General features: G+C 43.9%; 1 protein-coding gene across 1 annotated transcript; it reads left to right on the forward strand.

Annotated features, from left to right (window-relative positions):
- Positions 1-26,103: 26,103 nt before the first annotated feature.
- papss1 (3'-phosphoadenosine 5'-phosphosulfate synthase 1) lies at positions 26,104-85,301 on the forward strand. Its single transcript, XM_067994436.1, has 12 exons — positions 26,104-26,340; positions 39,554-39,668; positions 41,227-41,462; positions 43,656-43,794; positions 46,506-46,624; positions 48,098-48,211; positions 58,138-58,249; positions 62,379-62,584; positions 63,766-63,901; positions 74,395-74,663; positions 81,961-82,190; positions 84,034-85,301. The coding sequence occupies exons 1-12, from the start codon at positions 26,287-26,289 to the stop codon at positions 84,170-84,172; spliced, it is 1,869 nt and encodes a 622-aa protein (XP_067850537.1). The 5' UTR covers positions 26,104-26,286; the 3' UTR covers positions 84,173-85,301.
- The last annotated feature ends 58,878 nt before the right edge of the window (positions 85,302-144,179 follow it).

Raw genomic sequence — 144,179 nt, forward strand, 5'->3', positions numbered from 1 at the left:
TCTGTGTGTGAAAAAGTTTCTTCTGCCCGCTCTTCTAAATCTCTTACATCTAATCCTGTATCAATGGCCCCGCGTTCTTGACCTCTCAACCACTGGAAACAGTCTGCAGATTAGTGTAGGAAGATGAGAATGAAATGCAACGTAACAAGATATTCTCTCTCTCCCCCTCACCTCCCGCCCCGTCCTTGTCCCCTGCCCAGGAGAGGTCTCTGTCACACTCTTTCGTGTGAAACCCAATCTTTCCCCTTCTCACTAGATTAGGATGGACTGCACCTCACATTATTACTATAAACATGAGCAGTGTATGTTTAAAAGTTTCGGGGGAGATGTTATTCGCTTGGCTTCAACACGAGTCCCATGCCATGCTGCAATCAACTCAAATACATCATGGTATGTATAGCATAAACATGCACATTCCCAAGTCTGTCTTATCATGCCTCTCCATGGTAAATGTTTGCACATGGCAGGTTTGATGAGTAAATTCTTCCCTTCCCATAAGTAACAGGTCACAGCTTACTAGCAGGCATGTCACTTCTACAGTGCTATGGAACCAGTAACAGGGGGTACTCAGGAATTCTCTCGATTACTCATATGGCCAGTCCTCCCCGCTTGCATTTATATAGCACCTTTCGTGTCCTCACGACGTCCCAAAGTGCTTCACAGTTAAGTCACCTTGAAGTGTAGTCACTGTTGATTTGTAGGCAAACACACATCCAATTTGCACACAGCCAATTTTCCCCTTCAAGGATTTATCCAATTCCTTTTTGAAAGTTACTATTGAATCTGCTTCCACCACCCTTTCAGGCAGTGCATTCCAGATCATAACAACTCGCTGCAAAGAAAAATTCTCCTCATCTCACCCCTGGTTCTTTTGTCAATCACTTTAAACCTGTGTCCTTTGGTTACCGACCCTTCTGCCATGGAAACAGTTTCTCCTTATTTACTCTGTCGAAACCCTTCATGATTTTGAACATCTCTACTAAATCTTGCTTAACCTTCTCTGCTCTAAGGAGAACAACCCCAGCTTCTCCAGTCTCTCCACATAACTGAATTCCCCATCTCGGATGTCATTCTAATAAATCTCCTCTGCACCCTCTCTAAGGCCTTGCCATTCTTCTTAAAGTGTGGTGCCCAGAATTGGCCACAATACTCCAGCTGGAGCCTAACCAGTGACTTATAAAGGTTCATCATAACTTCCTTGCCTTTGTACTCTATGCCTCTGTTTATAAAGCCAAGGATCCTGTATGCTTTTTTAACAGCCTTCTCAACCTGTCCTGCCACCTTCAAAAATTTGTGTACGTGAAGCCTCAGGTCTCTCTGTTCCTGCGCCCCTTTTAAAATTTACCATTTAGTTTATATTGCCTTTCCCCATTCTTCCTACCAAAATGTATCACTACATGACATGGTACTGTTGCCTTCTGAGTCACTGAGACCCTTCTGAAGAATGTGCTTTTCCCCCCAGTGCCACCAGAGGCAGCAGTAACAATTTGTTTTTTCTCTGGATGCAGCATGCTGAGCATTCCCATCACTGGTCTGTACGAACATACCCTAGCCACAGAACCAGAGAAGCTACGTCACAGGAGGGGGCCTTTCAGCCCATTGTGTCTGTGCTGATTCTTTGCAAGCGTAATCCAAAATGAACCCCATTGCCCCACTGTACAATCGTAAAAGATCTGAAGCCCAGAAAATGAAGTCACAAATGAAAACTTTCAAAACTACAGGAATTCTTTTGTAATATAAACATAACGATGCTGGATTCTCCCTCACTATATATCATTACATTCTATAAATTATATACATTAAAGCATAACATTCTATAAATTATATACATTATATTAGTCACACCACATTTTTCCAAATTGAACCGTTGCCTACAGTTTTCATCCTAGGGCAGGGAGGAATCTAATCTATTTAATCCCTCTACACTGACTCTATTTTTGTTTTTTTAACTTTTTTCAATGACTCCATTGATTCACAATGCAGTACCATTCAGCCAACATCTGACTAAAAAAATTTTCTGAGCTCAGGTTACAAATGATCGCATTTTAAGTGCCTTTCAACTCCACCGAATTACATTTAGAAACTCATTTCTATGTCATTGCATCAGGGTTATTACAAAAACCAATTGTTATTTTTCCAAGAAGATTAAGTATTGTGCAGACAACAGTCTGAGAGAAAAGCAAATAGTCTTTGAGAATGTTGCACTTTGAATGGGGTGGGAGGCGGGCCGGTGGTGGGGGGGGGAGGTGTGATGGTGATAGGGTTGGGGGGGGGGGGGATAATTGGCTTCTGACCTTACCTTGTACCAACTCTTGTCTTTTTCTCCCCCCCAATTGTCTCTCCATATCTCCTGCAGATGTTAACTTGTGTTGAGATAATGTCCACAGATACCAGCAGCCCTCTGGTTTCTTGCCCACATGACCATTCTTCATCTGTGAACCCAGACAGAGGGGAGCAGAACTTCCTCAGTGTTCTCCCAATCTCCCGACCTAATTTCAGTGGAAGATTGGCGGAAATCCCAGAGAAACATAATAACAACAAGCTTTCTTGTGCCTACTCTTGTTAAACACTGTTTTGAGTTTGGGAGACTGTCAATCCTTCAACCATCGTACAGTCCTCGTGGAGATGAAGACCCGTCTTTGCACTGAGGATACCATCCAACGTGTTGTGTGGCACTACCATCGTGCTAAATGGGATAGATTCAGAACAGATCTAGCAGCTCAAAACTGGGCATCCATGAGCCGCAGTGGGCCATCAGCAGCAGCAGAATTGTATTCCAGCACAATCTGTAACCTCATAGCCCGGCATATTCCTCACTCTACCATTACCAACAAGCCAGGGGATCAACCCTGGTTCAATGAGGAGTGTAGAAGAGCATGCCAGGAGCAGCACCAGGTGTACCTAAAAATGAGGTGCACCTAAAAATGAGGTGCCAACCTGGTGAAGCTACAACTCAGGACTACATGCATGCTAAACAGCAGAAGCAACATGCTATAGACAGAGCTAAGCGATTCCAGAACCAATGGATCAGATCAAAGCGCTGCAGTCCAGCCACATCCAGTTGTTAATGGTGGTGGACAATTAAACAACTAACGGGAGGAGGAGGCTCTGTAAACATCCCCATCCTCAATGATAATTGTAAACAATTTTACAACACCAAGTTATAGTCCAACAAATTTATTTTAAATTCCACAAGCTTTCGGAGGCTTCCTCCTTCGTCAGGTGAACGGTGTGGAAATGAAATTTTCGAATCCTTTGCATTTGAAAATCACAGAACAATGCCTGGTGATTACTGCCCGTTGCCAAGGCAGTCACAGTGAGCAGACAGAAAGGTGTCACCTAAAAGGCCACCGAATATACAAACCCCCCAAAAAAAAGAGAGAGAGAGAAGGAAGACAGTCAATGACCCGTTATATTAAAAACAGATAACATTTGTTCGCTGGTGGGGTTACGTGTAGTGTGACATGAACCCAAGATCCCGGTTGAGGTCGTCCTCATGGGTGCGGAACTTGGCTATCAATTTCTGCTCGACGATTTTGCGTTGTCGTGTGTCTCGAAGGCCGCCTTGGAGTATGCTTACCCAAAAGTCGGTGGCTGAATGTCCATGACTGCTGAAATGTTCCCCGACAGGGAGAGAACCCTCCTGTCTGGCGATTGTTGCGCGGTGTCCGTTCATTCGTTGTCGCAGCGTCTGCATGGTCAGAACAGATCTAGCAGCTCAAAACTGGGCATCCATGAGCCGTAGTGGGCCATCAGCAGCAGCAGAATTGTATTCCAGCACAATCTGTAACCTCATAGCCCCCTATAACTTGGTGTTGTAAAATTGTTTACAATTGTCAACCCCAGTCCATCACCGGCATCTCCACATCCTCAATGATGGCAGAGTCCAGCACATGAGTGCAAAAGACAAGGCTGAAGTGTTTGCAACCATCTTCAGCCAGAAGTGCCGAGTGGATGATCCGTCTCGGCCTCCTCCTGATATCCCCACATCACAGAAGCCAGTCTTCAGCCAATTCAATTCACTCCACGTGTTATCAAGAAACAGCTGAGTGCACTGGATACAACAAAGGCTATGGGCCCCGACAACATCCCGGCTGTAATGCTGAAGACTTGTGCTGCAGAACTAGCTGCGCCTCTAGCCAAGCTGTTCCAGTACAGCTACAACACTGGCATCTACCCAACATAGTGGAAAATTGCCCAGGTATGTCCTGTCCACAAAAAGCAGGACAAATCCAATCTGGCCAATTACTGCCCCATCAGTCTACTCTCAATCATCAGCAAAGTGATGGAAGGTGTCGTCGACAGTGCTATCAAGTGGCACTTACTCACCAATAACCTGCTCACCGATGCTCAGTTTGGGTTCCACCAGGACCACTCGGCTCCAGACCTCATTACAGCCTTGGTCCAAACATGGACAAAAGAGCTGAATTCCAGAGGTGAGGTGAGAGTGACTGCCCTTGACATTTGACCAAGTGTGGCACCAAGGAGCCCTAGTAAAATTGAAGTCAATGGGAATCAGGGGGACAACTCTCCAGTGGCTGGAGTCATACCTAGCACAAAGGAAGATAGTAGTGGTTGTTGGAGGCCAATCATCTCAGCCCCAGGGCATTGCTGCAGGAGTTCCTCAGGGCAGTGTCCTAGGCCCAACAATCTTCAGCTGCTTCATCAATGACCTTCCCTCCATCATAAGGTCAGAAATGGGGATGTTCGCTGATGATTGCACAGTGTTCAGTTCCATTCGCAACCCCTCAAATAATGAAGCAGTTCGAGCCCGCATGCAGCAAGACCTGGACGACATCCAGGCTTGGGCTGATAAGTGGCAAGTAACATTCGCGCCAGACAAGTGCCAGGCAATGACCATCTCCAACAAGAGAGAGTCTAACCACCTCCCCATGACATTCAATAGCATTACCATCGCCGTATCTCCCACCATCAACATCCTGGGGGGTCACCATTGTCCAGAAACTTAACTGGACCAGCCATATAAATACTGTGGCTACAAGAGCAGGTCAGATGCTGGGTATTCTATGGTGAGTGACTCACGTCATGATTCCCCAAAGCCTTTCCACCATCTACAAGGCATAAGTCAGGAGTGTGATGAAATACTCTCCACTTGCCTGGATGAGTGCAGCTCCAACAACACTCAAGAAGCTCGACACCATCCAGGACAAAGCAGCCCACTTGATTGGCACCCCATCCACCACCCTAAACATTCACTCCCTTCACCACCGGCGTACAGTGGCTGCAGTGTGTACCATCCACAGGATGCACTGCAGCAACTCACCAAGGCTTCTTCGACAGCACCTCCCAAACCCGCGACCTCCACCATCTAGAAGGACAAGAGCAGCAGCTACATGGGAACAACACCACCTGCACGTTCCCCTCCAAGTCACACACCATCCCGACTTGGAAATATATTGCCGTTCCTTCATCGTCGCTGGGTCAAAATCCTGGAACTCCCTTCTTAACAGCATTGTGGGAGAACCTTCACCCCACGGACTGCAGCGGTTCAAGAAGGCGGCTCACCACCACCTTCTCAAGGGCAATTAGGGATGGGCAATAAATGCTGGCCTCACCGGCGACGCCCACATCCCATGAACGAATTAAAAAAAACAACTCACTTGTGGTTACAGATGAGAAGTCAAGGACATGTAATGGGTAAATATGAACCAAATAAAATTACACAGAGTTGGGAGTTGAGTAATGTGTTGTAATTTGCCCGAGGAGTTTGCATGACATCATAGGGTTGAGTGGTTTATGCGTCTCAGCTGATTAAATTATAGCCTTAAATTCATTTTCTACCAGATGTGTTATGAAATTAAGAAGCTAGTATGTCTTATAATCTATTTATATTTAACTGGTGCAATGCCTTTCAGTTAGTTGTATTCCATACGTGAATTTTCACTGGTGACATGCATAGAAAATCCCAGTGGGTCCTGGACACTGTATTTGGAGCTCAGCACGTACCGTTGGAGCAATAAAGTCATGAGTGCATTATGCCGGGGTGGGTCCACGCATGGATGTATCACACTAATTCTTGTAAAACATTGTGCAAGTACAAATCAGGAAGAACAAAAAAACATAAGAACAGGAGTAGGCTACTCAGCCCCTCTAGCCTGTTCTACCATTCAATTGGATCATGGCTGATCTGTACCTCAGCTCCATTTACCTGCCATTGATCCATATCCCTTGATACCCTTACCCAACAAAAATCTATCTATCTCAGTCTTGAAAATTTCAATTGACCCAAAGATCCCAGGTTCTGTCACTGGTCTGCACTGAGATAGCCATGGTGGTGGTGGTCGATAGATAGATAGATGTAGATATAGATGCAGAGATAGATACAGAGATAGATAGATAGATACAAAGATAGATACACAGATAGATATAGATGCAGAGATAGATACAGAGATAGATAGATAGATAGATAGATAGATAGATAGATAGACATATAAATAGATAGAGAGATAGATACAGAGGTACATAGATAGATGCAGAGATAGATAGATGGATAGATAGCTACAGAGATAGATAGACAGATGCAGAGATAGATACACAGGTAGATATATATAACAGATGGATGGATAGATAATTCGATAGATAGATAGATAGATAGATAGATAGATAGATAGATAGATAGATAGATAGATAGATAGATAGAAAGAATGAATTATTGTGAGCTCAATAAGATGAAGAATATGCTGAGACATAGACTATTTACTGATATTTTCACCCAGCTGCCAGTTCCATGCCCTTCCACTAATGTATTTTATGGGCAGAGGGCAAAGTTCTCTCTATATTGGGCAAACAATGTCTGTCACCCAGTCGGAGATGAGCAGCTCCTACTGCACCACTGTGATAATTCACTTTCACACACCAAATACCATTGTGGCCTCTGTGATTAAGGCAGCATATTTTGATGCCAATTAGCAACAAGTCATTGGCAGTTTTGAGCTATTAGAAAATCCAAGTATTATTAACCGTAACAGGGGAGACAGCCATCCGACAGATAGATTTCAATGCGTGTCCCAGAGGATCTAGGACAGTATTCAAAAGCTAGTTCCGATGCTGTAATTAGCAATATGAAAGATGAAAGAACTTGCATTCATATAGCATCTTTCAGAACTACAGGACACACCAAAGTGTTTCATGGCCAATTAAGTACTTTTTGAAGCTTAGTCACTATTGTAATGTAGGAAAATGCTGCTGCCAATTTGCAAGATCCCACAAAGAGCAATGAGATAAATCAACAGTTTGGTTCAGGGATAAATGTTGGCCAGGACAACTCCCCTCTTTAAATAGTGCCATGTGACTTTTTATATCCACTTCAGAAGGCAGATATTTAACAGCACTTCCAACAATGCAGCACTCCCTCAGTACTGCACTGAAGGGTCAGCCTAGATTATGTGCACAAGTCTCCGGAGTGGGGCTTGAACCTGTAACTTTTTACCTCAGAGGTGGGAGTGCTACCACAAGGCCATGGCTGACACCAATGCTGTACTTTGTGTTTTTGGTAAATTTGATTACATTTTTCAGTCCAAAGCATGGAACTTGTTGCAGAGGCCAGTAGTTTGGGAGCTGCCTCTGTAAAATTTGCACAGTGGTCCTCATGAAGGTAATGAGCCCCTGTGACTTGTGCAATTGACCCAATAACAATGAACTTTGGACTTTGTTGTGTATGTTGAGGTAGGCGTGGGAGTGGTCAACTGATGAGAGAAGTTAGTGCCTGCAGTATGTCATTTAAGCTGTTGCATTTTTAATTTGTTCATACGTTTATGTTTAGTGAGTGTTCATCTCCCCTCCCTCTGTTCTACCATCAGCCTTTCTAGCCCTGCAACCTGGGAATCTCAGACCTGCCTCTTTGTTTATGCCTGCTGTCACCTTCCCCAATCTCCTACCACTGTCCACAACCCATTTTCACGTCTGACAAGTGTCGTGGCACATTTACTTTGTTAGGGGAACTACATTAATGCAAGTTATTGATTTTATTTTTGTTGTTGTCATTTAAGTGTGTTTTTAAACGTTGTTACTAGTACATGTTTTTTTCTCATTCTCCAGATGTGGGTGTCGCTGGTAAGGCCGGCATTTATTGCCCATCCCCAATTGCCCTGAGAAGGTGGTGTTGAGCCTTCTTCAACCACTGCAGCCTGCGTGGTGAAGGTGATCCCACGATGCTGTTAGAGAGAGAGTTCCAGGACTTTGATCCAGCAACCATGAATCAGTTTGATCCAACTGAGTGGCTTGCTAGGCTACTTCAGAGGGCAGTTAAAAGTTCACCATGTTGGTGTGGGACTGGAGTCACATAGAGGCCAAACCGGGTAAGGATGTCAGGTTTCCTTTCCTAAAGGACATTGGTAAACCAGTTGGGTTTTTATGACAGTCTGACAGCTTCATGGTTACTTTTACTGATACCAATTTTTTATTTCCAGATTTATTAAACTGAATTCAAATTCTCAAACTGCTATGGTGGGATTTGAACTCACATTTCAGTGGCTATTAGTCCAGCCCTCTGGATTACTAGTCCAGTAACATAACCTCTACACTACCATAGCCATCCAAACAGGTAGGATTGAGTAGGGAGCAGGGATGGTCTAAATGGTTCCTCTAGTCCGCATGATGAGTTCAAATAGTGTACAAAGGCTTTGAGCTGCGCCGGGAAAACCCTGTTAAAAATGCATCAGCAATTGCACTGTGAAAAGTGTTACCACAAAGCATCTACCAGAAGCACTAATTAAATGCCGCTGATTGACAGGGAGTAACCAGTCATACAGATTCACCTTGTTGCAGCAAGGGACGTCTGTTCTGAGACACACTGAGTTCATATTACTGAAGATGTCAATCGGTAACAGGTCTGTTATAATTTATCTTTGTAACTATGATATGAGGGCAGTATAATTCTAGTTTGCTGCTTTGTGTAAATATTTAAACTGGTTACAATAGCCCTTGAGGTGGATTGGGAAACATTAAAATCGCAGATTGGGCTTTGTTTTCGGCACAGAAAAATGCTTATAATAAATGTACTATTATTGAACAATTTGCCGACATGTTGGTGTTAGATTCTAGGCTATGGAGAAACCAAGAGAAAGAGCATTCTGTGTGGAGCAATAAGGAACTTTGGTATTACATATGAATGAACAGTGCATATTCACCCCAGAGCCCTCAGAATATTTTCTGCACTCCTACATGTTCATTTATGCCCCTAATTTGTTCTATTGCCTTCGATTCCTATTGTTCCAAAGGCTCCCAGTTTTGTTCAATTCAGCTTGACCAGGAATTTTCAAATTGCAGGTCGTATACTCAATCATAAATCCAGGATTAATGTCTCATCGAGGTTAACCCTCTGAATGTCCCACACTCACCTTGCTGTGTTTCTGTGTTACTGCTATGACAGAGACTGCAATGAGCCATTTGATAGAGTTAATGGTTAGCTGGAGTTGCTTCTTCACAGTAAAGTTGAAGCCAAAGGGTAGGGTTAAACGCGTTGTAAATCAATTTAGCAGCCTAAGCTCGCCCAGTGTCCCTGTAGTCCCATCAAACACAGAAAACTCTTCTCCTATCATGGATTAACCTTTGTAATGGACTGTAAGAATTTAGCTGCGGCTGTGAAATGAGGATTGATAGCAGACGTTTCCGACTAGGGAGGATATCCGGTTCATTGTGTCCTACTGAAAAAGAACAGGGGTAATTTCTCCCATCTTAGTCCAAACTTTGCATTTGACAAAGGCCCAAAGTTGTGTTCAGCAGTTGTGCGGTAGGACTCTAAAATCCGTGTTTTCCATATCCATATTTTGCATCGAGCAGAAATTGATAGCCAAGTTCCGCACCCATGAGGACGGCCTCAACCGGGATCTTGGGTTCATGTCACGCTACACGTAACCCCACCAGCGAAAAAAAGAGTTATCTGTTTTTAATACAACTGGTCATTTTCTCTCTTTCTCTTCCTTTCGGATATTTCTCTCTCTCTCTCTCTCTCTGTCTTTGGGTTCGGACCGTTTGTATATTCAGTAGTCCTGTATGTACTGTCTCTCTGTCTGATTGCCTTGACAATGGGCAGTTGGAAAGATTATCTGTAATCACCAGGCATTGTTCTCTGACTATATATGCGGTACCTTCAAGGAATTCCACACTCACCTGACGAAGGAGAAAGCCTCCGAAAGCTTGTGATTTTCAAATAAAACTGTTGGACTATAACCTGGTGTTGTAAGATTGCTTACATTCCTTCAACAAGACAGACACTCTGTACAAACACAATGGTTTTCCTAACTGCTCGTTCCTCCACATTCTAGCAGCAGCTTGGAGTAGACTCATGGTTAAAATACGTACAATACATAGCTTAAAAGCAACATCCTGTGTTTTGAAATAGTAAACTGTTGGGAATTGGCACCATTAAGGTGCCCACAACACATTCTCTATATCTTATACATACTGCTGTCTTTGTGTTGTCGAACCTCTTGCAGTAATATAGCCAGAGGCAGCTGGTGCTGTGGAATCCAATTCATTTATACTGTGATTATGGATCCCAAAGAATTGGAACAACACAAAGGCAACTACACATGCAGTGTTCAATGTAGCCTCATTTACGTCACACTGTTGCTGCTGCTCAGATTGGGGCTTTAAATAAATGTGACATTCGAATCCCCCTGCTAAGAGTTGTCACGGCCAGGTCTCAGGATCATGAAATTTGTTGGATGAGGACTCAGTAAGAAGATTCTTCTTCTTTATCTTAGAGATTCAACTCTCCTTTCTTTGAAAGATTTAGCATAACCATTCTCTTAAAAAAAAAGCTTCTACACAGTGCAGCCTCGAGACACAGAGGCCATGAAGGGATTTAAACACAAGGATGTGAATTTTAAACTTGAGGTGCTGGGGGGCCGGGAGCCAATGTAGGTCAGCGAGGGGGGAGTGTGATGGGCAAATGGGCAGCAGAGGAAAGGATCTGTGGCAACTTTGCACTAACTGCGACTTCAGACCAACTGCACTGTTGCCAATTCCACCCTGCGGTAAAAATGGGGTAAACTCAGCACATCGGACACAGGATCATTGGAAGAAGCTTAGCAATAATGAAGAGACGTCACCTTATCTGTGACCTGAGTTCCTGTATTTCCAAAGATCTTGTGGTTATAAGTCCACATCAGCTCATGCCAGTAACTGCGGCTCAACTCATCTGAGAGAACTAAGGGGAAAAATTGGATAGGGGCTGTTTTTGGATGTAGGTAGCATGATGTGCTATTACCCCACGCCCAATGGCCCCTGCGTAGGCAGGACGCAAGTTTCGGCCCACCCGAGGACTCATCTGCAATCAGCGTTCCATTTCAGGCCTTGCACGTGCAATTTGCACTTTCCACCACCAAGGGGAACTCAATCTCTTAAAGGGAGGATGTTTCTTAGAAATTTCTTAAAGGTAGCTGGTACCTGTTATTCGCTGAAAATAACAGTCTACTGTCTACACGGAGTCTGAACGGAGATCAGACATTGCACACATAAAACACAGATGCAGGTCCCATCCCTATGTTTACACACTGATGAGTTATATTAAAACATTGAATAAAGATTGCACACTACTAAATCCCACATCGTACAATCTGCACGCCAGCCTTCACCAACCTGCCGACCTGAGTTGGTACCAGGCCTGTGAGAGTGCGTGCACCAAGGTTCTCTGCTGATGCACTGGAGACCTTGGTGCAAGAGGTGGACAGAAGGAGAGACATCCTATATCCGCCGGGGCGGGGGGGGGGCGGTGGTGGAGATCAAGAGGCCCTCCAGACATATATCCAAAAGGCAGTGGGAGACAGCGGGAGATGAAGTCAATGCCAGGCGCATAGCATCATGAACATGGATGCAGTGCAGGGAAAAGTTCAATGCTTTGACATGAGTGGTCAAGGTGAGTGAGGTTAACTTTCAAGTGGTGTCTCATACCAACTGCACCAGGCACTGCACCCCCATCACCCACATACCAACAAACTCTTTCCATCAGTTCTCAACTCTTCCAACCAGATGCTTCCTCTCTCCCTTACACATTATCACTGTTTCAAGCCGCCCACCCATAACTCACAGGCCACAAACACTAGCTATTCAACCATGATAGGCACATCACCAAGACACACGTCCCTTTTTCTTGCAGGAGAAGGTGGCACAAATCAGGAGGCAGCAACTGACAGTGGCATTAAGCACCTCAAGCCTGTTCCACCATTCATTGAGATCATGGTGGACCTGTACCCTAACTCCATTTACTCGCCTTAGCCCCATATCCCTTAATACCCTTGGTTCACAGAAATCTATCAATCTCATATTTAACATTCACAAGTGAGCTAGCATCAGCTGCTGTCTGCAGAAGAGCGTTCCAAATGTCTCCCACCCTTTGCGTGTAGAAGCATTTCCTAACTTCACTCCTGCACGTCCTGGCTCTAAATGTTAGGCTATATCCCCACGTCCTAATTTTCAAGTCAGGAGACCTCCAAAAACAGTTCCAAATGTCTCGGCAGCCAGAAGCAATAATCCAGCAACTAACCTGTAAATCCTGCATGGTCCCTTTAAATAGCGCTAGTGGGGGTTCCTCCAGGCACTCTAAGAAAAGTTCAGATAGTCAGGGGTTAAGACTGTGCATTGAGTTGAGCGTTAAGTCCCAAAATAGTGTCTATCACTTTAAATCAGCGTTGCACACTAATTGAAGCCATTTTCTCCCTACTTTACGTGATTCCAGCGTTCGTTATCTGCGCCTGCGCTAACTCCTATATCAAGATGACGTCCGGCGCACGTTACACTGGAAACATGCATGTGCATCCAAAATATCATCTTGGATGTTGGAGAGGCCGTGTAGCGCCGAAACAACGGGCGCTACACGGCCCAATTTAGCACCCCTAGTTTCTTGCAAATACAGAATAACAAGCAAACAGTCTATGAACAATTTATCCAGGCAACTTATAATTATAGTATCATAGTAGATACAGCACAGGGGGATGCCATTCGGCCCATTGTGCCTGTGCCAGCTCTTTGAAAGAGCTATCCAATTAGTCCCGTTCCCCTGCTCTTTCCTCTTAGCCCTGTAAATTTTTTCCCTTCAAGTATTTATCCAATTCCCTTTTGAAAGTTACTATTGAATCTGCTTCCACCACCCTTTCAGGCAGTGCATTCCAGATCATTACAACTCGCTGCGAAAAAAAATGTTTCCCCATGTCACCTCTGGCTCTTTTGCCAATAATCTTAAATTTGTGTCCTCTGGTTACTGACTCTTCTAACACAGGAAACAGTTTCTCCTTATTTACTCTGTCAAAACCGTTCATGATTTTGAACACCTCTATCAAATCTCCCCTTAACCTTCTCTCTTCTAAGGAGAACAATCCCAGCTTCTCCAGTCTCTCCACATAACTGAAGTCCCTCATCCCTGGCACCATTCTAGTAAATCTCTTCTGCACCCTCTCAAGCCCTTGACATCCTTCCTAAAGTGAGAACACAACAGTTTCTCTCTTCGCCCTCATCATTAGGTTCTCTTGCTCTTCAATAGTCTTTCCCCCCCCCCTTCTCCACAGGTTTTCCCTCCTCCCTCATCCTCAATAGGATCTCTCTCTCTGGTTCCCTCTTAGGCCCCTCCGGCCTCTCCCACCCTGAGGGATCCACTTGGCTCTGATGGGTAGCAAGAGCTTCAAGAATAGTTAGCTTCTCCCACACATGTCAACCCAGAAAACCAACAAAAGTTGATCACACAAAAGCAGCTCTGAATCTAGGCCAGTAACAGGTTGTTGTACAGAAAGTGCTGTGGGGCTTGGCATGTCGTAACTTAAGCTGCAGGTGTACTCAACGTCCCATCACTGGGACAGTGGATGCAAACAAGCAGACACTGGCTTCAGAACAGTTTGCATGAAATGTGCACTATTGGCATATAGGATCTCCTCACCTTTAGCTCCACCCAATGGTGGGCTTACCTGGCATTAGCCCCTTCCGGCATTACCTCCTCCCGACATTATCTCCCCTCGACATTATCTCCTCCTGGCATTAGCCCCTCCCGGCATTAGGCTCTCCCGACATTATCTCCCCTCGACATTACCTCCTCCCGACATTATCTCCTCCCGGCATTAGCTCCATCCACAGTCTTTTGGGGAAGAGTATTCCAGATTTCCACTACCCTGTGTGTGAAAAAGTGCTTCCTGATTTCACTCCAAACTGGCCTAGATGTAAATCTGGTGGGGAGACATTCCACTGGCACCCCTTCCCCTATTGACTGTCGGCATTTGTAGCATTATCCACCAGAAGTGAAGGCAGGCTTTGAGTACACTCCTCTAAGAATCATTGGGCAGGTTTAAAGTAGGCGATAATGATGGAGCAATGTCTTAGGTCACATTTCCTGTTATTACCTCCTCATCCGACATGGCAATTCCGACATGCTACTGGTGTTCAATGTGCCTAAGGGCCAGTGGAAGGCCCTTTAAACTTTAAATCCCTCCCATCCAGGATCTGTGTCAGCCTTGGCTCAGTAGTAGCACTCTTGCCTCTGAGTTAGAAGGTCATGGGTTAAAGCCCCACTCCAGAGACTTGAGCACATAATCCAGGTTGACACTTCAGTGCAGTACTAAGGGAGTGCTGCACTGTTGGAAGTACTGTCTTTTGGATGAAACATTAAACCGTGGCCCTATCTGCCTTTCAAGTGGACATAATAGATCCCATGGCACTATTCAAAGAAGAACAGGGAAGCTCTCCCGGTGTCCTGGCCAATATTTATCCCTCAACCAATATCACTAAAAACAGATTTATCTGGTAATTTATCTCATTGCTGTTTGTGGGACCTGGCTGCATTTCCCTACAAAACAACAGTGACTGGACTTCAACAACAACAACTTGCATTTATATAGCATCTTTAATGTAGTAAAATGTTCCAAGGTGCTGCACCGAGCCAAAGAAGGAGACATTAGGACAGGTGACGAAAAGCTTGGTCAAAGAGGTAGGTTTTAAGGAGGGTCTTAAAGGAGGAGGGAAAGGTGGAGAGGTTTAGGGAGGGAATTCCAAAGCTTAGGGCCTAGACAGCTGAAGGCTGTCAATCTTATTGAATTCTTTGAAGAAGTAACAGAAAGTGTAGACAAGGGTAATGTAGTAGATGTAATATATTTAGATTTTAATAAAACCTTCAATATGGTAATGCATTGTATACTCATGGCTAAGGTCAGAGGATGCAGAATCAGGGACAGGTAGCAGAATAGATAACGAGATGGGTAACAAAACAGAAAACAGATAGTAGGGATTAAGGGTAGCTACTCAGACTGGCAAAAGGTGGGAAGTGGCTAGAACCGCTGTTGTTCACAATTTACATTAACAATTTGGACTCAGGAATTGGAAGAACAATTTCAAAATTTGCGGACGACACCAAATTGGGGATGTAGTTAATACAAAAGAAAAGTGCATCAAAATGCAAGAGGACATTAATAAATTTGCAGAATGGGCGTGTAATTGGCAAATGAATCTCAATGTAGATAAGTGTGAGGTGGTGCATTTTGGTGGGAAGAATAAGAAGGCCACATATTGCTTGGATAATAAGAGTGTAAACGGGGTAGAGGAGCAAAGGGATCTTGGGTACAGATACACAAATCACCAAAAGTAGTGACACAGGTTTATAAGGCAATAAAAAGGCAAATCAAGTACTGGGGTTCATTTCTAGAGAATTGAAAAGCAAAGAAGTTATGTTAAACTTGTACAGAACCTTGGATTGACCACACTTGGAGTATTGTGCCCAGTTCTGGTCTCCATATTATAGAAAGGATATAGAGGCATTGGAGAGGGTGCAAAAAAGATTCACAAGCATGATACCAGACCTGAGAAGATGTACTTATCAGGAAAGGCTGAACAGATTGGGGCTTTTTTCTCTAGAAAAGAGAAGGGGGAGGGGTGACCTCATAGAGGTCTTTAAGATCATGATAGGGTTTGATAGGGTAGACGTAGAGAAAATGTTTCCACTTGTGGGGGAGTCCAAAACCAGAGGTCATAAATATAAAATAGACGCTAATAAATCCAATAGGGAATTCAGGAGAAACTTCTTTACCCAAAGAGTGGTAAGAATGTGGAACGCGCTACCACAAGGAGTAGTTGTGGCAGATAGCATAGATGCATTTAAGGGGAAGCTAGTTAAGCACATGAGGGAGAAAGGAATAGAAGGGTATGCTGATAGCGTTAGATGAAGTAGGGAGGGAGGAGGTTCATGTGGAGCATAAACAGCGGCACAGACCATTTGGGACGAATGACCTGTTTCTGTGCTGTAGTTTCAATGTAACTCGATGCAAGGCACAGCTGCCAATGGTGGGGCGAAGGAAATAGGGGATGCACAAGAGGCCAGAATTGGATGAACACAGAGATCTTGAAGAGCTGGAGGTGACAGTGATAGGGAAGGGTGAGGTCACGTAGGGATTTGAACACGAGGATGAGAATTTTAAAATCGAGGCATTGGGGGACCAGTATATGTAGGTCAGCGAACACAGGGACGATGGCAGAAGTAATCCATTGGCTATTAAGCGCTTTAGGACGTCCTGAGGTCATGAAAGACACTATATTAATGCAAGTCCTTTTTTGCAGGGCAATCGATTCATTCCTTGCCGTGATTTGGAACTTTCTGGGCCAAACGCCCTTCTCCTTACCACTGATCGAGGCTGTGAGACAGAGCCCCGTCGTATGTGGGAATTATCACAGGGAGTAAATAAAACAGACCCCGATGGAATTAATAATTCAGAGACCATGAGTTCAAATCTCACCATGGCAGATTTTAAAAAATGAAAATAAAAAGCTGGTATTGGTAAGAGTGATCCTGAAGCTGTTGGATTGTTGTCAAAACCCAACTGGTTCACTAATGTCCTTTAGGGAAGGAAATCTGCCATCCTTCTTACCTGGTCTGGACTATATGTGACTCCAGTCCCACACTAAGATGGTTGACTCTGGACTGCCTTCTGAAGTAGCATAGCAAGCCACTGAGTTGTATCAAACTGCTACTCAGTAGTTCAACAAGAAGGCCCACCACCACCACCACCTTCTCAGGGCATCTAGGGAAGGGCAATAAATGCTGGCCTTGCCAGGGATGCCCATATCCTTAGAATTAATTCTTAAAAAGGATGAAACACAATATAATAATGCAAGCAACAAAAATAGATACAGGTAAGAACAATTTGTATACATTTTGAAAAGAGGAAAGAGTGAAGGAACAGGGGCAGAGAGTGACAGTCTGTTGTGAGTGGAGATGAGGAAGAGAGAAAGAGAACTGTTGTCATGTGGGAGGCCAGAGGAAATCCTATTGAGAGAGAGGAAGTAAGGAACAAACTCTATTGGCGGGGGTGGGAGGGGGAGGAAGAGAGAGAAAACAACCTTCTTGGGAGGGAGAAAGAGACATACCCTCTGTTGACTGGGGAAGAGAGACCCGGTTGATGGTGGAATGTGTACCAGAAAGGCTATGTGCAGAGAGAGATACCAGGTCAGGGGGTTGTAGAGTAAGAAGAGAGAGAGTGCGAGAGATGCTGCTGAGTAAGGAAAGAGGGAGGGAGGGAATTATGTTGAAGGGGGCTGGGGTGAGCAGACTGAGAAAGATTCCTTTGATGGGGGTTTGGAGGGGACACTTTGTTGTGGGGAGAGAAAGATGGAGAAAAAGATGCAGAGATAGAGAGAGGACATCTGGAACATTCTGTTGAAGTTTTATTATCAGAGTGTCAAACTTTTCATGAATAATACAATTTATGCTCTCAGATATTAAGCATAATTAACACTAAACATAATTATTTTCAATAAAAAAAATTTAAATGACAGGCTGGGAAAGTCAGCCCTTTTATAGGAGTCAGAGACTGGGCTGAGAAAAAAATCTACAAAATAAACCATTTGGCCACTAGGAATATACTGGAATGTTAACTTTAATCACCCAGGAATTGTAAAAAGTCAGATAGCCAAGTGGTGAAGGATAGAATTCTAGAGCCTGGTCTTCAGTTGCTTCCATGCCTTCATTCACAGAGATCACCCTTACACACGTGCACCCTTACACACGTGATCATTCACAGAGATCACCCTTACACACGTGCACCCTTACACACGTGATCATTCACAGAGATCACCCTTACACACGTGCACCCTTACACACGTGATCATTCACAGAGATCACCCTTACACACGTGCACCCCCTAGATAAGCTCCCTCCTATAAATGGATACAAGAGAGTCTCCAATTGATACTCACCAACTGAATACAATTAACACTAATTAATATAAACCACATGGATGCAATTTACAGGAATGGTGATATTTAAAGAACCACGTGGAGATGCACTCTCCACTTGCTGAAAGGAGGGCCGATATTGTCCCCCATCCTGTGAGGATCAGCTGAATCCCCCATAACTGGCAACTGATTTTCACTACAAATATTCGATCATAGTTAGAGCATTTAAATCAGTGAAAATTTTGGACCTTTGCTGGTCTTTGGTTAGTAGCCCGAGCAAATCCATACACTTCTTACGTAGAATTTAGTAAACTGAAAAGTATTTCACGCTCGAAATCCAGGGTAGTTGGTATCATTTGCCAAACTTCTATTTTTTTTAAAGTCACTCCTGTGTTTGATCTCAGATCCACTCTCCGCTTCATTTTGTTACCTTTCTTATACTTGTTCTTCTGAGCTCTCTTCTGCTGTTTTTATTATAGGTCAATCAAACCTCAGCCTTCTCAGCAACAACTTACATTTATATAGCACCTTTAACGTAGTAAAACATCCCAAGGCGCTTCACAGGAGCAACTATCAAACAAAATTTGACACCGAGCCACACAAAGAGATATAAGGCTTGGTCAAAGAGGTAGGTTTTAAGGAACCTCTTAAAGGAGGAGAGAGAGGTGGAGAGGCAGAAAGGTTTAGGGAGGGAATTGCAGAGCCTGTTCCTAACAACATGATCAGAAGATGGACAACTGTACCTTGTGGCTCGGATGCCTGCGCATCTTCTGGCATGCATTGTCAAGAAGGTTGCTTTTGGAAGCAGGGACAGCGGCTGCGGGGGTGATTTAAACCCCGGGGACCGGCATTGACATATAAGAACCCAGTAACAGTCCATCGGTCATCATGATCTTCAGACTCAGATACAGTAGGTACTTTGAACATTTTAAAGTGTGAGGTCAGGCTGTGTCCCGTGTTTTAAGTTGTAAAAGGGCTTGGTGCATTGAAGGCTGTCCGTAGTTCGTAACTTGTGAGTGCCCATGGTTTTAGAGTACCTCTTGTATATTTTACAATGTAAGTTATTTGGGTCTCTCCATAAGTGTCCATTTTTTTGAGAGTGTCCGTTTATACAGGTTTCACTGTATATTTGAAAAGGAAAGATTTGCAGGGCTATGGTGAAAGAGCGGGGGGAATTGACCAGAAACTTAACTGGACCAGCCATATAAATACTGTGGCTACGAGAGCAGGTCAGAGGCTGGGTATTCTGCGGCGAGTGACTCACCTCCTGACTCCCCAAAGCCTTTCCACCATCTACAAGGCACAAGTCAGGAGTGTGATGGAATACTCTCCACTTGCCTGGATGAGTGCAGCTCCAACAACACTCAAGAAGCTCGACACCATCCAAGATAAAGCAGCTCGCTTGATTGGCACCCCATCCACCACCCTAAACATTCACTCCCTTCACCACCGGCGCACTGTGGCTGCAGTGTGCACCATCCACAGGATGTACTGCAGCAACTCGCCAAGGCTTCTTCGACAGCACCTCCCAAAACCGCGACCTCTACCACCTAGAAGGACAAGGGCAGCAGGCGCATGGGAACAACACCACCTGCACGTTCCCCTCCAAGTCACACACCATCCCGACTTGGAAATATATCGCCGTTCCTTCATTGTCGCTGGGTCAAAATCCTGGAACTCCCTTCCTAACAGCACTGTGGGAGAACCGTCACCACACGGACTGCAGCGGTTCAAGAAGGCGGCTCACCACCACCTTCTCAAGGGCAATTAGGGATGGGCAATAAATGCCGGCCTTGCCAGCGACGTCCACATCCCGTGAACGAATTAAAAAAAATAGGACTAATTGGATAACTCTTTCAATGAGGCAGCACAGGCACGATGGGCCAAATGGCCTCCATCTGTACTGTATGTATGATTCTATAAGACGAGCCCTGTGCCCTAGCACCCCCAACCCCCACCCCCTTTCCCCAGAGAACACAGGGCCGGGCTGCCGTGCAACTTCAACAGCGGTGCAGCCTGCAACAAGTCGTGCACCAGGACGTAGCTGTCGTGTGACAAGGGCCACCACAGTTCTAAGAGGCTCTTGGGTCTACGTGGGTCGCCAACCACCTGGCCCTCAGGTATCACCTAGAAGGAGTGCATGGATAGGTCATAGGAAGACAAGGGAAAGCATAGCGGAAAGCTCCAGTTAGGATGGGCACAGAGGGGAACAATTAAAACAATAAAGCCGTCTGAAACTTATTATAACGGAGGGCCAATCTAATACTGCCCGTTTTGCACCTCACCAAAGGTGAATTTCACCCCCATTAAGTCCACATCTCACACGTTGAAAATACAACTTAGCCTAGTTTTAAAATACATCTGTCGAAACCACATTATTTTGGCCATTTTGATGAGATTTTTTTAATCACTAAAATTATCCACACAGAAGTTTGCCGATTCAATACATAATATTAGGAAATACTAAAGAGTCACATTAATACTTTCTAGACTCCTTGAACAATAATCACTAACATTTTCAGTTAACTTAAATAACTAGTCAGCCTTTTGCTGAACTGTGTGAATTGCACCCAAACAAAAACTGATATAAAAAAAAGTGAGCTGCCTATTTTTGGAAATTCACCAAACATTTGACCCAGTTTAAAAGTCTAGTGTTACCACATTATTCACCAGCCATTTCGAAATGCCAGTTCAATAAGATCACAAGCCAGAAGACCTATTTATTAAATTCTTCTGATGACTCATGGTCATTTCTCTTCATTTACTTATTTACCTCATACCCTGGTTAGTCTATTTTTTTCACACAGGGCCATTATATGTTCTGCAGATTTGACCAGCTAGATAAGTCTGCCATGTATCTAAGTAAAGAGAAAATAGTTGGATGTAGCCAGTACAGATTTCAAAAGGGATGATCATGCCGTGACAACCTCAGAATGCTTGATAATGCTCCTGTGAAGCACCTTGGGACATTTTACTACGTTAAAGGCGCTATCTTTAAATGCAAGTTGTTGTTATTGTTGAGGTAACCGATATGGTAGATGGGGAAAATGCAATGGATGTGGTGTACATGGACTTTCGGAAAACCTTTGATAAGGCACATGAGAGATTATTAGAGAAGATTAGGGGTATGGAATTAGGGGGAAGATAGCAATCTGGATTGAAAATTGGTTAGAAGGGAGAAAACAGAGAAAAGGAAATAAGGGCGGTTTTTCAGAGTGGGTAGTGGTGTCCCACAGGGTTCAGTTCTAGGGCCACTTCTGTTCACTGTGCACATCAATGATTTGGATATAGGCCCAGAGGGAGTGGTTTTAAAATTTATAGATCTTAGCAAAATAGAAGGTGTGGTTAATTCTTTAAAAAAACAAGGATGCTGCAACGGGATATCGATAAGATGGAGGAATGGGCTAAAAAGTGGCAGATATGTAGGGTACAGGATTGTTTTGGGTCATTTAAACATCATGAACTTTTGACCCTTTGGCTAAGGGAAAACCCACCCAGCCTATAAGTTAACCGCAAAACACCAGACTGCTAAGAAAGACAGAAAACAGAAAAAGGTACACTGTAACAGCAACAAATCACAGACTTTTGTCTACTGCTAGAAGAAAGCAGAAAACAGACACAGAATAGAAATATGTCGCCGCTTGGACACTGCAACAAAAAAAAAGGACAAGATGAGGCCCCTTTTATGGGAGTCAGAAACCAGAAGACAAAACCTCATAACTTTATAAGAAGAGAACGAACTGTACAATCAGGGGGAAAACTCTCGAGTGGCTGGAGTCATACCTAGCACAAAGGAAGATGATAGTGGTTGTTGGAGGCCAATCATCTTGGCCCCAGGACATTGCTGCAGGAGTTCCTCAGGGCAGTGTCCTAGGCCCAACCACCTTCAGCTGCTTCATTTATGATCTTCCCTCCATCATAAGGTCAGAAATGGGGATGTTCGCTGATGATTGCACAGTGTTCAGTTCCATTCGCAACCCCTCAGATAATGAAGCAGTCCGAGCCTGCATGCAGCAAGACCTGGACAACATCCAGGCTTGGGCTCATAAGTGGCAAGTAACATTTTTGCCAGACAAGTGCCAGGCAATGACTATCTCCAACAAGAGACAGTCTAACCACCTCCCCTTGACATTCAACGGCATTACCATCTACCACCTAGAAGGACAAGAGAAGCAGGCACATGGGAACACCACCACCTGCATGTTCCCCTCCAAGTCACACACCATCCCGACTTGGAAATATATCGCCATTCCTTCATTGTCGCTGGGTCAAAATCCTGGAACTCCCTTCCTAACAGCACCGTGGGAGAACCTTCACCACACGGACTGCAGCGGTTCAAGAAGGCGGCTCACCACCACCTTCTCAAGGGCAATTAGGGATGGGCAATAAATGCTGGCCTCACCAGCAATACCCACATCCCATGAACGAATAAAAAAAAAATTGGGAGGGGAGGCAACATGAAGAAGAAAAGGAAGAATCGCTTCAGTAGACACTCCTGGCCCTCTTCAGAACAACAGTCTGGTCAATACATGTTCTGAACTGTATTCCACAGTAGTGAGTATTATTTAGAGCTGTTGCTTATTGTTGTTCAGCAATTGAATAAAGTGTTTAGTAATCCTAAAACCAGTTTCTGTGGTTGTTGTCTCTGCTCAAGGCTAGAACTATAATAGGGCTATTTCCCTAAGCATAGGAACAAATTAATATAATAATCCTACAAAATTGGCGCTCCAATGTGGGGTTTGATGTTGTCAGACAATCCACTGTTTGATTGCAATTCGATTGCCAACTAAGTAATTGGAGTAGAGCCAGTCAGTTCTTATACTTAGAGACATAAAGCAGGTTATACAGGAAGGGTGGTCGTGGTCAGAACATTGTGTTCTAGTACAGTTGGAATAAGATGGAAGAGGAAATCTAGAAATATATAGATAAGAAGTTGCAGAAGTACGCATGAGTGTAGTGCCATTTCTCACTTGTAGTTGAGTGAGATCAGAGTTAAAAGAAAACAGTTATAAGGATAAGCAGCGGAAAGCAGTATGGTTGGTTGCTGGCTGCTACAATCAGTTGTACTCAATTGAAGGAGAATAATGAGGAACTAAAAATAGAGAAGTCAGAAGCACAGGCAAAGATAGCTGTTTTAGAAGTCACCCTGAAAGAGGCGTAGGGACAATTATTATTAATAATAATAATCCTACAGATGGAATTCAATGTTAGTAAGTGTGAGGTGATACATTTTGGTTAAAAAAATAACAGCAGCAATTAGACTCTGAATGGCAGTCGGCTCGGTGCTGTGGAAGAGCAGAGGGATTTGGGGGTACAGGAGTACAGGATATTAAAGGCAATGCCTCAGGCTGATAAGGCTGTAAAAAAAAACTAATAGAATTCTAGGGGTATAGAATATAAAAGCTAAGAGGTAGTGATGAGCCTATATAAACCTTACTAAGATCTCAGTTAAGAGTGCTGTGTGCAGTATTGGGCTTGGAAGAATCCAGTGCTGCAGAAGGTCAATGCTGTGGCAACCTTGAGCATCTCCCATTTCTTCACTTAGTCTGCAAGTCAGGCTTCTGGAAATGGCATAGCTGAGTTACTGTGCCTGCAGTGAAGCAGAGGTGCAGAAGTCAGCTCTGGTCTGACATGACAAAGAAGTGGCTTGGTCTGTAGACCCAGATCCAGGTGGAGTGGCGGGTTTATACATAGCACCGAAGGTATCTTTATACCTGCTGGTGTTGTCCCATCGTGAAATGGCCACTCAGATCGTGCATGAGAATAGGAATGCCAGGTGACACTTAGGATAGCAGCAGGTTGTCAGCACTGAGTAGATGTGCAGCAAATGCTCAGTACTGTAGAGCACAAAAAAAGGCATACAAATCCAAGCAGGAGAATGGTGATTTAACCCCAGGATTAGATGATGTTCAGATCAGCAGGTGATCCCTGGTGGGGGTGGGGGTGGGGGGGGGGTGGTGCTGGAGTGCATGCGGCCAGGGTCAGAATGCCAGTACCAACCTCCTCCTCATCCCATGGACCTATCTAAACCAAGGTGCAGGTTTTTTTAATTAAATCTCTCTTTACTCTTTAGGGTACCAAGTGGGTAAGAATCACCTGAGGCTGCAAAGCTTTTCTAAATAGTTGGCTTTATTAACATTAAGACACCACAGTTTTACAGATAGAGATAGTTATATCCTTATCCTGGAGTACAACCCGAAACTCAGAATAATCAATTCTTCTGCTTCAGGAGACTGAGGGGTTAATTCGTCGTTGACATCCTTCTTGGTCTGTCTCCTCCTTTCACTTTGTTCTTACTGATTCAAAAACAATAGTTTCTCACAGTCTTCCAAGGCGACCAGCCGGGCAGCTGTCTTATCTTTAACCTTGCCCTTATCTCCACGAAAGTACATCAAGTCCCGAGCACGGCAGTCAGTAAACAAAGACAATGGCCCAGAAATTAGTTACCTCCGGACGCCATATTGCAATGGCATCCTCTCTCTCTCCGCTGGCGAAGACAAGGAGCAAGTTTGCAAATGCGCACTAAAACCCGGAAATCACGAACTTGCTCCCATTGGTTCGACAGGTCCGAATTAAAGGGCCACGCCACACTACAATTAATAAAATCATTAAACATTTGTAAACTTACCCATCTGCCCAGCTGGAATGAAGATCCTTACGTCACCAAAAGGTACGCTGGAAAATACCAGCCCTACACTACTTTTTAAAAGCACAATGATTGTTAATGACTGAGAAACAACAAAAAATTAAATTTTAATGTGGAATGTCATATTACTCTTATTTCAATATTTTTTGATCATTAAAAAAAATTAAAACATTCAAAACATTTTCTTTACTTTTAACCTCTGTAAGTTTTGTTAAGTTAAATCATTTGCTTGGCTTTTTATAAGATATGTTAAATTTTTATTTAAACTAACATACAGAAGTTAACTGTAAAGGAATGATCTCTAGTTGCCTGCTTGTGGGCGTGACTTCTCTTCTTGACAGATTCTGTGGGCGTGGCTTTCGTCAATATTCTATCAATACAAATGAACTGTGCTGATTTCACAGCACTGAACTTAAAACAAATTGAAGAGGGAGCAAGTGGATGTTGGAGACCACGAGGTAAGTATTTTTGTGGTGTTTGTCCGCAGGATGTGCAGGCAGCCTTGCCATGACGGCTGGAGCAATTTCCGACCTCTCCAACTTGGCAGTAATCCAGGATTTCTAGCTCATCCGCTCATCCCTTTAGTTTTCCTTAAAACTGTTATTAAAAGTCCATATTCCTTCAAAGCCCACACTCCCAACCATCGCCCCTGCTCCCACAGTTCCACTCCCTTTACCTGCCCTCCCTTTGTATAGTGTCAGCTATAGCTCAGTTGGTAGCACTTCTTCCTCTGAGTCAGAAGGTCATGGGTTCAGGTCCCCCTCCAGAAAATAAAATCTAGGCTGACACTCTAGTGCAGTACTAAAAGAATACTACATTGTTGAAGGTGCTGCCTTTCAGGTGATCTGTTAAACTGAGACCCCATCTGCCCTGGTGGATGTAAAAGATCCCATGGTGGTATTTTGAAGAAGAACAGGGGAGTTATCCCCAGTGTCCTATCCAATATTTATCCCTCAACCAACATCACTAAAACAGATTAACTGGTCATCATCAAATTGCTGTTTGTGGGAGCTTCCTGTGCGCAAATTGGCTGCCACTTTTCCTACATTACAACAGTGACTACACTTCAAAAAATACCTCATTGGCTGTAAAGCGCTTTGGGACGTCCTGAGGTTGTGAAAAGTGCTGTATAAATGCAAGTCTTTCTTTCTCCCCCTCCCTTTACTCCCAGTTCCTTGCTCACACAGCACAACCCCTTGCCTGGGTGAGATGCCCAGAGCGCCAGTGTGTGAGTGAGACGTGTGCTTGATGGGGACACCAGGCCCGGCTCTCGCGATACCTCTCTCGCTCTGGCCCCGCCCCTGGCGTGTGAGCTGGCGTCTCGCGGATCCGCTCGAGCTGGCGGTCGGAGCTGCTGCTGGTTGTCCGAGTTCCGGAGTCGGTGAATCCGAGCCGAGCCGAGCGGGGCCGCCGTCCCCAACACGAACCCGAACCCGAACCAGCTGGAGGCCTGAGGCGGATCCTGAACCAGAACCATGGAGGAGGCGAAGCAGGTGAAGAAAGTCAAGCTCAACAACAATCCGAACTGGGTGAGTGAGACCGCGCGGGGGGGAGAGATGGAGGAGAGTGAGAGAGGTGGAGGGGGTGGAGGAGAGTGAGAGAGGTGGAGGGGGTGGAGGAGAGTGAGAGAGATGGAGGGGGTGGAGGAGAGTGAGAGAGGTGGAGGGGGTGGAGGAGAGATGGAGGGGGTGGAGGAGAGTGAGAGAGATGGAGGGGGTGGAGGAGAGTGAGAGAGATGGAGGGGGTGGAGGAGAGTGAGAGAGATGGAGGGGGTGGAGGAGAGTGAGATGAGATGGAGGAGGAGAGATGAGATGGGGAGGAGAGGAGAGATGGGGGGGGAGAGGAGAGATAGAGGAGAGATGGGGGAGGGAGGAGAGGAGAGATGGGGGGATAGAGGAGAGATAGAGGAGAGATGGGGGAGGGAGGAGAGGAGAGATGAGGGAGGAGAGGAGAGATGAGGGAGGGAGGAGAGGAGAGATGAGATGAGAGGGAGAGATGAGAGGGAGGGGAGGTGATGAGATGAGGAGGAGAGATGAGGGGAGGGGAGAGGGAGAGATGAGATGAGGGGGGAGGTGATGAGATGAGAGGGAGGGGAGGTGATGAGATGATGAGAGGGAGGGGAGGTGATGAGATGAGGAGGAGAGATGAGGGGAGGGGAGAGGGAGAGATGAGATGAGGGGGGAGGTGATGAGATGAGAGGGAGGGGAGGTGATGAGATGATGAGAGGGAGGGGAGGTGATGAGATGAGGGGAGAGGGTGAGATGAGATGAGGGGAGAGGGTGAGATGAGATGAGGGGAGAGGGTGAGATGAGATGAGGGGAGAGGGTGAGGAGAGATGAGGGGAGAGGGAGAGATGAGGTGAGGGGAGAGGATGAGATGAGGGGAGATGTGGGGAGAGGATGAGATGAGGGGAGATGTGGGGAGAGGATGAGATGAGGGGAGAGGGAGAGGATGAGATGAGATGTGGGGAGAGGATGAGATGAGATGTGGGGAGAGGATGAGATGAGATGTGGGGAGAGATGTGGGGAGAGGGAGAGATGGGGGGGGAGAGGGAGGGATGGGGGGGGAGAGGGAGAGATGAGGGGGGGATGGGGGGGGGAGAGGGGGATGGGGGGGGGAGAGGGAGGGATGGGGGGGGAGAGGGAGGGATGGGGGGGGAGAGGGGGGGAGAGGGGGATGGGGGGGGAGAGGGGGGGGGAGAGGGGGGGGGAGAGGGGGGGGAGAGGGGGATGGGGGGGGAGAGGGGGGGGGAGAGGGGGGGGGAGAGGGGGATGGGGGGGGGGTGGAGAGATGAGAGGGAGGGGGAAGGAGCGAGAGAGATGAGATGGCGGGGGGGAAGGGGAGAGAGAGATGGCGGGGGGGAAGGGGAGAGAGAGATGGCGGGGGGGGAAGGGGAGAGAGAGATGGCGGGGGGGAGGAGAGAGAGAGATGCGGGGGGGGGGGCGGAGAGAGAGATGCGGGGGGGGGGGCGGAGAGAGAGATGCGGGGGGGGGGCGGAGAGAGAGATGCGGGGGCGGGGGGAGGAGAGAGAGATGCGGGGGGGGGCGGAGAGAGAGATGCGGGGGCGGGGGAGGAGAGAGAGATGCGGGGGGGGGGGGGGGAGGAGAGAGAGATGCGGGGTTTTGGGGGGGGGGAGGAGAGAGAGATGCGGGGGGGGGGGGGAGGAGAGAGAGATGCGGGGGGGGGGGAGGAGAGAGAGATGCGGGGGGGGGAGGAGAGAGAGATGCGGGGGGGGAGGAGAGAGAGATGCGGGGGGGGGGGAGGAGGGGGTGGGGGGGAGAAGGGGAGAGAGATGGGGGGGGGAGAAGGAGAGAGATGGGGGGCGGGGAGAAGGAGAGAGATGGGGGGGGAGGAGGAGGAGGAGAGAGATGTGGGGCGGGGAGAAGGAGAGAGATGGGGGGGCGGGGAGAAGGAGAGAGATGGGGGGGCGGTTTGGGGGGGCGGGGAGAAGGAGAGAGATGGGGGGGGAGGAGGAGGAGGAGAGAGATGTGGGCGGGGAGAAGGAGAGAGATGGGGGGGGCGGGGAGAAAGGGGAGAGATGGAGTGGGGGCGGGGAGAAGGAGAGAGATGGGGGGCGGGGACCGAAGGAGAGAGAGATGGGGGGGCGGGAGAAGGAGAGAGATGGGGGGGGGCGGGAGAAGGAGAGAGATGGGGGGGCGGGGAGAAGGGAGGAGAGAGATAGGGGGCGGGGGAGAAGGGGAGAGAGATGGGGGGGGGGGAGGAGGAGGAGGAGGAGAGAGAGAGATGGGGGGGGGGAGGAGGAGGAGAGAGAGATGGGGGAGGAGGAGAGAGATGGGGGGGGGGAGGAGGAGGGGGTGGGGGGGAGGGAAGGGGGGGAGGGGTGGGGGAGGGTGGGGAGAGGGTGGGGAGGGTGGGGTGGGGGGGAGGGAGAGAAGGGGGAGAGAGATGGGGGGGGGGGAGAAGGGAGAGAGAAGATGGGGGGGGGAGAAGGGAGAGAGATGGGGGGGGGAGAGGGAGAGATGGGGGAGAGGGAGAGAGATGGGGGAGAAGATGGAGGGGGGGGAGAAGGGGAGAGAGATGGGGGGGGGGAGAGAAGGGGAGAGTGAGATGGGGGGGAGAAGGAGAGATGGGGAGGAGAAGTGGGGAGAGGTGGAGAGATGGGGGAGAAGATGGAGGAGGCGACGGTGGGGGGGAGAGAGAGCAAGAGATGGCGGACGGTGATGGGGGAGATATGGGAGAGGGAGAAAGAGAGAGGGATCCAGAGGGTCTGGAGAGGGTGGCGAGGGAGTCCAGGGGGTGGATGGTGGATCGGAGAAGGGTGAGTAAGGAGTTCAAATGTAAAGTGGGTGCATTTTGCGTTTTGGGGACGAACATAGGTAGATTTTCAACATGCTCCGGCGTTAAACTGCATCGGGGATCTGACGCTAGTTATGGACGTTGCCCGAGTTTCATTTCCATCGATTTCCACAGTGGGTGGCAAGTTGAAAATCTACGCCGTAGAATGGAAATATGGTAAATTCTCAGTGGTGTGAAAGTATGACAGAGAGATCGAAGGGTACAGATAGATATTTAAAAAGTGGGATGAGAGTTTAAAAGCTATGTAAAGGATAAGTAAGATTCTAGGTCTTGTATAGGCCCATTGAATACAAAAGCAAGGAGGCTGTGGTGAATGTGCACAAGACATTTTTTTTAGTCATTGGATGGGGTGGAGGGCCTTGTGGCAGAATGAGATTTTTTTTTCTTTCTCCAATCTCTGCACCAGTTCCAGGAATGTGGCCTTATTGCTAATCCTCAGTTTTAGGGTGTTCCTTGTGGATTCCCTGGGCTCCGAAATCGTTTTGTGTAAATTGTAAGATATTTGTTAATTACTCCCTATTTTGGATGAGATGTTAAACTGAGGCCTCGTCTGGCCCCTTGGGTGGACGTAAAAGATCCCACAGCACTATTTGGAGAAGAGCAGGGCAGCCCTCCCTCGGTGTCCTGGCCAATATTTATCCCTCAACCAACATCACCATAAACAGATTATCTGGTCATTATCACATTGCTGTTTGTGGGAGCTTGCTGTACCCAAATTGGCTGCCACATTTTTTTTTTATATTCATTCATGGAATGTGGGTGTTGCTGGCAAGGCCAGCATTTATTGCCCATTCCTAATTGCCCTTGAGAAGATGGTGGTAAGCCGCCTTCTTGAACTGCTGCAGTCTGTGTGGTGAAGGTACTCCCATGGTGCTGTTAGGTCGGGAGTTCCAGGATTTTGACCCAGCGACGATGAAGGAACTGTGGTTTATTTCCTAGTCAGGATGGTGTGTGACTTGGAGGGGAACGTGCAGGTGGTGTTGTTCCCATGCACCTGCTGCCCTTGTCCTTCTAGGTGGTAGAGGTCGCGGGTTTGGGCAGTGCTGTCGAAGATGCCTTGGTGAGTTGCTGCAGTACCTCTTGTAGATGGTACACACTGCAACCACGGTGCACCAGTGATGGAGGGAGTGAATGTGGTGGATGGGGTGCCCATCGAGTGGGCTGCTTTATCCTGGATGGTGTCGAGCTTCTTGAGTGTTGTTGGATCTGCACTCATCAAGGCAAGTGGAGAGTATTCCATCACACTCCTGACTTGTGCCTTGTAGATGGTGGAAAGACATTGAGGAGTCAGGAGGTGAGTCACTCGCCACATAATACCCAACCTCTGACCTGCTTTTGTAGCCACAGTATTTATGTGGCTGGTCCAGTTAAGTTTCTGATCAGTGGTGACCCGCAGGATGTTGATGGTGGGGGATTCGGCAATGGTAATGCCGTTGAATGTTAAGGGGAGGTTGTTAGACTCTCTCTTGTTGGAGATGGTCATTGCCTGGCACTTTCCTACTTTACAACAGTGACTACACTTCAGAAGTACTTCATTGGCTGTGAAGTGCTTTGGAACATCCTGAGTTTGTGAATGGTACTATATAAATGTAAGTTTTTTCTTATTGCCGAACTTTTAAGGTAATTTTGCACTAGTGATCTTTCTCTCTGTAGTGATAGAGTTGATTTTTAACACTGAGATGTGTTATCACAAGCATGAAATAGTATGGCAAACCACTAGTAACTTTCCCTGAGCTTCAGTGGTATTGAAAATAGTTTTACTCATATCTGGCAGTAAAACTTTAATATGTAATTTCGCATGGACATTAGTGACATAATTGAGTGTGATTAATAACCAGGACTTTAATTTTACCTAATGAACAGCTTCTCTGGATGAATACATCTGTAATTGTGACAGCCGTAGCTCAGTGGTAGCACTCTCGCAGCTTGTGCACTTCCTGTCAACTTTTTGCATTTTCAATTCCTATGCCCAAATTTATAATGGAAATTCCTATGTAAACTTGTCACGCTGTAATTGCACCTTTGCCCCAGTGGCGGCGCACCAGACCCATCAGGAGAATGTAATTACAATATGACAATTTTACATAAGCAGTTTTCATTGTAAATGTGGACATAAGAATTTATAATATAAATATAAAGTAAGGACAGAATGTATGACTTTAAAACGGGGACTGAACAAAGTCTGCACACCCCGGTTCAGTTATCTCTTCCCTCCCCCACCCTCCACTGACCCGCTTCACCCGAAGAATGCTTATCATCTTCACTTCCATGTGTATTGCCACTGGAAATCAATTGGTGGATGTAAATTCTACACTCTTTTGTATACAATTTAATCTTCCAAGTTAATTTATCTTTAATATTCCCAAACCTTAAATTATAAAAGTCTTTCCATGTAAAATTTCACATCACTTTTCAATTAATTTCAATTTCTATATAATTTATCTGTACAGTTTGATGTACATTACATCCATTAACTTACTTTAACTACCATTTCCTTTATCTCTAACCATAGAACAACAGTACATTCTCCATTGCATCACATACTGCTCTCCTTAAAAAAAATGCATCCTCCAGCTTCCAGTGAATAATGTTAGATAAAAGTTTTGTGTATGTCTATGTTACTGAAGAGTATTGAAAGTATTAAAAAGAGAAAGAATGATGTGCTTTATTTTTCTGAGCTGTAGCCAAAAGTTTACAAATATCTGCAAATTTCCCTCGCCAAACAGCAGTTAAACTCTAATTGATCACAGGATCTATTTAGATCACTTTTCCATAGAGAAGATCTGGCCTTAAAGGGATAGGCCAAGGCTAGTAAATGAACATCACAACTGTGCTGCAGACCCCAAACCACCTGTGGAGATCAGCTGAATAAATATTTTGTCGGATGGCGTTTGTTATCCTACTGGGGCTGCTGCTTTCGTTGCGGATGAGTAGAATTAGCTGCACAGTGCTGTTTACCTGCAATCTTACCCCATTTCTGCGGCTCGCTGTGGCACCCGATTGGCTGGCTGACTGCCAGTCATGGAGAGAGGAGACCAGGGACTTGAGAACTTTGCCACACCTATGTCAAAAATACATTTCAGGCATTTACAAAGTGCCCGCAGGCTAGCTAAGGATAAAATATAACTTAATCTGAAAACTGAATGAGTACTGCTCCTCTGGGTTACCTGTTGCGATGTAAATCTCAGTATAGTTGGTGAGTTTATATTAAGATGGTGGAAGTGTATGAGACTTTGTTTGCTGTAAGGGAGAGGTATATTTGTGTGAATGGTGGTAAACTAATATGGGAGGTGGAATGTTATTCTAAAAGTCTTTGCTGACGTAATATATTATATAGAAGGTAAGTGTTTTTATAGATAACACTTGGTCCATGTAATTTCCTGGACCTGGATTTGATTGCCTGAGGGGGTCAGCTCACTGTGTGTGCCTGTCCCTAATATCAGAATACACTGACGTAATTGGTGAGGTGGAAAACTGTCCAAATCTGTGGTGTCAGTTAACAGTTTGTTGCTTTCTGAATAAACTTTGACCACTTTTTTATTACTGGTTTTGAAGGTATCTGAGTCATGACTTTAAAGCAAAGAAAAATGAACACATGATGCTTGAACATTTTGCTGGTTCTGTTATCTTTGGCTTGGATCCCATCGGCTCACTGCAAAAGTCCAATGACCTCGTGTTCATCCCAGATTCTCCCTCCCACTTATGCACAATGCTTCCTTCAGTTCAACTTGTGATACTCGGGCCTTGTACACAGCTGTTGATGATGAAGAGCGTATACTGCATTGCTTTCCCTCAATCTTGCAGCAGGCAATTCAGGGATGCACTGCAGTCTTATTAAAAGGGTGATATTGATTCTTGTGGTCCTTCAGTGTAAACAGGAACAACTGGGTGCCATACTTCAAACCACCTCGGCATCAAGAGATGTTCCATTGATCACTGCCGAGATTGGTTTAAGTAGTTGAGTTATATCAATCAATAAGTAATTTGAACACGTAGTGTGACATTCTGCTCTTACCCACCATTGTTTTCTCAGTGTTTTGCTCATTGTTCTGTCTTGGACGTTTTACTACTATGTTAAAGGTGCTATATAAATTCACAAGCTTTCGGAGGCTTCCTCCTTCCTCAGGTGAACATGTTCACCTGAGGAAGGAGGAAGCCTCCGAAAGCTTGTGAATTTAAAATAAAATTGCTGGACTATAACTTGGTGTTGTAAAATTGTTTACAATTGTCAACCCCAGTCCATCACCGGCATCTCCACATCATGGCCAACATCTGTAAAGATAGCTTATCCTGCCATCAGGGTCTCGAACCAAAAATGTTCAACTTTTCTCTTTCAGGTGCTGTGTATTTCTAGCATTTTCTGTTTTTTCAGATTTCCAGCATTCAGCGAGTGTCTCTGTGGACTATCTGTAACAAAAACAGCAAATCTATTTTTAAAGGTGTTGTGTCTTTACTGCATTTCGTGCACTAGAGGTTTTCTTTTTACTCCTAATGATGTTGGGAAGCTGTCCAAGTATTTATTATGTAATGTCGGGACTACTCCGTGGTAAATAGTACAGAATTGGGCACAGAATCTGGCCCCAGTGGTTAATTGTTGTTGATATCCAGTCTTTGATGCGCTGCAATTTCCTTCAGTTGGACACTGGGAAGACTGAAGCCATCTTCTTCGCCCCCCAACAAACCCTCGCCACTAATTCCATCCCCCTCTGCAACCACAGACTCAGGTTGAACCTGACATTTCATAGTCTTCTGCATCCTATTTGACCCCGAGCTGAGTTTCCGACCTCATATCCTCTCCATCACAAAGACCCCCTACTTCACCTCCATAACATCGGCCCCTCTCCTATGTTCTGCCTCAACCCGTAAGAATACAAGAAATAGGAGCAGGAGTAGGCCATGTGGCTCCTCAAGCCTGCTTCGCCATTCAGAAGATCATGGCTGATCTTCTACCTCAACTCCACTTTCCTGCACTATCTCCATATCCCTTGATTCCCTTAGCCAACTCGCCATTCATACCCATGAAATTGTCTTTGTTTAAATTTAAGACCCTAGTTTCAGACTTAACTATGTCACTCTCAATCTCAATCTGAAATTCTATCATATTGTGATCACTCTTCCCCAGAGGATCCTTAACTATAAGATTACCAATTAACCCTGTCTCATTACACAATACTAGATCTAAGATAGTTGGTTCCTCAACATGCTGTTCTAGAAAACTATCTCGAATGCATTCCATGAACTCGTCCTCCAACTACTTTTGCCAATTTGGTTTCTCCCGTCTATGAAGATTAAAGTCCCCTATGATTAATGCATTCCCCCTTGTTACATGCTCTATTTTCCTGATTTATACTCTGTCCAACACTGACTACTGTTAGGCAGCCTATAAACTACTCCCACCAGTGTTTTCTGCCCCTTGTTATTTCAGTGCTCCACCCATGCTCATTCTACATTCTGATTTTCTGAGCTAGGATCCTTTCTTGCTACTGCATTTATCTCATCCTTTATTATTAGGGATACCCCCCTCCTTTTCCATTTTGCCTATCTTTTCTAAAAGTTATTAGTAAATATTTAGTTCCCAACCTTGGTCACGCTGCCACCACGTCTCAGTCTCCCGCTGAAACCATCATCCAGCCCTTTGTCACTTCCAGATTCGAGTATTCCAATGCTCTCCTGACCAGCCGCTCATTCTCTATCCATCAGCTCAACCAATACTCTGCTGCCCCTATCCTATCCCACACCAAGTCCCGCTCGCTGATCTACATTGACTCCCAGTTCCCACACCGCCTCAAATTTAAAATTCTCACCCTTCTGTTTAAATCCCTTCGTGACCTTTCTTCCCCCCCCCCCCCCCCACCCCCCAATCTTCATTAACTGTGGTTATGCTATAGTTGAAGTTTGGCTGCACCCTAGAGTTTTAATTTAGAAAGGGGCTGTCAGTAATGGTTGTGTGTTAGTAGTTTGGAGGACGAGTTCATGGAATGCATCTGAGACAATTTTCTGGAACAATATGTCGAGGAACCAACTAGGGAACAGGCTATTTTAGATCTAGTATTGTGTAATAAGACAGGATTAATTAGCAATCATATAATAAAGGATCCTCTGGGGAAGAGCGATCTTAATATAATAGAATTTCATATTGAGTTTGAGTGTGATGTTGTTAAGTCCGAAACTAGGGTCTTAAATTTAACCAAGACCAATTATGTAGGGATGAGGGGCGAGTTGGCTAAGGTAGATTGGGAAATTAGATTAAAAGATATGACTGTAGATAAGCAATGGTGAACAGTTAAAGAAATAATTCATAATTCCTAAAGAATATACATACCCTTGAGGAATAAAAACTCCACAGGAAAAGTGATCCAACCGTGGCTAACTAGAGAAGTTAAGGATAGTATTAGATTAAAAGAAGAGGCTTCCAATGTTGCCAAAAAGAGTAGTAAGTCTGAGGATTTGGAGGGTTTTAGAAATCAGGGGATAACCAAGAAATTGATAGAGGGAAAACATTGAATATGAAAGTATATATGATATCAAGAAACGGCTGAGTGCACTGGATACAGAAAAGGCTACGGGCCCCGACAACATCCCAGCTGTAGTGCTGAAGGCTCCAGAACTAGCCGTGCCTCTAGCCAAGCTGTTCCAGTACAGCTACAACACTGGCATCTACCCGACAATGTGGAAAATTGCCTGTCCACAAAAAGCAGGACAAATCCAATCCAGCCAATTACCGCCCCATCAGTCTACTCTCAATCATCAGCAACGTGATGGAAGGTGTCGTCGACAGTGCTACCAAGTGGCACTTACTCACCAATAACCTGCTTACTGATGCTCAGTTTGGGTTCCGCCAGGACCACTCTGCTCCAGACCTCATTACAGCCATGGTCCAAACATGGACAAAAGAGCTGAATTCCAGAGGTGAGGTGAGAGTGACTTCCCTTGACATCAAGGCAGCATTTGACCGAGTGTGGCACCAAGGAGCCCTAGTAAAATTGAAGTCAATGGGAATTGGGGAAATCTCTCCAGTGGCTGGAGTCATGCCTAGCACAAAGGAAGATGGTAGTGGTTGTTGGAGGCCAATCATCTCAGCCCCAGGACATTGCTGCAGGAGTTCCTCAGGGCAGTGTCCTAGGCCCAACCATCTTCAGCTGCTTCATCAATGACCTTCCCTCCATCATAAGTTCAGAAATGGGGATGTTCGCTGATGATTGCACAGTGTTCAGTTCCGTTCGCAACCCCTCAAATAATGAAGCAGTCCATGCCCGCATGCAGCACGACCTGGACAACATCCAGGCTTGGGCTGATAAGTGGCAAGTAACATTCGCGCCAGGCAATGACCATCTCCAACAAGAGAGAATCTAACCACCTCTCCTTGACATTCAATAGCATTACCATCGCCGAATCCCCCACCATCAACATCCTGGGGGTCACCATTGACCAGAAACTTAACTGAACCAGCCACACAAATACTGTGGCTACAAGAGCAGGTCAGAGGCTGGGTATTCTGTGGCGAATGACTCGCCTCCTGACTCCCCAAAGCCTTTCCACCATCTACAAGGCACAAGTCAGGAATGTGATGGAATACTCTCCACTTGCCTGGATGAGTGCAGCTCCAACAACACTCGAAGCTCGACACCATCCAGGACAAAGCAGCCCACTTGATTGGCACCCCATCCACCACCCTAAACATTCACTCCCTTCATCGGCGCACCGTGGCTGCAGTGTGTACCATCCACAGGATGCACTGCAGCAACTCACCAAGGCTTCTTTGACAGCACCTCCCAAACCCGCGACCTCTACCACCTAGAAGGATAAGGGCAGCAGGTACGTGGGAACAACACCACCTGCACGTTCCCCTCCAAGTCACACACCATCATGACTTGGAAATATATCGCCGTTCCTTCATCGTTGCTGGGTCAAAATCCTGGAACTCCCTTCCTAACAGCACTGTGGGAGAACCTTCACCACACGGACTGCAGCGGTTCAAGATGGCGGCTCACCACAATCTTCTCTAGGGCAATTAGGGATGAGCAATAAATGCTGACCTTGCCAGCGACGCCCACATCCCATGAACGATAAAAAAAAGTAAACGAGCAAGAAATATAAAAATAGATTGTAAGAGCTTCTACAAGTATAAAAAAAGGAAGAGATCAGCGAAAGTAATCGTGGGTCCCTTTAGAAGCAGAGACAGGAGAAATTATAATGGGGGATAAGGAAATGGCAGAGACGTTAAACAAATATTTTATATCTGCCTTCACAGTAGAAGACACAAAAACATCCCGGAAATAGTGGGGAACTAAAGGTCTAATGAGAGGGAGGGATTAAAAGCCAACAAATCCCCTAGACCTGGTGGCCCACATCCTAGGGTTTTAAAAGAGGTGGCTGCAGAGATAGTGGATGCAGTGGTTTTAATCTTCCAGAATTCCCTAGATTCTAGAGTGGTCCCCGTGGATTGGAAGGTAGCAAATGTAACCACCTATTCAAGAAAGGAGGGAGAGAGAAAATAGGGAACTATAGGCCAGTTAGCCTGACATTAGTAGGGAAAATGTTAGAATCTATTATTAAGGACGTAGTAATAGGGCACTTAAATCATATGATTTAGTGGATTCCAAACGGTTTTATGAAAGGGAAAACGTGTTTGACAAATCTTAGTTTTTTGAGGGTGTAATTAGCAGGGTAGATCAGGGGGAAACCAGTGGATGTAATATATTTGGATTTTCAAAAGGCATTCGATAAGGTGCTACATAAGTTGTTACACAAGATTAGGGCTTATGGGATTGGGGATAATATATTTGCATGGATTGAGGATTGGTTAACGGACAGAAAACAGAGTAGGAGTAAACATTTTCGGGTTGGCAGGTTGTAACTAGTGGGATGCTGCAGGGATTGGTGCTTGGGCCTGAACTATTTACAATCTATGTTAATGACTTAGATGAAAGGACCGAGTGTAATGTATCCAAGTTTGCTGACGATACAAAGCTAGGTGGGAAAGTGAGCTGTGAGGAGGCTGCAAAGGGATAGCGACAGGTTAAGTGAGTGGGCAAGAAGATGGCAGATGGCGTATAATGTCGGGAAATGTGAGGTTATTCACTTTGGTAGGAAAAATAGAAAAACAGAATATTTTTAAATGGTGAGAAACTATTAAATGTTGGTGTTGAGGATTTGTGTGTTTTTGTGCACGAAACGCAGACAGGTAACGTGCATGTACAGCAAGCAATTAGGAAAGCAAATGGTATGTTGACCTTTATTGCAAGGGGGTTGGAGTACAAGAATAAGTAAGTCTTGCTGCAGTTGTACAGGACTTTGGTGAGACCACACCTGGAGTGGTGTGTGCAGTTTTGGCTTCCTTACCTAAGGAAGGATATACTTGCCTTAAAAGCGGTGCAATGAAGGTTCACTAGATTGATTCCTGGGATGAGAGGGTTGACCTATGAGGAAAGATTGAGTAGAATGGGCCTATACACTCTGGAGTTTAGAAGAAAGAGAGTTGATCTCATTGAAACATATCAGATTCTTAGAGGGCTTGACAAGGTAGATGCTGAGAGGATGTTTCCCCTGGCTGGAGGGTCTAGAACTGGGGGACAGTGTCTCAGGATAAGGGTTCGGACATTTAGGACTCAGATGAGGAGGAATTTCTTCACTGAGGGTCATGAATATTTGGAATTCTCTACCCCAGAGGGCTGTGGGTGCTCAGTTGATGAGTATATTCAAGACTGAGATACAGATTTTTGGACTCTGAGAGTCAAGGGTCATGGGGATCGGGTGGGAAAGTGGATTTGAGGTCGAAGATCAGCCATGATCTTATTGACTGGCGGAGCAGTCTCGAGGGGCCATATGGCCTACTCCTGCTCCCATTTCTTATCTTTAGAAACATAGAAAATAGGAGCAGGAGTAGGCCCTTTGAGCCTGCTCCGCCATTCAATATGACCATGGCTGATCCTCTATCTCAATACCATATTCCCGCTCTCTCCCCTTAGCCCTTGATGCCTTTTGTGTCTAGAAATCTATCTAGCTCCTTCTTAAATATATTCAGTGACTTGGCCTCCACAGCCTTCTGTGGTGGAGAATTCCACAGGTTCACCACCCTCTGAGTGAAGAAATTTCTCCTCATGTCAGTCCTAAATGTCCTGAGACTGTGACCCCTCGTTCTGGACCCCTTCTCCTTATGTTCTTATTTGCAGGACTGCTGCAAGGCACTAATAAAATCCAGCACTGCTTTTAAAAAAAAAAGTAATAATTAATTGGCAAGTTTTAGTAGGGAGTATTCAGAATCCCGAAGGCACTATTTAAACAGAAGCTAATTCTGAGCGTCTTGTGCGGGTCCATAGAGTTTTTGCTGCAGAGTTGAGTGCAATGTTTTTCACCCCTTGAAGTAACTTTGATGCTTATGGACTTTGACATTCATTTCTCAAAGCTGTGCTATGTATCATACAGGGTAAACAGAGGGCAACCAATGTGACTTTTCAGGCGCACCATGTCAGCAGGAACAAGCGTGGACAGGTTGTGGGAACAAGAGGTGGCTTCCGCGGATGCACCGTCTGGCTTACAGGTAACATTACATTATTCCTTCCTTGAATGCCGCCAGGAGTCCAAACTCCCACCTCTGCCCTACTTCACATCCAAGGCAACCAAAACCCTAATCCATGCCTTTGCCCCTCCAGACTAACACCCTTCTTGCCACCCTCTTGTGCTCCAACCTCCATAAACTCCAACTCGCCAAAGATTTCACCGTCCGCATTCTGTCTGGATCTCGGCCCTGCTTGCTCATCATTCCTGTCTGAGCCGGACTACCTTTGCTCCCTATTCCTCAGTATGTTGATTTATAAATCCTTGTTCTCACTTACAGATCTCCACCCTCCCTCTGTGACCTCCTCCACCCTTATCCCCTGCTCTGATCACTTTGCTCCTCTAATTCTGCCCTGAGTGCCCGGCTGGGTAGGACATCAGTGGGGGGTTGGGGAGAAGGTTGTGGGCCACGGGGGATGAGGAGGAGAATGGAGGGGGGGGTCGGGTTTCAGATTTTTTGAATTTTTAACTCCCCCCCCCCCCCCCCCCCCCCCCCCCCACCCCCGGCTCATCCTGGGTGAATAAAACTCCCCCCATAATGTCCAGTTTTGCTCATCTCTGAAGCCCCTTTTGAATATTTTGTTTACATTAACGGTGCTATCTAAATGGAAGTTTATTGTTGTATGTCCTTTCCTTAATTTTTGCAGTTAAAGATGAAATTCCAGTCGTTAAAAAAAAAATTAGCTGTTTAACTGTTTCTGTATTCATTCTCGGGTTGTGGGCATCACTGGCAAGGCCGGCATTTATTGCCTACCCCTAGTTGCCTTGAGACGTTGATGGTAGGCTGCCTTCTTGAATCATTGTGGCTTGATACAACTGAGTGGCCTGCGAGACAACTTCAGAGGGCAGTTAAGAGTCAACCACGTTGGTGTGGGACTGGAGTCACATATAGGCCAGACAGGGTAAGGTCCGCAGGCTTCTTTCCCTAAAGGATATTAGTGACCCAGTTGGGTTTTTCCAACTAGTTCGCCATCTACCATCCTGGTAATTTTATGATACAACGATAATGGAGTTGTTGGCTAATCATGGCAATCAATCTCTATCAATTAGCTATTAGCTGTGAAGCGCTTTGTGATGTCCTGAGGATGTGAAAGGCGCTATATAAATGCAAGAGGTACTTTCTAATTCGAAGTGAGTATTGACACCACTGTGTCAGGCAGTGAGTTGCACTGTTAGCCACTGAGTTGGAGGCAGAGTGGGGCTTATGGCAGGACTTACAGCAAACAGAGTCTATTTAAACAGAGTTTCTACGAACTACAGAAAACAGAACTCATGACCGAAACAATAGCAAAGTCTCCCGATAAAAGCAGGATTTTTTCTCCACCAAAATGAAGTGAATGGAGGATAGTTACATAAAACAAAGTGTGTGTAAAATCAATCCCGGTCACTTGCAGTAGTGATTGACGGAGGAATTACCCAATCATCTCCATTCTGGCCGGGACTATATACAGCCTTCTAATTGTGTTAACGCAGAATATTTGCTGAAGATAGTTTTAGTAAGTATACTTAGTTTATTCTGATCTGATGGTTCTATTTAACAGGCCTGTCCGGAGCTGGTAAGACGACAGTTAGCATGGCACTGGAGGAGTACTTGGTTTGCCATGGCATACCCTGCTACACGTTGGATGGTGACAACATTCGGCAAGGTTTGAACAAAAACCTGGGCTTTAGCCCAGGGGACCGTGAGGAGAACATTCGACGTATTGCTGAAGTAGCCAAGCTGTTTGCAGATGCTGGACTTGTGTGTCTTGCCAGTTTTATTTCTCCATATACAAAGGTACTTAACTGTTCTCCACCCGTGTGAAGTGCGCGGGATGTTTTGTTACGTTACAAGCACTTTTCAAGTGCAAGTTGGACATTTAAACTTTTAACAACTTCACCCTGTAAACATGTCGCTCAGTTTTATTCATCACCCACATTGTCATCCGCACTTGCCTTCAAAGTTTCACTGCATGGTAAGAATCTTGTGTTAGGTACACACTTATGCTTTTTAGTCATGCTTTTATTTTAATATTGCTAGTGGCTATGTAAACATTTAGAATGCAAATCCTTAGGTCTTCTGTAAATGTTCACCTGTAACAATGTAGTTGCAATCCCTGGCCAGTAGGTGGTGCTGTAGAGTGAGTTTCTCAAGCTTGCATATATTAAAAAAAAACTTTTACTCATCAACTGACCGTGGGCACTTCACTACTATTTAAACAACACTTTGGTATTTATTATGTATGTTAGTGCAGTTCGTTATTATATAACTCCGCAGTGTGTTTGATATAATTGAACATGTCATATTCTTATTGACATCAAGGTATTCACTAATACATCGTTTTCTGATTTGGATGTGAAGTAGGTTTTTCCAGAGGATCATTTAGAATGCCAATAGGTTCCAGTTAGGCATTTTTTACATCCCTTAATAGTACATTTATAAACACAGGAAGCAGTAAATATTGTTGAATTGGAATTTGTTCATGCTGATAGAAGTGTATCTTTACGTCACAATTTGATATGATGTCTATTTTAATGTTATGATGACACCTGTTGGTCTGAGAGATTAACTTATCATCTCAATACAACTTCAAAATGCATCGCGTTTAAACCAGACTTACTAAGTGCTCTACCCTTCATATTTTTTGGTTCTGTTGGAAACATCCATTCCTTGACAATTAGAGATATAAAATATATTTGCTGAGGTTTCCCTTCTGTCTATTTTAAAAACTTTTTTTGACCACCTCCGTGCTGTCACCCTGCTTGATACCGTGGGTGAGCTGCTGCAGCAGCTTCTTCTAAGTTGACTGAGGTGACTGAAGCCATCATTTTCAGCCCTTGCTCTCTCGCCACTGATTGTTACTGACGCTCACTCAGGCTGAACCACGCCATGTGAAATCCCGGTGTCCTGTTCATCTCTGAGCAAGAGCTTCAAGCCCCACCTCTGGTCCATCATTAGGACTGCCAATTTGCACCTGCACAACATTGTCCTCCTTGGCCCCTACCTGAGCTGCATCACCGCTGAAACCCTTATCTATGTTTTGCCACTCTAGACATTTAGTCCAATCTCCTCCTATTCTGGCCTCCCCTCTTCCGCCCTTCACAAACTTCAACTTGTCCAAAATGCAGCTACCCATATTCTGTCCTACATTAAGTCCCATTACCTCCTCATCTCAATGCCATGCACTCACTCCCTGTCCCCCAACATATTAAATTTAAACTTTCCGTTCTCTTCAAATCCCTCCCCCCATCTTTGCGACCATCTCCCTTCTACTCTCTCTCTCTCTCTCTCTCTCTCTCTCTCTCAGCTCTAACCTTCTGTGCATTCCCTCCCAACTCCTTGAGTCAAATTGGGGCCCTACTCTATTGAACTCCCTCCTTAAACTCCTTCACCACCTCTTTTCTGTTCTCCAGGCACCCTCCTAATCTTTTCCTCCATGGCTCGGTGTGCATTTCAATGTCTATTTCCATTTGTGAACTATGGGACTATTTTTTTTTAAAGTACGGTGGTGTTTGTGCAAAATCTACGCATTAAAAATTACCAGTGAGTGTTAATTGGCACAGCGTGGTGGGATTCCAAAGCACCTGCACAGAGCACATAAATGCAGCTTCCTCAAACCGTCACCCAGGATCTCAGTTCGGACATCAGGTAGAGACCAAGCACTTCTTGAAAGAAGCAAGTCATCTCAATCTGCTTCATGCATCGATCAGTGACTGGTTAGAGTGCCATTAGCAGAGGCCTGCGAGTGTCTGGCATGGAAGCCAGGAAAACTGAAGCGGAGAGAGTCAGAAAATATAAAAATAACTTAATAAAATCAGTGATTTGCACAACAGAAATCTGAAAACAGGGTTGTTTTACTTTGCAATTCTCTCTCTTTCCTTTCCTTCTATGTTTTATAAAGTTCTAAAACTGTGTGTCAAATGATCTCGTAGTGGGGATGGACACTGCTGATGTTTCTTGTCTTTTAAATGTAAACCTTCCCTTTGGTAGGATCGGAAGAACAGCAGAAGTATCCATGAAGGCGCAGGCCTGCCTTTTTTCGAAATATTTGTTGATGCCCCTCTGCATGTTTGCGAGAGACGTGACGTGAAGGGACTGTACAAGAAGGCCAGAGCTGGTGAGATAAAAGGTAGGTATCGTGAGAATAACAGGAGCATGGAGGGGAGGGGTGGCAATTGAGGGTACAGGACACATGGGGGTGTGGTGTAAGAGTCTTATGTTAGGCCTGTGCAGCATTGTCATATTTCGTTTGTTTATTTTAACTCCATTTTGGTAAAAAATCTTGGCACTGATGCCATTGAGTATTATCTAAATGAACCTGTAGCTAATGATCACCAGTGCAGGATTTCACCATTCTCTCTGTCCTCTGTCCACATCAGCATGCTCCTTAAACCGCCACGGTTTATAATCTTTGTGTGGGCATTCAGAATCACAGAATCGTATAGCATAGAAAGAGGTTATTCGGCCCATCGTGCCTGTGCCTGCTTTTGTAAGAGCTATCCAATTAGTCCTACTCCCCTGTTCTTTCCCTGCAAATTTTTCCTTTTCAAGTATGTATCCAATTCCCTTTTGAAAGTTACTATTGAATCTGCATCCACCACCCTTTTAGGCAGTGCATTGCAGATCATAACAACTCACTGCGTAAAAAAATTTCTCCTCATGTCCCCTCTGGTTCTTTTGCCAATTATCTTAAATCTGTGTCCTCTGGTTACTGACCCTCCTGCCAGTGGAAACAGTTTCCTCTTATCTACTCTATCAAAACTCCTCATAATTTTGGACACCTCTATTAAATCTTGCCATAACCTTCTCTGCTCTAAGATTTGATGGCTATTTTTAAATCCAACAGAGACAAATATAAGTTCTTCAGTACCTTCATGATCAAGTGGCTAGTAGCAATAGACAAAAAAATTGGTCGAAATTAGTCGGTGACTAGTAAAGTCAGATACGTTGATTATAAATTTAACAATCACCAGCCAGTTAGCTGGTCATTCATCTCAACTGCTGATTGCGGAACCTTTTGCGCAAATTGACTGCTGTGTTTGCGCACATAACAGTGACCACCCTTCAAAAAGTATTTTGGTTGTGTAGCACTTTGGGACATTGTGAGAAAGTAATGAGTCGCTATATAAATGCAAATTTTTTTCTTGTGTAATTTATACGATGTGTGAATGTGGTTAAGCTGATTTTAGTCACAAAAGACTGCTTCACAATCGGCTCGCAACCATATCCTGAATCTGTAAGTTCTTGTTCTTAGCAAGGATTCAAGTGTGACTGCCCACTCCCAGCGGTCTGCGGTGGATGAAATGGGTGGGTGGCCATGGGATCTAGACCTACGAAACAGTGAGCATCTTTGAGAGGCGGGGGAAATGAGATTTATCTAGAAATTGGTGACAATCTGCAAGTCTTAAGCTTTCATGTGTTTTTTTTCCCCAAAAAAGCCATTAAAACACCAGATTGCTGTTACAGCTGTTGCTGGTATTCACTTTGCTGAATCAATTGTAGATCGTTGACTTGTGGGATCATGCACGGACACGTTGGGCCGAATGGCTTGTGCTGTATAATTCTATGCCGAGCCGTCAAAATGTATGGACTGTATAACATGACTTCATGACTTGTTTTTAGTTAAGCTCCAGATATAAGCTGCTTGTCCGCTACATACAGTGACAGTAGGCGATGTAATGAAAGGCACAGTGAACACTGCCAGTTTTTGTAAAAGAGCAGATTTCATTCTTTAACTTATGCACTTTGTTCTTCCTCTTGCTTCCCCCCCCACCCCCTCCCATTCCATTCCCTGACACAAAACAGGCAGCTGTCTTATTATTGGCCTTTTAATTCTCCCCTTAGGTGGTTATTAGCAGTTGTGCAAAAATGGCCCCTATCAGTCGTGTCCTGATTTATTTCCCCTCTGCTTCTCTGTGGGAATGTGTCTTGCGTCTGCTCAGGGAGCACAAAATTTGATACTGAATGGCATTGACCATGGGAATTTGATGGTTTAATAATTTGCTGCTTGTTTAATGAATAAGTCTGGTCTTTTAATGCTTCTGTATGTGTGCGTGTGTGTTTATTATTGAAAGCATATGGCAGATTGGTTTTATTGATGTGAAAAAACATTTATGTGTTGGAAAATTGTTCTGCAAATTTCAGTAAATATCTCCCGCAGGATTCCAGTGATGACGATTAGTCATTTAAAATTGTGAGAGTTTGAATTCTCTTTGGCAATCTTTGCAAATAACGGTGAAAGTGAGAAGGGATAGTGGAAAGTGTGATTGAAATGGCTACTGTTATATTTTGTCGACTTAACCAATAAATGATTATTGAGAAAGCTTGTTTTTTTTTAGTTTCCTCTCTGATTTTCTGCCCAGCTCTCTCGAAGGTCCTGTTAGAATAAAGTTCTGTTGGCACCAGCCAGCCTCCAGTATCTCGTCAAGATGGCCTTTCTTCATATGAATGTCAGCGGGCTGCTTGTTCATGGGGGTGAGCTGTGCAGTATCTCAGTTGATAGGAACCCTGCCCTTATCCAGCATCCACTCACGCACGTTCCAGCAGGATTCACTTGGAAAACGGTCAGAAGTGGGAACGATGGCTGATTTTTTTTTTTCCTGTCTTCCCCCCCCTCCCCCCACACCCCGTCCCTAAACTCAGGAACAATGAGAGGCTGGCTGCTTCACATCTAGATACTATTGCCCAGAGTGGAATCGGCCAACTCTCCACAGACCAGGTATCAAACCTGGTCTGTGAGTTCCACTCTGGGACATCAGGAAGTGGCAAAAGTCTTTCTTTATTAAATTGCACAGTGAATTACTGGCTAAGGAATGCAATGATGCGGTCGTCATTTTACAGGCTTCACCGGTATTGACTCAGAGTACGAGAAGCCAGAAGCTCCTGAGCTAGTCCTGAAGACCGATGACTGTTCTGTAAATGAATGTGTCCAGCAAGTGATCGAACTTCTTCAGGAGAGGGTAAGGGTTTACCTGTTGAGCTGCCTTTTATATTGGGTTTAATGGGGGTACAAGGATTGGTGGATCCTGACGTCAAAAGTACTTTATTGGCTTTAAAGTGGCGTGGGACGTCCTGAGGTCTTGAAAGGCGCTATATAAAATGCAGGTTGTTTCTTTATTGCTGGGTAGGAAGGGAAGACTGGTCAAATTGTAGAAACAATCAAGTAACACCAAGGATCAGAAGTAGGCAATTCAGCCCTCGAGCATTCTATTAGATCCTGGCTGATCTGTATCTCTACTCCATTTACCCGCCTTTGATCTATATCCCTCGATACCCTTACCTAATAAAAAAAATGTCAATCTCAGTCTTGAAAATTTCAAATGTTCCAGCATCCACAGCCATTTGGAGGCAGAGAGTTGCAGATTTCCACTACCATTTGTGTGAAAAAATGCTTCCTGATTTCGCTCATGGACGGTCTAGCTCTAATTTTAAAATGATTCCCTCTTGTTTTGAATTTTTCCACCAGTGGAAATAGTTTCTATGTATCTACCCTATCAAATCTCTCCATCATTTTAAAGACCTCAATTAGATTACCCGTCAACCTTCTAAACTCAAGGGAATACTTGGCCTACAGTAGCACAAGTTTTAAAAAAAAACAAGCAGGATCTTAGTCTTGTGAAGAGAGAATTTTCTTTCTACTTTTGGAGAAGTATTTCTGTAACTACTTCTACAATTATAGGAAGACAGCAACTTAAAAGGAAACTTTACTGCCTGCTTAAGTGTTTTATAAAGTGGATTTTTAAGCAAGCAGCGAATTCACTGCAGTCTCTACTCCCCTGCTCATATCTGGCCACCATTACTTGTGGAGATATTTATTTTGGTAGCTAATAATGTTAGCATGACACCAGAATGGAGGAACTCTTGTGTCTGCACCTACAGAGTCACAGTCAAAGTGAACGTCAATGTGTGGTTTACCACCCAGCCCCCCAAAAATGAGCATTTTTTAAAAATTTGTTTTTAAGTGCCGCTTGAAACAGATGTTTTAAATGGAGCTCTTCACGGAGGTCTGTGTGGTGGTGATTTTTTTATTTCCGTTGAGGTTGACCATGAATTTGGCTATGGTTTTCGCAGTAATCATTTTTGAACAGCCACCTTACTTATAGATTAAAGCACCTCCTTGCACAGACCTTTGTGAATTACCATCTCTTCCACAGATGGAAGATGTCTCTGTAATCCCATATTTGTAATAAAATGGCTTAATTAGCTCTGTAATTCATTGATTTTCTTTATTTCTGACCACATGCTTTTACTGATTATGAACACAAGATGGCACTACAGGACCAGGCATTTTAATCCCCCCCCCACCCCAAGCTTAAAATGCCTCCAGCCGTCACTGCAATGTAAATTAGCTTAAATTTGCCCACACTTTTGATAACAGTCCACTGTTTCAACTAAATGGATATTGTTTGGATTTTATTGATTGTTTCAAACAGGACATCGTGCCTGTTGATGCATACGCCGAAATAAAGGAACTGTTCGTCCCAGACAACAAGCTTGATCTTGCTAGAGCCGATGCAGAAACTCTGCCAGCCCTGGAAATTAATAAGGTATGAGTTCTTTTGTAGATTGTAGATGTTTTAAGCTGTGACAAACTGTCTGTGTATAGCTGCGGAGGCTTGGCTCAGCTGGTAGCGCCTCAGTTGGAAGGTGGTGGGTTTGAGCCCCATACCATGATTGGAGCTCGTATCTAGGCTGACTCTGTGTCGGAGGTGTCATCCTTCAGGTGAGCTGCTAAACCGAGGCCCCTGACTGCCAGTGCAGGTGGATGTTAAAGTTCCCAAGGAAGTATTTGAAAAGAGTAGATATGGTGATCAATATTCAACCCTCACTCACACTGGTATTAAAACATCCCCTTCTGCACCTCACAAGTCACTCATTGTGTGAAGCAATTCGAGACATTTTTAATACGTTAAAATGCAATATAAATAAGTGTTATTTCACATTATAGAAATTGGTGTTGAGTTTGGATTGCATGTAGTTACGAATTAGTTATGCTCTGGTCTCCACTGCACTAGCTCCAATTCTGAAAGACTCGGTTGTATTATATTTTACTCAGCGTTCTTAAATGAACTAAACCGGGTACCGGGTACTTTTTTTATTCGTTCATGGGATGTGGGTGTCGCTGGCGAGGCCGGCATTTATTGCCCATCCCTAATTGCCCTTGAGAAGGTGGTGGTGAGCCGCCTTCTTGAACCGCTGCAGTCCGTGTGGTGACGGTTTTCCCACAGTGCTGTTAGGAAGGGAGTTCCAGGATTTTGACCCAGCGATGATGAAGGAACGGCGATATATTTCCAAGTCGGGATGGTGTGTGACTTGGAGGGGAACGTGCAGGTGGTGGTGTTCCCATGTGCCTGCTGCTCTTGTCCTTCTAGGTGGTAGAGGTCGTGGGTTTGGGAGGTGCTGTTGAAGAAGCCTTGGCAAATTGCTGCAGTGCATCCTGTGGATGGTACACACTGCAGCCGCAGTGCGCCGGTGGTGAAGGGAGTGAATGTTTAGGGTGGTGGATGGGGTGCCAATCAAGCGGGCTGCTTTATCTTAGGATGGTGTCGAGCTTCTTGAGTGTTGTTGGAGCTGCACTCATCCAAGCAAGTGGAGAGTATTCCATCACAATCCTGACTTGTGCCTTGTAGATGGTGGAAAGGCTTTGGGGAGTAGGAGGTGAGTCACTCGCCGCAGAATACCCAGCCTCTGACCTGCTCTCGTAGCCACAGTATTTATATGGCTGGTCCAGTTGAGTTTCTGGTCAATGGTGACCCCCAGGATGTTGATGGTGGGGGATTTGGCGATGGTAATGCCGTTGAATGTCAAGGGGAGGTGGTTAAACTCTCTCTTATTGGAGATGGTTATTGCCTGGCACTAATGGCACGAATGTTACTTGCCACTTATCAGCCCAAGCCTGGATGTCGTCCAGGTCTTGCTGCATGCGGGCTCGGACTGCTTCATTATTTGAGGGGTTGCGAACGGAACTGAACACTGTGCAATCATCAGCGAACATCCCCATTTCTGACCTTATGATGGAGGAAAGGTCATTGAAGCAGCTGAAGATGGTTGGGCCTAGGACACTGCCTTGAGGAACTCCTGCAGCAATGTCCTGGGGCTGAGATGATTGGCCTCCAACAACCGCTACCATCTTCCTTTGTGCTAGGTATGACTCCAGCCACTGGAGAGTTTTCCCCCTGATTCCCATTGACTTCAATTTTACTGGGGCTCCTTGGTGCCACACTCTGTCAAATGCTGCCTTGATGTCAAGGGCAGTCACACTCACCTCACCTCTGGAATTCAGCTCTTTTGTCCATGTTTGGACCAAGGCTGTAATGAGGTCTGGAGCCAAGTGGTCCTGGCGGAACCCAAACTGAGCATCGGTGAGCAGGTTATTGGTGAGTAAGTGCCGCTTGAGAGCACTGTCGACAACACCTTCCATCACTTTGCTGATGATTGAGAGTAGACTGATGGGGCGGTAATTGGCCTGATTAGATTTGTCCTGCTTTTTGTGGACAGGACATACCTGGGCAATTTTCCACATTGTCGGGTGGATGCCAGTGTTGTAGCTGTACTGGAACAGCTTGGCTAGAGGCGCATCTAGTTCTGGAGCACAAGCCTTCAGCACTACAGCTGGGATGTTGTTGGGGCCCATAGCCTTTGCTGTATCCAGTGCACTCAGCCGTTTCTTGATATCACCTGGAGTGAATCGAATTGGCTGAAGACTGGCTTCTGTACGGTAGCATAGTGGTTATGTTGGAGGCCTGGACTAATATTTCGCAGACATGAGTTCAAATCCCGCCACGGCAGCTGGGGAATTTAAATTCAATTAATTAAAAAAAAAAATCTGGAATAAAAAAAACTAGTATCAGTAATTGTGGCCATGAAACTATTGGATTGTCGTAAAAACCCATCTGGTTCACAAATGTCCTTCCTTTTCGGGAAGGAAATCTGCCGTCCTTATCCGATCTGGCCTATATGTGAATCCAGACCCACAGCAATGTGGTTGATTCTCAATCGCCCTCTGAAATGGCCTAGCAAGCCACTCAGTTGTTCAAGAACCTTCTCACCACCACCACCTTCTCGAGGCCAATTAGACATGGGCAATAAATGCTGGCCTTGCCAGTGACGCCCACATCCCGTGAGCAAATAATAAAAAAAACAACCTGATCTTTGCACAACGTTTTCTAAAAGTTTCATTACCAGCAACCCATGCTTCACAGATTTTAGGAAATGATCCTGCACACAATAAGGATATTGTAAGTTAAACTGGATGCAGCATTACGACCATTGTATTAGTTTGGCTCAGTGGTAGCACTCTTGCCTCTGAGTCAAAAGTTTGTGGGTTCAAGTCCCACTCCAAAGACTGGAGCACAAAATCCAGGCTGACACTCCAGTGCAGTATTAAGGGAGTGCTGCATTGTTGGTGCTGTCTCATGTGAACATAAAAGATCACATGGCACTATTCAAAGAAGAGCAGGGGAGTTCTCCCTGGTGTCCTGGCCAATATTTATCCCTCAACCAACAACATCAAAATAGATTAACTGGCCATTTGTCGTACTGATGTTTGTGGGACCTTGCTGTGCACAAATTGACTGCTGCATTTCCCTACATAACAATAGTGATCACACTTCATAAGCAGTTCGTTGGCTGTAAAGCTTGTTGGGACATCCTGAGGATGTGAAGGGCGCTATATAAATGCAAGTTGTTTTTTCATTGAAACAGAACACTGCTTCTCAATTCCTTTGCAGCGTGTTGCACTATTTTCATTAGGGGATTGTGAAACTCCCTTGTTGACAGCAAACCTGCATAATATTGTAAGCCTAGAAGTTATTGTCCATGATATTAGTGTATAGAATCATAGAATCATAGAATCATAGAAGTTACAACATGGAAACAGGCCCTTCGGCCCAACATGTCCATGTCACCCAGTTTATACCACTAAGCTAGTCCCAATTGCCTGCACTTGGCCCATATCCCTCGATACCCATCTTACCCATGTAACTGTCCAAATGCTTTTTAAAAGACAAAATTGTACCCGCCTCTACTACTGCCTCTGGCAGCTCGTTCCAGACACTCACCACCCTTTGAGTGAAAAAATTGCCCCTCTGGATCCTTTTGTATCTCTCCCCTCTCACCTTAAATCTGTGCCCCCTCGTTATAGACTCCCCTACCTTTGGGAAAAGATTTTGACTATCGACCTTATCTATGCCCCTCATTATTTTATAGACTTCTATAAGATCACCCCTTAACCTCCTACTCTCCAGGGAAAAAAGTCCCAGTCTGTCTAACCTCTCCCTGTAAGTCAAACCATCAAGTCCCGGTAGCATCCTAGTAAATCTTTTCTGCACTCTTTCTAGTTTAATAATATCCTTTCTATAATAGGGTGACCAGAACTGTACACAGTACTCCAAGTGTGGCCTCACCAATGCCCTGTACAACTTCAACAAGACATCCCAACTCCTGCATTCAATGTTCTGACCAATGAAACCAAGCATGCTGAATGCCTTCTTCACCACCCTATCCACCTGTGACTCCACTTTCAAGGAGCTATGAATCTGTACTCCTAGATCTCTTTGTTCTTTCACTCTCCCCAACGCCCTACCATTAACGGAGTAGGTCCTGGCCCGATTCGATCTACCAAAATGCATCACCTCACATTTATCTAAATTGAACTCCATCTGCCATTCATCGGCCCACTGGCCCAATTTATCAAGATCCCGTTGCAATCCTAGATAACCTTCTTCACTGTCCACAATGCCACCAATCTTGGTGTCATCTGCAAACTTACTAACCATGCCTCCTAAATTCTCATCCAAATCATTAATATAAATAACAAATAACAGCGGACCCAGCACCGATCCCTGAGGCACACCGCTGGACACAGGCATCCAGTTTGAAAAACAACCCTCGACAACCACCCTCTGTCTTCTGTCGTCAAGCCAATTTTGTATCCAATTGGCTACCTCACCTTGGATCCCATGAGATTTAACCTTATGTAACAACCTACCATGCGGTACCTTGTCAAATGCTTTGCTGAAGTCCATGTAGACCACATCTACTGCACAGCCCTCATCTATCTTCTTGGTTACCCCTTCAAAAAACTCAATCAAATTCGTGAGACATGATTTTCCTCTCACAAAACCATGCTGACTGTTCCTAATTAGTCCCTGCCTCTCCAAATGCCTGTAGATCCTGTCCCTCAGAATACCCTCTAACAACTTACCCACTACAGATGTCAGGCTCACTGGTCTGTAGTTCCCAGGCTTTTCCCTGCCGCCCTTCTTAAACAAAGGCACAACATTTGCTACCCTCCAATCTTCAGGCACCTCACCTGTAGCGGTGGATGATTCAAATATCTCTGCTAGGGGACCCGCAATTTCCTCCCTAACCTCCCATAACGTCCTGGGATACATTTCATCAGGTCCCGGAGATTTATCTACCTTGATGCGTGTTAAGACTTCCAGCACCTCCCTCTCTGTAATATGTACACTCCTCAAGACATCACTATTTATTTCCCCAAGTTCCCTAACATCCATGCCTTTCTCAACCGTAAATACCGATGTGAAATATTCATTCAGGATCTCACCCATCTCTTGTGGTTCCGCACATAGATGACCTTGTTGATCCTTAAGAGGCCCTACTCTCTCCCTAGTTACCCTTTTGCCCTTTATGTATTTGTAGAAGCTCTTTGGATTCACCTTTGCCTGATCTGCCAAAGCAATCTCATATCCCCTTTTTGCCCTCCTGATTTCTCTCTTAACTCTACTCCGGCAATCTCTATATTCTTCAAGGGATCCACTTGATCCCAGCTGCCTATGCATGTCATATGCCTCCTTCTTCTTTTTGACTAGTGCCTCAATCTCCCGAGTCATCCAAGGTTCCCTACTTCTACCAGCCTTGCCCTTCACTTTATAAGGAATGTGCTTATCCTGAACCCTGGTTAACACACTTTTGAAAGCCTCCCACTTACCAGACGTCCCTTTGCCTGCCAACAGACTCTCCCAATCAACTTCTGAAAGTTCCTGTCTAATACCATCAAAATTGGCCTTTCCCCAATTTAGAATTTTAACTTTTGGGCCAGACCTATCCTTCTCCATAGCTATCTTAAAACTAATGGAATTATGATCACTGGTCCCAAAGTGATCCCTCACTAACACTTCTGTCACCTGCCCTTCCTTATTTCCCAAGAGGAGGTCAAGTTTTGCCCCCTCTCTAGTCGGGCCATCCACATACTGAATGAGAAATTCCTCCTGAATACACTCAACAAATTTCTCTCCATCCAAGCCCCTAATGCTATGGCTGTCCCAGTCAATGTTGGGAAAGTTAAAGTCCCCTACTATTACCACCCTATTTTTCTTGCAGCTGTCTGTAATCTCCTTACATATTTGCTCCTCAATTTCCCGTTGACTATTTGGGGGTCTGTAGTACAATCCTATCAAAGTGATCTCTCCCTTCTTATTTTTCAGTTCTACCCATATAGACTCAGTGGGTGAACCCTCGGATATATCCCCTCTCACTACTGCCGTGATGTTCTCCCTAATCAAGAACGCAACTCCCCCTCCTCTCTTACCTCCTGCTCTATCTTTCCTATAGCATCTGTACCCTGGAACATTGAGCTGCCAGTCCTGCCCCTCCCTTAGCCATGTTTCAGTAATAGCTATAACATCCCAGTCCCATGTACCCATCCATGCCCTGAGTTCATCTGCCTTGCCCATCAGACTTCTTGCATTGAAATAAATGCAGTTTAATCTAGACTTCCCTTGGTCTTTGCCCTGCTTTCTCAGACCATCTGTCCGGTCATGTTCTGTACACTCTCCCTTACTGCCTTTTGTTTCTGTCACCACTTTATTTCCCACTGACTTCCTGCATCGGTTCCCATCCCCCTGCCACATTAGTTTAAACCCTCCCCAACAGCACTGGCAAACACTCCCCCTAGGACATTGGTTCCAGTCCTGCCCAGATGCAGACCGTCCAATTTGTACTGGTCCCACCTCCCCCAGAACCGGTTCCAATGGCCCAGGAATTTGAATCCCTCCATCTTGCACCATCTCTCAAGCCACGTATTCATCTTAGCTATCCTGTCATTCCTACTCTGACTAACCCGTGGCACTGGTAGCAATCCTGAGATTACTACCTTTGAGGTCCTACTCTTTAGTTTAACTCCTAACTCCCTAAATTCAGCTTGTAGGACCTCATCCTGTTTTTTACCTATATCGTTGGTGCCTATATGCACCACGACAACTGGCTGTTCACCCTCCCCCTCCAGAATGTCCTGCAGCCGCTCCGAGACATCCTTGACCCTTGCACCAGGGAGGCAACATACCATCCTGGAGTCTCGGTTGCGTCCGCAGAAACGCCTGTCTATTCCCCTTACAATCGAGTCCCCTATCACTATAGCTCTGCCACTCTTTTTCCTGCCCTCCTGTGCAGCAGAGCCAGCCACGGTGCCATGAACCTGGCCACTGCCACCTTCCCCTGGTGAGCCATCTCCCCCAACAGTATCCAAAACGGTATACCTGTTTTGGAGGGAGATGACCGCAGGGGACCCCTGCACTGCCTTCCTACTCTTCCTCTGTCTGTTGGTCACCCATTCACTATCTCCCTCAGTAATTTTTATCTGCGGTGTGACCAACTCACTGAACGTGCTATCCACGACTTTCTCAGCATCGCGGATGCTCCAAAGTGAATCCATCCGCAGCTCCAGAGCCGTCAAGCGTTCAAACAATAGCTGCAGCTGGACACACTTCCCGCAGGTGAAGGAATCAGGGATACAGGAAGGAGCCCTGAATTCCCACATCCCACAAGAGGAACATGACACGGCGCTGGGATCTCCTGCCATGACTTAACCCTTAAATTAGCTTAAGAACAACTACAATGTCAAGAGAAAAAAAAAGGAAAGAAAAACTACTTACCACTCCCTTTAAGGAGTTTACTCCTTTAAATTGTTCTCAATTTAGAGAATGTTAACTACACTAGGGACCTTGATTCACTAAAAAATAAACGCTACTTCCGATAAGACCTGCAGACCTTCCCTTTCCTTTTACTTTCGTTATTGTAGATAAGTAGAAATACTCACCTGAACCTACTCACCAATCAGGTGCCTCCCCTGTGTCGCGTCCCGATCTGATTCCTGACGTCACTTCGAACTCGGTCGCAGCTCGGCTCGGCTCCTCTCAGCTGTTCTCAGCGCTCTGAAATCCCGCCTTTTATCGGACGCTCCCTCCGCTCGGCTCGGCTCCTCTCAGCTGTTCTCAGCGCTCTGAAATCCCGCCTTTTATCGGACGCTCCCTCCGCTCGGCTCGGCTCCTCTCAGCTGTTCTCAGCGCTCTGAAATCCCGCCTTTTATCGGACGCTCCCTCCGCTCGGCTCGGCTCCTCTCAGCTGTTCTCAGCGCTCTGAAATCCCGCCTTTTATCGGACGCTCCCTCCGCTCGGCTCGGCTCCTCTCAGCTGTTCTCAGCGCTCTGAAATCCCGCCTTTTATCGGACGCTCCCTCCGCTCGGCTCGGCTCCTCTCAGCTGTATGTCTCCTCTGCTATTTTATTGGAGACATTAAACCGTTTAAAACAAGTTAGCGCAGTAATGAGGTGACATGAGGAAACATTTTTTTATGCAGCGAGTTGTAATCTGGAATAATAACTTTCAAAAGGGAATTGGATAAATATTTGAAGGGAATACATCTACAGGGCTATGGGAAAAGAGCAGGCGAGTGGGACAAATTGGATAGCTCTTTCAAAGAACCAGCAGAGGCACGATGGGCTGATTGGCTTCCTTTTGTGCTGTACCATACCATGATACAATGATAATATTGCAATGCAGTAAGCATTCATATGCTAATATCGCGAAAGCTAATTTCTGGCTTTATATTCATTTGACGTACTCGTCTAAGTTGGAATGAAGAAGCGGACAGAGAAAATTTGTAATGGCTCCTGAGAAAACTACTCACAACCCCGTGAAGTTCAGGTTAAAATGCTCTGATCCTCTGTTTTTCACCATCGCCCGCCATCCAAAACCCCAGAGATTTGCTGCCTCAATTAAACTATGGGAACTTACAGCAAACGGAATATTGCAGCTCTCATGGGATGCAATTCCTCCAGTACCTTTTAATTTAAAACTGCCAAGACTTTGAATCCTGATTCTGTTAGCTGACTTTGTACCATTTGTCTTCTCACCTCTCTCACTGCCACCAGCCTATGGAGAAGGGGATATTCTTTGGTTGGGGAGTAGGTGGGGGGAGGAGTTGGACAGAAGAACAATTTAAAGATTTGATATATTGTAGTAATTATGCATTTTTATGTGTACGTCACTGTGCACAACTGGCTTCATGGGCCTTAAGTATAAAAGGGACGTTGAAGATTATGTTTAATTCTTATTTATGCAGCAGAGATAGTCACTGTTCCTTTTGTGTACTGTTGCTTTTTCAACAAACGTTCAACTCTCCTCAGGGAAGGTGGCTAATTTTAAGTCCTTCAGAGAATTGGGCTCTGCAACTCATTTAGATTACTGTAAATAACAAGTGTGCTGGAGCCTGTCTAGCTGGCTTCCAGTCTGAACTGCTGCTGCCATTGGCTGTTTTGTCCCTGTGCTCTGCCAATGACTAGAGTAGTGTTTTAAATTAGTAACGACCAGGAGTGAATTCACTAACAAATGAACTAGTGTACTCCTGGTAAATTGTATAGATATAATACCCTTCATGAACAAGAGTATGAAAAAAAAGTTTATTTCAGTTCCTAACAAATCAGAAAACAACGAAAGGCTGATTCATTGGATTACAGAAATTATGTTATTCTTTAAAGTTAAGGGGGAAGGAAAGCTTAAAGGAGTACTTTTTAAAATTCAGAGTACTCACAAATAGGGAAAACGTTATAAACTTACCGCAAATTGATCAGACATCTTTCAAGAAACATAATTCTCCCTGGAGATCCTTGAGTTAAGATCTGCTTCCTTCTAAGTTGATGCAGCATTGTCGATCGCAGGGATTGTCCCTGGACTAGATCTGGCTGCAAGCAGTGAGAGATGTGGCTTTGAACCGGCCTAACATACGAAGGACATGGACAGAAAAGGGCCAACTGGTTCGTCCCGCCTGCTCCATCCAGACCTGCTACACCCCCTGGCCCATCGGCCCACCCACCTTTGGAGGTGCTGCCTTTTCATTAACCTGAGGCCCTGTCTGCTTGTTCAGGAAGACTTAAAAGATTCCATGGCACTATTTGAACAAAGGGAAAGGATTTTTCCTAATGTTCTGACTAGCATTTAGCTCTCAACCAAAACCGCCAAAAACAGATTATCTGGTAATTTATCTCATTGTTGCTCACGGGAGCTTGCTGTCTGCAAATTGGCTGCCACAGTTCCCTTCAGTGACACTACACTTCCAGAGTAATTCATTAGCTGTGAAGCGCATTGGGCCTTTTAACCTTTGCTGTAGTGAAAATTGATGCCTAATTGTTGGGTTTCAAAAGGAAACAGAGTACAATTTGTGTCTCTTCATTCTAGGTGGATTTGCAGTGGGTGCAGGTATTGGCCGAGGGTTGGGCTACTCCACTCAATGGCTTCATGAGAGAGCGAGAATTCTTGCAGTGCCTTCATTTCGGCTGCTTGTTGGATGGTAAGAACTTAAATAATCCCTGGGTGAGAGTGGCAAAGCCTGAGCTAAGGTTCAGATGATGGGCGTCCTTTTTAATTAAAAAGAAACTTTAACATCTTTGACAGTTCTGACGGCTTGTAAAAGATTGGATGTAGGGGCTGAATGACAAGTCACCTGCTGTGAATGGGGATCTAACAAGAGCTTCCACTTGGATACAGTGTGTGAACCCAACAAGGCTTAATAGAAAGTTTCAGGTGTAATTTCGACCCCATTTGAAAGTCACGCGGTCTGTCCTTTTTTTATTCCTGTTGTAAACCTGCTGTCTGCATTTATAATCGGAAACTGCCTATGTGAACTTGTCACGCTGTAATTGAACATTCGCACCAGTGGTGGCGCTGCAGTGGGGTAGTGGTGTAATTACAGTGTGACGAGTTTTACACAGGCAGTTTCCATTATAAATGTGGACATAGGAATTTGTAATGGAAAGTGCTGACAGGAAATGTGGCATAGATACAAGATTTTTATTATATAGATGTGTGTTTTTTTTGTATTTTCAAACCTAAACAGTATTTGCAGATTTCATTGTATTGCATTTCTTACATTGAAATCCTGCAGTTGCTCTTGAGTTTGGCTGTACTTGCAAAGGGGCTGCTGTGCAAGAGCAGGATGGAGCAGCTTGATTGTGGTGTTGTGGTACAGTTAGCTTAGTTTAACAGAAGTCTTGGGCTGTTGCTTGTGCTCCAAAACTAAGAAACCAACTGTAAAAATTTACCGTGCCAACACCAGTGCTGATTCTGACGACTGTCTCTTCTGCTTCTATCTGTTCTCCCTTAGCTTGATTATTATTACAGTGCTCCTGCTCTTCTAGCCTAGGCCGCTTGAGCTCTCTGTTCTGCTGCTGGGCGGCTGTCTGGTGATGTGGGTGGCTGCGGACTGACTGCTGCGGCTCTCCACTAAAGCTCCTTCTCTGCTGGCCCATCTTGTGCGCTGCCTCCTCTCCTCGGGAGCTGTTGTAAGTCAGCCCGCAACGTGCAAGGTACCTCAGCTGTAGCAGAGGTTTCGAAAAAATTACCCTACAGCGTTGGTTAGTTTATAGTTCTAGTTTATTGTTCTCTAAACACAGATGTCAGCTGTGTGGTAGCACTCTCGCCCCTGATTCAGCAGGTTGTGGGTCCAAGCCCCACTCCAGAGACTTGAGCTCAAAATTTAGGCTGGTACACCAGTGCAGTACTGAGGGAGTGCTGCACTGTTGGCGGTGCAGTCTTACGGATGAGACGTTAAACCGAAGCCCCATCTACCCTCTCAAGTGGATGTAAAAGATTCCATGGCATTAATTCGAAGAGGAGCAGTGGAGTTCTTCCAGTGTCCTGGCCAATATTTATCTCTCAACTAACATCACTAAAAACATTATCTAGTCATTATCACATTGCTGTTTGTGGGAGCTTGCTGCGTGCAAATTGGCTGCTCTGTTTCCCACATTACAACAGTGACCATATTTCAAAAAGTACTTAATTGGCTGTAAAGCACTTTGGGACCTCCTGAGGTTGTGAAAGGCGCTATATAAATAGAAGTCTTTTCTTTTTAATTTAAAGTCTTCTGCTGTTACACTTTAGACAACAGTGTGTAAGCCACAGAAATGGGCTAGACTTGCCACAGAAATTGATCTTAAGATATCATAGAATTGTAGAGGTCCAGCTCATAAGTACATTTTCTATTTTTTTAAAGGAGTCTGGGATTTTCACCCTGGTCTGATTTGATAATTACTGGGGTTTTGAGCACAGAAACTGGCAACACATTCCATTGCCTAATATTTTTATGGAATTTTATTGAGTGCTACCGAATTTTTCTTTCTTTTAAAAAAAAATGAGCACCGAGTTCAAGCATCGATAGGCAGAATGAAAACCAAAATGGGTCCCTCCCTGAGAACACGCTGGTGAGGATTGGGTATAGAATGGTCAGGCCCACAGTTGTAACTTGTAAAGATCCTAGTTCTACAATGTTCCTGTTATGTTTGGAAGGAGAAAAAAATCTGTTATCTTTCACCCTTTAGGGATAAGGGGGTTTAAAATTGTCTTGGAAGTTTATAGCACAGAAGGAGGCCATTTGGCTCTTTGTGAGAGCAATCCACTACTCTTTCTCAAGTATAATGGTTGAACATATCTGACCATCCTCCATTAACTGGCCTATCTTTCTTAGATCTCCATCAGCATTGGTCTTTTTAGCTGCCAGTAGGCTGAACCCATAATTTTTGTTACATTTCTGTTTGAGTTATCGAAAGTCCTGCTAAAATTCTTTAATATGGCGATTAATGTCTGGAGGTTGGGACTTGCTCGAAGTCCAAAATTATCTGAATTGTGTTTTCTTCGTTATTTTTTTGTTATTTCTTCAAACAACTGAATGTGGTTCAATTCAAGGGAGAAGAAGAGAAATATTTTTACGCAGTGAGTTGTTATAATCTGGAATGCACTTCCTGAAAGGGTGGTGGAAGCAGATTCAATAATAACTTTCAAAAGGGGATTAGATATATACTTGAAAAGGAAAAATTTGCACGGCGATGGGGTAAGCGTGGGGGAGTGGTACTAATGGGATAGCTCTTTCAACGGTGGGCCAAATGACCGCCTCCTATGCTGTAAGATTTTATGATTCCATGAATTTGGACACTTAGGTATTAAAAAAGGATATAAAATGCCCAAGACAACAAACACGCAACTTTTCTTGTGAATGGCGTTAAGTGCTGGATCTAGCCTGTGCTTCTAAAAGGGACTTCTTCATTTCTTTGAAAAGCAAGACATCAAGCCTCATTTTAGACTTTAACCAAAAGCACATTTATTAAGCAAAAGATGAACGGTGCAAAATCCTCCCTTGTTGTCATTCCTGTATTCCTGTTGCAAGTTTCTTGTCCTGTCTTGCACACAGTTTGCCAATAGCTGGTATCTATTACTGAAGCCACGGTCACAAAAGTAACTGCTTCAAATTAAAAACTCTTGCTTGCTGGCTAGCATCACGATAGTTATCCAGTGCTTGGCAGCCACGAGGGAGCATGTGCCTTGATCCATTTTAAAGTTTACTTTTATCACTAATAATACAGTGGGGAGGGAGAGCGAGAAATGTGCAGTCTTGTGGTGGCGTATCTGTTCCTGGTTTTATTTTGAGGAGGGATGCGGGTAGGTGACGTGGGTTCAATCCTTTCTAGTTCAATGAATAAAGAGGAACCAATGCAACATTCACCCTAAGGTGTGATGCGCTGTACACAAATCAAAGTGTCTGTTGCTTTTTTAATCAATCCTCCTCTCTGATCTTAAAAGATTTTCACATGCTGAGGATCATTGGTAAGAACAGCAGCTATTTTTGATTTGCTTGTATACCATTGTGTTAAAAAGCTGGTATCAGTGAAAGTGACCATGAAGCTGTCAGATTGTTGTAAAATTCCAACTGGTTCACTAATGTCCTTTTATGGATGGAAACCTGCCATCTTTATCAGGGCTGTGACTCCGGTCCCACACCAACAATAATCAAAGTATGGTGCTTAGAATGAAAATTAAGGAAAATGTTAAGTTAAGACATATTGGTAATTTCAACCTTCATCGCTTGGGCAGTATATTGGTGAAGTGTATCGCGCACCAGTTCTAGAACCAGCCCGATTTTGATCTCCTTTGATTTCAGTGGAAGTGACAGTCGAGCAGGTTCTATAACAGCCGGGCGAACTATTACCCTAGGGGGTGAAAGAGAAAATTACCCCCATTTTGTTCCCAAGCTGAACTGGGCGATAGAATGTCAATGAACTGGATTAGGGCGAATTAGGTGAGACCTTGTACAGGATGAATGGCCGTGATATGTTATGGAGTAGTTTCAGCCTTGCATTTGGGCAAATCAAACACTCGAAATGGAGGCAAGGCTTTTAAAAGGGATCTGTAGCAACTCCACAGAACATGGGATGGCTCAGAGCTTCCACCATCCACATCTTACAAACTGTCTTTCATACACACACACACCGAGACACGACTTAGCCCCCCCCCCACCCCATTAACACCGCTCTCTTGCTAAATGTTTGGCAGCTTTATGCGAGCTATGCAAGATGGGATATTGACCATGCCTGGCTTTAAAACCATATTCTTACATGCTTTTTTTTTGGTCCCCTCTTGAACTGTAGGGGGTCTCATCAACCTGTCAGTGCCCATTGTCCTGACAGCGACGCATGAAGACAAAGAGCGACTGGATGGGTGTACCGCCTTCGCGCTGGTGTACGAGGGGCAGCGGGTTGCTATCCTTCGCAATCCAGAATTCTATGAGCACAGGAAAGAGGAGCGTTGCGCACGTCAGTGGGGAACAACTTGCAAAGAACACCCTTACATTAAGGTTTCGCTAAAAGCATTCCCCCTCCCCCTCTAAGATCGGTATGGCATTTAGCTTTTGTTTAGATAACTTTCCTGTTGTGCTACAGGTAAACAGGAAGTATGGAGGAGCTCTGTCTTGTTTCAAACTCATAAGCTTTCGGGGGCTTTCCCCTTCCTCGGGCAGTGTGGAACTGCCTGAGGAAGGGGAAAGCCCCCGAAAGCTTGCGGGATTAAAAATAAAATCGTTGGACTATAACTTGGTGTTGTAAAATTGTTTACAATTGTTAACCCCAGTCCATCACCGGCATCTCCACATCATTGTTTCAAACTGGTCAAATACATTAGTGGCAATTAAAGAAGTGGTGATCGGGGGTTTTTGAGTGCAAATAGCCTCTACCCCTTAGTCATTCCTGTAGCACTGCCTGTTGTGCAGCTACAAGCCACTCACTTTTAAATTGGAATATCAGGGAGTCCCTATGTCAACAGTAGATCTTTATTCTTGCGGTATGGAGGAGTAGTGTAAACCTACCTGTAGGGGACACCTTGCATGCAGCATGATCTGTTTTATTTGGTCTGTGCGTTCTTAGTTAATTTTCAAACATTGAAAAATAATTACCATTTAAAAATATAATCATTAATATTTGTTATTTTAGAGAAATCCATTGTTACCTGCAATTACTTTCAGTGTCCTTTCTATACCACAGAAGTTTTATTAGGGTGTTATATCTATCTTTAGTTTGCATTTTTATACAGTTAGTTCTACATTTCCCAGATAAAAACTGAAAATGCTGGTAACAGGCAGCATCTGGGGAATAAATAGAGTTAACGTTTCAGACTGCTGATCTTTTGCCAGAACTGGAAGATGTTACAGATGAACAGCTCACAAGCAGATACAGAGCCAGGGAAAAGGGGTCAGGAAAATAAAAAAGGAGTGATGATGGTGCAAGGCAAAAGGTGGTGATAATGAGAGAAATTAGAGAAACAAAAGATGCGTCCAGAGGATGTGTCAGCATCGACCTGAAACGCTGACCCGATGTTACTCTCTCCACAGGTGCTGCCTGACCTTAGAGTTTCAAGCATTTTCTGCTTTTATTTCAGATTTCCAGCATCTGCATTGTTTTGTTTTTGTGTCTGTTATTTCCCAAGTTTGCTTATTGGAAATGTAAGTTATTTTTTGGTTCTGATCCCTTATTAAAACCACAGATGGTAATGCAGAGTGGCAGCTGGCTGGTAGGTGGGGACCTGCAAGTTCTCGATCGTATCTATTGGAGCGATGGCCTCGATCATTATCGCCTCACCCCACGCGAGCTAAAGCAAAAATTTAAGGCAATGAATGCAGGTGAGTAGCAGGAAGCACTTGCAGTTTGAGTGTTTAAATTCTTTGTGATACTTCAAATTTAATTTGTAGATCTAGTAATTATTTACAGTGTGGATGCTTGGAACCAAATGCCAAACAGGACTTCTTTGTACTTTTGTTTTGACGAGGGATGCCAGTGCTGGGAAAAGGGCCGTCTCTGATGTTGGATCTCTTGTGCTAGCAGTCAATCTGTGCCGAATAAGTTTGGCACCTCCTGCATAGAATTGCTTTTCTAAGTCCCATGCCAGCTCTCCTTGTGGTTTTCATTTACCACTTAACTTATTTGGTAGCACTCTTGCCTCTGAATCAGAAGGTCATGGGTTCAAGCCCCACTCCAGAGACTTGAGCACATAATCTAGGCTCACACTTCGGTGCAGTACTGAGAGAGCGCTGCACTGACAGAGGTGCCATCTTTTGGATGAGACATTAAACTGAAGCCCTGTCTGTACCCTAAGGTGGCTGTAAAAGATCCTATGGCACTATTTGAAGAAGACCAAGGGCGTTCTCCCCGGTGTCCTGGCCAATATTTATCCCTCAACCAACACCCAAAACAGATAATCTGATTTATCTCATTGCTCTTTTTATGGAACCTTGCTGTGCACAGATTGACTGCTGCACTTGCTACGTAACAACAGTGGCTACACTTCAAAAGTACTTGATTGATTGTGAAGCACTTTAGGATGTCCTGAGGATGTGAAAGGTGCTGTATAAATGCAAATTCTTTTATTTGCTCTTTCTCGTGAAATTAGGTACAGGTGGGTTTATAGTGTTTATGGATTATGGTACGATAAGCTTTCCCAATAAGTATTCTATATATTTTCCCCAAGCACCTTCAAGCTCATTACGTTGGCACTTTGCACAATGGTTTGATTGATATAAGGCCTACGATTTGTATCCTGACTACTTGACCTAGCATGTGAGACGTATCAAAATAATTAAAAGGTTTGCACCTGGAAAACATCGACATGGGTCAGGAAAGTGTCCACAGGGCTGATGCTGGTCAAATGCATGTAATATATACTGGTCACTATAAAAGCAAACAACAAACATGACCAAGTACTTCATACCAACAGGATTGGCCCATTCTTTGTACACTGGCAGTGTTTGGTCTAATGCTCCATAGTCCACATGCATTCTGCACAACAGCAGTAATGCCACAATCTGGCACTTCCCATACTCGGGGCCTTCAGTGGAAACCATCTCACTGGATATCTTCAGTAGATGATACGACTACACTTCTAAAGTACTTCATTGGCTGTAAAGTTCTTTGGGACATCTTGAGGTGGTTAAAGGCACTACATAAATGCAAGTCTTTCTTTTCTGATCTGTTTTTCAGTTCTTGATGTTCATTATTTAGTTGCTGCAATGACCTAATGCAAACATTAAATCGTAGGTCTTGAATGCCAGTTAGGAAATCAGAAAGCGCAGTTCCTTTATCAAAGTTTCTCTGCTTTTTTCCTGCCGTCTGTTACACATGAAATATAAAAGGCCTTGTTGTGGTGACAGCGGAGACCCACTTTTTCAGGGGTCTAATGAGCCAAACTCGCTGACTCCCCTTCTGCCATGTCTGATGGGTGGGGAAGCATTACCAAGATGGCCCGTTCAGGGATGATATCCTGAAACCAGGGCAGCAACATAAAATGAGACCGAAAGATCCAAGTGCATAAAAGTAACTTGCTGGTTTTCGAGTTCTACCAATTCCTCCCTAAGTCAGAAAAGAATGCTGATCTGTGTTAGATCAGATAGAAAGCATCACTCCAACTCTGCAGAAATGCAACCTGCAAAAGGAAGGTATTTGAAAAAATAATTTTCTTATTATACAAGATTTTTGATTTAGTCAGGACAGGGCAGTCCGCTTGATCAATGGCCCTGCCACAGGACTCCAGTTCTTCCATCACCTGTGTACTATGGCTGCAGTAAAGACTATTAAAGGTATCATAAGGTATGGAATACTATGGAAAAGGACACGGACCAATCTAAAGTAAAAATACTCAATTGGAGGAGGACCAATTTCAGTGGGATGAGAACAGATCTGGCCCGGGTAAATTGGAATCAAAGATTGGCAGGCAAAACTGTAATTGGCGCCCTTTAAGGAGGAGATGGTTCGGGTACAGTCTAGGCACATTCCCACGAGGCAGAAAGGTAGGGCAACTAAAGCCAGAGCTCCCCGAATGACAAAAGAGATAGTGAGTAAGATGAAACAGAAAAAAGGGGCGTGTGACAGATGTCAGGTTGATAACACAAGTGAGAACCAGGCAGAATATAGAAAGTTCAGAGGGGATGTGAAAAAGGAAATAAGAGGGGCAGAGAGAGAGAGTTTGAGAATAGACTGGCAGCCATCATAAAAGGGAATCCAAAAGTCTTCTACAGGCATCTAAACAGTAAACGGGTAGTAAGAAGAGAGGTGGGGCCGATTAGGGACCATATAAGAGATCTACTCATGGAGGCAGAGGGGATGGCCGAGGTACTAAATTTGCATTTGACTTTACCAAGGAAGAAGATGCTGCCAGAGTCTCAGTAAAGGAAGATATAGTTGATACTGGATGGGTTAAAAATTGATAAAGAAGAGGTACTAGAAAGGCTAGCTGTACTTAAAGTAGATAAGACACCCGGACCGGATGGGATGCATACTAGGTTGCTGAGGGAAGTAAGAGTGGAAATTGCGGAGGTACTAGCCAGAATCTTCCAAACATCTGTAAATACGGGGGGTGGTGCCAGAGGACTGGAGAATTGCAAATGTTACACCCTTGTTCAAAAAAGGGTGTAAGGATAAACCTAGCAACTATAGGCCAGTCAGTTTAACCTCAGTGGTGGGGAAACTTTTAGAAACGATAATCCAGGACAGAATTAAGACACTTGGATGAGTGTGGATTGATTCGGGAAAGCCAGCACGGATTTGTTAAAGGCAAATCACGTTTAACTAACCTGATAGAGTTTTTTGATGAGGTAACAGAGAGGGTGGATGAGGGCAATGCAGTTGATGTGGTGAATATGGACTTTCAAAAGGCGTTTGATAAAGTGCCGCACAGTAGGCTTATCAAGATTGCGGCCCACGGAATAAAGGGGGCAGTAGCAACATGGATACAGAATTGGCTAAGGGACAGGAAACAGTGAGTAGTGGTGACCGGTTGTTTTTCGGATTGGAGGGAGGTGTACAGTGGTGGTCCCCAGAGGTCAGTGCTGGGACCACTGCTTTTCTTGATATATATTAATGACTTGGACTTGGGTGTACAGGGCACAATTTCAAAATTTGCACATAACACAAAACTTGGAAGGGTAGTAAATAGTGAGGAGGATAGTGATAGACTTCAAGAGGATATAGACAGGCTGGTGGCATGGGCAGACACGTGGCAGGTGAAATTTAACGCAGAAAAGTGCGAAGTGATACATTTCGGTAGGAAGAATGAGGAGAGGCAATATAAACTAGAGGGCACAACTCTAAAAGGGGTACAGAAACAGAGATCTGGGGGTTTATGTGCACAAATTGTTGAAGGTGGCAGGGCAGGCTGAGAAAGCGGTTTAAAAAAGCATACGGAATCCTGGGCTTTATAAACAGAGGCATAGAGTACAAAAGTATGGAAGTTATGATGAACCTTTATAAAACATTGGTTCGGCCACAACTGGAGTATTGTGTCCAGTTCTGGGCACCGCACTTCAGGAAAGATGTGAAGGCCTTGGAGAGGGTGCAGAAGAGATTTACTAGAATGATTCCAGGGATGAGGGACTTTTAGTTATGTGGATAGATTGGAGAAGCTGGGGTTATTCACCTTGGAACAGAGACAGTTGCAAAGTGATTTGATAGAGGTATTCAAAATCATGAAGGGTCTAGACAGAGTAGATAGAGAGAAACTGTTCCCGTTAGCGGAAGGGTCAAGAACCAGAGGACATAGATTTAAGGTGGTTGACAAAAGAACCAAAGGTGACATGAGATGAAACGTTTTTAGACAGCGAGTGGTTAGGATCTGGAATGCACTGCCCGAGGGGGTTGTGGAGGCAGATTCAATGATGGCCTTCAAAAGGGAACTGGATAAGTACTTGAAAGGAAAAACATTGCAGGGCTATGGGGGAAGGGTGGGGGAGCGGGACTAGCTGGATTGCTGTTGCATAGAGCCGGCGCAAACTCGATGGGCCGAATGGCCTCCCTCCATGCTGTAATCTATCTATTGATTCTATGAACAGGATCCACTGCAGCAACTCGCCAAACTTACTTTGACAGTGTATACCAGCCTTTTGACAGAAGGGCAAGAGAAGTCATGTTATGGGAACATCACCTCCAAGTCATGCAGAATCCTGATTTAGACGAATATCAACATTCCTTCATTGTCACTGGGTCAGTATCCTGGAATTCCCTACCTAACACGATTGTTGGAGCACCATCAGCTGAAACACTGCAGATTCAAGCAGAAGGCCCACCACCACCACCACCTTGGGGCAACTAGGGATGACCAATAAATGCGGCTGTCAGTTTCTCCCATGCCTGAGAACAAATATAAAAAATAGATGCAAAATATGCTGAAACTCCGGTGTGCTGCATTCCAGACTTTTTTTTTCCATTCGTTCATGGGATGTGGGCGTCACTGGCAAGGCCAGCATTTATTGCCCATCTCTAATTGCCCTTGAGAAGGTGGTGGTGAGCTGCCGCCTTGAACTGCTGCAGTCCGAGTGGTGAAGGTTCTCCCACAGTGCTGTTAGGTAGCGATTTCCAGGATTTTGACCCAGCGAAGATGAAGGAACGGCGATATATTTCCAAGTCGGGAAGGTGTGAGACTTGATGGGGAACGTGCAGGTCGTTCTCATGTGCCTGCTGCCCTTGTCCTTCCAGGTGGTAGAGATCGTGGGTTTGGGAGGTGCTGTCGAAGAAGCCTTGGCGAGTTGTTGCAGTGCATCCTGTAGATGGTACACACTGCAGCCACAGTGTGCCGGTAGTGAAGGGAGTGAATGTTTAGGGTGGTGGATGGGGGTGTCAATCAAGTGGGCTGCTTTGTCCTGGATGGTGTCGAGCTTCTTGAGGGTTGTTGGGGCTGCACTCGTCCAGGCAAGTGGAGAGTATTCCATCACACTACTGGCTTTTGCCTTTGTAGATGGTGGAAAGGCTTTGGGGAGTCACTTGCCGCAGAATACCCAGCCTCTGACTTGCTCTTGTAGCCACGGTATTTACGTGGCTGGTCCAGTTAAGTTTCTAGTCAATGGTGACCCCCAGGATGTTGGTGGTGGGGAATTCGGCGATGGTAATGCTGTTGAATGTCAAGGGGAGGTGGTTATACTCTCTGTTGTTGGAGATGGTCATTGCCCGGCACTTCTCTGACGCGAATGTTACTTGCCACTTATCAGCCCAAGCCTGGATGTTGTCCAGGTCTTGTTGCATGTAGGCACGGACTGTTTCATTATCTGAGGTGTTGCGAATGGAACTGAATATTGTGCAATCGTCAGCGAACATCCCCATTTCTGACCTTCTGATGGAGAGAAGGTCATTGATGAAGCAGCTGAAGGTGGTTGGGCCTTGGACACTGCCCTGAGGAACTCCTGCAGCAATGTCCTGGGGATGAGATGATTGGCCTCCAACAACCACTACCATCTTCCTTTGTGCTAGGTATGATTCCAGCCACTGGAGAGTTTTCCCCCTGATTCCCATTGACTTCAATTTTGCTAGGGCTCGTTGGTGTCATACTCTGTCAAATGCTGCCCTGATGTCAAGGGCAGTCACTCTCATCTCACCTACACAGTGAGCTACTGCTGTCAAAAATGCCATTCTCGGAAACAGGACAAAGCAGCTCGCTTGATTGGCACCTAAACATTCACTCCCTTCACCACCGGCGCACAGTGGCTGCAGTGTGTACCATCCACAGGATGCACTGCAGCAACTCGCCAAGGCTTCTTCGACAGCACCTCCCAATCCCATGACCTCTACCACCTACAAGGACAAGGACAAGGGCAGCAGGCACATGGGAACACCACCTGCACGTTCCCCTCCAAGTCACACACCATCCCGACTTGGAAATATATCGCCGTTCCTTCATCATCGCTGGATCAAAATCCTGGAACTCCCTTCCTAACAGCACTGGGAGAACCTTCACCACACGGACTGCAGCGGTTCAAGAAAGCGGCTTACCACCACCACCTCTAAGGCAATTAGGGATGGGCAATAAATGCTGGCCTCGCCAGTGACGCCCACATCCCATGAGCAAATAATAAAAATATAATACTTGGAAATAACCAAATGGCGGTCAGTCAATTCTCCACAAGGTGGAAACAAAACTCGGTCGGTTAACCCTGGCTGTTCTCACGTTCTTCCTAGAGGCTGGCCAAAGAATGGTAGTGGTTATGGTTTGAGACAGATCCTCCAGAAATTTCAGCTAAGCATCCATCGCCATTTTCAATGCTATTAGTAAATCAGCAACCTGGGAGATTTTACACTGTTAATAGCAACTCAGGAGATTAAGTAAGTCTACTTGGCATTGATGGGTTACTTTGTATGGACTTTACTGCCTTGTACCCCTTAGTGCTGCACACCTGGTTGTATTGCTGCAGGGACATCCAGAGCTCTCACCTGTTTGGCCAGCCTTGGCAGATGACTTTGTTGCCTGGGTTTTCACCTTTATGACAGTGACCTTGTAAAGGCAGATAACAGATTTTATTAATTCCATCTGTAGTTTCATCAGCCCTTTGGGAGCTGACTTTAGAAGAGCTCCCAGAGGTCCAACCACATCAACAATTTTACACTGAAAATTACCCAGTTCTGATTTCTGCCTGTCTTACTCCTACTTGTACAAAAGGTGCAAACCTAAAGTATGATGGAAGAGTTATGCAGTTGGATTTCTTGACAGAAATGCTATCTGTTTTGTAGTCTCATCTCTAGTACACGGCCCCTTTTATTTCTTAGTATCAACATCAAGCACCCCCAGGTCTGTTATAGCACAGCTTGTTCAGAGTAAAAATACATTTATTCTCTCTTTTTCCCCCCCCCCCCCCCAAAAAAAAAACAATGTTTCTTAACCACTTTAATGTTTCTGGAACATTTTCTACCCTTCCTGTAGATTTTTCAGCTTCTGTGTTTTAGATTACTCTCCTAGGCAAGTTCCCAGCTCCCTGTGACCTTCATTAGCCCTGATATTTAGGAAAGCTTCCAATAGCACGTCCAGGATAGCAAACAGAAAAACCTTTCTGTTAATTACTTTAGCTTATTGAAATTATCTTTTTCCTCCACGGGATCATCGTCCATTCTATGATGAGTGGTAGAGCATCATAACATCAGACCCTGTTTTAAATTTTGACTATGAAGCACATTTATTTAGAAATAGATGAGCAGCAAATAATTAACAATAATATAACACATCCATATTTACAGTAGAAATTATATTGTCTATCTCAGAAGGAAAACAAATTTTCACAATATTCTAAATTGATATTCTTAATTAGCATTTTATATACTTGAGTGATGGTTTCATTAAATTTCTCACCTCTGGTAGCTACACTGCCCTGAGCTAACTCTTGAAACATCCAGATTGTTTCTCTTTAATTTGAAGAATTCAGCTCACTTAAATACCCTTGAAACATTTGCTGGGGCTCCTTGGATTTAAAATTTAACTGACAGTTTCTATATGAATAAAAGTTGTCAGTCATAATCGAACCGCAATCACACAGCACTTTTTGTGTTTGTATTATGTAGCTTGATTCCTCACTCAAGCCTATAACCTTGGAGATAACTGACAAAATCTCACATTATATTGATTTAGGTTAGAGATGTGGAATTTAACTGCATTTGGTTTTTAAACTCCTTGGTTTTTCTGACTGACTTCATAGGAACAATACCTGGCCAAAATGGGACATACATACTTCATTTTGTCACAACCACAACCTCAGAAGAACATCCCATTACTGCACCGTGAATTTTTTCAGCCATCTTTGTGATCTTGCTGAGTGAGATTTGTCAGTTTTGTACTGCATTGAGATTGGCTAAAACAATTTCGCATAGGACTCTCCTTCATCCGATTAGACTTGGCTGGATTGGAAACAGGGCCTGAGGGAGGAAGAATTTCTATCCCACTCGTTACCTAACTTCCCATTGGATACTTAATTTAAAAAAGTTAATTTTTAAAAGTGTTTTATTTTAAAGTAATGCTTTAAGTCGAAGACTATTTAACGACTGATTTAAGAATGTGAAAAGCAAGTATGCTTGGGATGTCATTCAGCTTTCACCTTGCTACTTTCTCCTTTTCTTAAAAAGTGGGTCTAAATATAAAAGAATGTTGAGATTTATTTTACCCTGAGGCAGCTTGAGTTTCACTGAAAGCATCAAGCCCACATGAATATGTTCACACTGCTAATCTGGGAAATAAATTAATTTGCGTAGATATTTATAGCCGCATCTGTTTTTGATGTGGCTGCAACTAAGCTAGCTAGATGCATTCATCTCTCTTTGTATTGCACAAGGTGGGGGGGGAGGGATATTGGGTCACCCATTTTTTGCTTTAAGCCCCTCCAGCTGGATAATGGAATCAGTGTATAATTACCTGACAAGCATAAAATGCATCTCCTAATGTTGCTGCACATGGAGTCAAGTACACTGAAACAGCTGCATCAACTTCACCTCAGAGTTATGGCAGGTAGCCATAATAGTGATCTTTGCATGTATTTTATTATTATTATCGAGAAAGCTAAAGGAAGGGCCATACCTATTGTGTAGATCACCAGCAAGGTTAAAAAGAATGCAAAGTCAAAGTAACTCAACAAGTGATGGTTTGGGGGCAAGTACCTTCATCTAGCTAGAAAGCTACATGTCTGTGTCTAAATCATGAATCCAGTCTTTTTTAAAATTTTCTCTTACTGCTTGGCTCTGTTTCCCTTCTTTTCTGCGTGACCTTCCATCAACTTGAGTGTTCGCATTGATCCCAATGCCTCTTCACGGTGTAGGAACATTATACAACATTACTCAGCTGTTGCACTGTTTGATGCAGACTCCCTATCAGGATCTTGCAAAGAGCCTTGAAGTGACCTTGGACATTCAAAAAAAAATGCGTGTTTGGAGCTCTTGTTCAGTCGGCAGTATTCCTCTTCGGAGCATAATGTTTATGTAATTAGAAGATCTACGTTCAGTTTCTAGGCCAGTCGGGCTACATCATTTTAATGTTGCTGAGGTTCTGAGTTCAAATAGACTATCCACCTGGTAACCATATGTGTTGTAATAATTCTCATTCTGGAGACTGTTATAGAGTTGTAATACATCAGGGGTTCAGATGATGTCATAAACTATATGTGTTGACATCTTCGATGTGTTATTATTGCCGTGGAATATCCTAGAATCTTGTTCTTTTTCCATGCTCTATTTTATAGCTGTCCAATTGTTTTTTTTTGTCAACAGCTGACCTAATGCAGGAGATCACTATTACTCATGATCAGGCTAGAAGTGATGGTGTAACTTGTGATTAGGCCAACAGTGATATGAAGATTTACATTATTGGCTGACACAGGAGAGTATGATAACTTCCATACAAATTGTTTACTGTGGTGAAAGGTTCAAATAGCAGGTGACACAAGTTAAAAATTGGGAAGTTAAGAGTAACGAGTGAAATGAAACAGACTGCTTTCATCCGAATAGTAATGGAGTTGAAGAAGAGGTTACTGGGAGGTCTTTGAAGCAGATGATATGAATGGGCTCAAGTGACAGTTGCATTTCTGGAGCGAGAACCTATTAAGGGATATAGTGAGAAAGTAAGTAAGCGTGGTTGATTTGTTAAAAAGGGACAGGTTTGTTTGGGTCTAATGGTCTTTTGGTCTGCCACAAAATGTTATCATCTTACAAGTTTTTAGGTCTTAGACAGATTGCTTGGTAGGAGCTCCTTTTTGTGTAAACCTGAGTACTGGTCCTCACGAGCAATTACTCTAGGACATGACTGATCCAAGTACCCTTCAGCATTCCCTATTCCAAGTTCTCTACACAGTTATCAATATCTGGAATGGACTTCCGGATAGAATAGTGAAGGAAGAAACTCGGAATCATTTCAAGAAACATTTGAATGCTGCATGGAGGAGGGGGAACTATAGGGTCCGTCAGAATGAATGGCCTTCCTCTCCCGTAATTGCCTTGTGAACAATGTATAGCCCAACCGGCCCATCCTTTGAGGAAGAAAAATACTGCAGCAATCACGAGTAAGGAGTGTGCAAACCAAGAGTTTAAAAATCAAATGTCATGTTGGAGTATGTGATCTGTCTGGCAGAGGACCGTGCAAAAGTGACTGGCTATAAAAGTTAAAATATTTAATAACTATTTATTGCATTTGTTCTTTGGTAATAACACACTGGCACACGTTAACCTATTGGTACCTGATGGTGTAGTTTGGCAGAGAGCTTTACTGATTGGCTTGGGCTGTGGGCCACCCTGGAACTTGAATAGGGAGTGGCCATGATGTTAATCAAAATATTTCTAAAATGGATCTTTCCAGTGAAGTAAATGTGCCTTAATTGTTTCCACCCCCTAGATGCTGTCTTCGCATTTCAGCTACGCAACCCAGTGCACAATGGACATGCTCTGTTGATGCAGGACACCTTTCAGCAGTTGATTGAACGTGGCTACAGGCGTCCAGTTCTTCTTCTTCACCCACTAGGCGGTTGGACGAAAGATGATGATGTACCTTTAATATGGAGAATGAAGCAGCATGCTGCCGTGTTGGAGGAGGGAATACTTAAACCGGAATCTACTGTTGTGGCCATCTTCCCCTCTCCCATGATGTATGCTGGACCAACCGAGGTGAATTTCCCTCTCCCGTCCCCCAATTTTTAATCAATAATCTTTTTAAGAAGTTATCTGCAATAGCAGGCCAAAGACCACATTAGTATTGTGACTCAATGTGTGATAATTAATACCTGTTTGTTCAAATGTGTTGGTTAGTCAAGCCTCTACATAAACTGCCTTGCTCTGTGCCCGAGGTGCTCAAAGTTCCAAAACACAATGCCAAATACAAGGACATTTAATTGTTTTTAAACAGGAGTCATAGAATCATACAGTCATGTAGCTCAGAAGGCGGCCATTAGGCCCTTCGTGCCTGTGTCGGCTCTTTGAAAGAGCTATCCAGTTAGTCCCACTCCCCCACTCTTTCCTCATAGCCCTGAAGAGTTAAAAGAAATTAAATCAGCCTTGCTGCCAAAAGTGACCAAAGTGCTAGCAATTCTCTAACTAGTGATTGTAAAAGAGAAACAGCAATAAATAAGATTAAATCCAAATTTTATGTTCTTTCAGAAACAGAGTCCCACTGAAGGGGCTTGCCCATCATTGGATTAGTGAAAAGCTGAACAGAAAACACTTTTCAAATCTAGTTCCTGTGTATTTGTTTCTGGTATCTGTTTAAGTAAATAATCTTCTGATAAATTGCAAAGTCCATTGTGCATTTCTCGAATTCCATGTATCTGCGTCAGGTATCATGAATTGTGGCAGTTCTATAAATATTTTTGTAGCAACTTTGCAGAAGTCCAGCAAGTTGAAATCCGGTTCAGTAAATTTATACTTCTAAAGTGCCCTGCAGTATTTAGGATGCATTATATAAGTTATGTGCTTCAGTAATTTTTTCCTCCCTAAAACTCTTCCAGATTAATTTGTGTGTAGCGACACCAGCAATTATTTTAGATGTTTCTAGAAGGGGGACAAAAAAACCGTTACATTCCCAAGATTTCACTGACTAGCCCTCACCGCAAAGTTGACTTCAGTCTGTGTATGAGGGCATGAGCCTGACCAGATGTGGTGTACCAGTGAAGTTTAGCAATTTACATTAGGCACTGCGTATAAAGGATCAAAAGCGCAGAGTGAACCCCTGCCAAAATGTGTCCCATGTTTTTTGAATTTGTTGTGCTTCACCTGCCAAAGCAGCCAGACGTTCAAGATCCTGGATCGCTTTATTTGATGCTCTTCTGAGCAATCAACTTAAGATGCACTTAGGAGCATGTGATGAGTGATTCCTAAAGGAAAAGGGGCCTTAAGTTTAATGAAAGGCCAGAAAAGAAGCAAAACTGCAAACAGTAGAAATAGTGTTTTCTTTTTTAAAAATTGTTTTTGCAGTCCCAAAGCAGCTAGAAGGCATATATTTTACTGGAGGCAGTCTACTTGATTTATATATTATAGTTATTACAGATACATGCCTAGTAATTTTGTGGTGTCCTACATCTAATTCATAGTAAAATGTATCATCCTCTATAATGTTTTAGGCTGGTTTCTTAGTCTTACAGTCCTCCTTGTGGCCCAAATGAATATTGCAAGGTATGACCCTACAACGGCTTTATTCGGGCGTTGTTCTACTTGCAGCTTATCCTATTACTCTCTCTCTCTCTCTCTCTCTCTCTCTCACATATAGCTAAAAATATATATAGCTGTATACTTGAGAAGGAAAAAATTGCAGGGCTATGGGGAAAGAGCTGGGGAGTTGGACTAATTGGATAGCTCTTTCAAAGACGGGAATAGGCACGATGGGCCGAATGGCTACTTCCTGTGCTGTATGATTCTATGATATTAGTCGATCTCTCGTGGCGTTGCTCACAGGCATTTAAGACCAAGGGTTGGAGGGCAGGGGATAATTTATCCCCATTTTAAAGTCAGATATTCTGTCCTTATTTTCATATAGGAATTTAAATTGAAAATATATCCACATTTTTAATGGAAACTACCTAAGTAAACTTGTCACCATAATCTGTATATTTTGGGGTTGGGGGAAGGTAAGATTAACAGTGATACGAAAACTAAAACATCAGCAGCAAATCTGAAGATTGAGTAAAAGTGCTGAAGGAAATCACATTCTAAATGAAATGGAGAGATTAAAATTACATTGTTCTTTAGTCCAGATCTTGAGAAAATGATTAGTCACCTTACCTACACTGTCAAGACTTGGATATTTTGACACTGCAGGTCTTGGGCAAACAACCCTGCAGTCCTATTTCTTATGTTCTTATAAAGAAGGAGAAAATTGAATATGAGAGTAAACTAGCAAGAAATATAAAAACAGATTGTAAGAGCTTCTAAAAGTTCCCTTTCAAAAGAGTTCAAGCTTTGAGGAATATAGTATGGTATTTTGTACTGATTTAAAATCTGCCAGTTTACCATTTGGTTTCTCCTCCTTTTCATATCAACTTTTACAACAACTGCTGTTCGAAAACTGACATGGAACAGTAGGTGGGTTGGAATGACGGCTTATGGCTGGTCCCACACCTATAACCTGAGAGGTATGAAACGTATACCTTAATTGCACTCCGTGTGTTCATCCTTTATACTTTTGTAGAGGGTATCTTATCAATAACAGATTTACTCCAGTGCTTTCTCGAGTATAAAAGAACCATAAATCTTAAGCTTAACTTTGAGTGATCTCCAGTTAACTGGTAGAGAGATCTATATGTACATAGTACATCATGTTCTGGAAAGGGTTGATGTGTTTTGTAAGTGTTCTCACTTAAGTAGTGTGGTTGGTCATTTCCTACTCTCCTCCAAAAAATTTAGTGTCCTCTTGGATAATCTTAAGCCAATGTAACAGGGCAAGTTGTGATAACAGCACACTTGACTAGATCACCTGTATGCACTTGCTTGTAGGAGCTCAAATCAGTATCTAGCCTCACTATTGTGCTTTTCCTGTAGGAGTGAACTGTAGGAATTATAGCACAGCTGTCAAATTCTAGAATAAGTTCTAAGGCTGCCAGCCCTTAAGCAACTGGTTACATGTGTGAATTGCTATTACATTGGGCATAGAATCTCTCTGTTGCCGCTATAGAATATAGCTGTATCCGAGCACAAATTTTGACTAATGAGATCAATGTGCTGCCTATTTTTTTGTTGTTGAATCCGCCCGTAATGTCCCAATTCCAGAATAGTTTGTGGTAGAACCTTCTTGACGCTGACAAATTTGTGGGTTTGGCAGTCTCCACATCCTGTGCTGGCAATCTGTACAGATGGCAGATTGGTCTGGTGTGCTTGGCATTCTCAAAAACAAAACAGCATATTGGGAAGAGGACGTTTCACACCTAGAGTGCAATACTGTAGAAAATTCACTTTATAACTCTTCAAAGTGCCCTGGGAAAATGTCTTAAGTTTTTGCTTTACAAGGGTGGGGTGGGGGGGGGGGAGGGGAGGAAGGGACTTAGACAGTACTGTCCATTATTACAATTATAATAATTACTGAGGCTGCAGCAACCACCCTGTGAAAACTGACAGTGTTGCATATCTGTCTCCATCACACAGAAGCCTTATCCCATTTATACAGGAGATAAATTTTACAGGGGCCTAAATTTTACAGCAGCCTAAATCAAATTCTAGATGAGTAAAGATAGAAAGAACTTGCATTTATACAGTGCCTTTCATGACCTCAGGATGTCCCAAAGCGCTTTATAGCCAATTAAGTATTTTTGAAGTGTGGTCACTGTTGTAATATAGGAAACATGGCAGCTAATTTACACACTGCTAGATTCCATAAGCAGCAGTGATATACGTGACCAGGACATCGATTCTGATGAAAGATCATCGACCTGAAACGTTAACTGTTTCTTTCTCCACATATGCTGCTGAGTGTTCTCCAGCATTTTCTGTCTTTATTTCATGTGTTTTGGGTGTTAGTTGAGGGATAAATGTTAGCCAGGACACCGGGAGAACACCCCTGCTCTTCAGGTAGTGTCATGAGATGTGTTACATCCACCCGAGGGGGGCAGACAGGGCCTCGGTTTAACGTCTTATCCAAAAGATGGCCCCTTTGACAGTGCAATGCTCCCTCAGTACTGTACTGAAGTATCAACCTAGTCTCTGGAGTGGGGCTTGAACTCACGACCATCTGACTCTGTGGTGAGAGTTCTACCACTGAGCCACGGCTAACGAGGCTGAGTAAATATTGGCTCCTCTGCTGTGATGGCTATATTTCACAGCATGCAGCATTGCAGTTGACACTCAGTGTACAAGATCCATTCACTGCCAGATATGAGTAAATGTAAGGAATCTTACAACACCAGGTTATAGTCCAACAGTTTTATTTGGACTATAACCTGGTGTTGTAAGATTCCTTACATTTGTACACTCCAATCCATCACCGGCATCTCCACATCATGGCTGGATATGAGTAAGTTAGCTTAGCAGGTGTATGGTGCAGACAGCTACCTGATTAAAGAGCTGGCTCACTTACCTTGCAAAAAAGGCATTCATATTTTCAATGGCATCAATTGTGAATTGCAGTCCAGATTGTTTGCAGTCAGACTTTTAAGTTATGCTACAAGCCTAATCCCTCTTCTCTATATTCTTTGTTAGTAGGTCACAAGATACTTACGGATGAGAAAGGCCATTTAGCCCATCTTAATTCATCTATCCAGAAGCACCCTGCAATTCCCCCCTTTGTAGCATCCAGCTGTTTCTTAAATGATTGAGGTTTTTCACTTCCATTAAAGTCCATTCCAAGTGCTGATCACTCTTTGTGTGAAGTACGTCTGAAAATAGTACTAAATTTACCTGTGCCACCTTGTCCTACTCTTAGTTTAATTTAAAGTAGTATTCCTGTTTTACCTTATCCATTCCCTTAACAATCTTATGCTTGTATAAGATCATTTCTCAGACTCCTTTTTAGACTGAAAAGCCCAAGTCTGTTTAGCCCTTCCTTATAACCCTGACCTGTGACGCCAGGGATTAGCCTTGTGGCTCTCCTCTGCGCTCCGAGCTTGAAAGTTCCCCTTGTTTGTTGACCAGAACTGGGCACACTATTCGAGGTGCAGCCTGACCAAAATCTGTAGTTTTCACACAGCTTCCTCTGACTTGCATTCTGTACTTGCGGTTTTATGGTTCAACATTCTCTTGATTCAGATGATTCCTGAATACATCCTAATTTTTATCTGTGATGCCATTTGCCATAAAATTGTTTCAAAATTATTGAGCAACTCATTGTCCCGGTAGCAAAATTAGGTATTCCTAAACACTAATTGGGAATCTCACCATATAATAATTTCTTTAGGTTCTTCCTTGTTTGACTTTGCCACCAAAACTTGACTTCCAACCATTAAGCTTTATCTGAGGGTGAATAAAGAGAGAAAAAAGGGGAAGTTCCTCAAATGCAAAGTCCTTATTCTATTGTGTGTCCTACGGTTTTGATATCTTTCTGACGTACACATAGTGCCCCAAAGATGAATGAAGCTGATTTGAGCAGACTTGTTCTCGTGAGATTGGAAAGAAGGTTCCTGAGAGAGCTTAGGAGTGCAATTGGCCTTCGCCAGTCGCTTCAATCAAAAGAAAATCAGGCACTGTGTAAAACGGGTTGCCAATTCGCTATGATTCCACTACTGGTGAAGACCAATTTTACCTTTGTGTTTCGTCTCCAATGGGTGCAAATAGGTAACTACAGGAATCGATGCTGGCTAGTAGACTTTGAGAGAATCCCCATGCCTTGCACTTTGTGGAGCATACTTGCTTTCCTCTGGGCATCTGTTTCCTGGACCTGTGAGGAGCCTAACTGGTTATTTTTCCAATTGTAGGTCTTATTTTAAACTACACACCACAAGAAGGGTTAAGTTTTTTTTTATTCATTCATGGGATGTGGGCGTTGCTGGCAAGGCCAGCATTTATTGCCCATCCCTAATTGCTCTTGAGAAGGTGGTGGTGAGCTGCCTTCTTGAACTGCTGCAGTCCAAGTGGTGAAGGTTCTCCCACAGTGCTGTTAGGAAGGGAGTTCCAGGATTTTGACCCAGCAACGATGAAGGAACGGCGATATATTTCCAAGTTGGGATTGTGTGTGACTTGGAGGGGAACGTGCAGGTGGTGGTGTTCCCATGTGCCTGCTGCCCTTGTCCTTCTAGGTGGTAGAGGTCGTGGGTTTGGGAGATGCTGTCGAAGAAGCCTTGGTGAGTTGCTGCAGTGCATCCTGTAGATGGTACACACTGCAGCCACAGTGCGCCGGTGGTGAAGGGAGTGAATGTTTAGTGTGGTGGATGGGGTGCCAATCAAGCGGGCTGCTTTGTCCTGGATGGTGTCGAGCTTCTTGAGTGTTGTTGGAGCTGCACTCATCCAGGCAAGTGGAGAGTATTCCATCACACTCCTGACTTGTGCCTTGTAGATGGTGGAAAGGCTTTGGGGAGTCAGGAGGTGAATCACTCGCCGCAGAATACCCAGCCTCTGACCTGCTCTTGTAGCCACAGTATTTATGTGGCTGGTCCAGTTAAGTTTCTGGTCAATGCTGACCCCCCAGGATGTTGATGGTGGGGGATTCGATGATGGTAATGCCGTTGAATGTCAAGGGGAGGTGGTTAGACACTCTCTTGTTGGAGATGGTCCTTGCCTGGCGCAAATGTTACTTGCCACTTATGAACCAAAGCCTGGATGTTGTCCAGGTCTTGCTGCATGCGGGCTCGGACTGCTTCATTATTTGAGGGGTTGTGAATGGAACTGAACACTGTGCAATCATCAGCGACCTTATGATGGAGGGAAGGTCATTGATGAAGCAGCTGAAGATGGTTGGGCCTAGGACACTGCCTTGAGGAACTCCTGCAGCAATGTCCTGGGGCTGAGATGATTGACCTCCAACAACCACTACCATTTTCCTCTGTGCTAGGTATGACTCCAGCCACTGGAGAGTTTTCCCCCTGATTCCCATTGACTTCAGTTTTACTAGGGCTCCTTGATGCCACACTCTGTCAAATGCTGCCTTGATGTCAAGGGCAGTCACTCTCACCTCACCTTAAGTGTTTCATACTAAGAACACCTTTCCCCTCAAATAAATGTTCCCTCTATATAAACTGCAGTGTGACCCAGCCCAGCAGCTGCAACACTTCAAGGCACCTTGGAAGGGGATGTCCTTCTTCCCCATCTCCTTTTGGGAAATTTAAGGAATAGGCATTAATTTGAAGCTATGCGCAGTGTGCTTGATGGCTAACAGGCAGACTCCTGGGAAGGCCATCAGGGAAATGTTACACCAGAAAGGCTTGAAGTTTCGAAACTTGAGCTACAAGTTCCCTGATTGCCATATTGTCAAGTACGAGAGCATTTCAAAACAGAGAGAAAAACGAATGTTAATATCATCCAATTCACGCTCTTCGCACATTTACCGCTACAGGTCCAATGGCACTGCAGGTCCCGCATGATTGCAGGAGCTAATTTCTACATTGTGGGCCGCGACCCCGCAGGCATGCCACACCCGGAGACTAAGAAGGACTTGTACGAGCCAACGCATGGAGCTAAAGTACTGACCATGGCCCCAGGCCTACTGTCCCTGGAAATCGTCCCATTCCGTGTGGCTGCGTATAATAAGGGAAAGAAATGCATGGACTATTATGACCCTGAACAGTAAGTATGAGCTTATGAGGTTCAGTACATGAGAAGCGCAATTTGCTTTAATAATCAGGAGTGTAAAGAAGTTGAAGATTCCTCCTCTTGGACTCAGTGGTGTGGGGAGACCTAATTGAGAAAAGAGACATCAAATTTAAAAGGGGAAATATTATTTTTTTTCCTGGGCCATCTGAAAATAGCTAACACTAAATCCCTGATTTTTTTTTAAAAACTGGAGCACTGTGAACTGGATCATTCACTTATTTGTGTTTTATTACAATTTTTGGGCTGAATTTACAGTTTTAGTAGTTTGTGGAATTGCACTGTGCTTTAGCTGCTCCCTCATCACCACGATCTACCCAATTAGGTGACTTTGATTCTGGAGTACTAGATCCAGTATAACATCTGGAGCTAGTACACCACTCCAGAAATCGATATACATCATAATACTGTGATATGTACTGGAGCATCATCTGCCTGCTTACTGGTGCAAATTCAGTCCTTCAAGCTGCAGGTAAATGGATGCTGGGTCAATTGATATTTTCAAAACTGAGATGGATTTTTGTTAGGTAAGGGTATCAAAGGATGTGGATCAAAGGCGGGTAAATGGAGTTGAGGTACAGATCAGCTATGATCTAATTGAATGGCGGAACATGCTCGAGGGGCTGAATGGCCAGCTCCCGTTTCTACATTCATAAGTAGCTGTATCGTGCGTGCAGCTGATGTCGGTGCAGATGCTTTTCCGTATGTAGTAGCATTCTAAGCTTCAGAAGTGCTGCTTGGCGTTCTATGATCTATGGTCCTTCATTGGAGGGGAACTATAGGGAAGATGTAGCTATTCATGTCACAGGATTTCGCTGGAAGATACCGCTGAAGGCCGCCTATGTCCCATTTCATGATCCATAAAATAAGTTACGTTTTATGAAATATTAATTTACAATATTGGATATATTCTTGAAAAGGAAAAATTTGCAGAGCTATGGATAAAGGGCAGAGGAGTGGGACTAATTAGATAGCTCTTTCAAAGCACAGGCATAATGGGCCGAATGGCCTCCTCATGTGCTATAAGATTCTATGAAACTGTTATGGAATGCACAGATTGGGGTTATAATCCAAAACATTTTCTAAATTTAATATTTGGTCTACACATGTAATTTGTGTGAAGCATTTCAAGGATTGCATCAAACGCTAAAGTGTAAATGCAAGTCTTTGTGTTCGCCCTCCAAAAAAGTCCACAAAGGGTTAAAATGAATAAAGTAGTAAATTCAAAGAACAGCACATCAGCAGCAAAGTATGTGACGGTGCACAGTGATGAAAAGCAGGTTCAAGTTTCCCATCTCTGCTGCATTGCTTTGTAGAGGTGCCATCTGAAGGCCTGGTACTTTCCCAGAGGGAGAGTTGGGCTGCTCTTGCATGCCTCCTAGCAGGCAGCCTTAGAGTCGCATTGGCAGAGATCTAGAAACAGATTGCCCACCCACCATCTCAGCTGCAAACCAGGGTAGACCACAAGGGGAGAAAGAGGAGAAGAAATTAGAGGGCAGCAAACCCTCAGAAAAAGAAAGTCTTCAAAAAGTTATTTCAAGAGGGAAGTGATCTCATCAGAGATGATTTGTAAAAGGGCTGCACTGAATTAGCTTTCAAGACGTTACTATTTTCACTGCATGCTATGAAAGCATGCAATCTCACCCAGCCTATTATATAAATTGTTTACTGCCTTTTTGGTTTGAAAACAAAGAAAGTAAATAAATCTGCCAGAACTAAAAATAAAATTAAAAAGTATTTAGTGCACAATGCATTTTTTTTTTATTCAACAAGTTAGTTTAGTTTTTTTAATTCTTGCGTTTTATTTTCTAATTTAAAGCCACGAAGATTATGACTTTATCTCTGGAACACGCATGCGTAAGTTAGCGCAGGAAGGAGAGAACCCGCCAGAAGGCTTCATGGCTGTGAAAGCGTGGGCAGTCCTGACTGAATACTACAAGTCCTTGGAGAAGGCCTAGATGGGAGCAGCAAATATGAGACACAACAGTTCTTTAATTGATAACAGGGGACCACACACAGCAAGTGTTCCAGCAACTTTCTTGGTGTTAGTTAGGAACCAGCGTTCTTCCTTAAGCTACATCACTGTCTGCACTAGTCTTATGAGCTTTATTATGTATCAGGACCTTTAAAGTTGCTCTTTCTACCGTTTTGCTTTCCACTGAGTTAACATATTTTCAATTTGTATATCCTTCATTTAATGGTTGGTATTTCCAGTCCAAGCCAACATAGAAAACTTCATGCATTTCATGGGGCATTCGATGTGTTGAGTTTTCAATTGGAACAATTTTAAAGATGACACTGTTTACTCGCTAAGATTACTTAGCTTTTGTTTAACTGTTTTTAATTTTAATTATGTTTCTGTATTTGGTTGCTGGGTGTACAGTATAGGTAGGTTTGGCTGTCTTTGAACTACCAATCCCCTCTCCTCCAGATCTAGTATTTAGGGATTTATTCAATCTTTGGTTCTTGTACTTGATTTTGGGAGAAGGGGGTGACCCTCCTATACACACTGCACGTGCAAACGATTACACAGAGGTTTGAAGAAGGGGCTAATGAACATCGAACTTTTTGTTCTTCATTCACAACAGCAAATCAGCTGGTTGGCCGTACTGCTAATACTAGAGCTATACCTGTCATTAGCACTTTGAATCAGATAGATGTCGTGCACTTTCCCTGTGGAGACTGTGGCAGTGGTTGGGTCACTGTGATCTGCAGATGGAGACTGTTGGGTTTCTGACTCGGATGTGACATTGATCTGAAAGTGATTTGAAATTCACTGGTGGTTTTGACTTTGGGCCAGCTACATGGGCTCATTTCCAGCAAAACTCAATAAATGCAGATATTTTCAGTGAAGTTGGAGGTGTCTCATTTTTAATGGGTTGGGGGGGGGGGAAACCCACAAGACTTTTAAACCTAGCTATAAAACGTTGGATTATGAGTAGTAGTCCGGTGGTATGTTTGTAGCATGATTGGTAATGTAACTTGCAGACTTGCTAGTTACAATTGTCTTGTATGCAACTGTTGACATAAGGAAAATGCATTTGATGTTTGTCTATGCCTGCGTAATAAAGATTGTGTTGCATTCAATTTAAGGATTGTTCATTGATTTGGACCTGTCAATATTTAGTTTTGATTCTAAAATTCATCTTTAGGTTTTGATGGTGAAGTCATTACATTCTCACTACAATCTCCCTCCTGTTTCTTCAGGTTCAGCTTTTCAAATGCTTCTAACACCTTTTTGTCTGAGCTTTTTAGAGAGAGTACCTGCCACTTTGGATCCCACCAAGGCATCCAAGGAGAACCATCCGCCAGACCTTAAATCAAGGCCCCGGCTTGGGGGGGATGCAAGGCCAGACCATCGCCCTGCCGGCCCAAGGGCTCATCGAGTTCAGGGACGCGCTGGCGAAGCTGATCGACGACTACGGCGTGGACGACGAGCCGTGCGGCCAGTCTGAGTTGCCCGAGGGCACGTCCATCACCGTGGACAGAAAGCGCTTCTTCTTCGATGTGGGCTCCAACAAGTACGGCGTGTTCATGCGAGTGAGTGAGGTGAAGCCCTCTTACAGGAACTCCATCACCATCCCCTATAAAGCCTGGTCCAAGTTCGGCAGCACCTTCAGCAAGTACGCAGAGGAGATCCAGGACAAACATCAGGACAAGAAGGAAAAAGCAGGAACGAAGTGTCACAAAACATATTTGAAAGTTCTTTATCTGAATGCACGTAGCATTCGTAACAAAATGGACGAGTTAACGGCACAAATAACTACGTATGGGTATGATCTTGTGGCCATTACAGAAACATGGCTGCAGGTTGACAACGACTGGGAATTAAATATGCCAGGTTATTTAACAATCAGGAAGGACAGGCAGGAGGGAAGGGGAGGTGGGGTGGCTATGTTAATAAGGGAAGGAATCACTGTAATACAGAGAAATGATATTGGGACAAAGGATCAGGATAATGAAACAGTTTGGGTAGAGATAAGGAATAATAAGGGGAAAAAAACACTAGTGGGCGTAGTATATAGGCCTCCTAATAGTTGCAACTCTGCTGGAAGAAGTATTAATCAGGAAATAGTCAGGGCATGTAATAAGGGAACAGCTATAATTATGGGGGATTTTAACTATCATATTAACTGGACAAATCAAATTGGGCAGGGCAGCCTTGAGGAAGAGTTTATTGAGTGTATTAGGGATGGATTTCTTGAGCAGTACGTAACTGATCCTACAAAGGGGCAAGCAATCTTGGACCTGGTCCTGTGTAATGAGCCAGGATTAATTAATAATGTCCTAGTTAAGGATCCCCTTGGAATGAGTGACCATAACATGGTTACATTCCATATCCAATTAGAGGGTGAGAGAAGGTTGGTTCTCAAACAAGCGTACTGAGCTTGAATAAAGGAGACTATGATGGTATGAGGGCGGAATTGATTAAAGTGGACTGGGAAAATAGATTAAGGGGTAAGACGGTACATGAGCAGTGGTGTTCATTTAAGGAGTTATTTTACAACTTTCAAAACAAATATATTCCACTGAGGAAAAAAGGGTGTAAAAGAAATGACAGCCATCCGTGGCTAAGTAAAGAAATTAAGGATAGTATCCGACTAAAAACAAGGACATATAAGGTAGCCAAACTTAGTGGGAGGATAGAAGATTGGGAAGTCTTCAAAAGACAGCAAAAAGTAACTAAAGGATTGATTAAGAAAGGGAAGATAGATTATGAAAATAAATTAGCAAAAAATATAAAAACAGATAGCAAGAGTTTCTATCGTTATATAAAAAGAAAAAGGGTGGCTAAGGCAAACATAGGTCCCTTAGAGGATGAGACCGGGAAATTAATGGTGGGAAACATGGAGATGGCAAAAATGCTGAACAAATATTTTGTTTCAGTCTTTACGGTAGAGGACACTAAGAATATCCCAACACTGGACAAACAGGGGGCTCTAGGGGGGGAGGAGCTAAATACGATTAAAATCACTCAGGAGATGGTACTCAGTAAATTAATGGGACTCAAGGCGGATAAATCCCCTGGACCTGATGGCTTACATCCTAGGGTCTTGAGGGAAGTGGCAGTGGGGATTGTGGATGCTTTGGTAATAATTTTCCAAAATTCTCTGGACTCGGCAAAGGTCCCGGCAGATTGGAAAACTGCTAATGTAACACCCTTATTTAAAAAGGGTAGTAGGCAGAAGGCTGGAAATTATAGACCAGTTAGCCTAACATCTGTGGTGGGTAAAATTTTGGAATATTATTAAGGAGACAGTAGCAGAACATTTGGACAAACATAATTTAATAGGACAAAGTCAGCATGGCTTTACGAAGGGGAAGTCATGTCTGACAAATTTGCTTGAGTTCTTTGAGGACATAACGTACAGGGTGGATAAAGGGGAACCAGTGGACATAGTGTATTTAGACTTCCAGAAGGCATTCGACAAGGTGCCACATAAAAGATTATTGCTCAAGATAAAGAATCACTGGATTGGGGGTAATATTCTGGCATGGGTGGAGGATTGGTTATCTAACAGGAAGCAGAGAGTTTGGATAAATGGTTCATTCTCGGACTGGCAACCAGTAGCCAGTGGTGTTCCGCAGGGGTCGGTGCTGGGTCCCCAACTCTTTACGATCTATATTAACGATTTGGAGGAGGGGACTGAGTGCAACATATCGAAGTTTGCAGATGATACAAAGATGGGAGGGAAAGTAGAGAGTGAGGAGGACATAAAAAAAACCTGCAAGGGGATATAGACAGGCTGGGTGAGTGGGCGGAGATTTGGCAGATGCAATACAATATTGGAAAATGTGAGGTTATGCACTTTGGCAGGAAAAACCAGAGAGCAAGTTATTTTCTCGATGGCAAGAGACTGGAAAGTACTGCAGTACAAAGGGATCTGGGGGTACTAGTGCAAGAAAATCAAAAAGTTAGTATGCAGGTGCAGCAGGTGATCAAGAAGGCCAACGGAATGTTGGCGTTTATCGCTCGGGGGATAGAATATAAAAACAGGGAGGTATTGCTGCAGTTATATAAGGTATTGGTGAGACCGCACCTGGAATACTGCATACAGTTTTGGTCTCCATACTTAAGAAAAGACATACTTGCTCTCGAGGCAGTACAAAGAAGGTTCACTCGGTTAATCCCGGGGATGAGGGGGCGGACATATGAGGAGAGGTTGAGTAGATTGGGACTGTACTCATTGGAGTTCAGAAGAATGAGAGGCGATCTTATTGAAACATATAAGATTGTGAAGAGGCTTGATCGGGTGGATGCGGTGAGGATATTCCCAAGGTTGGGTGAAACTAGAACTAGGGGGCATAATCTTAGAATAAGGGGATGCTCCTTCAAAACTGAGATGAGGGGAAACTTCTTCACTCAGAGGGTGGTGGGTCTGTGGAATTTGCTGCCCCAGGAAGCTGTGGAAGCTACATCATTGAATAAATTCAAAGCAGAAATACAGTTTCCTAGAAGTGAAGGGAATTGGGGGTTACGGGGAGCGGGCAGGAAATTGGACATGAATTTAGATTTGAGGTTAGGATCAGATCAGCCATGATCTTATTAAATGGCGGAGCAGGCTCCAAGGGCCGATTGGCCTACTCCTGCTCCTATTTCTTATGTTCTTATGTTCCTTACCTGCCTTTTATTTGTATGTGTTTCCGCTTCTCCCCCCACTCCCAACCTCTCCTCCAGGCACTGAGTCACACTAAGATACGGTTGTAATGGTACCTGCAGCCCTCCGGTATCTCATGTCAAATACCATTCTTCATGTGAACTGCCTGTTGAATCATGGAGATCATTACAGCCAAGACCATCCTTGTCCTCCCTCTTGCTCTCTCTTGACACCAATGCACCTGCAATTAAAGGTGGGGACTGTATTAGGAGCTCTGTGACACATAGCCACAAACACTGCGCTGAGTTATAATGTATTCTTACATGACAGTTTCTTTTTCTCACTGTCTACGGAAGCTATGTGACTTAACTATCTCTCTCCAAAGGCTTCAGACAGACTTTCCAATTTGAACCAGCCAGGACGTCCAGGACCAAACAAATTTAAATAACTGTTAAATTCAAAAATCAAACGCACACTTAAACAAATCTCACAAGATGTTTCTATTTCAGTGGATTGACCCCTCCTTGGACACCTGACTGAGAGAAAGCAACTAAAATCTATAACATTTGTGCCAAAATAAATTAGGGCAGGTTTTTCTGAGAGTGAAGCTGGTTTTTAATCCCTTTGATACTATGGCAGAATTTAAAAAGCCGATACTATGCTAAATCTTGGATAAAAATGGTTAATTTTTGTCACTGTTGTCTTCACTTTGATTCAACTAAGTATTTCTGCATGAATTTCTCTACGTCAAAGTTTTAAGAAGAAGGCCGCACCCTCTGTTACAGATTAAAGTTACATTGGTATATGGGACCAATCCAATTCAAGAGCACTGTTTTGACGTGGGCTCTGTACTGGCTTGTATGGTAGGGAAAGAAATCATCAAACTCTCATGATCCAGCAGTCTGACTCAAGCTTTTATGATCAGATGCTGAAACCATTCAAGTAACTGTGCAGAGCTGCTGGCTTGAAGTCTTTGGAGTAAGGACATGGGTGTTGTCTCAGGCTCCCATCCACATTTGCTACCCAGCGCACCTGTTAAAAGTTGTTCTCCTGACACAGGAACCTCTGACCCTGGAGCTTCAGTTGTTCTGATTTGGCACTTAAGATTCAAGTAGTTGCATGTTTTGTCATATTGGTGCCTCTGCTATGTGTAGGTCAGACATGGCTCAGTGTAGACTTAAATACTTCTCTAGGGAGTTTTTGTATTAAAGCTGCAGCCAGCACTGAAGCTTCTAGAATGCACATAGAATGAATGCTGGAAAGTCAATTGAGTTTTTTTCCCTCCACCCTTCCCCCATCTCGCAACAATTTTCCGTAACATTAAAATTTTGTCACTCAAGTTCTACAGGCTGTTGCTTGGACCTGTGCCCTGGATCATTGGAGCAGACTTTGACCATCGCTCTGACACAGCTCTAAGCATTGGTTGTTCCCACTGCACACCACCTGCTTTGGTTTGCTTTGGTGACAGATTGCTCAATGCTTTCTCCATAGCCACCCCCAAGATCCCTTGTGCTACAACCAAGATGAGAGTGGAGAAGGTGAGGATCATTCTGGTAGATTCCAGTTGACACTCACAACCCTGGTTTCTCACCATTTCTTTTTTTCTAGTCTTGTTAAGCCTCTTGCTTTTGACCTCTGTTTCAGGTGGAGGTGACTTCCTCCATCCAAAGCTGAGCTACTTAACTCAGGCAGCTACTGAGTCTGCAACTCTGCGTTAAGTTGGTATCCACTATAATGTTTTCCTGTTGGCCTTCATATTAGAAAGACTTGAAATGTTAAACAAAATTGCTGTAGTATATGGTGATTGAAAAAGATTTATTAGCTTATCTGCACTCCATGATAACTGTTCCTGAAAGTTTAGTTCATTATGATGTTTACATGTCCACTCCATTTGCTCTCTGTGTTGCATAGATAATACTCTGTAGGCACTCTTATAATAGTCTAGGGTCATCTCCCTGTTGACCGGAGGTCACCGGTTACGGTTACTGGCTTAGTACACAGAGGAGAAGAATCAATTCTCTCTTAACTCTCAATTCACTTTATTCACGCTGTTAGATCATATACATATAGCTTATACGTCTGGTTAGATATAGGCATGCAGTTTACACCAGGTTATACAGTTTTATACCCAAACTAAGATCTAAATGCACACCCACTGGTTTCTCTGACACTCCCTGAGTGGTCACAGAATATAAAGGATAATACCCGAAAAGGAGAGCTGACGCTGGCCAGGCATTCCGTTCTCTCTTTCGACGTTGTCTCTACGTCCCTGACGTAGGGTCTTCCACTTCTGCGATGGTTGGTCTCCGGAGTCTTCGCTCTGGCTCCACGCCCCAGATCCTTCATTCTTATTCCGAATCTTATCTCTTCAAGCTGTGCTGTCTCTCTCCCTTTGGTTTAGGCCTGCTCGCTTTTGCCTGGGTCTTCTCCTCATTGGCTCTGTCCCAAGGACTTAGGTAGCATTACCTCATTACTCCTTTTCTAAATAAGGACTTGTGACTTATCACATTTCCTTTGTCTTTCACAAAACTTGGTTAATTCAAACCGGTTCCAGCCAGCTGAGGCCAGGACTGAACTCAGGTTACTTTAGTTCAAAAGTCGTTCCTGCCTGTATATCAGCAGTTGACGTCTCAGTTACCTTCTGCAGCCCCAAGCCAACATCCCTATTAAGATAGAGGGCTGACAGATAGAGATGCTGTTGAATACTGGCCCAGCTATTTATATAATCCAAATACTTACTGGATTTGATCTAAATGTACATAAGAACATAAGAAATAGGAGCAGGAGTAGGCCATGCAGCCCCTCGAGCCTGCTCCACCATTCAATAAGATCATGGCTGATCGACCTCAATGCCACTTTCCCACCCTATTTCCATATCCCTTGAATCCCCCAGTGGCCAAAAATCTATCGCTCTCAGATTTGAAAATACTCAACAACTGAGCATCCACAGCCCACTAGGGTAGAGAATTCTAAAGATTCACAACCCTCTGAGTGAAGAAATTTTTCCTCATCTCAGTCCTAAATGGCTGACCCCCTTATCCTGAGACTATGACCCCTAGTTCTAGACTCTCCAACCAGGGGAAACAGCCTCTCAGCATCTACCCTGTCAAGCCCTCTCAGACTTTTATATGTTTCAATGAGATCACCTCTCATTCTTCTAAACTCCAGAGAATACAGGCCCATTCTACTCAATCTCTCCTCATAGGACAACCCTCTCGCCCCAGGAATCAATCTAGTGAACCTTCATTGCACCCCCTCTAAGGCAAGTATATCCTTCCCCAGGTAAGGAGACCAAAATTGTTCACAGTACTCCAGGTGTGGTCTCACCAAAACCCTATATAATTGCAGTAAGACTTCCTTACTGTTATACTCTAACCCCCTTGCAATAAAGGCCAACATACCATTTGCTTTCCTAATTGCTTGCTGTACCTGCATGTTAACTTTCTGTGATTCGTGTACAAGGACACCCAAATCCCTCTGAATACCAACCTTTACTAGTCTCACCTTTTAAAAAAATATTCTGTTTTTCTATTCTTCCTGCCAAAGTGGATAACTTCGCATTTCCCCACATTATACTTCATCTGCCACCCTCTTGCCCACTCACTTAACCTGTCTATAACCCTTTGCAGCTTCTTTGCGTCCTCCTCACAGCGTACTTTCCCATTTAGCTTTGTATCGTCAGAAAACTTGGATGCATTACACTGGGTCCCCTCATGTAAGTTGTTGATATACGTTGTAAACTGCTGAGGCCCAAGCACTGATCCTTGCGGCACCCCACTCGTTACAACCTGCCAACCTGAAAATGACCCGTTTATTCCTACTCTGTTTTCTGTCAACCAATCCTCAATTCATGCTAATATATTACCCCCAATCCCATGAGCCCTAATCATGTGTAACAACCTCTTGTGTGGCACCTTATCAAATGCCTTTTGAAAATCCAAATATACTACATCCACTCATTCCCCTTTATCTACCCTGCTAGTTACACCCGCAAAAAAAAAACTCTTAATAGATTTGTCAAACACGATTTCCCTTGAGGTACTCCACTTTTGGGTCACAATAGTTTGTGTTGAGTAGTACTGGATTACTTCAGACTGTCCCAAGTCAATGAGGTTGCCAGTGTTCCAACTGCCCCATCTGGCAGCTGACACTGTACTATGAATATTACTTCATCGCAATGAACTCTTTCTTGATTAGTACAATTGAATAACACACTGCTGTGCAGCAATACAACACTCATCCACAGAATAAAGATTTTATTGTACAGCCATACAGCAAACTATTTTGAAAGATTTTGCTATAAACTATAGTAAAGCAATTTCTTCCAATTTTGGAAGTTGTAGGCGAAATGTGGAAGTATTTTACTCCCAGTAACCCAGATCATAGCATTGTGATAATTTTACTGCTGAGCAGCTGCTGAACTGACCACTGTAAATAGGACAGAGCTCAGACCAGGGTTTCAGCAGACTTTTTGCCAAGAAGGAATGTTTTTATTTGTAGCCTTGAATTGAAACGGTTGGTTTTCAGACTTCATTAGAGGTACAGCTATAGCTCTGTAACTTCACCATCTGTTTTCCATTCAGCTGCAAGGGAACTTTTAATGTCTCAGATGAAAGAAATGCTGATTTCTGATATAGATAAATTGCCATTTTTCTGTTAATTTGAGAATAAGAAGAAAAAAAATGTGATGGTCAACACAGATAATAGGCAACAGCAGAAAGAAGGGAGAGTTTATCTATAAATCGAAACCAGCAGTCCCTTGTAAAATAAGCATTAAGTAATCAAATCCTGTTATAAGAGATGCAGTGCAGTCGAAACTCACAGATCGAAGCTATGTCTGCAGTGACGGTACTCACTAACTCATTAAAAGGAAATGAGTGCTAGAAGGTGGGTGTGTTAAATCCATGTAGACTTCATACTGAAGTCTAATTTTTTTTCACCGTGGAGAGGGGAGCTGGCAGATGCTTCAAGGCAAACACCAGAGACTTAACTGCTTAAGTGATTTAGGTAGAAAATTATAATTTTGAATCATTCATCCATCACACAACATGGGAAATTGTGCAATCTTGATTGATTTTGAGGAATCATTTAAAAAAAAAATCCTGGTGTCATCTGAACCATTCTCATATGAACCCCTATTCCGTCTATAGGGGCACAAGATCTGTTTCACCACCCCTCAGCCCTGCCACCATTTATGACACAGTAAACCACCTAAGAAACCAAAACAGTCCAACCATGCAGTGGTCAAAACCAGCCTACTTCCTCTGGCGAAGGAGCTGCGATCTTGCAGGCATCTGTCAATCTAGAGAATCAAGAGGCTCTTGGATTGCTTCCATCTGATTAACCTAAGGAAGAAGGAACATGAGCTCCAGCTCAGCTCTTATTGCTTCTTAGTACCTCTGATTACACAACCTCCATATTGCCCAGGTCTTATCTGTGCAGATTGATTTCTTTCTAGTGGCATCAACTGAACATATAGAAGATCAGCCTCAGGTATTGGTACGGCAATGGTCTTAAAGGCACAGGTCAATTTATACTCCAGAACTTATTTCAAGCCCAGCTGTGGAGAACTTTCCTCTTTTTAGCTCTGTTATCCCTATTAAGGAAAGATCTAAATGAACCCGTTCCCCAAGTAAACATAGCTCAGTCTTTTTACTGCAACGTAACCTGCTTAAGTAGGGCCCATTGGGGTGTCCACAACACAAGTGGTTTCCATATGCTGTTGTTGCTCTGGAGTGCCCCCTCATAAGACTCCTTCCAGGAGAGAGGATGAGTGGTGATTAGATAGGGACATCCTTGATCCACCCAGTCCCCATTTCACTCTTTGCAGATGCTGAGGGGCACCCAACCTATGTGGTCTCAGCCCCTGGATTGGCCTACTGTACAGTGATGGGGCAATCAGTGATTGGCAGCACAAAATTGATGAGCAGATGCTCCCCATTAGTCACCCTGTTGCTAGTGTGGCTAATTCCATGCCTCCACTTTACTCCTGGTAACGATGTCCTGAACAAAAAGAAAATGAAGCAATGAGAAGGAGTATGATGACGAGGGTGCACTCGAGAATAGTATTGCAGCAACCAGTGGAAGGTTTATTGGGTTATTTAATGCATGGGTGGCACAAGGATGAGAGGCTATTCCTCTGAGGATTCTATGGACTCAAGAAGAGCCCTTTCTTCAAATATTGTGGGGGTATTGCCTGTCCCATTCCTTTGACCCTTTGGGCGAAAGCTATAGGAATTTGGTCTATGGAGGGAAGCTGTTGGGCTTTACCCTGTCGTTAAACCAGCTGTATGGGATATACCCTGATTGGACCATGCAACCTTTCTGCAAGCCCTTCCTCAATACAGAAAGACAGTTGCCATCGAGGCTTATTCTGTACCACCCAAGCAGGAGTAAGAGTGTATGGACATTCCAAGGCGCAAGAGGTAAGCGCAAGGGACCTTCCAAGCACATTTAGCCTGTCACCAGGTGCATTGGGCAGATTGCGTTGATCTCAGAGTAATTCAGCTGCAGTTAGTGGCTAAATTTAGCCGGTCTTTTTAGACAGCATAATTTGCCCTTCTAATGGTCAAACACAGACCGCAGTGGTGTGAGCTCTTGTCTCGACAGCTAAATCCATATTTTGTGGTATTTGGCACTGTCGTATGGCCTGGCTTCCATTTGAAGGTGAAAGTTGTTTCAGGTGGGCAAGTAGAAGCATTGCTGGAAGCCTGTAAATCTAGTCTCTAAAAGCTTACAGATATGGGGCAAAGGAATCGCACTATATTAAGGTGGGGGGGGGGGGGGGGGGGACGGCTGGCTGCTAGGTTGCCATTTTGCTCTAGGTTGCAGCCCTTTCGAGGGTACAGGGGTTTTCAACACCCTATCCCACTTCTCAATGCACTGAGCTGGGCTCTTGGACTGGGAAGGGGGTGTGGAGGGCAATCAGATTCTGAATCCTGAGGCAGAAGACTTTTATCTGACGGTATGCTTATTTCTCAGGGTCAATTCTCGATCAAGGTCTTGCCTCATTGGTGGTTAAGACCCTACTCAGTTTAGGAAAACTTCCGCTATCTGAGCTTATTATGTCAAGTGGTTGAAGTTTGCAGATTGGTGCCCAGCTAGGTTTATTCTCTGCCACATGCAAGGTTCGTTGCTCTGTAGAATAACAGAACTGACCGAACTGGGTTTAAAGCCCAGTTCTATTCTAGTAGATGTGGCGAGCATCATGGCCGTTCATGGATCATTAGAGTCTGGTCTGTTTGGTTCTCATCTTGCTTTATGTGAACCACATGGCATCTAAGTAGATCTCCCTTGTTTCCTAATTGACTTCATAGCTTATTAATGTCTCCATGTTCAAAACACTTTGCATGTGTGGCTTGAAGTTTCTTACCGTTGTTGGTAGCACTTTGTTTTTATGTTTACCGAGCTCAGGAAAGGAGACTTTAGGTAACTCGGTGATGAAGCAGCGTAGGGAGCAATGGTTAATTGAGTGTATGCTCTATTGTACCATTTAGCCGGTAAAGGTCCCAGAGTCTGGTTGAGGGCCCTGCTTCTTGTCCCACATCTACTAGTTAGGTTTCCATCAACAATGCCTGTAAGGCAGCTATGTGTTCCTCACACTGTTTAAACATGGTTGACACCCAGCACAATGTTTTTTTGGCAGATCTGTTTTGGCAGCAAGGATTGGGACATCCTTCCTAAACTGATACTACTTTGGTCTGGTTCCTACTGGCCGAATAACAAAGAAATTAAGATTGCCAACTTTGTAGGTTCTTTGACATTATTCGAATGATAGTATCCATCACACACCATGATCCCTCCTGAGCAACCCCTCAGACCCTGCTGCCGTCATTATTGTTTTATGGTTAGAGAGTTTTTGAAAGAAGTTGTTTTTACGATAGTCTAAGTCAAAATGAACTGAAAGAATTGAGTGATCATGCAGGTCCTGGACCTTCATATGAGATAGGAGCAACTGGTCACATGGGAGGCAGTCCCTATGAGATGTGAGGGATGCTATCGTTTGAAGAACAACAACGACCCTACAATATAGGTAATCTTGCTGTCCAACATTAAATGAATATAAAAACCCAACAATGGAATTCACAAATTCTGGTTACATGACCTACATAGATAAATAGATGAGGAGGATCCTTGGGGAGGCTCATCCAGTCTCATTCTGCAACACGATAGAAGATATCCGATTGATCAATAACCTTGAATACAGAGCCAGTAGTTAGCTGGTACTGACTTTTCCTGGCTTGGGTGCTTCTTAACTGGCTCGCTGCCCAATTCTTGAAGGTGATTTCTGGATCTTCTTGTGGAGTCATTTCCTGATGCATACATGATCTGTAAATTATGGTATCTTCTACAGGGTAGGAGCATTGCATTCATTTTTTGACGACATATAGATAGGAGGAGGAGTAGGTACCATGCCATCTTCCTCTTAAGCCACAAAATCAGAAGAAGACCTACTTCATCAGTGGGCTTTTGCATTAGTGCTGCCAGTTAGTGCTGAATTATGTGCAGTCTCATGCTAAGCACATGTGATAATTAGGATTGGTTTGAGACTATCCAAACTCATTTCAATTAGGACTCTTAGATTCAATCTTTCAGTTTGGGCTGGAGTCCAACTTAGGTCTCAGCGGTAAAGGGGAAGTGTTCTAACCAATTGCACCACCTGCCTGCTTTGCAAATCAATAGAAACAAATGTGTTTTCTTTAAAAAAAGAAAACATTATCTCAAAATTGGTTACTTTTTAACTACAATGAATCAATCTTGACAGGTCTGGGTTTTCTTGATTTCCAGTGCATTGTCTGAGATGGGGAGGGGAAGAGGCAGTCAGTCCACTGTTGCTAATGACTTGCAGATTGTTCCATAACATATCCCCATGTTGTAACATCTTCTAATAAAGTCCTCAGTGCTTAACTGTGTTTCAGAGTGCAACAATTGCCCAGTGAAAATGCTGCATTTTCAAACATCGATCAAATGAAGACTATATCGCCATTGACAGAACTCCACTAGGGCCAAAGACCAGTCGACCACCTGTTTCTGACTTGCAGGTGAGAATGTAGGGGGATTGGTTCCGCATATCCAGCCTTGAAATAGTTTTGGATAGAGGTGCCTTTGGGGTCTCACCAAATAGCTATTCCACGGGGATACAGTCTATTGTTTGGGTGGGCTTCCATTAGAAAGGGCCAGCAACAGTCTTCATAAGTATAAATCTTTCCTCATACTCCATAGACACATTCCACATCTCTGCAAAAATAAAGCAGTCATGGTCTAATCGGACTTACTTTTGTGTGTTGGGGGAATCCAATTCAGTGCGCTGGATTCCATCTCTACTTGCCTCAAGCAACCTGTTAAATATCCAAAGCTAATTAAATACTCGGGCACATTTCAGGGGCATTTGACTATATCCAGGTCTTTTAAATCCTGAGAGGCATAGATGATGGAGATGTAAGCCGGCAATTTGGCTCACAGTGCACACATAACTGGAGAACAGAGGTTTAAAATTAAAACATTTCAAGCAAGACTACAAATGAGAAATCAATCCCCACAGAGTAATGGATGTATGGGACAGATTCCCAGCCACAGCAGTTGATCCTGTGCCAATTAACACCTTCCAGCTGGATAAGTATTTGCTGGAACTGTACTGGAGCTTGTAAAGAAACAGACTAAGATAATTGATGCTCCAAGCTTGAGGGTTGTTAATTTTAGACCTCTGTTCTCCAGTTATGTGCTCACAGTATAAGCCAGACTGCCTGCCTCTCAGAATTTAAGAGATCTGGGTATAGTCATATGCCCTTGAGATGTGTCCTAGTATTTGATTAGCTTTGGATATATAACAGGCAACTAGAGATAAAATGAGCTGACGGTGATGGATAAATTTTTCTGCAATTTTCTTTTATCATAGACTTATGTATGCAGAATTTTTGCCTCAGAGATGGAAGTCCATGATAGAGAATGATGTACCAGGTCTGTGGAAGGTTGAGGCTGGATGGGATAAATGGCTGGTTTCTCACTCCATGCTTTCTTATCTGGTTCTCTCGACAGACTTAGAAGCATCTGATGCCTTGCCAATGTCTATTATTTAGAACTATGCTAGATATCTAGCAGAAACATTCCGTTGGCTGCTGACAATATAGAATCAGCTCCAAACATTTCATCCATAAATGAACCCCAAGATACCACTAAAGCACAATACTACAGATTCTGGAAATCTGAAATAAAGTAGAAAATGCTGGAAACACTCAGCAGGTCAGGCAGCATCTGTGGAGAGAGAAACAGAGTTAACGTTCCAGGTTTATCTCACTGCCCATTTGACTCGTATTTCCCCTTTTGTCCCTTGTTTTTTTTCCTCCTCCTTAATATCTTATGCACTTGCAGAGTGTTGTCTTTTTAAAAGTGTTGTCATTCACCAGCTCAAATCAGCGTACCTTCAGTTTAAGACTGATTTCCTGCTTGCACCAACAGAAATTCCAAGATTCCAATAAACGCACGTTCCTGGTGAATTCCCATCTATGCAGCGAGCATAGCTGGGAATTCACGGGGGTTCACGCCATAGCTACGAGGGATTTTGTTGCAGTGCAGTGCCAATTTTAAGGGGCTGCGTTGTTGGTTCAGCAAAACCCCAAAATATTTATCCACCCCACCCATCAGAAGAGGAAGCATTGTGAAGTGATGGCACTGTTGTCACTACAAATGCAATGCTCCAGGGTGCCTAAGGGCAGGGCTGGTCTCAGACCTCGGCAAGACCAATAACTGGCTGAATATAACCGAGGGCCCCGTCACTGCCTTATTAAAGTGGCGGCTCTTACTTCTGGTAAAGGCTTCACTGAGTTGGACTATGTGAGATCAATTTCCTTTGGTGTACTGACAAATGATCAGGTGATGTGATGCACTTCAAGTGGAAGCTAACAATGAGAACTTTGCTGAACGCTGTCATTTAATGTGTTTAATGTGGATGATCTATTTTGCCACTAGCTACAGTATTTTAAATACAAGCATAAAATCTAGGTGAAGATTTTCATCCGAATGGCCTCCTGTCAAATGGCCTCCTTCTGTGCTATGCGATTCTATGAAGATGGATATTATCTGGCTATGATTTATTATGTCAGAGTACTTATATCACGTTTTTTAATTCATTCTTGGGATGTGGGTGTCGCTGGCAAAGCCAGCATTTATTGTCCATCCCTAATTGCCCTGAGAAGGCAGTTAAAAGTCAACCACTATGGTGTGGGATTGGAGTCACATATAGGCCAGACCAGGTAAAGACGGCAGGTTTCCTTCCCTAAAGGACATTAGTGAACCAGTTGGAATTTTTACCACAATCCGACAGCTTCATGGTCACTTTTACTGATACCATTTTTTTTTAACCTCTCAAACTGCCATGTTGGGGATTGGATTATTTGTCCAGGCCCCTGGATTATTAATCCAGTAACATAGTCACTACAGCAATGTAGCCGATGCAGTGTTGCCATGACGATTTCTTGATTACCAGTGTTTTGAGGTAATTTTAGGGGATTCCTTGGGTTTTATCTGAATATTGAAATTGATATTGGGGTGATTACAGGGTTTACTCTTAAAATCAGAAGATTTATTCACATCAAACTGTGAATTCCAGAGTTTAATCTTTGCTAAATATGAAGCAACGATCTTGCATTTCACATCCGCAGGACATCCCAAAGAGCTTCACAGCCAATGAATTACTTTTGAAGTGCGGTCACTGTTATGCAGGAAAATGTGGCAGCCAATTTGCTCACAGCAAGGTCCCACGCACAGCAATGTGATAATGACCAGATAATCTGTTCCTGATGGTTAGGTCCTCACCCAATGGCCAGGAGAACTCCCCTGCTCAACAGTGACTACATTTGAAAAGTATTTCAGTGACTTTCAACCACTTTGGAACGTCCCGAGAAAGAGAAAGGTGCTGTATAAATGGTTCATATGAACTAGAGAGCTGTTAGTTCCCGTTGAGTGCGAAATCCAGCGCATATGCACTTAAAACTTTTTGGAACCTGATACTAAGTGCGTGCAAAGTATAAATAGCTCCAGCGCTAACAAAAGCAAACATGTCATGTGTTAGTTCTTCCATGAGATGATGAAACAGGACAGGCAAAGGAAACGAGGGAGGAAGAGATATCCTCCTGTGAGGGCATCTCATCTCTGATTATCGTTGATGAACAACCAATGTCACCGGCAATCCTGGGTTGTTAGAGCAAACAATTTCTGACCTCTGTCAGGAGCTGAGGCCTGGATTAGAAACAGATTCTGCAACGAGCGCAATCTTGTTGATAGCATTGAAGGTGATAGCTTCACTCAGCTGTTATGTTTCTAGCCCATTTCCAGTCCCCGAAGGTATTACTGCAAGCCTTAGATGGTTCTTTATATTAGATTCGACAACACACATGACAGATGTTTTGACTAGGGTGGCAGGCCGCCATATGTACTTTCCCAAAACAAGAGACCAGCAACAGATCTTTGGGCCTCATTTGGTTTCCGCACAGTCCTGAGAATGCTGGGTTGCACGCACGTCAAAATACACAATTCTCTGTAGAATCCAATCCTCTTCTGCAGTTCGAGGAGGTCATGTCCTGAGAAGGTTCGGATAATTGGTGCCATCACTTTATGGGTATTGGGAGGATCTTGTCATGATGCTGTCATTCTGTCACAATACAGAACTTCCCAGGTGTGGAGACAGACAACTTGCAGAACTGACTTTTAGTTCACTTCTATACATCCTCCAGGAGGATCAAAATGATGTTTTCTTTAATTTCACATCTTTTTTTTAACAGGGTGAAATCCTGAATGTTGAATCCAATGCTTTACCCCCATCTCCCACTCATGAAATTATGAAATAGATCTTTATTGTGAGTTTTAATAAAAACCCTAAGGACCATCTTAAAACGGACTTCCGTTGTGGTGAAAGTTTAGGCACTGCTCCATAATTAAGTAGGTTTGTGGTGTGTTGGACAATATTGACATGTACTCTGGAAATCTCCAGCCCCTATCTCAAGAAAATTGAAACAGTTCGATAGGATAAGAACAGTAAAGTGTCCAAGGTTCTGATCTCTTGCAGATCAGAAACAATGGGGCCTGCCTAATTTAACAACATTTTATCCAATAGATTTTGGAGTGGTTTACATTTTTTTTACACATTTATATTTAAAGTGATCTAGGCAATCTTAAAATCAATACAGATGTATTTGATTAAGGATATAGAAGCGTGGAAATAGAAAAGGTGATTCAGCCCTCTTTCCATACTCCATGTACAATGTACACCATCAGGAGGCCTTCCTGGTCATTTAATCTCTGAAGGGAAAGTATGAAGGGATTCAAGAATAGAAAGAGAGAAACTATTTCCTCTGATGAGAGATTCCAGGACAAGGGGACATAATGTTAAAATTAGAGCTAGGCCATTCAGGAGTGAAATCAGGAAGCACTTTTTCATACAAAGGGTGGTGGAAATCTGGAACTCTCTCCCCTAAAAGGTTGTAGATGCTGGGTCAATTGAAATTTTCAAGACTGAGATTGATAGATTTTTATTAGGAAAGGGTATCAAGGGATATGGAGCAAAGGTGGGTAAATAGAGTTGAGGTACAGATCAGCCATGATCTAATTCAATGGTGGAACAGGCTCGAGGTACTGAATGGCCTACTTCTGTACCTATGTTCCTATGTAAATACTCCCTGATTCCCAATTAAGCAAAACATTAATAGTCTCACTTCACACTGTTTACTCCTCACCTGCCGTCTTTCACAGACAATACTCTCTCCCTGGTGCTACCTGGTATGGTAGCCTTGTGGCTATGGTACAGCACTAGTTAACCCATGGTGGTCATGAGTTCAAATCCCACCATGGTAAGTTTCAACATTAAATTCAATAAAATCTGGTAATTTCTGGGCTGACACCAGAAAAAAAAATGACCATAAAAGTTACTGGGTTGCTGTTAAAAAAAACCCAACTGATTCACTAATATTCTTCAGGGAAGGGAAATGTGCCACCCTTACCTGGTCTGACCAACACATGACTCCAATCCCATACTATTTAGTTTATTCTTAATGCCCTAGGGAACTGGAGATGGGTAATATATACTGCCCTGCCAGTGTTGCCCACATCCCAAGAACAAATAAGTGAAAGCAATGATGAGAATTAAACAAATTATGTACCAATGTTTGTTACACTTATGACAGATACTCTAGAGATCTGTGTCATGTTCCAAACTGGTACACCAAATGCAGCTTATTTGAATGTTCCCATTCCAGTAAATGTTACCATCACTCTGAGGCCTGGGCCTAACCTTCTTGAAACATAACAATGGAAAGATTTTTTTAAAAATCGCTCCAAAATTCCAAAATTTTGAAATTATCACTTTCATTTCCCTAAGTAATATTCTTATATCGATTTCTGAAACAAATCTTTGCTGTATAAATCATATAAGCTTTCAATACTGTAAGCTTAAACATTAATTGATGACCAAATCAATAAAACTTGGCCTGCAGACATTACTTTAAAAAACAAATAATGAGGCCCCAAACGAATAGAAGTTTCAAGTGTGTTCGGTATAGACTTTGCCTTTAGCTGGTTCCGTCAACCCAAGCCCTGTGATATTTACTGTAGTCAATCATCGTGATTAGTCAGTTGTATTTGCATCAGGCATTTATTTGAGACACCTTGACCTGGACTTTCCTCACAGTTGTAGGGAGGTTCTCTGATGAAACCCTGCACCACCCAAAAAAATGTCTGTTGTTATTTTCCTCCATTCCATCCACCAGAGACTTTGGTCATCTGCCACGCCATGTGTAAATGATGGGGGGTGGGCATAGCTTTGTTCTCCCCTGTATTTTCCCGCTGTTCAATCAGTAATCAGGCAACCTTAGTCAATTGGAAGTACACCACTGCATTAAACAGATCACTGATGCCGTGTTCAGGAGAGCATCTCAGTTTATATCCTTCCCCATGGGCCCACCAAAGCAGCGAGAGTGAGCACTCAACTTTTATGAAGTGACAAAATTCCCCCAAGTCCAGTGTGCCACTGATGGGACCCAGGTGGCATTAAAGGCTCCATTTGATTACCCCCTCAATTATATCAATAAGAATGTACAGCATGTGTGTGATGACAACCACCTGATTTAACATGTTACCTTATATGTTACCTTGGAAGCTGCCATGATGTTTTTGTTCTACACCAGCCGGTGCAATGTGTCTGTAAATGATCTCTTAGAGGCTGGGGTTGTCAGCACCATGGGTGATAACAGTACTCTGGCATCCAAGGACAACTGATGCAACGACGCACTGTGTGCTACAAGCATCATTATTGAGCAGATAGTTGGGATTCTGAGAACCCGCCTCCGTTGCCTGAACCTGTCTGGGGAAGCCTTACAATATGGTCGAGCAAGAGTGTCCAGAATTTTGAAATTGGGAAAGGATTGGTTCTTCCACCTGCAGATGATGAAGAGGAAGAAGTCCAAGGCCACTCATCCCTGATGCACGAAGAAGTTACCCAGTAGGGGGAGGAGATGTACAACCTGTTGCCAGCTGGAAGAGAAATTAGGCAGGAAATCATCACCATCTGCTTCCACTAGATATTAGATAGTCCATCACCAAAAACCATCAATCCTTAATGATCCTTTGCAACTGCTCACTGCTTACCATTATTTACAAACCCCCAGCTAACAGATTAACCTGACCGCTTACTCCTACAAGATGCTCCCCATGTGTCAGAAAGTTAAGAAGTGGGTAGGTGTAACCTTTCCAATGGAGCCTTTAAGTCTGAGGTGACACTTGTCTCAGGGACAGAAGGAGGTCATTCAGCCCATCTTGTCTGTGCCGACCCAAAAAGAGCTATCATACCCAATCCCACTTTCTAGCTCTTGGTCCGTAGTCCTGTAGGTTACAGCACTTCAAGTGCTCATCCAAGCACCTTTTAAATGCAATGAGGGTTTCTGCCTCTACTGCCCTTTCAGGCAGTGAGTTCCAGACCCCCTACCACCCTCTGGGTGAAAACATTTTTCCTCAGCTCCCCTCTAATCCTTCTACCAATCACTTTAAATCTATGCCCCCTGGTTATTGACCCCTCTGCTAAGGGAAATCGGTCCTCCCTATCCACTCTATCTAGGCCCCTCATAATTTTACACACCTCAATTAAATCACCCCTCAGCCTCCTCTGTTCCAAAGAAAACAACCCCAGCCTATCCAATCTTTCCTCATACCTGAAATGGGCAGTGTGGGTGGGTGATGGGGGGGTTGGGCTTGCACTGCCCATTTCTACCTGAAAATTGGAATGGGGAGAGGCGGGGGGTTCTTACAACCGGCTTTGAATATTTAAGCAGCCTTGCGCCTGTTACAGGCGGGCAGGCTGCTCATCCATTCCCCAGGCCCACTTGAAAATTGCACCAGGCTGGGCCTTGGGTGCCAAAGGGGCCATCTGAGGTGCCCCTCTGTCAACTGCCGGGCTTAAGGTGAGAAACAGGCAGCCTGCAGTCGAAAATCGTCCCCACAATATACAGACGACAGTCAAGCAGCTGGGATTTCATCAGAGACTCCAAAGTAAACCATATTCCACAGAACAGGAACCTTAGCAGTTAACTAGTGCCACAGTATTTCACCCAGCCGCTTACTGTGCCAAATACAATTGGGAACTAAATGCGGAAATATCCTAAAAAGTAATTCCTAAATATTGTACAGAAGCAAAAGACAGTGAGTTCAAACTGTTCTCATTCAAGACCACCCATTTATAATCCTTAGTGGAACTGGCTTCCAAATAAAGTGAGAACTGTGGGAAAAATAGAGAATTAATGTTTCCAGTTTAAATTATGTTAACCGACTCCACATGGGGGGAGGGGAGAAGGATCATAAAGATGGATTTGATAATTTTTTCTCATGATTTCAGTCGTACAGCATCCGTTTAATTATGTCACAGTCGAAATAAGTCTCTTGCCCAATATTTAAATCAGTTTAAAAGATGACCACTTCAATCAAACTGCTCTATACTCATCATCAGGCTTTGGTCCTATTGCTTTTAAAGTGCCTCAAAAAATTGTTTTAGGGTTAGGGTTTAGGATTAGGGTTAATTACATATGGGATATTCCCAGCTGACTTTGGTTCTTTGTATGTTGGTAATGCAAAAACTGTGTTCCAAGTCAAGAAGAACAAGAGGCTGTGCTTAAACATTATGAAGCATCTATGGTGGCCAGCACGGATGGTTAGAGGGGCCTGAGGCAAGCAGTGACAGATGGTTAAAATGAAAACTGATCCACTATTGCTTCATCGAGGAACCCATCCAACTCGAGAATATAGTCTACCTTCTATCCATTAACAGTATATGTGTCAGCAATTGACTGCTTTGCTGGTTCTTTTAAATGATTTTCTATCAGACTGTTGCATCTGAACCCATCTTTCCCGTACTGCTGTCATAACAAGGACAACTACTTGCATTTCTATTGTGTCTTTAACATTGAAAAAGGTGCCGAGGCACTTCACAGAGGTGTAAGGAAAATGGGCGCCGAGCCAAAGGGGGAGATATTAAGAGGGGTGACCAAAGAGGTTGGTTTTAAGGAGGGTCTTAAAGGATGAGAGGGAGGTGGAGAGGCAGAAGGATTTAATGAGGGAATTCCTGAGAGTGGGACCAAGGCAGCTGAAGTCATGGCCTTCAAAAGTGGGGCAAAGGGAGGAGGGATGCACAAGAGGCCAGCGTCAGAGGAACCGAGAGTTTGGGGGAGTTTACAGTGAAAGGGAGGGGGTTACACCTTGTAGGGATTGGCCATGTCACCAATTCATATTTTCTATCAAATAGTACATCTGTCCATTGTGTTCTGCCCTGAAGGAGGCCCTAACTCAAGACTCACACATGAGATTCTTGAGCCACTTACAAGGGAGGTGTGGCTGAGATGGTTTCCCATTGCCTTCCTCATGGTTTTGTCTTCGGATTACCTTTTCCTGGGCGGGTTGCAACCGAGGCTAAAGGGCCCCACTCACCAGCACCCACTGGGCGCAAGATGTCAATCCAGTGTTCAAAGTCGGCGCTCCAGTCTCCGCTCACTGGAGTTATCTGGAGTCGGGCCTGAACCCAACCCTTCTGACTCAGAGGCGGGAATACGACCACTGAGCCAATGGTCACTTCGTCCCATCAAATAGCATCTTTTAAAAAACAGGTTCACGCTATTTTCGCCATGATTTTCCACCTTTACTTCCTGAGCTCATAAGCTGCTCATTGTAGGTAGATGTGCTGGGACTTTTGTTATCATGGGCTATGGAACAAAGGTGGTTAAATGGGGTTGAGATATAGATCAGACATGATCTAATTGAATGGTGAACAGGCTCGAGGGGCTGAATGGCCTACTCGTGTTCCTATGTAACCAGGCCGAGACTAGTTATTTGCCTTCCTCTCATCTCAAAAATGTGGCAGATCTTCAGTTGTGTATGCCTTTGCCCAACCAGTGGAATATAGTTATGAATCAGGCCTTTTCACAACACCTTTTCTTGCGTAAATGACTTGACAACAGTTTCTGCAAAGGAACAAATCTCCTACAAGTTGAAACCTGCATCTTTATTCTCTGCTGTAGTTGGGTTAGTGTAAAGAAAGAACTTGCATTTATACAGTGCCTTTCATGACCTCAGGTCCCAAAGCGCTTTACGGCCAATGAAGTACTGTTGTAATGTAGGAAAGGCGGCAGCCAGTTTGCGCACAGCAAGGTCCCACAAATAGCAATGAGATAATGACCAGATAAATAGATCATCTGTTTTAGTGATGTTGATTGAGGTATAAATATTGTTCAAGACACCAGGAAGATCTCCCCTGAAATAGTCCACCTGAGAGGGTAGACAGTTTAACGTCTCATCCGAAAGATGGCACCTCGGACAGTGCAGCACTCCCTCAGTACTGCACAGGGAGTGTCAGCCTAGATTTTGTGCTCAAGTCTCTGGAGTGGGGCTTGAACCCACAATCTTCTGACTCAGAGGTGAAAGTGTTACCACAGCTGACACTAAATCTAATGATTAACTAGATTAATGAAGCTCAAATCTAGTGATTAACCCCAATCACAGTAAATTATCTCCGTTTTCTGTCAGTCTGGAAAGTATCACATTAGACCCCTTTATACAGGCAGAAAATATCACACCATTAGACAGCTTTACTCAGGTTAAACCACTGGTCTGAATTTCTTTAAAAATATAAAATTATACAGAACAGCAAAACAGACTTAAGCAAAATACTACACAGCATAATGCTTATATGAGAGATTTGAAATCAGCACACAAGAAGTTTAATTGTACACTTTTCACAGCTTCTTGGAAACCGAATGTTCCTCTGGGAAAATCAGCTGTAACTTCTCATCCCTTGGTACACAATCTAAGTGCATTTTTTGGGATAAGACGTTACATGTGGGCTAGTCACAAGTAGCCGCGGACTCTGAGGCAACTTTACTAACGAGCTAAAGATTAGCAGCTAAATCTGGAATATCTGTCCAGTGGCGAATCTTTGATGTAAACCTGTTTTTTGTAAGCAGTCATATAAACAAAACACTATGAGCCTGCATACCTTCGTGAACAAGATGATAATGACTTGTAACTGTCGGCTTGCCCATTGTAATAACGCGCTTGTTTTAACATTAATTTGTAAGTTACATCAATGTCTGAAAAATTGCTGCAACCATTAACGCCTCGGATTAAAGGAAATCTTTATCAGCTACCTTTTTGTTTTTATTCATTCTCGGGATGTGGACGCCACTGGCAAGTCTGGAATTTATTGCCCATCGCTAGTTGCCCTTCAGAAGGAGGTGGTGGGCCTTCTTCTTGAACCACTACAGTCTGTGTGGTGAACGTACTGTTAGGTAGGGAGTTCCAAGATTTCGACCCAGTGATGATGGAGGAACGGCGATATATGTCCAAGTCGGGATGGTGTGTGACTTGGAGGGGAAGTTGGAGGTGCCTATATCTTATCCCACACCAAATCCTGCTCACCCATCATCCCTGTGCTGACTGACCTACATTGGCAACCGGTCCACCAACACCTCAATTTTAAAATTCTCATCCTTGCATTCAAATCCCTCTATGGCCTCGCCCCTCTCCATCTCTGTAACCTTCTCCAGCCCTACAAACCTCCGAGAACTCTGCATTCCTCCAATTCTGGCCTCTTGTGCATCCCCCACTCTCTTCACCCCAGCATTGATGGCCAGGCCTTCAGCCATCTAGGTCCTAAGCGCTGGAATTCCGTCCCTTAATCTCTCCACCTCTTTCTCCTCCATTAAAACACTCCTTAAAATCTATCTCTTTAACCAAGCTTTTAGTCACCTATCCTAATATCTCTTTCTTTGACGTGGTGTCAATTTTTGTCTGATTACTCTGCCGTGAAGCGCCTTGGAATGTTTTATTACATTAAAGGTACTTTATAGTTGCGAGTTGTTGTTATGCATTTAAATTTCACCTACATGCAATTTTCAACTCTTATCACCAGTTAGCTCCCTGCACCTGTCCAAATCTGCACCTGGAGCTTTGAATAATTATGCAAATATCCTGACCCATGAAAACTCAGTGCTAGTAACATATTACTATTCTGGTGAGATTTGCAAGTACATCAAAATCAGCTCCAGTTTGTCTGTCCCACTGACCTGTTGAAAAGAGTGGTTGGCATTTTTAATCCAAGCTACTGAAAACTCCATAAAATTCATGACAGAAATGATTATTTTTGTCAGATCTACCAAACCTTCCTTCCAATGAGAAAACTGAGGAGCTAAATTTATTGTTGGTATTAGATTCGAGTCCTATATTCCGTAGTGTGATTAGCAGTAGGGTTAGATGAAGTAGGGAGGGAGGAGGCTCATGTAGAGCATAAACGCCAGCATAGACCAGTTGGGCCGAATGGCCTGTTTCTGTGATGTATCTCAATGTATGCCTCCCAATAAAATCCTACCGCAGGCAGACAGAATTGCTTGTCACAAGCAACTGAATTAGGCACGAGGGAGTTTGCCATTGTTGGGAATAGTCCTCACTGTGTTATTGTGGTTTTGGAGCTAATAAAAAAGTTGGGAGAAGTAGCTTTCAGTAAGATGTGTGTGGCTGAAAGGAAGCAGAGCTGTTTAGGTAATCTTCTCCAGTCAGATGTTGGAGCTTGCAGGCTCCATTCGCCCTCCAACTTCTTCATTCCACCAACAGGTGTTGATCTTTCAGCCACTGCGCTCTTGAATTCTCCACTAAAAGCCTTCCTACCTCGTTCCCTGTCTTGAATAGCCTCCCAAAAATATGCCCCTTCGTCTGAGCCATCAATCCCCACACCACCACACCCCCGTTCAAATTCCCTCACTTCCTGCTTCGTGTCTACCTCTTCCGATTGTAAATTGCTGAGGAATTCATTGGCGTGAGGAGCACTATATACATGTGAGTTGTTTTGTTTTTGCATATGGAGGCTACTCCGCTGAGTACTTCTTCTTTACTCTTGGTTTCAGTTCGTTAACATTTTCACTAGGCATCTGGGTTTATTCTCTGAAGGAACGAGATCCCATTAAACCGAAGACTTTTGTATTGAAGTATCATATTTATGTCGTATTGTAGATATAGCAGGGCATTGATTATCATGGAAGTGTACTGTGGTGGAATCGTCCATAGGCAGCTGGTAATATTAAAAATTCATTATCAGGATGTGGGCGTCGCTGGCAAGACCGGCATTTGTTGTCCATCCCTATTTGCCCTGAGAAGGGCCTTCTTTTTTTTGTTGATACAACTGAGTGGCTTGCGAGGCCACTTCAGAGCCTGAGACTGGAGCCACATATAGGCCAGATGAGGTAAGGACGGCAGGTTTCCTTTCCTAAAGGAGATTAATGAGCCAATTGGGTTTCTACGACAATCCAACAGTTTCATAGTCACTCTTACTGATACTATTTCCAAATCTTTTAAAACTGAATTCAAATTCTCAAACTACCATGGTGGGATTTGAACTCATGTTTACCTGGTATTATTAGTCCAGGTCTCTAGATTATTAATCTATTAACATTACCACTACACTATCATATCCTATTTACTGCTAGTAGGAAATAGTAACAGCATTCACCACCCGTATTAAATAGTTAAATTCATTGCTGGCAGTATTGAGATGTTTTGACGCCTGCAATGTAAGCTACTGCCAGCAAACAGATTTAGATGAGACAAGCAACCCAGCAGAGCATTATTTCGCAGAAGCAATCTACAGGAAGATGAAGAGATCCCTCCTGTCAGATTATCGTGATTTACAAAGCTGAAGCCCTACTCCACTGAGAGCAAGACTACAACCATATTGAGGGGGAGAGTTAAGACAAATTACCAGTGACACAATGATAGCCTTTATCATAGCTTTGGTTTCCAATAGGCAAAAATCAAGAGCCGGCAGCATTTTCCACTGAGCTGTCTCTGAGTAAGTTCAACCGCCAGCCGACCACCCAATTAAAAAAAAATGACTTTACTGGGCAAAAGGAGGTAAATGGCTAAAAGGTCATTGAAAAATTGATGCAGTACCTATACTAGACCAGTGTTGTCGAATATATTAGCTGCTAGCCCCATGTGGCTAATTGGGAATCCAGATGTGGCTAATTGCATTTTTGATTAGTAAATAAAAAGAGACACTGTTTTTTGGACATGTGATCTCACGTTCGCAGGGAATATGCATGTGAACTTTAACCTTTCTGTGCATTTGTTGGTAAAATGCTCAGATGAAAAGTAGAGTGTGCGAGTGTTTTTTTCCGATCGTGAATGCTTTATTTCCTTGGTTACTGAATGGTGGCAGATGTTTGTTAAGTAAATATACACGTGTGAAGAACATTTACCTGTATTGTATGAGTGTGTGTAAGGGATTTTCTACTAAAATTAGTGCATGTGGCTAAAGTGGTGTCGTCGTAGCCTCACAAGTGGAGTATGAGTAATGGAACTGTTCAGGTGCAGAGGTGGAATTATGTTTTCACTAAAGTCAACTATTAGCATGTGAATTTAATTTTCTCTGTAAATAATGTCGTCTGAGATGCAATGTACAGGGAGCGATTAGCAGGAGTAACTACTGATTTCAAGAGTGCCCCAAATCTTTGGTCTCGGCAGCAGACATGGGAAGAGATGCCGAGCCAGTCCAATGTTACCTACAGCAACATGCTTGTCAACGCAAAAGAGATTCAACAGTGTCCAAAGGACGGCCAAATAAAAAGGTGCTGTCCAGCTGTGAAGTACGGGCAGTAACTGGAGAAGGACAATTAACTACAACAGCTGATCCTGAAGGAGACAGACTTCACAATTCTATTTTCATCAAAAATGAAACTGAAGAGATTTAGGGTTTTTGCAGCTTACAGTCCTAACGATTCAGGCACTTCGATAAAACAAAAATCATGATTTTGTAACATTTTAAAACCCGTTTAGAAATACTATAGATATAAACTAACTTTGCCAAGAATTGTTTCAAATTCAAACGTGCACAGTGAATGCACGGCCAGTATGAGTTATTCAGTGGATGTTTCGAACTTTCCACCCTATTTTCTAGCACTGCTGCTTTTCTGAACCTGGACCCTCAGTGGATACAAATGCAATATTGGTTCCCATTGACAGTCAGCAAAGCACCAACGCCGCCAGCAACAGCACATCGAACACGAAATACACAACATGGACACTAGATTTATTGGGGTAGATTTTCAACTTGCCGCCTGGGTGTAAAACTGAGATGGCGGATTGGTCACACATTATAGAATCCGCTCGATTTTACCCTTCCATTGATTTCACTCCATTGTAGCATCTCACTTGTCAACCTGTGGTGTTTAACATGCTCTCCTTTTTGAGGTTCCAGATGAATTTAATGTAACCAAGCCAAATATATCCTGGCATCAGCTGTACTTCTGATTGTTTGACTCAGATTGTGACGTGACTACTTCACATTTAAATTTGGCGGAAAAGTGAGCTCCTGGATAAAAACAAAGTAAGTAACCAGCAAGGGTACGGTAGTGTAGTGGTTACCTTACTTGATTAATAATCCAGAGACCAGTCAAATTCCACCATAGCAGTTTGAGAATTTACATTCAGTTTAATAAAAAGCTGGGATCAGTAAAAGTGACTATGAAGCTGTCAGATTGTCATAAAAGCCCAACTGGTTCACTAATGCCCTTTAGGGAAGGAAACCTGTCGTCCTTACCCGGTCTGGCCTATATGTGACTCCAGTCCTACATCAATGTGGTTGACTCTTAATTGCCCTCTGACATGGTGTAGCAAGCCTCTTAGTTGTATAAAACTGCTTTCAAGAAGAAGGCCCACCACCACCTTCTCAGGGCAACTAGTGATGGGCAAGAAATGCCGGCCTTGCCAGCGATGCCCACATCCTGAGAATGAATTTTTTAAAAATGTCTCCCTGTTCTTTTTGTGACAGAGATCTCAATTAACCCTTAACTCACATTAAGGGCCTGACATAGCACATTATGTATTTCTAGTAAGTTACTTTACTTAACTGGATCTATGACAAATATGACAGTTTAGTTATTAATGTAATCTCTATTTACAGCATCACAACAGCATAGCTCTAGTTATAATCAGCTTAACATGGGATGACAGGTCTAATTTCGGTGGATAGAGTGCATTGAAAATGAATACAAATATCAGTGTTACCTCTGCAAAATGAAGGTATAACAACAAAACATGCAACCTCTTTAATCTGACAGTATCGAATGGTTCAGTCGACCTGTGATCACTTTTAGTGGAGAAATGCAATTGAGCCCTCCTCTAGTCCAGCATTAATTGGTCTTTTCTGTTTACCTGCAACTCAGACTAATCTATGCCGCTGATATTCTTAGAGCTGAAAGTCTTTATTTCTCCTCGGCATGGACTCTTTATTCACTTTGAGAGGAGAAATAGATGCTTATCTGCTTTAATTTCTGATGGAAATTTGTAACTTCAGATCTGTCTTAAAGACATTGACATTGGATGCTCTCAATGGTCTTCAAGGTGACCACTGAGAGCATCCCTTTAGAAGTTATGTGGAGTTACCAACTGATGCTTCCACGAAGCAGAGAGACTTTCAGAAATCAGACTTATCACTAACCCACAGCAGTGGCACAGATCTACTGATATACCTCAGCAACAACAGCAGTATCTTGCTTACCGAACAATGTGTTTATGCTGATACTAGTGGCAGCCTCTAGAGATTGATTGCTAATGGTTAGTCAACAACTCCATTATCGTTGTATCATACGACTATCAGGATGGTAGAAGGGGAACTAGATGGACCTTGGCCCGTTTTCGTCTAGCCATTCCTATGTTCCTCAAATTCGCCAGCATTGCTGTAATGTAAATGGGCCTGCATTAGTGGCTCCAATGATAGGGACTGCCACCTCAAGGGATGTTTTTCTTCTCCCCATGTTGCTAGAGGAACACTGCCACCCATAGCAAATGTGAGCTGCTGTGGGCTGCCATTTTCTTTGGCTCCAGGACGGCTGAGTTTGGTGGATTTTGACGGTGCACTCGCACGACAAATTCCGTGTTGGTGCCAAGTGGTTTTGGCTTCACAGCAACACCAAACTTGTGGAGTTTCAGTCGGGGGAGTAAAAGCTCAAACTGACTCTGAGGCGAAGCAGAGCGAGACTCCCTCCTCCAAGGAGTCAGGTCGTGGCCCTGAGTCCCGAATCAATCTGCGCTTAGATTATGACTGAAGCATCGGTGTGAAACGAAACTGCTTCACGTCAGTCACTAGTTAGAGTGTGAATATATCCTGAACTGCCACACAGATCTTCTCTAACCGATCCAAAAATAAAAATCAATATCACAACTTTATAACAGTTACAGTTATTGTTGTGTTGTCCCTGGAATCCATCGCAATATATAAAAAAGGCATCAGGATCCAAGCTTCTAACTGGAGTGGCTCTGTACAATATGAATAAGGTACGAGACAAATAAAATTCCTCTCTTGGTAACATTTTCAGCTAATTGATGGGAAATGGTGGAGCCTGGCTGTCTAGCAAAATGATATGATTAATTATGAAGTCTGCAACAAAAAGTAACTTGAATCCTTAAATTTCCTTTTCTCATCAACGATATTCCTATTGTATGATTTAGACGTTTGCTTTAATTGGCCATCATGTATTTCACCAGAGGCAACCAACACCTTGTCTACTCTCCTTCAGCTCCACAAATCCTACTTGTCTCTTAGGTTAAAACCCCTTTGAATTTGGAACATCTTTGTGGATGGTTCCGGCCATAACCCTGATACTACTGCTATGAGTTCATATACTGTAATCCAATCTCTAACATTAAAGTACCTAGCTCACAGCTTTGGTATTTGTCCAAATGGTGTAATGTGTGTATGTGATCGATGAGATCTGAATCAGATGTCAATACCTCCCCATTATTACATCTCAATTTCCCTTGTTTGTGTGATGTCAGTGTTTTATCTCATGCTATAATGTCGTACGTTGTGGCAAATTTCTAGTTGATGTGGCATACTAGAAAGCAAAACTTGCATTTATATAGCACCTTTCACAACCTCAGGAGCAAAATCAGGAAGCACCTTTTCACACAGAGGGTGGTAGAAATCTGGAATTTTCTCCCCCAAAAGGGCTGCGGGTATTGGGACAATTGAAACTTCCAAGACTGAGATTGATAGATTTTTGTTAGGTTAGGGTATCAAGGGATATGGAGCTAAGGCGAGTAAATGAAGCCAAGGTACAGATCAGCCATGTTCTCATTGAATGGCGGAGCAGGCTCGAGGGGCTGAATTAAATAAGCAGAGGTCCAAGAGGAGGTCATCGGGCTACATTCTCGCGCTGGGCAGTGTGGGGGGATAAATATAAATTAGGGCTCTTCTCTCATTCTGTAACTCTCACTGGTCTTGGTCTTTCTCTTCCTTACTTTTGCTTCTGATCCCTCTCTTTCTCCACTCTCTTGTACCTCTGTGGTGTTCGATTGTAAGTTGACGGTGTGGTTGATGAATTGGCATCAGTCAACCCCTTCCTTTGTGCAAAAACATTTCCACGGCTCTTGTTCTTTTCATGTTATTAATGTCTGGGATTGTTTAAATTAGGGAAACTTTAATTTTTTCATTGAACTTTATTAGAAAGAAAGAAAGGACAGATATAGTGCCTTTATATAGCGCCTTTCACAACCTCAAAATGTCCCAAAGCTCTTTACAGCCAATTAAAGAAAGAAAGAAATTCCATTTGTGTAGTTGCTTTCATGACCTTAGAACATCCCAAAGTGCTTTACAGCCAATGTAGTGCAGAATACATCACTGTTGTAATTTAGAAAACATGGCAGCCAAATTACTCACAGCAAGGTCCCACAAACACGAATGAGATAAATGACCAGATAATCTCCACAGATGCTGTCTGATCTGCTAAGTATTTCCAGCATTTTCTGTTTTTAAATCTGTTTTAGGTGTTGGTTGAGGGATAAATTTTGGGCAGAACACTGGGAGAACTCCCCTGCTCTTCTTCAAATAGTGGCCGTGGGATCTTTTACGTCCACCTGAGAGGGCAGACAGGGCCTCAGTTCAGCGTCTCCTCTGAAAGACGGCACCTCTGACAGTGCAGCACTCCCTCAGCACTGCACCGAAGTGCAAGCTTAGATTATGTGTTCAAGTCTCTGGAGTGAGGTTTGAACCTTTGACCTTCTGACTCAGAGGCGAGAGAACTACATTAAATAAATTTCATTTCTTCATCATTAATTTTATTATTTAATTTAAATTAGGGAAAATGCCCCAAGTCCTGCATCCATGTTAGACGTCACGTGGGATGGGAATCATTGGAGGTCATCCAGTAAAAGGCTTAAGGGAGTCTTCTTAAAATATTTCACTTTAATCACTGTCCCAAAGTTAAGTGTAGGAAATTTAGCCCCTAATAATCAGCTTCATTGTATTTTTTGATCACTAGTTGTTATCAGGTTCCACTGTGTTAAAACCTGGGTAGAAATTGCTGAGTGATAACTAGATTGACAGCCCAATAAAGAACTCCCAGCGTGAAGGCCCAGGCCTGTGCTTGAGTTCTCTTGGATGCTGTATCTAAAATCGACCACAATGATAGCCTCAATTGTCAGAGTATTTAATCATGCCACAGAAACAAGACACTTCCTCTAATCCCTCACAATGGCTTCAAACGTTCCCATAAAAGGGCAGGACACAAATCTGTGTTATGCCCACAGGCCCCATCTTAATTCCAATTGTAGGACCTCAGCCAAAAGTCCAACAACCAGGTTGGAAAATGAGCCTTGTTTGTCCCAACCTGGTTGGCTCCATAAAAAGTAGAATCTTATTTGGCAATACATTCAGATTTCTGGATTTACTGCTCTATGCAGGGAAATAAAATTTATTTCATTTAATGCCAAGAAAATCAATTATTATGTATTGTGGTTTTACTTATATTATATTTAGCCTTGGTGTCAGCCATGGCACAGGGGTGGCACTCTCGCTACAGTTGGGGGTTCAGATCCCATTCCAGAGAATGAGCACATAATTTGCTGACAATTTGGTGCAGTACTGAGGGAGTGCTGCACTGTCGGTGGTGCTGACTTTTGGATGAGACGTTAAACCACCCGTCTGCCCTCTCAGGTGGATGTAAAAGATCCCACGGTACTATTCAAAAAAGAACTGGAGAGTTCTCCTGATGCTCTGGCCAATTTTTATCCCTCAACCAACACCTAAAACAGATGATGTGATCATTTATTTCATTATTGTTTGTGGGACCTTGCTGTGGACAAATTGGTTGCCACGTTACCTACATTACAACTGCGACTACACTTTCAAGTACTTCAATGTCTGTAAAATGCTTTGGACGTCCTGAGGTCATGTGTGGCACTATATAAGTGCAAGTTCTTTCTTTTTTTCCCCTCGTTATTGCTTTGGGTTTGAGTTATCTTCTCAGGATGGATCCAAACCCCATATTCGGGTCCAGGCTCTGGAAGAATAGTTTTTGTCCCCCTGGTCTTCAGAAGACAGGGGAAGGTGCCATAGATTTTTCATGTTGACACATGTTATCTTGAGAGTCATTGATAGCTTACATACAGGAGCTTCAGTAATTGGAGGATCCAGAATTGGCAGTGAGCAGTATAAAGGTGCCTTGTGTGCGGAGAGCATTCTGCCCAACTCAGTTCTATTGAGCTTCCTCTCAACGTTAGCAAGAACAATTGATGGCCTCTTAAATTACAAAGTGAACTAGAAAACATCTGGGGCAATTCCATTATCAAGATCCTGTGCAGCCTCTCTATTTAAGATGCTCACTTTCAGACAGTCAGGAATGGAATGCAGTGCTTGGGATTTAAATGGACGTGTTAGTAGATTGGGCAGATAGATGCCAGATGAAATTTAATGCAGAGAAATGTGAGGTGATACATTTTGGGAGGATGAATAAGGAGGGGACATATACACAAATCTTTAGAAGTGAGTGAACAAGCTGATCAAGCTGTTAAAAGAAGCATATGGGAGCTGAGTTTTTAAAAAGGGAGCATTAAGTACAAGAGCAAAGAAATAATTCTAAATCTAAAAGTCATTGGTTAGGCCGCAGTTAGAATAGTGTGTTCAATTTAGGGCACTTTACTTTCCCAAGATATTAAGGTCATAGAACCACAGAAGTTTAGAGAACACAAGGAGGCCATTTGGCCCATCATGTCTGTGTTGGGCTCTTTGCTAGAGCAATCCAAAACAAATCCCACTGCCTTGTTTTCTCCCCATAGGCATGTATCTTCCTCTGCTTCATATATTTGCTCAATATTTCTTTAAAAGATGCAATGATCTTTGCCTCAACCACTCTCTGCAGCAAAGCATTCCATGCAAACCTCAGCATAAAGACAATTATAAATTGATGACCCCCTCGTCATTAACTTCCCAGCCTTTCATTATTCACTAACAAAACCCTACAAAATGTTAATGAACTATTAAATCAGGGCTGTATAAATGCATGTTGTTTGTTGGTGCTGGTGTTGGTGTGGGAGTTGGTGCTGGTGTTGGAGTTGGGGTTGATGTGGGTATGGGCGTGGGTGTGAGAGATGGAGTGGGAGTGGGTGTGGGTGTGGGTGTTGGAGTTGGGGTTGATGTGGGTGTGGGTGTGAGAGATGGAGTGAGAGATGATGTGGGAGTGGGTGTGGGTGTTGGAGTTGGGGTTGTTGTGGGTGTGGGTGTGGGTGTGAGAGATGATGTGGGAGTGGGTGTGGGTGTTGGAGTTGGGGTTGTTGTGGGTGTGGGTGTGGGTGTGGGTGTGAGAGATGATGTGGGAGTGGGTGTGGGTGTTGGAGTTGGGGTTGTTGTGGGTGTGGGTGTGGGTGTGGGTGTGAGAGATGATGTGGGAGTTGGTGCTGGTGTTGGAGTTGGGGTTGTTGTGGGTGTGGGTGTGGGTGTGGGTGTGAGAGATGATGTGGGAGTTGGTGCTGGTGTTGGAGTTGGGGTTGTTGTGGGTGTGGGTGTGGGTGTGAGAGATGATGTGGGAGTGGGTGTGGGTGTTGGAGTTGGGGTTGATATGGGTGTGGGTGTGGGTGTGAGAGATGATGTGGGAGTGGGTGTGGGTGTTGGAGTTGGGGTTGATATGGGTGTGGGTGTGGGTGTGGGTGTGAGAGATGATGTGGGAGTTGGTGCTGGTGTTGGAGTTGGGGTTGTTGTGGGTGTGGGTGTGGGTGTGGGTGTGAGAGATGATGTGGGAGTGGGTGTGGGTGTTGGAGTTGGGGTTGATATGGGTGTGGGTGTGGGTATGAGAGATGATGTGGGAATGGGTGTGGGTGTTGGAGTTGGGGTTGATGTGGGTATGGGCGTGGGTGTGAGAGATGGAGTGGGAATGGGTGTGGGTGTTGGAGTTGGGGTTGATATGGGTGTGGGTGTGAGAGATGGTACTGGAGTGGGTGTGGGTGTTGGAGTGGGTGTGGGTGTTGGAGTGGGTGTGAGAGATAGTGTTGGTGTTGGAGTTGATGTTGGTTTGGGTGTGGGTGTGGGTGTGAGAGATGGCGTTGGAGTGGGTGTGGGCATTGGAGTGGGCGTGGGTGTGGGCATTGGAGTGGGCATTAGCGTTGGTGCTGATGATGATGATGATGATGCTAGATGGTCTCCAAATCTATAAAACATTTCCTTGTTGAAGGCAAGGGAAGGGAAAATGGTCGACAAAATAAAACCAAGGCTGGATTTGAAAAGTCTAGGCTGTTACATGTCTTTCAAATCCATAATCCCAAATGATACTAATTACCATACCATAACCTGCATGGTGGAGGACACAACCTTACAAACTCTTGATGCCCTTAGCTGCTTAAACAATAAATAAAAAGTGGGAACAAAGGATTAATTTTGGCTCATTGATTTATGCCAAATAATTGTCATATTGATGAGAGAGAAACTAAACTTTGGAGTTGCCATGAATATATTTATAAAATGTCAGGAGTAAAGCCAATTTCTCTTCCAAAGTTGCATACTTGGCAAAAGGAATTGAAGATTTACATTTAAAGGTTATCCCCTAAGGTGAGAAAAGTGGAAATAATTAGACGTACAAAGAAGATTTGTACTGGCAGAGGGTACACTCTCCATAATTTTCAGTGATCTGAAGCATAAATATAATCATGCCTGGGACTGATTTTACAAATATTTACAATTAAAAGCTATTACGTACTGTATACATAAGGCATCAGTCTTGGCTCAGTGGTAGCACTTTTGCCTCTGAGTCAGAAGGTCGTGGGTTCAAGTCCTGCTCCGGAGACTTGAGCACATAATCTAGGCTGACATTTCAGTGCAGTACTGAGGGAGTGCTGCATTGTCTGACGTGCCGTCTTTCAGGTGAGATGTTAAACTGACATCAGTCCTCTCAGGTGGACGCAAAAGATCCCTTGCCACTATTCAAAGAAGAGGAGGGGAGCTCTCCCCGGTGTCCTGGCCAATATTTATCCTTCAACCAACTTCACTAACAACAGATTATCTGGTCATTATCACATTGCTGTTTGTGGGAGCTTGCTGCGTGCGAATTGGCTGCCGCGTTTCCTACGTTACAACTGTGACTGCACTTCAAAAAGTACTTCATTGGTTGTAAAGTGCTTTGGGACAACCTGAAGTCATGAAAGGAGCTATATAAATGCAAGTTATTTCTTTCTTTCTCATATACTGCAGTATAAGAGAGCCTGTTTAGAAGACAATTTTCTAACCAAAGATCTGAAAACAAAATCCAAGCTGGATACGTAAGGCCCCATCAGTTCCTTGGCTCCCTACAGAGCAGGACAACGGGCACTGACTGTCCCAGGTACTGTACTCAGGCTGAAGAGCTGTAACATGAGACTGGGAGATTGGGGGCTGAAGTAGAAGGGTGTGGAAGACAGAGGGGTAGAAATTGGTTCATTTTTCAGCTGCAGAATAAGGTCACAAGTTCCAGAATCACAGTGCTACCTCCCATGTCTTAAGGGCACTTGAAATACATCTGACCCCAAATTAGGTCAGATGATTTTTCAGGCATCCCTGGCAGCCACCTAAACCAGGTGTTATGCCCCTTACATATGTTAATGAGGTACCTACCGCCAGTTTTAGGTCACTTCTGAGAGATTGGGCTGCCCCTGAGCGGAGCAGGGATCGGGCCTGTTCAAGTGTTCTGAGTGTGGGTGCGGCCTAGCAAGCGGTAAGTATTTTTTTTAAGGTTGAATTCGAGCCGGGTGGAGCAGCAGTGCTACCCCCAGCTCCACCGCGCTCCTGAGGGCTGACGTCCTCTCTCTCCCCCACCCCCCTGTCCCCCACCCCACTCTCCTGGACTTACCTGTGGCCGCTGCCAGTGCAGCAAACGGCCCACGATTCATCTTACATAGAATGTACAGCACAAAAACAGGCCATTCGGCCCAACAAGTCCATACCAGTGTTTATGCTCCACACAAGCCTCCTCCCACCCATCTTCATCTAACCACATCAACATATCCTTCTATTCCTTTCTCCCTCATGTACTCATCTAGCTTCCACTTAAATGCCTCGACGCTAGTCACCTCAATTACTTCTTGTGGTAGTGAGTTCCACATTCTAACCACTCTCTGGGTAAAGAAGTTTCTCCTGAATTCCCTGTTGGATTTATTAGTGACTATGTTATATTTATGGCCCCGAGTTCTGGTCTCCTCCGCAATTGGAAACATCTGCTCTATGTCTACTCTATCAAATCCTTTCATAATCTTAAAGAGCTCGCTCAGGTCACTCCTCAGTCTTCTCTTTACTAGAGAAAAGAGCCCCAACCTATTCAATCTTTCTTAATGGGTATAACCTCTCAGTTCTGGTATCATCCTAATAAATCTTTTTTGCATCTTCTCCAGAGCCTCTACATCCTTTTTATAATATGGAGACCAGAACTGTGCACAGTACTCCAAGTGTGGTCCAACCAAGGTTCTATACAAGCTTAACATAACCTCCCTGTTTTTTAATTCTATCCCTCTAGAAATGAACCCCAGTTTGCTTTTTTATGGCCTTATCTGCTTCAAGTAGGCGAGCTGTCTCTGGAGGGGTGCGCCTAACTTATTGAAATGAGGCCTGAGGCTCAATTTCAGGCTGGCCTTGAGCCACCCGGTGGAGACACGCATCTAGAACCTTTGGGCAGAGCTGAACAGGAGAGCAGGTGCCCGAGAGAGGATTGAGGGAAATGGGGGGAGTTGCAGAGAGGCAGACAGCATTGGAGAGCCCAATATGGATAAGAGAATAGGCCTGGACCTGGAGCAGGAAGTAACCACCTCGAGTCTGATACAGTATTATCCACCACAATGATAAATGTATAAGAGGAGTGCCCTGCCCCTTTCACCTCCACACTAAATTTCTACTCTTAGTCACAACTATATATAGTATATGGGAATTGTAAGACAATTACAAAAGTTAGCCTCTCATCTTCAAACCCAAACTCCATATTCACCATGTTGACCGGAGGTCACCGGTTATGGTTACTGGCTTAGTACAAAGAGGAGAAGAGTCAATTCTCTCTTAACTCTCAATTCACTTTATTCACGCTGTTAGATCATATACATATAGCTTATACGTCTGATTCGATATAGGCATGCAGTTTACACCAGGTGAACTCAGGTTACTTCAGTTCAAATGTTGTTCCTGCCTGTGTGTATCAGCAGCTGACATCTCAGGTTACCTTCTGCAGCCCCTGGCCAACAACCAGATTATCTTCCACCATTTCCATCACCTGCAACACAATCCCACCACCCAGGACCTTTTCCCTCTCTTCCTCTCCCTGCTATCCGGAGGGACTGTTCACTATGGGATACCCTTTTTTGGTTTCCCACAATCACCACTTCCAACTTGCACCTTCCTGTGCAACCACAGGCGATGCAGCTACTGGCCATTGACTTCCTCACACACCACTGTCCAGGGCTCCAAGCGTTCCTTCCACAGGTGACTGCAATTCATGCGTATTTTTTCTAATTAATTTAAGTGACTTAAGTGTGATATTATTGTTTATCTGCCGGTTTATTTGGCTTTGGCATAAAATCATGTTATGTAATAAATCATATTTGTTGTTTTAGCCTGATGTATATGGTCTGACAGTATGGTATTTTTCTACCTATCAAAGAGATCAGGCCCTTTGGTGAACATGGTGAACAGGAGTAGGCCATTCAGCCCCTCGAGCCTGTTCCACCATTCAATGAGATCATGGCTGATCTGTATCCTAACTCCACCCACCTGCCTTGGCTCCCTATCCCTTAATACCTTTGACTAGCAAAAATCGATCGATCTCAGATTGAAAGTTATTAATTGAGCTAGCATCTACTGCTTTTTGTGGGAGAGAGTTCCACAGTTCTACCACCGTTTGCACGAAGAAATGTTTCCTAACCTCTTTGCTGAATGGCCTGACTCTGATTTTAAGGTTATGACCCCTTGTTCTACACTCCTCCACCAGCGGAAAAGGTTTCTCTCTATCTACCCTATCAATTCCTTTCAAGATCCTAAAAACCTCAATCAAATCACCCCTTAACCTTCTATATTCCAGGGAATACAAGCCTAGTTTATGCAATCTCTACTCTGGAGCCCTGGTAACATTCTGGTGAATCTACACTGCACTCCTTCCAAGGCCAATATATCCTTTCTAAGGTGCGGTGCCCAGAACTGTATAAAGCACTCCAAATGTGGTCTAACCAGGACTTGGTATAGCTGTAGCAAAATTTCCTCCCCTTTATATTCTAGCCCTCTAGTTATAAAGGCTAATATTCCATTGGCCTTCTTGCTTATTTTTTTTGTACCTGGCTACTACATTTAATGATCTGTGCACATGGACCCCTAAATCTCTTTGGACCTCCACTGTTCCTAGCTTTTCACCATTTAAAAAACACACAGAGTTGTCCTTTTTTGGTCCAAAATGGATGACCTCACACTTACCTGTGTTGAAATCCATCTGCCACAGTTTTGCCCACTCACTTAATCTATCAATGTCTCTTTGTAATTTTATGCTCCTGCCTACACTACTTACTATGCCACCAATCTTTGTGTCATCGGCAAACTTGGATATATGGCTCTCTATTGTATCCCAAACAACTTTCTCTGTATAAAGGTATATTATTAATCTTAAGGCATATTACTGCTATTCACCACAGGCTTTAAATTGTAAGTTTTAGCACATGTTTAATGTAGCTTCACTTATGGGAATTGCAATCTGTCTTGAATATGAATAAAGAAAGCTGAGAAAGGAGCTGAATTGTGACAGGAAGAATGTAACTATAAGACAAGGAGATTATTTCTGGAGCTATTAAATGTATGCATGCACTTACTGTGCTGTGGGAAAGGCACAACACTAACTGCAGTGGCACACAGGGAAATACTGCAACAGCTCCACTTCATCAATCTGTGTGGAGTTGACTGTGCAACTCACAAACATCCCCACAGGCCCTGCTTCCTGCCTCCACGTTTATTTTGGCTGCCACTGGCATTTGACGGCCACTTTTTTTTTACCCCCACTGCCTTTGTAAAGACTGAAAATATTTCTGGTCCCACATATGCGATCACTTACATTTAAGTGGCTGCATTCCGTTAAATTTTAGCAGCAGCCCTTTAATGGCTGCTGACATGCAATTTTCATCGACTGCCTTTTAGCAAGCTTCCGAGCTTAGGCTCAATATAGGCTGAATAGTTTGGAACAAATTCCATTCCATGATGGGCATAATTTCCACCCGTTCTACAAACATTGCAGTGAATTTATCCTCTCTGCTTGTATCTGTGTGGCAGTAACAATGAAGGACAATTGGCATCAATCCTGTGAGATGTAATTTTTTATTACTATTAATATACTTCTTGTGCTGCGATGTGTATTTTATTAATTTAATTAAGAAATAAGTTAGAACTTAAAAATGAAAGATGAACCAACTCCAGAAGGTTAGTGGGTGACTACACTACCCAATGTGAAACAGATCCATATAAGTCAGGAAGGTCTTACCTTAATCCCCATTCTGTGCTGACTGACTTCAGTATGGGTGGAGATAAGAGATCTACAAATAATCTCAGTGCCTCTGGGGAAATATATAAGTAGGGTTCAGGCTCCTGATGGCTATACAGAGATTGTTGTTGGAAAGTGTGGGTGTACATCAAGTAAGGACAAGTCAGGGCTTCGTTGCGAATAGATATCATGTGAGAACAAGAAGGAGCTTAGTTGTGACTGGGCATCAAGTGAGAGCAAGATGGGGTTTGGCTGTAATCCTGTCCACAGTTGAATAAACTGCAGACATGCGCTATCAAGGCTTAAATATAAATTGTGGTGAGTTAGGTGAGGTATGCAAGGCCAATTGACCACAATGGAACTATATCACAAGACAAGTCAGCATGATCAGGACAGGAAGAAAGAAAATTGAAGATTAAAATAAATGGGAGATTGAGCACACAATGAAAGGAATAGACCAAGGAAAAGTATAAATACATTTTTCTATATTTTATATATTATAAAGAACAGATGATTGAGAATCTGTTACAGGCTCTAACATAATCTTGGCATTCAGATGTCATTAATAAACCATTCAGGCTCTGTGCTTGCAATTTCTGACCTCTTCCCCTGAGTCCCTCTATTCACGGAGCCAAGTAATGTACTTTAAACTCTTCGTTATGCTATGAGTTTACAATATGGAGAGGCCTGCTTGTTATCCCTACAGTAACTGTATGTTGATACAATTTTAAAATGCCAAGTATTTCCTATTTATGTTTATACCATCGACTATGAGCCCATTAGATAACATCCATGACCTGTAAATGTAGTGGAACTGTTTTGGTTCCATGTATAAACAAGACAGAACATACTCACATTTATACCCAAACAACTGTCTTCCGTTCATCCATAAATGGCAGATAGTCCCATGCAAAACAACAAACGTTCCCTTAACAAACAATACACTGATGAACAGAAGTCTTAGAGTAACTGATTAAAGTGACCCCTGGAATCCCCTCCCTAAATTCCACCTCCTCTCTTGCTCCCTCTCCTTTCTTAAGACCTTCTTTAAAACCCATCCATTTGACCAAACCTTTGGTCACCCCTCCTAATGTCTCTTTCTTTGACTTGGAGTCCATTTGGTTTCCTTAAACCTCTGCAAAGTGTCTCGGAGCATCTTTCCACATTAAAGATGTTGTATAGACTTGTAGCGTGCGGTTATGTTGCTGGATTAGTATCGATGTATATCGGGCGGCTGATCCGATATCGTCCGTTTTTACACTATCACCAAAAGTCAAAATTACCCCCAATGTGTTTAAATGGAAGGTACACAAGATACAGTATTTTAAATACAAATATAAAATCTAGATGAAGATGAACATTATCCAACTATGATTTATTATGTCAGAGTACTTAATCCATGTTTTTTTACTGATTGTTGGGATGTGAGTGTTGCTGGTAAGGCTGGTATTTATTGCCCATCCCTAGTTGCCGTGAGGAGGTGATGGTGGGCCTTCTTGAACTGCTGTAGGTGGCAGTTAAGAGTTGATGTGGGACTGGAGCCACATATAGGCCAGACCAGGTAAGGACGGCAGGTTTCCTTCCCTCAAAGGAGTTAGTGAACCAGTTGAGTTTTTACGACAGTCTGACAGCTTCATGGTCACGTTTTACTGATACCAGCTCGAAATCTCCAGATATTTTAAAACTGAATTCAAATTCTCAAACTGTCATGGTGGGATTTGGATTCATGTCCTCTGGATTATTAGTCATGTATCGTAGCCACGACACCGCTGTACCTGTCCAAACACTGCAAAAATTCTGCACCGATAATGCCCCACAGACAGCAGTGAGATGACTGAGAAGCTTTTCGGTGCTGTGTTGGTTGGGGGACAAATGTTAGCCCAGGACACCAGGAGAATTCCCTGTCCCTCGAATAATGTCACTGGGATCCCGAAATTGGATGGAATCACTCCACAGGCGTAAATGCAGGGACAGTCCGCTGGCGACCTCTGCTCCTGGCCCCCCTGAAGGTCCGAGATTGGGAGGGGCGGTCATCTAATTTAAATATCATTGGCAGGCACCCGCACCGCCATGGCGCACCCTAGGGTACCCGTCAGAGGAGAGTGGGCAGCGTGGGAAGTGCAGTGTTGGCCAGTTGCTAGCGCCACTTCCTCAGTCAGTATTTTTTAGGCTCCCTTTTCAAGGGGGTCAATTTAAAGGACAGCTCAGCAAATTTGTTTTGTGGGGAGGTGGTGTCCAGGCCAGGACCGAAGCTTTGACGCCCCGATAGTCCCCACATCTGCCGATCTGCTGAGTGCCTTCTACAGCGGGTTCAGTGGAAAGGCAGCTGGGGATGAGGAAAGTCCCTCTAGCCTGGAGGTGGGGGTACTTAGGGGGTGGATTGGAGGTTTGGGGGGGGGGGGGTAGTAGGCACTAGGTGAGGGGGATGGGGTGGGGGACTCGGTGGGGGGTGCCTCAGGGAGGCGTGAACGGGAGGGAACCCGGGAGGGGAGAATGACTCGGGAGCGGGTATGGGGACTCCGGGGGAGGGAAGGGGACTGGGGGGGGGAGGGGGAATGGGGTGGGGGACTCGAGGTGGGGCAACTGAGGGAGGAGGGAACAGAGGGAGCTCGGAGAGAGAACGGCTTGGAATGGGGCTAGGGACTCGGGGAGAGGGGGGGACACAGAGGGGAGGGGGGACGGGGGAAACTTGGGGGGGCGGGTACTCGGTGGGAGGGGGGACTGGTGGGGGTTCGGGGACTCGGGGTGATTTGGCAACTGCGGGGGGAGACTTGGGGGGGAGAATGGGGACTTGGTGGGTGTCTCGGGGTGGGGGGGGTCGGGGACTCGGGGTGAGGCCGGGGATTCGGGGGAGTCGGGACTCGGGGAGGGGTCGGGGACTCGGGTGACTCGGAGGGGGGCAGGATCTCGGGGCACTTGGGGGTGCGGGGAACGGGAACTTGGTGGGGGAGACCCTGTGGAAGGGGGCCTCGGAGGGGAGACTCGGAGGGGGGGGTCGGGGACTCGGAGGGAGGTCAGGGACTCGGGTGGGACAAATAAGAGGCAGGCACAAGAGGTGAGTGGTCTACCAAGATGCATCTATTGATGCTTCTGAATTCAACATGTGAGGACTAGAGGGGATAATATGTTGGATTTAATGTTCAGTAATGAACCACAGCTGATAGGTGACCTTCAGATGGGGGAGCACCTTAGAGATTCAGACCATTCTATTATAAGATTAAGAGTGTGAGGCTGTAGCAAGTTTGGGGATAATAATATGTTGGTGGCACATTTTAAAAAGGTTGGATTTACAGAAATGAAAAGCGACTTAGCAGCAGTTAAGTGGGAGAAGAAGTTAGCCGCAGATAACAGCAACACACTACACAAAAAGGGATACTTTTTAAAAAACAATCCTGAAGTGCTACGAAGAGAGACGGATAAGAGAGTGGCACAATGGCTGTATGGGGAGTTACTTCAGCAACTTGCACTCACAATGAGCTATTTTAAGACTTGTAGAAACAGTAAGTCTTTCAGATAGAGAAAAAGTAAAAAGCAACTGGTGCTAATGAAAAAGTATTAGCCAAGTTAAAATGCATCTAGAGAGGAGGATAATGGGAAATGGTCAAAATAATGAGAAAGTAATTTTTGCTGACGTTACGAGTCAAAGGTCAGTTAGGTAGCAAATAGGGTTGGAGCAAGATAACTTGGGGAGGATTATAAATGAGGACAAGCACTTGGCAGAAGAGTTGAACACACACTTTTTGTATCTGCTTTCAACTGTGAGATGATTGGATCTGCCCCTTACATCACAGATAAGACTAAAACTCCGATAGGTTGCTTGCAGGCCCCTTGGGAAATGGAGTGAGCTAAATTAATAGAGCTCAAGGTGGAAAAAGCGCCAAGGTCAGGTTTAATTTATCCCAGGGTAGTGAAAGAAATGTTCTTGTGTAAGTCGATGGGGCAAATATTTTCAATAGCTCACTGAGAGCTGGGGATGATTGGAGTGAAGCAGATGTGGTGTCCTTACGTAAAAATAGATTAAAGTCAAATTGTGGAAACTGTAAACCAGCGAGTGTAATCTCTGTGACGGGGAAGTTAATAGAAAGCATCATTAGGGATGCTATAAATGATTATCTAGAATGGCCAGGGATGATAGAGGGGGATGGGGGAATTGTAAAGCCAACACGGTTTCAGAAAACAGAGGTCATGTTTGATAAACCTGACCCAGTGTTTTGAAGAAGTCAGTAGAACAATGCACGAGAAAGACTTGGAAGGCATTATTCACTTGGATTTCCAAAAACCTTTTGATAAAGTCCCTCATGAGAGATTGCGTGCACAAATTAGATCCAATGGTGTGAATGGTGAAATGGCAAGAAAGATAACAATTTGGCTAAGGGATCATAAGTAAAGGGTTAATTAAAACAGAAAATGCTGGAAAAGCTCAGCAAGTCAGGCAGCATCTGTGGCAAAAGAAACAGAGCCAATGTTCTGATGGAAGGTCTTCGACCTGAAATGTTAACTCTGCTTCTTTCGCCACAGATGCTGCCTGAGTATTTGCTGAGTATTGCTGAGTATTTCCAGCATTTTCTGTTTTTATTTCAGATTTCCAGCATCTGCAGCATTTTGCTTTTGATAAGTGAAGGGTTGTTTTAAATGTGGTCGCTTCGCAATGGGGTCACATCGAGGATTTGATGTGCCAGAGTTTGGGACTCTGTCCCCTTCTATTATATTATATTTATTAATGATGTGGAGGGATGCTTAGATGGTACGGTAATTAAATTCATATATGACACCAAATTGTGTGCTGGAGTCTGGACCTTAGACAAGGGAAATAGATTGCAAATGGATCTGGAGAGATGGGGTCCAAGAATGGCAAATGGTTGTTCAATGTAGATAAGTGTGCAGTTATACACATTGGTGCACAGACTATGGATACAGAGCATAACATGAGTGGGTGTAGGGTAAAGATAGCGGCGAGAGAGAAAGACTAGGGTATAGTCATTGACCACTCCCTAAAAGTTCAAGCACAGTGTCAGGAAGCTGTGACCAAACCAAACAGGGGTCTTGACTTTTATCGCCTGAATTATTCGGTACAAAACTAGGACCATGATAATAGAGTTATATAAGGCTTTGGTAAGACCTCAGTTGGAGTACTGTGTACAATTTTGGTCCTCCCACCTAAAGAAGGACTATGTGGCTCTCAAAAAGGTGCAGAGAGAGGCAACAAAGGTCACACCAAGCCCAAGATCATTGAGTTGTCAAGATAGACTTGATGCCTTGGGTTTGTATTCGTTGAAGAGATGTAGTCTTAGAATCTGATTCAGGTATTTAAAATGATTAAAGGCATTGACAACATGGAAAGAGATAATGTTTGAGGTGATGGGGTCGGGTAAGCAATAGGCCACCGACAAAATTTGAGAAAGCAGGGAATGAGGTTGGATGTGCTTTATTTTTCTCATAGGGTGATCAGCCTGTGGAGCAGGATGCCTGATGGAATAGTGAAGAATGGCTCTTTGCAGTCTTTCACGAAGGCGTTTTAGATGAATTTTAAGAAAATTAGCTGATCACAGAATATGGAAGGTCAGACTAATTATGGGTTCGGGGCCTCCTGGGGATTGCCTGTGAGGAGTCGGAGAGGAATTTTTGACAGAAGATCCTGAATTGGCTGTGGGTCTCTTGTTTTTTTTTGCCTCTCCCAAGAGGTGAGGAAGGGAGGTGAGGAAGGGTGGGGACACGGGGATGAGATCTAGCAAAAAATGGGCATGATGGCCTTTTTCTCATCTTAGGTACGTTACGTAACGTAAAATGATGATGGTCAAGATACAGGCTACGGTAAAAAAAAGGTTGCTACTTGCTTTGACATATTTGACATATTTATTTTGCCTACTGTGGATTTTCCAACATATTGTCCTTTTACTGCTGAGCTTATCTGTACTAAAGTTTTTAGTTACCTGGGGTTTTGATGAGAACAGCTCTAAAAACTTTAATTTAAAAATAAAATCCACATATATTACAGCAGTGACTACACTTCAAAAGTACTTCATTGGCTGTAAAGCGCTTTGGGACGTCCCTAGGTTGTGAAAGGCGCTATATAAATGCAAGTCCTTGCTTTCTCCTTTATTATTTATGTTTGTTTGGAAAGATCACCGGTTAGGCCGCTCGACACCTGGAGAAAGTGGGACTGGCATGAATCTCGCACACTTCACCCATTTCTCCTTGAAAATTGCAATTAGGGTCCTACAACAGTCGTAGAACCCCGATTTGAATATTTAAACAGCCCCCCCCTGCTTTGTACGCCCAATTGCACGTTGATTCAGGTGGACAAATGGGTGCACCAAGTCCCCACCAGATTATCAACTGGCGGTCACCCATTTTTCAGGCGAGAAACGGGTTGAAAATCTCCCCCGACATACACATCATTTTTAAATTATCAACAATCTGGCAAATAACAGCCTGCTATTCAAATTCTGTTGCACTCAGCCACCATTCAATACTGTCACTATATTGAAATGCAGGGGGAGTCATAGTTGCTAGCTTAAGGAAGTTGTGTCCAGCATCGGATCCTGGTATCTGGCCTTTGACATTAGTGTACTGAGCAGACATCTAAGAAATGAGGTGTACGAGGTATTGTCACGAAATTTGTGGATTATTTGTGAAGATCTCCACTAGCTGAAGAAAGAAGGCTGACCATTGATGGTGAATCACCTTGCAGAATTATATTTTATTGTACACGTGGATAATGACCAAATAATTCCCGCTCCCTTCTGTGTGAGGGAACTGTTGAGACATTGTCAGACCTGTGGTGATTGATAACCCCATTGGTTTTTTTCTTTTTCAAACCAGGGTGATCTCATCCATAATGCTCGTAGAGGCGCAGACACAGGAGGCATTTTGTGCGACAGTTTCCCTATTAATTCTTTGCTATTACCTGCAGTAATTGATGGTGAGAGCCTTTGATTTGCACTGTTGTGTTCTGTGTTAATGTAAGAGCAAACAATGAGAGGGACTGTAAGAAGTGACAAAAGGCACATTTTCACATGGATTTGCCTTATACAAAAGCAGCATAATTTGAAAAAAGAGTCCTAAGGCAGAAATATCGCATTTTATCTCTTCTTAAGTTTTAAAAAAACAAAGTTAAGTGTAGCTTTTGTGTCATGCTTCAATGCTTAGCTCACCTAATTGCAAATATGAAACAGAAGACAAAGGAGCTTTGAAAAAAACAGTATATTTATTACATAAATCACTGCCAAAGCAGCAACGATTCTTCCCAACAAAGAGAGCCCACACAAATGCCCTGTGGATTTACGAAGCCCTTCTTCTAACGGCTGAAATCACTGATGTCTACATTGATAACATGGCATAACTTAAGTGGGAAGCCTTGCAGGAGAAAACATCCATGAGGTTTTGGCTGGTATGCAAAAAAAAAAAGAAAATTGAACAAAGAAACATATTTTCCTTGTTATTGCACTACACCCATCAACAGAACTGCTGAGAAAAGTCAAAGACGGAAGGAGAGGGGACTTCAGTTGTGGTGTTAGAAGATCAATTCCAGGTCAAACTTGGGTGGCAATAACTGGCTTTCACAGACTGATCTATAAAGTATAAATTTGGAATGAGTCGGGGTCCTGCTAGTATAAGGCTGGGATAAATGATGTATGGGGGTAAAGGAGTCGTCAACCTAGAAGGATGAGGTTATATGAAATTCATGAATAATAACCTAATACTTTATCAGCAATGTGCTGAAACAGACCTTAAATGTACCTGGTGTGATGAAGTGTACATCCACTCCTGTTATTTTAGGGCACTAGGACCATGGTAAATGGATGGTGGCAGCCAGCTAGGCTCCCAACAAGCCATCACAGGCGTCTCTAATTTAGTAGACAAGCACGGGGCTTATAAAACCCAACGTTTCAGATCAGAGGCAGACCTTCAGAGATGAAGATGGAGGCCCGGTGAAAAGTGTATTTTTGACTTTGTGAGCCTGACAATAAAAGTATGCATGAGCGCTGAATTGCCTTTGTTGGTCCATGCATATTTGCATCTGACTCCATTTCTGACAATGGCGAGAGGAACTTAACTAATTTACTTGGGAATGTGCAGAGCACCAGCTTTGATTGGCTTGGTTTGTGTGAACTGTTAAAATACATTGGACCACTTAATGTAAAACAGTTCAAAGCAGCCACACTTTAGGCATTGAATAAACTCAGAAGGTAAATCCCCGACCTTATTAACCTGTGTGGAGTTGACAAAAAGGTTGTTGTTTTTATATCTTCACACTCTTTCCTTGGAGGATAGTGGAAGGATACACAGGTCTAGTAACAGTCTGCAACATGAACATTCCTTCCATGACCATAGCCATCTTTATACCAGCTGATAGGGTGATTAGTCCTATACTGCAGCAGTGCTATATAGGCTCCCACAACCCATATGATGAGTTGGGGGGCTACCACCCAGGTCTAGCCCACTGGTTATGAACCCAGAATTTACAGAATCCACAATCTCAAGTTTCTACTCACCAGGACTGTCTGGAGTGGGGCTTGAACCCTAAACCTTCTGCTTCCAAGGTGCAAATGCTACCACTAAGCCAAAGACTCACTCTGAGCAAATAGGCTAAAGATTCATCTGCTGCCCTTTGACCAATATTCCTTACATGGTTTATGGATTTAATGCCACAGCATTATTCTTACAAGGACCTAGCCAGATTTTTATAATAGTGCACAACAGAAGGTTACTAAATACAAAGGGTGATGGGATAACTGAATAAATGGCTTACAAATAAAAGAACAAAGGACAAAAAAAGAGAGGAGGAATAACAACAAGGGGAAAAGTCAAATATAATACTAATGCTAAGAGCATAGTAAACAAGCGTGTGGAATTGGAAACATATGTGTTCAATAAAAAATGCCATGTAACTGGAATAACATAGACCTGGTTAAATCATTACATTGGCTGGGAGATTAAAATACCAGGGTATAGAGCCCATAGAAGGGCTGGGCAAAACAAAGCAGCTGGACAAGTGGCAATATGGTTAAGAGAAGACACTGCGATCATAACAGCAACAACTTGCATTTACGTAGCATCTTTAACGTAGAAAAACATCTCAAGATGCTTCACAGGGGTATAATCAGGCAAAAATAGAGACGTGAGGAGAGGCTGGTGGAGAGGTTTAGGGAGGGGATTCTTGAGTGTAGGGCCTAGACAGCTGAAGGGAGAGAGGGATTCACAAGTGGTCAGAGTCAATGGATCGGAGATGTAGGTCAGTGAGGACGGGGGTGATAAGTGGGCAGGACCTGGTGCAGGATACGATGCAGGCAGCAGAAGTTTGGATGAGCTGAAGTTTATGGAGGGTGGAGGATGGAAAGCCGGCCAGGAGAGTATTGGAATAGTTGAGTCTGGAGGTGACGAAGGCATGGATGAGTGTTTCAGCAGCACAGAAAGAAATTATATAAGTACCTCACTGATGCAGTTATGAAAATGTGGATTGAGGTCAAGGATAATGAAGGAAAGAATATTGTCGGTTTTATGAGCCATTTGAACGGGGGGGGGGGGGGAAGAGATTGGATGTCAGCTTTGGTTCAGTGGTAGCACTCTTGCCTCTGAGTCATGAAGGTTATGGGTTCAAGCACCACTCTATTGAGTTAGGCACATGATCTAAGCTGACATTTCAGTACAGTACTGAGGGAGTGCTGCACTGTTGGGGGTTTCCTCTTGAGATGTTAAACTGAGGCCCCATTTGTCCTCTCAAATGGATGTCAAAAATTCCATGGCACTATTTGAAGAGCAGGGGAGTCTTCTGATGTCCTGGTCAACATTTATCCCTCAACCAATGTTACTAAAATCAGTTTATCTGATCATTGCTGTTTGTGGGATCTTGCTGTGTGCAAATTGACTGTTGCATTTTTCTACAGTACAACAGTGACTACACTTCAAAATTACTTCATTGACTGTGAAATGCTTTGGGACGTCCTGAAGTCGTGAAAGGTACCATAAAAATGCAAGTTCTTTGTTATGGCAATCTGGCCACTTTTGGTAATTTTTCTGGTGCTAAACCACAAATTACCGGATTATTGAATTCAATTTCACAATTTGCCATGATGGGTTGATGATCTATAACAAATGGGCTTCCACATCCTTAGGGTGTACTATTGCTGCCTTACTACTTCACTGGTAATGTGGTCAGCAATTAGTTCTGAATCTAATCATTAATAAAAGAAAGAAAGAACTTGTATTTGTATCTCGCCTTTCATGACCACAGGACGTCCCAAGGCGCTTTACAGCCAATGAAGACCTTTTGAAGTGTAGTCACTGTTGTAATATAGGAAACGCGGCAGTCAATTTGCACGGAGCAAGATCCCACAAACAGCAATGTGATAATGACCAGATAATTTGTTTGTTAGTGATGTTGGTTGAGAGATAAATATTGGCACGAGCACCAGGAGAACTCCCCTGCTCTTCGTCGAATTGCACCATGGGATCCACCTGAGAGGGCAGACAGGGTCTCGGTTTAACATCTCATCTGAAAGACAGTACCTCTGACAGTGCATCACTCCCTCAGTACTGCACTGGAGTGTCAGCCTTGGTTTTGTGCTTAAGTCTCTAGAGTGGGGCTTAACCCCACGACCTTCTGACTCAGAGGTGAGAGTGCTACCAACTGAGCCACAGCTGACACCTAATACTGATCCAGATATCATGCATAAGGTAGGAGTTACGGAGCATCAAGGATTCAGTAAACGTAACATTATTAGAACTGAAATACTAAAAAAAAGTGGGAAGATTGAAGGAAATGTGGGTAAGAGTGCAATCAAAATACATTCCTGACAAATTGAAACAGTTAAGGGAAGCCAATTTGGTTAAGTAGGAATTTTTTTTTTATTTGTTCTTGGGATGTGGGAAACACTGGCATGGCAATATTTATTGCCCATCCCTAGTGGGCCTGACAACATTAAGAGTCAACCACATAATGGAGTCATACGTAGGCCAAACATTAGGGAACCAGTTGGGTTTTTATGACAACCCAGTAGCTCGCGTGATCATTTTCTGGTGCCAGCCCACAAATTATGGAATTTTTCAAGTTCAGTTTCACAACTTGCTATGGTGGGATTTCAACTCAACCAGCAGGTTGCTAGACAAGTGTCACAAACACTAGGCTGTTATATGCCTATGTGTTAGCCATAGCTCAGGGTCAGAAGGTTGTGGGTTCAAGCCCCAATCCAAAGAATGTACCTCATCCAAAGTACCTCATTGGCTGTGAAGCGCGATGGGACGGCCGGAGGTGGAGAAAGGCACTATATAAATGCAAATGCAATATAAATGCGGAGAGCCATTATGCCAGGCCACTGCTCACTTTTGCATTGTCCACGGATTGCTGAGGAACCGAGGGGGAGGAGGATGAAGAACGGTGACACCCACTTCAGATATAAGCAGAGCCGTGAAAATGAGGCAGGCGGGACATAATTGAGACCTCCTACCTGTTGAAATGCTGATTGGACACCCATTCGGAGGTGGGCCTTGGACCTTGCACTCAGCACTGCTCACGTGAGAGGTCCTGGTGCCACCTGTTGCAGCAAATGCAGAAGGTAAGTAGCTTCTTTTGTATGTGCAGGAAGAAGGGGATTGAGGCTGGAAATCTTCTGGTTGCTGTTTTTATCCAATAACACACTTCGGTAACTTGCCCTCCTCTCCCTGGGTACAACAGATGTGAAGAAACTATTCATTAATTCTACTTCTCTGGCTCTAGATTCCAGCTTCCCACTATCACTTCTAAGTAAACCAATACTTTCTTTCATCCTTTGTTTACTGTGGTTATATTTGAACAATCCTTACTTGTTGATTGAGATGTTCTCAGCAGTTTCTTTTGGCTTTTCTTATTTAGTTCACTAGCTGTTGTTACCTACATAATTTAATCAATCCTCTTGGATTCCTTATACATTTTGAGAAACTTCAGTTTGTCCTTAATACTACCCTTTAGAAAGAAAGAACTTGCATTTATATATCGCCTTTCACGACCTCAGGACGTCCTAAAGCGCTTCACAACCAGTGAGGTACTTTTGAAGTGTAGTCACTGTTGTATTGTAGGTAAACACGGTAGCCAATTTGCACACAACAAGGCCCCACAAACAGCAATGAGATAATGACCAGGTAATCTGTTTCAGTGATGTTGCTTAAGGGGTAAATATTGGACAGGATACCAGGAGAACTCCCTTGCTCTTCTTCAAAATAGTGCCATGGGATCTGAGCGCTCCGTTAGTGCTGCACTGGAGTGTCAGCCTGGATTATGTGCTCAAGTCTCTGGAGTGGAATAAAGGGAGCATTAGGCCACTGTAAGGACAGGTATCACCGCAATTACTGTTTCACCTCCCCAATACCCGAACCTCAAAGCTTCTGCATCTAATTCACTCAGAGGTTGAGTGATGGAGGGTTTGTTTGGCAGCACGCTGTGAGGGGTTGCAGGGTTTGAACCAATGTAGGAGGGGATTCAGGCAGTTTGGTCTATGTCCATATTATTTGATCTACATCCTTAAGATTTGATTGTCATGGTGGAAAGCTTTCAATGACAGGATACAGGTTGAAATAGAAGTTGAGATTTCTTCGATTATATAATTCATTTTCTTGTTGCCTATCCTTTTTATTTCGTGGCAACATCCTATAGAAAGTTTTGAAGGTCTGAATTGTAGGACAATTGGTTTGCGGCTTTCCTTGTGAAATGGATTTGCGTGAAAGCTTCAATAGCAAACTATAATTAAAAAAATATCAAGTGGTTAAGAAACACATTGGGAATTTCTGCAAATGCTCACTCAACGGGTCTTCATTTGTTTTTCATAAAATCATAGAATAGTACAACACAGAAGTAGGCCATTCGGCCCATCGTGCCTGTGTCAGCTCTTTGAAAGAGCTATCCAATTAGTCCCACTTCCCCTGCTCTTTCCCCATAGCCCTGAAAATGTTCCTTTTCAAATATATATCCAATTCCCTTTTGAAAGTTACTATTGAATCTGCTTCCACCACCCTTTCAGGCAGCGCATTCCAGATCATAACAACTCGCTGGGTAACTTTAAATTTAAAAAAAAATTCACTGCCATAATAATTTTTTTATTGATCGGCTGTAACTTCGCAAACCATCTACAGTAAAATCTGCAAGTCCCTCATTGTTTATTTCACTTTAGCTTTCACATTGAGTTTCCATCGAAGTAAACGATCGCCCAGCTCCAGGGTAACAAGCTTATCTTCATCAAAGATGACAGGATATATAAAAAAACTCAATCCCACTTATGGAGCTGACGCTGCCCAGAAAGCTGCACTCAATGGAAGACTATGAATCTGAAAGAATAGACTGCCTGCTATCTGCAAGAGTCGATTTTAAGAACAGTCTAGGTGAATTAAAATATATAACACTTAGAGGGGTTCCCTCTGCGCACTAGGAGTGGCAAAATCGCCAACATGTTCTTTATAAACGCAATGTATAATTGTCACAGTGCCAGCACAGGTCTACTTCTTTTTATTCTGCTCCAACATGTACCTTAGCCCCTTACCTCAGAAGCAAACCACCTACTGCAGCAGTGTGGCATTTCCATTTCACGCAATAACTGTCCTTGTGGCCTCTGACCTAATTTAGCATCAAATATGATGTATTTTTTGTGTGTAGACCCATATCTACCAGAAACTGAGTTGAGAATGCCCAAGCTCATTTCATTTGGGACCTTTACAGTCAGTAAAGAGAAAGTGAGAGAGGAGACATTTTGTCTCATGATTCTGGACTAAATTTGAGCTCAGAGGAAAAAAGTGATGGAACAGCACACTAACCCACTGCACTACCTAGTCTACCACGCTATGTGATAAAATATTTATTTATCCAAGTGGAACTGCTCAAATATCACATAAGATGAGAACGTCATAACTGTGTTATGTATTTGATCAGGTGCATATCAGGTACTAGCAGTGGATATATTTTAGAGTCCTGTTGAACACATTGTTCGTTGTAACCCTAATATATTGGATGGACTAATGGATCTCTCATGGTGTTGCTAACAGCTAGTTAGCGGATGAGCTTTTTATAAAATGACCAGAGTCTTCTACCATGGAACCAGAGTGAGCCTTGGGCTCAGTGGTAGCATTTCCCCCTCAGAGTCAGAAGGTGTAGGGTTCAAACCAAGCTTCAGATAGTCCTGGTGAGTGGAGACCAGAGTTCTGGATCTGAATTCTGGGTTGACATCCAGCGGGATACTAGAGTCTGGTGGGTGTGGGCGCCCCTTGCCTCATCATGGGAGCCCATAAAACCCTCCAGCATATAGGACTAACCACCCTATCGGCTGGTATAAAAATGGTTATGACCATGGAAGGAGCTTTCACATCGTGGCCTGTCAGAGTGATAATCAACTTCTTTATCCTTCGACTATCCTCCAAGGGAAGAGTGTAAAGAAAATAACTGTAACCAACAATTATGCATTGAAAGGAAGTTTCTTGTTTCAGAGATATTTAGATCACTAGGAGAGGGTAGACCTTAAGCCTGAGACCATGGAGGCTTGGCCAGAAGTCAGAGATGAACCATCATAATCAAACCTAAAAATGGGAATTAAATGATTATTTAGATGGAAAACTGGGGAAGAGATTGGAAATAGGGACAGAAACAAAAATGTACCCAGTACCTGGCATACTGGGTACAGTTCTAGTCACTGTATTATAAGAAAGACATCCAGGCATTGGAGAGGTTCAGTGTAGAGCAACTATATTGATAGCTAGGACTAGGCACATGAGGAGAGGTTGCAGAAGCTGGGAATGTTTACACTGGAGAAGAGAAGGCTCAAAAGTGATATTATAGAAAGATTGAAGGTCTGAAGGAGTATAGACAAGATGAATGTCAATATGCTTAAAATAGTCACAGATTCAACAAAAGGCAATATCTTCAAATTTAGAGGAGTGGAGAGGTGAAAAGACAGTTTACATTTAATTACTTTACACAGAGGGTGGTGAATGTATGGAATGGACTGTCAAGGGAGTCTGTGGGGACTGACTGTATCAGCAAATTCAGGAGGGTTGGATAAATACCTGGAGAAATATTTGATGGAGGGGCAAGATAGACAATGAGACAAGCTGGATGAACCCCAATGGTCTTTTCCACTCCTGTATGTTCCCATGCTCCGATGAAAGAACCTGTGGGGAGAAAAGTTGTTGGAGGGAACAACAAGCCAGGGGATCAACCCTGACTCAACGAGGAGTGTAGAAGAGCATGCCAGGAGCAGCACCAGGTGAAGCTAAACAATGAGGTGCCAACCTGGTGAAGCTACAACTCAGGACTACATGCATGCTAAACAGCGGAAGCGAAGCTCAACCAACGGATCAGATCAAAGCTCTGCAGCCCTGTCACGTCCAGTCATGAATGGTGGTGGACAATTAAGCAACTAACGGGAGGAGGAGGCTCTGTCAACATCCCCATCCTCAATGATGGCAGAGTCCAACACGTGAGTGCAAAAGACAAGGCTGAAATGTTTGCAACCATCTTCAGCCAGAAGTGCCGAGTGGATAATTCATCTCAGCCTCCTCCCAATATCCCCATCATCACGGAAGCCAGTCTTCAGCCAATTCGATTCACTCCACGTGATAACAAGAAACAACTGAGTGCACTGGATACAGCAAAGGCTATGGGCCCCGACAACATCCCGGCTGTAGTACTGAAGACTTGTGCTCCAGAACTAGCTGCGCCTCTAGCCAAACTGTTCCAGTACAGCTACAACACTGGCATCCACCCGACAATGTGAAAAATTGCCCAGGTACGTCCTGTCCACAAAAAGCAGGATAAAGCCAATCTGGCCAATTACCGCCCCATCAATCGACTCTCAATCATCAGCAAAGTGATGGAAGGTGTCGTCGAAAGCGCTATCAAGCGACACTTACTCACCAATAACCTGCTCACCGATGCTCAGTTTGGGTTCCGCCAGGACCACTCGGCTCCAGACCTCATTACAGCCTTGGTCCAAACATGGACAAAAGAGCTGAATTCCAGAGGCGAGGTGAGAGTGACTGCCCTTGACATCAAGGCAGCATTTGACCGAGTGTGGCGCCAAGGAGCCCTAGTAAAATTGAAGTCAATGGGAATCAGGGGGAAAACTCTCCAGTGGCTGGAGTCATACCTAGCACAGAGGAAGATGGTAGTGGTTGTTGGAAGCCAATCATCTCAGCCCCAGGACATTGCTGCAGGAGTTCCTCAGGGCAGTGTTCCAGGCCCAACCATCTTCAGCTGCTTCATCAATGACCTTCCCTCCATCATAAGGTCAGAAATGGGGATGTTCGCTGATGATTGCATAGTGTTCAGTTCCATTCACAACCCCAGATAATGAAGCAGTCCGTGCCCGCATGCAGCAAGACCTGGACAACATCCAGGCTTGGGCTGATAAGTGGCAAGTAACAATCGCGCCAGACAAGTGCCAGGCAATGACCATCTCCAACAAGAGAGAGTCTAACCACCTCCCCTTGACATTCAATGGCATTACCATCGCCAAATCCCCCACCATCAACATCCTGGGGGTCACCATTAACCAGAAACTTAACTGGACCAGCCACATAAATACTACAAGAGCAGGTCAGAGGCTGGGTATTCTGTGGCGTGTGACTCACCTCCTGACTCCCCAAAGCCTTTCCACCATCTACAAGGCTCAAGTCAGGAGTGTGACGGAATACTCTCCACTTGCCTGGATGAGTGCAGCTCCAATAGCACACAAGCTCGACACCATCCAGGACAAAGCAGCCCACTTGAATTGCACCCCATCCACCACCTTAAACATTCACTCCCTTCACCACCGGCTCACCGTGGCTGCAGTATGTACCATCCCAGGATGCACTGCAGCAACTCGCCAAGACTTCTTCAACAGCACCTCCCAAACCTGCGACCTCTACCACCTAGAAGGACAAGGGCAGCAGGCACATGGGAACAACACCACCTGCACGTTCCCCTCCAAGACACACACCGTCCCGACTTGGAAATATATCGCCGTTCCTTCATCGTCGCTGGGTCAAAATCCTGGAACCCTCTACCTAACAGCACTGTGGGAGAACCTTCACCTCACGGACTGCAGCGGTTCAAGAAGGCGGCTCACCACCACCTTCCCAAGGGCAATTAGGGATGGGCAATAAATGCTGGCCTTGCCAGCGAAGCCCACATCCCATGAACGAAGAATTTTTAAAAATTTGCAATGTGGCACAGGCTACACTGTGGCATGAAGGAGTGTGATTTTTTTTTGAGCAATTTGATTGATTGGTTTTGTGGTGATTACTGATTGTTCATCGGTTGCCTTTCGGTCACTTGTTAATAGACTGGCAGTACATTCCTCTGTGTAATCTTTTTAGTCAGGCATTAACTCATTTTAAATAAATGGTTCAACACCCGCTTAATAACAGTGCACAGTACAATATAATACAATGCTTTAAGCCTTTGTATTTAAACTTCGCTGATTGGTAGCTTTTTTGGCATATTTTCTAAAGAACAATCGACCACTACCATCAAAAATTCACACCCACCCCATAATACACACCTGAAAATTACATTTAAACAAAACAAACGCATAACGTATTGAATAATTCACAAATTTTCTTTAGACAGTGGGTTTGGAAGGTGGTGGGTCTTCTCCTTGAACTGCTGCTGTCCTTATGTTGATGGTGATAGGTAGGGAAATCCAAAATTTTTGAGTCAGCGATGATGAAGCAATAACGATCTGTGTCAAGTCAGGATGGGGTGTTACTTGGAGGGGAACGTGGAGGTAATATTGTTCCCACAACATTGCTGCTCTTGAGATGGAAACACTCAGTGGGTCAGGCAGCACCTGTGGAGAGAGAAACGTATGATTAACATTTCTGGTTGATGACCTTTGGTCAGAATGTTCTGACAGAAGACTGGAAGGCTGGAAGGTTGGTGCTTATGGGACCCTGGTTACCTGCTACAGCCCTTGTTGATGACACCGGTAGGTATCAATCCATGCCATAGGGAAGAACAATCTTATTTTTATTCATTCTTTTGATGTGGGTATCTCTGGCAAGGCCAACATTTATTGTCCATCCCTGGTTGCCCTGGTGACGGGCCTTCTTCTTGAACCACTGCAGTCCATGTGGTGAATGTACTCCCACAATACTGTTAGGTAGGGACTTCCAGAATTTTGATCCAGTGACAATGAAGGAGGTGAGGCACTTGCTGCAGAATTCCCATGGCATTTGTGTGGCTGATCCAGTGAGGCATAGGCATAAACAGGCATTCAAGGATCTTGACTGAGAAGATGTTTGGGACACTAACACATTGCTTCAGCTGTTTAGATTGCAGAGGGGGCTCATTTCTTTATGGATGGGACAAGGTCTCTTGAACTGCAGTAGTATGCTACACGCACACTATTTAACATGGAGGCCTCACCCTGGGTGGAGTTGAGGTGGAGAATGAAGTCAGAGAGAAGCAACAGGATTCTGAAATGCTTGAGGCCCCAACAACAGGACAGCCAAGGCAGGAAGAGAGGCTGAAGCATCAAGTTGTAATTAGCACCACCTTCAGTTGAGTGCTGCAGACAGAACAGTCAATATTTCCCACTACAATACAACTTACACTCACCACATGAAGAATCCCATCACATCAAGATTCCTCACAAGACACATTGGCCGCAGCAATAAAGATTTCTCCATAACAATCCAGATTGCATGCAATACAGCAGCAGAACACATTTCCAATATGGGCCTTTGTTTCCTTTACTAACTTTTTTTTCCTTTCTTCTGTATATTCAGTCTTGCCAGTCCTAATGCTCTTGGCTGCTTACCGATGAGCACAATGAATGAAGGAGTGACTCAATATTGTAATGGCAGTTTGTTGACTTAATTGAGTGATGGTGCATGTTGCCAATATGGTTTGTGTGATGCGCTGTAATGTAGTACTTTGCGTGGTTAGTTTCTATGGCGTGACTAACTCATGAACCACTCCTATGTGCATCCATGAAGGAAGAGGTAAGTGCTCTGGATGTCTGCAAAGCTTCCCAATGAGCCACTTAGGATTGTGGAGGGGGGTGAGGAGCAGGGGGTATGTACTTCATATTACAACGACCTAAAGGGTCCTGTAT

The sequence above is a fragment of the Heptranchias perlo genome, chromosome 1, assembly GCF_035084215.1.
Source record: "Heptranchias perlo isolate sHepPer1 chromosome 1, sHepPer1.hap1, whole genome shotgun sequence".
NCBI classification, from domain to species: domain Eukaryota; kingdom Metazoa; phylum Chordata; class Chondrichthyes; order Hexanchiformes; family Hexanchidae; genus Heptranchias; species Heptranchias perlo.

Bases quoted from the DNA above. Each gene is read 5' to 3' on its own strand.
- papss1 (XM_067994436.1), top strand. From the start codon at position 26,287: ATGGAGGAGGCGAAGCAGGTGAAGAAAGTCAAGCTCAACAACAATCCG. The intron at 58,250-62,378 runs GTAAGAACTTAA...CTTGAACTGTAG, and splicing joins TTTCGGCTGCTTGTTGGATG to GGGGTCTCATCAACCTGTCA. The intron at 82,191-84,033 runs GTAAGTATGAGC...TCTAATTTAAAG, and splicing joins GACTATTATGACCCTGAACA to CCACGAAGATTATGACTTTA.